General features: G+C 39.4%; 2 protein-coding genes and 1 long non-coding RNA gene across 7 annotated transcripts; 1 reads left to right on the top strand and 2 right to left on the bottom strand.

Annotated features, from left to right (window-relative positions):
- Positions 1-8,015: 8,015 nt before the first annotated feature.
- TCF25 (transcription factor 25) lies at positions 8,016-59,189 on the bottom strand. Of its 5 annotated transcripts, XM_001377785.5 has the most exons (18): positions 58,795-59,169; positions 53,692-53,871; positions 49,631-49,705; positions 47,427-47,551; positions 45,632-45,697; positions 44,345-44,427; positions 41,530-41,660; positions 36,829-36,928; positions 33,828-33,921; positions 32,945-33,037; positions 32,530-32,635; positions 28,803-28,962; positions 21,899-21,986; positions 20,694-20,852; positions 19,479-19,569; positions 18,519-18,598; positions 14,726-14,798; positions 12,736-13,907 (listed from the first exon to the last, which is right to left on the bottom strand). In XM_001377785.5, exons 1-18 carry the CDS (start codon positions 58,993-58,995, stop codon positions 13,722-13,724), a joined length of 2,091 nt encoding a protein of 696 aa, XP_001377822.1. In that variant the 5' UTR covers positions 58,996-59,169; the 3' UTR covers positions 12,736-13,721. The 5 variants fall into 5 exon arrangements, with proteins under 5 accessions (XP_056667120.1, XP_001377822.1, XP_056667116.1 ...); XM_056811142.1 differs by lacking the exons at positions 12,736-13,907; positions 14,726-14,798 and adding an exon at positions 8,016-8,115 and having other exon boundaries at positions 58,795-59,189; XM_056811138.1 differs by lacking the exon at positions 49,631-49,705 and having other exon boundaries at positions 58,795-59,167.
- Positions 59,190-61,539: 2,350 nt separating this feature from the next.
- Positions 61,540-77,552, top strand: LOC130456344 (uncharacterized). The gene is made up of 3 exons (XR_008915054.1): positions 61,540-62,125; positions 62,832-63,066; positions 77,415-77,552. It is a non-coding gene; the product is annotated as an uncharacterized LOC130456344 (long non-coding RNA).
- SPIRE2 (spire type actin nucleation factor 2) lies at positions 76,892-137,124 on the bottom strand. Its single transcript, XM_007477336.3, has 15 exons — positions 136,406-137,124; positions 112,668-112,708; positions 103,339-103,701; positions 95,206-95,286; positions 93,685-93,849; positions 93,293-93,379; positions 91,521-91,644; positions 89,842-90,014; positions 88,205-88,424; positions 86,518-86,645; positions 82,543-82,677; positions 82,346-82,413; positions 80,709-80,736; positions 79,886-80,001; positions 76,892-79,484 (listed from the first exon to the last, which is right to left on the bottom strand). The coding sequence occupies exons 1-15, from the start codon at positions 136,689-136,691 to the stop codon at positions 79,262-79,264; spliced, it is 2,238 nt and encodes a 745-aa protein (XP_007477398.1). The 5' UTR covers positions 136,692-137,124; the 3' UTR covers positions 76,892-79,261.
- Positions 137,125-139,069: the final 1,945 nt, after the last annotated feature.

Raw genomic sequence — 139,069 nt, 5'->3', positions numbered from 1 at the left:
CCACCAAGTCTGCTCCATCCTTTTAGTTTTCTAACCTGTCAAAGGACATCCTACTGGTTCCCTTAGCACAACGGAGGTTGCGATAACCCATGTCACAGCCTATGTTGCTTAACTCTCCTTTCTCTACAGCTTAACTCCAGAACCCAGAAGGTCTCCAATTTCTTGCCTGAACATAGCCACGTTCTCAATCTATCCACGTCTCTCTTCTGTCTTTCCCCACCGGTTGTCCTGTTCCACAGGAATGGAAGTTTCTTTTTTTCCCCCTCTTGGCTTTTTGATCTCTTTTCCTTAGCTGGGTGAAGTGAGGGAGCCAGTAGGACATGAGGTCCACATCCCCAGAGTTTCTACATCCCCTAGGAACCTCAGCTGCTGTCCTCGATCTTGTCCAAAGAAATAGATAGGAGTTGATGTCCCAGTGAAGAATGAAGCCTCTCTCCCCCTTGCTTCTTTAAAGACAGTCTGTAGAGCCCCTCCTTCAAAGGAGGCTGATTGACCACATGATAGCGGCTCATGCTGGGAATGCCCAGCACAGCTCGATGATTAGTTTAGAAACTTGTTAGAACTGAGGAAGTTCACATCCTTACAGAAACGTCCTGTTGGCACTGCACACTAGACTCAAGTGGCTGTCAGTGAAACGAGGGATACCTTTACTTGGCGCCAGGGACCCCAAATCCAAAGAAGCAGAGATGGAGAAGGCCAACTAGGATTCCTGGGCCATTACTGGAAAAAAGGATTGAGCTCAAAATTCAGAAGATCTTTCCAACAGTGAGAACGGTCCATACATTACCCCTTTATTAGAGTAAGCATTTCAGCGGAGGTTAGGTGATCCATCGCTCAGGCATGTTGTAGAGGGAATTCCTGCTCTGAGTCCTAGTTTGAACTGGATAACTTCCAAAGCCTTTCCCAATGTTGATGTTCTGTGAACCCTAAAGATTAAGCCTGGGTGAAGCTTTTGTGTTCATCCTCGTAAGTCCCAGGAGGAAAGGGAGTTTCATAATTGCATTTAAGGAAGCAATAGTGGTCCAGAAGTTCGAAAGAACTGTAGAGTCCCAGTCTGTTATTGAAATGATTAGTTTGCCTCTCGTTCCCAGCCAGTTTACTCTCTTCTTAATCTATGTGAGATTTCTAGACCGAGATCTTAGACTTGCCTTCCCTGGAAAGTCCAGTACTGGGCCCAAATGAAAAGGAAGTAGCCATCCTCACCTGCAAATGGAAATGGTGCATGCTACTGAAACAAGCCCAAGAATGCAACCCATCTGAGTGTTTTCTGATGAGAGAGAGAATCCATTTGCTTGAGAGTTGTCAGCTTTGTCCCAGTGGATCATTTGGTGGGGGCCTAGAACTTTTTTTTTCCTATTGAAAATATTTTATTGGTGATCTTTTCACTTGTTATGTCACCACTACTTTTCATTCTCCCCTTCTCCCCCCTCAACAGTGGGATCTTCTTCTGACAAATAAGTCTAGTTTAGCAAAATAAATCAACAGCCTGGTCAGGTCTGAAAACCTACGTTTCAATCTGTACAGTTCCTTTGCTGCCTTACATTGAAGACATGATAGCCTAGCTGTGTGACCCTGGGCAAGTCACTTAACCCTCTTACCAATCTTTTGTCTTAGAACTGATATGAAGTGGGCAGCTAGGCAGCTCATGGATAGAGCACCACATTTAGAGATGGGGATCCTGGGTTCAAATATGACCTCAGACACTTTTTTTAGCTGAATGACCCCAGGTGAAGTTAGTTAACCACCACGGCCAGCCCTTACCACTCTTCAGTCTTGAAACCCTTACTTAGTATTGATTCTAAGACAGAAGGTTTACATTATTATGGAGACAAAAAAATGTAATGGCCTATTTTGCTGACTTCTAAAAGCAGAAAGTCTTTTGCTTTAGTTGTAAAGAAGGGAGTACATGATAAAGTATTTGGTTTGATTTCTCTTTCATTGTACATCTTCTGAACATCTAATTGTTTTCAGTTGTCTAAATAAAATGCCTCTACAACAGTAAAAAAAAAAAAGGTTTGGGAGGATTTTTGGAGCCCTTTCAATTTTTGCTGCTACTATGTCGCCATCTTGGTTCTACCCCCAACAAAAGGTAATGGCTAAAAAAAAAAGGCATAATGGGTGTGGCATTAGTCATTGATGGAGCTTTTTCAGTGTTTGCATTATTATGGTTTTATTATGTAAACTGTTCTTGTAGCTTTGCTTGCTTCACTATGTATTACTTCAAATCTTCCCAGGAGTCTCTGAATTCTTCCTCTTTTCCATTAAAAAAAAATCCACAAAAGATAATAAGTAAAAAATTGCACTTTAATCTGTATTCAGACTTCATCAATTTTTTTCTGGAGGGGGCTAAAATTTTTTATATGGAGTCCTTTGGAATCATCTTGGATCATTACATTGCTGAGAACAGCTAAGTAATTCACAGTTGATCAACAGACAATACTGCTGTTACTGTAAACAATGTTCTCATGGCTTTGCTCACTTCACTTTGCATCAGTTCATGCAACTCCAGGTTTTTCTTGCTCATCATTTCTTGTGGCACAACAGTATTCCATTACAATCATCTGCCACAACTTGCCCAGCCATTTCCCAATGGATGAGTGTCTCCTCCATTTCCAATTTTTTGCCACCACAAAAAGAGCTGCTAAAAATATCTTTGTACAAATAGATTCTTTTCCTTTTTTTTTTAAAATCTCTTTGGGATGCAGATTTAGTAGTGGTCTTGCTGGATCAAAGGTAGGCACAGTTTGGAGCACAGCTTGAAATGGCTCTCCAGAATGGTTGGATCAGTTCATAACTCCAATTTCCCCACATCCCCTCCGACATTTACCCTTTTCCTTTTCTACCACATTAGCCAGGTGTGTGTGAGGTGTGAGGTGGTACCTCAGAGTCGTTTTCATTTGCCTTTCTCTACTCAGGAGGGATTTAGAGCAGTTTTTCATACAACTACAGAGAGTTTTGGTCTTTTCATCCGGACACCGCTTGACCCTTTATCGATGGGGGAATGACTTGTATTTGATTCGCTTCTCTATATACTCTTTGCCCTTTCTTATAGTCCAGTCATATTCCATTCCATTCACAGGCTAGTTTGTTTAGCCAGACTTGGGCACCTCTATTCCTTCCAGGTCTTTACTACTCCCAAATGGGCATATCTTTGTATATAGGAGACCTTCTTGGAGGGAATATTAGGAATAGTGTCAAATGTTATATACGATTCTGTGACTTTTTTAGCAGAATTGCAAATTGTCTTTTAGAAGGATTAGATCAATTCACAGCTTTATAAGGAGTGTATTGTTTTTAGACCTTCCTTTCCCTCTTAATCACTGTGCATTGGTTCCAATGGGTACCAGAAGGGCGGTAAAGGCTAGGCAAGGGGGGCTAAGTGACCTACCCAAGGTCACTTGGCTAGGAAGTGTCTGAGGCCAGATTTGAACCGAGGATGGTCCGTCTCCTTCCCCAATAATGTACTCATGGATCTGTCTTCCTAAAGTCCCTCCCATAATGATTGTCGTCTTTGCCCATGTGTGGTCCGCACTCAGACTTGTTTTAAGGTGCCCTTCTAGTGTCATTAGTCCTTTGGAACCTTCTGACTCCAAATTCTTCGACCCAAAGCCAGGGTTCGTCGGGGATGAAGCCCAGAAGCAGCCCTTTATTCATGCCTTCTCTTCCACTGGCCAGGAAGAGCGCACTGGCCCCGGGCGAAGAGTCACATCAGCCCTAGACTTCTTGGCTCCAACTCCGGTTAGCCAGAAGCTGAGCGAGTCACACTGCTCACTATTCATAGCTGGCTGGAGAGCGCCCACGGGGAGGGCAGGGTGATGACTGGGAATCACCCCTTCCACGGCGTCGGTGGCTGCCTTTCTCAGAGCGCTCAGAGCGTGGCGTTGGTTCTCATGAAGTCGTGGTGACCTGCCCCGGAGAAGGGCTTCCTTCGCTTCATTTTGCAAATGGGGAAACCAAGGCAAAGCTAAAATGGCTCGCTCCGGGTCAGAGGAGCCGATGGCCCTTCCCGTATCCGATAGCCGGCTTCACGGCGACGCGCCCCCCTCTTTACCAGAACTGGCGCCCTGACGACTAGAATCAGGACACTTTTTGTGGGGAGGAGCCCCCTCTGTTTCCCCATATTGGCCAGGCACTGGAGCAGCGAGGAGGACGAGTTCAAATCCAACCTTAGACGCATCCTTCTGCGTGACCTCGGACGAGTAATTTAGTCTCTGCCTGATGTCTCAAGTGTAAAGTAAAGATGACAATAGCCCTACCTCTCGGGGCTCTGGTGAGGATCAAATATATTACAATACTTGGCATATGGTTGGCGCTCTATAAATGTTTATCCCTTTCCCCGTCTGGAAAGGCTGGGCTAGCTGATCTCCACTCTAAATCCTGGAACCCTATCATTGTTCTCTTAACCTTCTTCCTTTCTGATTAAAAAAAAAAAGGGAAGAGAAGAAGCGGGGCCGAGCCCAGAGCACCCCAACACCCCACAGTTCTCTTTCTAATACCCTAAGCAGGTAGCTGTCCTGGTTGGGTAAAAAGGGTCCTCGCCATAGTCTGGCACTTGTTACTTTGCTGGGCGAATGACTTCCAGATCTCTAGGCTGAAAGGAAGGGTCAGGGGAGGGCGAAAGGTGGCCCAGGAGACCCTGGAGATGTCTCAGCTCCGACATTGTCGCCCACGAAGCCCAGGCGATGCCTCCTTGGGGTTGTCTCTTCTTCCTCGGTTCCTCTCTAGAGGTCTAAACAGTACAGCAACGGCTCGACATCATTCTTTGCGGAGTCAGGACCGATGGCTTCCCCCCCCCCCCCCCCCCCTGGGCTTTCCTGTCTCTGACCACTTTAGAAAGGAGCTGTCCCCGGGTAAAGGAGTTTCAGAGATATTTTCAGCCCATAAAGGAGGCCTTTGAAATCGAGGTTCTCCACCCACCAAGGCACACAGACTTCAAAGAGCGTGAGAATGGGACAACCTTTGGCAGAAAGCTGACCACAGCTTCCTCCTGGCGAGACCCTGGCCAGTGGGTGACTGGGACAGGGTCATCCTGCCTTGGGGCGGGCCCAGTACCCCAGTTCTCATTCGGGTCCTCCCGAGGGTGCCTCCCAGTGCCACCTCCTGAGCAGTGAAATGACCAGAAGAGGAACTTGTATAATCTACTCCATGGATGTCTCTAGCTCTCCAGCGGATCTGCAGTTTGAGGTGCCCTAAGCATGCTTGCTCAAACCCCTGAGACTCTCGTCCATTGTCTCTATAAAGCCACCAAAGGCTGAATTTACCACCCAACCTGCCCCTGTTCCCCTAAAGTCCAGAGACTCGAGTCCAGGACGACCTGGTCATCCCTCATTCATGGTCCATTTTTACCAGAATTGTCTATTTTTTTTTTTAAAACCTTTACCTTCCATTTTATTTATTTATTTATTTTAAACCTTTACCTTCCATCTTGGAATCCATGCTGTGCATTGGCTCTAAGGCAGAAGAGCGGTAAGGACTAGGCAATTAGGTTAAGTGACTTGCCCAGGGTCACACAGCTAGGAAGTGTCCGAGTTCACATTTGGACCCAGGACCTCCCATCTCTAGATCTTTCTCTCTACCCACTGAGTCATCTAGGTGCCCTATTTTTCTGAGATATTTCATACCACCTCCAGTTGTTCATTTGTTATGAGTTGTTCACCCTGAATGAATGAATGAATGCAAAAACATTTCTTTTAAGCACTTCCTATATATTAGGCACTATGCTAAGCAAGGGAATACAAATACCATATCTATATGGATTCTCCTCACATAAATATAAATATATATTTTATATATGTAATATTTTATATACATTTATATTATATATCATATATTTTATATTATATATAAACACTAATGTATATATATATGTAAGGAGAGTCCTTGCCCTCATGAACTTACATTCTAAAAGGGGGAGACAACTTGCCTAGAGGAATGGTGGCCAGAGCCACAGAGCTGGGCAGTCAGTCAACACACCCTTTAATAGGAGGGGAGGGGAGAGGAGGGGGTATGACATATACGGGGCTCAAAGAAGACAAGATGGCTTGAGTTGATAGCAGATGAGATGCGCCTAAGCTAGGCCACTTTGTACTCATTCAATCCCCAAACAAGACGGCTCAGGCACAGGGTAGAAGCTTCTCCGGGGCCTGGATGCTAGAGACGCACGTTGGAGGTCCAGGAGGGGAGAGGCAGGGCAGGGCAGCAGACGCCTCTCCACATCTCCCCCGTCTCAGCTCCCCTGAGACAATAATATCCTCTTTGGCTCATCAGAACATCGGTGGGGGCGGCCAGGCTCTTGGAGGTTTAATCACGGTCCTAAGAGTGGCGTTCTTGTGATTCACTCATCGGCTCCTCTACCAAAAGCTGTCTCTCCACTTGGAATGGTAGGATGATCCCTGCGTCTTGCCTTTATAGGTTCCACAGGTCCCATGAGAAGTTCTAGAACAGTTACATACAGCAGGGAAAAGGCCCCGATTGTTTGGGCTCCGTACGGGCACCAGTGATGCTCTGCGCTGTCTGATAACATAATCCTTAATCTCTGGCGTCCGTGGTGCAATCCGACGAGGACCGTCTACATCATAGGTTACAACCTCAAACAACCAATAAGCTGATCACTACGTGCCGGACATCGTGCCAAGCCCCCAAAGTACAAAGAAAGGCAGAAACAGTCCCTACCCTCAACGAATTGACATTGTAATGAAGTAAATCCATCCTCTGCCTCTCTGGTCCAATTCCTACCTTGCCACTGAGTGTGGGACCTTGGATGAATCCTTCCCCTTTCATGGACCGAAGTTTTATTATCGATAGAAAAAGGGGGACTGTCCTTCTCAACTCTAAGATAGCTCACAGGGGATATCAGAGATGTCCTTTGTCAACCCAACAGTTCCAGAAAAGAGCTATTTAAAACCCAAAAGACCCCAAGTAGGAGCCCTTCTCCCCCCCGCCCCCCCCCCCCGCATTTTAGTGTAATGAACTTTACAGAAATCAAATGCAAATATTTTCTTATACAAAGGGGGGCAAGGGAAGAGAATAAGCATTTGCTAATGTGCCAGGCAGGGTTGAGCACTTCCCAAATATCTCACTGGATTGTTGTCCTCACAACAGCCCTGAGGTAGGTGCTATTATTATCCCCTTTTACAGGTGAGGAAACAGGGGCAATTAAAGGTTACATGACTTTCCCAGGGTCACACAGCTAGTAGATGTCTGTAGCTAAATTTGAACTTCCTGACTCCAGGCACAATGCTCTGCTTTGCCACCTAGTAGCCCCCATGGAAGGGGGGGGGGGGGGAAGGACTACACATACAGCTATTAATCTCCATCCTGTTATCACTTGTTTTTTGGAGAAATATTTGTGAAGTGCTTTGCAAACCATAAAGTACTACATAAAAGTCAGTCATTTTTATAATTTTAAAGCTTAATATACTAGTTCCAACACTGCCTCACCTGTATCCCTAACAAACTGTCTTCTGCTCTCTTCTACGAGTTTTAAAATTATTTGTCAAAGCACATTTCTCTTTTTTAGTATCAAAATCATTCGTGGTTACTATCTGCCTAACTCTCCCCCAAACACACAAAAAACAGAAGCCTGTCAGAGGATTTCTTGTGTCCAAAACTTCTTTGGAGAGAATTCCAGCATATCAGGAAGATAGTGGGTCCTCTCCATCATCCTCCACCAATCAAAACACTAGTCAAGGCTGGAGAGGAATGATTATGCAGCATCAGTCCTTTGAGTTGGGAGGATCAATGCAGTGGTTTTAGGTTTGGGCAAATCATGGAATCTCTCCAGGCCTCTGATTGTAAAGTGAAGGAATTGGATTGATTTTTCGAGTCCCCTTTACCTTGAACATTTCTGGGGCTTACCTTTAAGTAGCAAAAGGCATCACTCGGGATCTCCAAGTATCCCCCTAAGCTAAACCTAAGACGTCCAAACAGAGGATTTCTACAATCTTAGGAAAACTACTAATGCCCATTTTGGGTCACTCCATTCTACATTAAAAAAAAAACAAAACCTTTAAAAATTGTTTATTTTATTTTTTTTATTAAAACACTGCTACGACCATTTGGAACCTTTCTTTCTATTCTTGATCTCTTTGGAAGACATGTCCAGGTGTAGGATCCCTAGGTCAAAAGGAAGGAGCATTTCATTCATTTTCCCATGATTCCAAAGTGTTTTCTAGAATGATTGCACCACTTTCCAGCTCTGCCAACTGTGTACTTTCTGCAGTGGCTACAATGTCTACCATCTTCATTCTTATGTCACCTTTGCCTATTTTTCACAAAGTCTCATTTTCAGGCAAATATCCAGGTGTGGCAGGAGGTGGTGTTTCTTTTAGGTCAGGTAGTGGGATTTTGGGATCTCAGTTTCTCTCCACTCACATTCCTCAGAGCCTGAGGACATTTTTTGTATGCCCTACCCTTCTGGCTAGCCGCCCACTATTTCCCTCTGCTGTCTGGGGTTATGATGGTGGGGGGCTTCATAAGCAAGTTGCAGTTTGGGCACATGATCTGGAAAAAGTTCAGCTGCCCTAGGGTCTTGCATGCAGGTACATCTCTTTGGGAATAATTTTTTTTAAAAAATAAGACCTTACCTTCTGTCTTGGAATTAATACTAAATATCATTTCCAAGACAGAAGAGCAGTAAGGGCTAGGCAATGGGGGTTAAGTGACTGGGGTTATAATTTAACCCAGGACCTCCTGATCTAAGGCCTGGCTTTTAATTCACTGAGTCACTTGGCTGCCCTTGAGATACTTCTTAAAAGCAGGCAGCTGAGAGTCCTCAAAGAGCAGGCTTGGAGCTGGCATTTTGATTTCAAACTGGTTTAATCAACTGCAGCATTATTTCCCTCTCCAACATTATTTAATCTCTAGTTCTTCACTGACCCTGTCCTTCTAATGAATCAAAAGGCAATTTTTAGTGCCCTCAGTTCATGACATCCCTCCTACTTTTGAATATATATATATTCCTATACTTAGAAAATACAGAATACTTACAAAATTGATTAAAAAAGTTATCACCCATCTAATCTTTAATGGGATTGGAATAGCACTAGCAAAAGCATAGTTTGGGATTTCCCAGTGCCTCTGTAGTTAAAATGTCTTCTCTGGTCTATTCATAGTCTCAATACAAATGGAATTTACAGATTGCACCTGAAAAGACTCCAAAATAGAATTTTACCTTCAATTATCTTCAAGGCCAAGGCCTAAACATCAGTCACACACACATAGATATTTGAATAGAGTTTTTATCCCATTTAGGGGAAAAACCACTCTGGGACCAAGAAGCAACAATTAAGCTCTTCATCTGAAGAACCAACCATAATAATAATCATAACACTTCAGAACCTCTGTTGATTTATTGGTGCAAATGCTGCCTCTGCTGATGTGGACTGTAATGTCTCCATGCCTTAATAGATCTTCTTCATGAATTGCTGTGGCCAAGAAGGCTTATTAATCACTTAGAAGCCAATCTTCAGGCCTCTTCAAACATAACCAAGGTTATGACAGGGGAGATAATGCATCCCTGGGCTCACAGTAGAAGCTTTTCCTTCTTGCTAAGATGTATTCTACCAGTACATCCTCTAATACCCTAGGATTACCTCCAAGTCATGATGAAGTATAAGAGGGTATTAGTGGAGAAATAATGTCAACACTTAGGTATTTCAATGGAGCTATGATGACTTATGCAGTCCTACACAATTTCCCACACATAATTTGGGCTGTTCTCTTTCTCCTTTTTAATTCTTGGACCAGATCATTGTCCACCTGCAGCATCTGTTCAAGATGTACCAGCTAAGTGGACAATTCTATCTCTTTAGGTTGGCCAATAGGCATTTTTCATCTGCCTCGTGATTTCCTATGTGGCCGTTAGGTCAAACATTTAAGACATTCTGGATCTCATTTCAGAGACCCTGCATTTTGGGGGGACGTGCATCTGGAGTTCCTGAACCTACACAAATTCTCTTCTCTTTCTGATCTGGCCCAAATAAACTACCTTCTCAGGCACTGAAAGAATTGGCAGACATGATTCCTTAGTGTCTGTGATCTTTGAAAGACTATGGAAAATGAGAACGGTACTTGAGAATTGAAGAAAGTCAAATGTCTCAATTTAAAAAAAACAAAACCAAAACACAAAAGAGAATGGAATCTACAAAGCATAGGCCAGTAAGTTTAGCTGAATTTGACAAAATTCTTAAAAGTGCTCTTGTTGTTGTTAGTAGTCATGTTATATGAATAAATAAAAAGTATTTATTAAGTATTTACCAAGTGTCAGGTACTTTGCTAAATTAAAAAAGCAATTCCAGTTCTCAAGAAGCATACATTCCAGTGGGAGAAAATATTATATAGAGTGGAGGCCAGGGAAAGGGAGTTGTCATCTGGAAAAGATTTAAATTACAAAATGGCAAGCAGTCCCACTAATATCTCCTTTCCAAAGACAATGATTATTGGAAAACTTATGTGTAAATTACTTACTGGAAAAAAGACAAAATAAAAAAAGACCATGGGAAGATCTACGTGAAATTATGAAGAGTGAAATGAGCAGAACTAATTGATCATTATATACAGCAATAAAAATATTGTTTGAGGAATGACTTGTGTATATCCATCTCCAGAGAAAGAACTGATAAAGAGAAACAAAACGACGACAAAAAACCCCAAAGGCAATGCTAGGGCAACTTGATTTAGGCTCTTAATTTAAGGTTTTCAGTGTCCTTCACATACATTCTCTCATTTGCTACTGAAGGGATGGTTAGGGAATATCTAGAAGTAGCTCTGTTCACCAAGAGCCTGTGTGATTTCATAACAGATCACAACAGCCCAAAGTAATTTCCTTTGTTGACAAGGTTGTTAAACTGACAGATTAAAGCTTTAAGTTGCCTGGATTTATTATTTTTAAAAAATATTTTTAGCTCTTACCTTTTTAGTATCAATTTTAGGGCAAAAGAGAATCAAGGGCTAAGGCTAAGCAAACAGACTTAAGTGACTTGACTAAGGTCACATAGGTAGAAAGTATCTGGGATCAAATTTGAACCCAGATCCTCCTAACTCCAGGCCTGGGGCTCTATGCACTCTGCTACCTAGCTGTCTCTATTTTGCTGAGACTTAGCAAAGAATTTGATAACGTGCCCTTGCTATTCCTGTGGAAAAGATGTTAGATGATAATACAATTAGATGTATTTGGTATTGGTTGAATGGTTGAACCTAAATAGTCATTAAAGACTTCATTACAGGAAAGAGGTGCCTCAGAGACCTGAGTTTGGCTCAGGACTGATCAGCATCATCATCAGTAACTTTAACAAAGGCTTGGAGAGCATGCTTATCAATATTCAGATGACACAAAGATGAGTCGGGACAATGGAAGACAGAGCCAGGACAGAAGCCAGAGTTTTTGACAGGCAAGAACACTGGACTAGAATAAAACAAAAATTAATAGAGATAAATGTAAAGTCTTAGGATTTGTTTTATAAATCAAGATGTCAAAGAAAGTGAGCAGAATCAGAACACTGTACACAGTAAGTGATATGTGATAAACATTTATGAATGATTTAGCGATTTCTAGCAATACAATGATCCAAGAAAATCCTCAAGAATTCATGATGAAAAATGCCATCTACCTCCAGAGAAAATATGAATGTAGACTGAGACATACTATATTTCATTTTATTTCTTCACTTTTTTTGTTTGAGTTCTCTTTCACCAAAGGACTAATATGGAAAGGTGTTTTACACTATTACACATGTAAATTCTATACCAGATTGCTTGTCATCTTGGGGAAGGGGTAGGGAAGGGTGAGAATATGTCTCAAATTTAAAGCAAAATGAAGGTTAAAGAATTGTTTTTTTCATGTAACTGAGTTAAAAAACAAAATATTAGTAAATTCAAAACTAAAACCAAAACAACAAAAAATCAAGATGTCAGAAGAGGCCATGGCCAGATTCAGTCTTTCTGAAAAAGATCTGTGAGTTTTGATGGATCTTGAATCAATGTCAGTGAAGAGCTTGATAGGGAAGCCAAGAAAATGAATAGAATCTTGGGCTACAGTGAGAGGTCCAGGGACAAGGAAGGGGCAGGCCTCTTGATCTCTGCCCTGGTGAGGCTATAGCTAGAGCATAACTGGTTTTGTGACCCTGGGCATGCCCACTTAGCGTCTGTCTGCCTCAGGACAAAAGGAACATCTACCTTGGTGGTTGTTAAGGTTTAAATGAGATCTTATACACATACATTTAGAGCTTTGCAAATCTTGAAGCACTATCTAAATCCTAGTTATCACCATCACCATTATCATCATCATCATCATCATCATTCTGGGCACAAGTTAGGTAGGACAATGCTAGAGGCTGGATAGTGACGGCCCAGGGAGGGCAATGAAGATGATGAAGGGCCTTGAGTTCATGACATGAGAACTAGCTAAAGGAACTTGAAAAAGCAAAGACATAAGGGCTGTCTGTCACATGGAAGAAGGATTAGACTTGTTCTACTTGGCTCTTAAAGCAAGTTGACAATTCAGGCTTGATGCCAGGAAAAAATTGCCAACAACTAAGTGGCATGTGCTGCCATATGTGGGAATGGATTAGAACTCCCTGGAAGTCTTCGAGCAAAGGATGCTTGGATGACCACTTGTTGGGAACACTGGTTGGACTAGCTGGCTAGTGAGGCCCCTTCCAACACTGTCATTCTGTGATCTTCACATATGTACTGAAGACATCTTGTTGAAAGAGAGCCTCTGAAGACTGCATTTGGTTCTGTTAAATCAATTATTTTATTTATAGTCAACAAACATTAAAATACAGCGGGATCCTGTATCCTTTGTATCCTAGTCGAATGAGTGACTATAAAGACCCAGTCTACTGTGGAGTATCATTTGGGAAAGTACCTTGTCTATCTTCATTTGACATGTAAATTTAATTCCAAAATTAGAGATTAAGTGTAGAGATCAGAATAGGCTTGTAATTACTGAGAGCCTATCAATTTTAGGGAATAATCATGTCCATGATTTCTTCCAATTTTTCAGTATCTCACACTTACAAATAAATTAGTTTCCTAACAACTCTATCATGGGATTTATAGTGCAAATATTATTTTTCCTATTTTACAGATGAAAAAAACTAAGGTTCAGAGAGTTAAGTCACAGAGAGGTAAGGCAGAGCCAGGACTTCTGTCCTTTCCACTTCATACCAGGTGGGCATCAAAGTTCTCTCAAGTGCAGCTGACAATGGCACAAAATCAGTGTTTGGTTCTCATGTACACTCTGTTCTGCACAGCCCCATGGGCCAGGCCAGACTGTTCAAAGGGGCTAGTTGATGGGAGTCCATCAAAGGTAGCCAGGGCTCCATCCAACCCTACCTTTGCTCCTTTCTGTTCTAGCCTCACTCTTGCCCTAACTCTACTTGCTCCCAGCTCCAGGTTTCTCTTGGGCATAGACTATATTAACCCTGTCATTCCCAAAGCAATTTATGAAACAAAGTGGTGGAATCAATGGATGAAAGTCACCAGTAATCACTGCTTTGTCTGCTTCTAGGATGTACACTTCAGAGAACATTGATACCCTGCCTTATATAAGACAAAGCAACACAAAGCAGCTCTTCCAAATTTGTAGAAGAAAGAGACAAATGACTTTATAAATTAAGCACTTACTTTTTTACTTTAGGGAACTATTAAATTTCAACCGAAAAAAAATCATGAACATAATTATACAGCATATCCCTGGGAGCCTGGATGCTAAAGTCTTAGTCCCAGTCTTCATCTTCATCTTCGTCCTCATCTCCATTCCCATCAGGGTTATTTTCTGTTGGAGGGTCCTGGAACTGGATGTTGGCTAGTAGGTCTCGCATGGCTGCCATCAGCCTGTTCAACCCTTGGTCAAGATCCTCCTCTGCGCCAACAGGGTCTATTTCATCTGGTGTATCTTCTCCCTGACAGAAAAAGAAGCATGAGGCTGAAGAACCAGGAAACTGCTGGATAAGAAGGAGCTCCTGTGGAACGTGGGTGTGCTTTACTCGGCTCTACAAGAATGGGGCACAAAGGCCCTGCTGCTGATGTTGTGGGAAGCAGTCTCAAACCGTTTCCATTAGACATGCCATGCATTGGCACCAAGACAGAAGAGGATTTATACTGTAGAAAATGCCCCTTCCATAGATGGCACTTCTTTTCTCACCTCTTGGGAAGGCCATGGGTGAGAGGGATCAAAAAACAATCTCAAATATCAAATACAATGAAAAAAAAAGATCTAAGAAACACTAGTCTGTACCCCTAAATATTTGCAATGATAAATCAACAAACTAAAGGTTGGGTGATTTCAAAGTGAATCCAAAGCTTCAAAGACAACTTTCCCTATTATCATTTACTAAAAGAAAGATTTTCTGCTGCATTCTTCTAATCAAACATTAGTGTAATTACTCATATCACTCATCTACAGACTCATATTCTGATCCAGTGACTTCAGGTTTATGTGTCTTTCTTCTAAATTAGGATATAAGTTCCCTGGAAGCAAGGGGGCACATCTTAAATCAACTAGTCCATTCAATAAACTCATATTTGTCCAGTGACTGCTCTGTGGTCAGGATCCCACATTACAGACATGAGGAACTTGATTCTTTACCAACTACAACAGCATGCAGTACTATGCTACATCCAAAGCTGCTACAACAACAACTATTACATGATTGAGTTTGGTCTGAGAAGAGCAGAGACTAGGATGTCACAGAAATGGCACCAGACTCACTTAACATACCTGAAAGGTAAAATTTGGCAACAATGATCGAAAGAAGAGAGATAATGTGCTTTCATTGGAGTAACGGGCTGCCCTGAAAAAGAAAACCAGGAAATGTCAGGAAGTCATAGTATTTCCTTCTTCTTCTAACTAGTCCTGTGCACCATGTAGATTTCAGCTTTTTAGCACAGCTTTGCAAATAACCAAAAAAGTAATCCTACTCACCTGGGAAGTTCACCCTCTCTGCTCCTCCCCTCAAGCAGGGAAAGGAAAGAGAGCCATAAGTAACAGATGATAGATGTAGTAGCGAGAAAAGCAGGAGATGCAAAAGGAGCTTGGTGGAGTAGGAGCTGGGTTAGAAAGCAACAGAATGGAACTTTGGGCCAAAGGGATGCTGCTTTTGAATGTTTTTTCTCCTGGGGGTACCCAAGATTTGAGGAGGGAGTATAAGGTATAGATGTTCATAAGACAGAGACAATAGGAGAAAGCCTTCAGCTTACATTCTAGGTTATGCTGGAGACTTATATATCTCATCATAAAGGACAAGATAATCTGAGAGCAGGGAGAAGCTAGGACATACCAATCTAAGCATAAAAAATTTTCACCATTAAGTATCCTTTTTCTAAAAAGAATATCCAGTTTCTAGTATTTGACATTTACAAAATTGACAAAGCACACAACAAATTTGTTTTACAAAGTCAGCAGCTTAAAAATGCTAGCCAACAATCAGGACCTCTTGAGGAAGCCTATTGCCCTAATGAAATTACAATAAGAATCTAATGCAGAGGCCAGTGCTTCTCAAACTGTACTGTGCAAAAAGTTGTAAAGGCATACAATCCAGAATCCAGTTGTATATTTTGTAGTCCGTCAGTCCGGGGCTGATGTAGAAAGTCACTGGAATACTGGTTTAAATAGAGCTAACCATAAAGTTGGCTTCTTATTGCTTTAGAATCAAATCAACAAATATACTCAATTATATATGACGCAATCATCAAATTGTTGGTCTTTATCAGCAAAGTACACAGAGAATAATTGGTGTCCATATTTTTCACCATAAAATATTTTTGTACCAATTCTTGCTATGGATAAAAAGCATGAGCCCAACCATAAACTGAGTAGAAAGGCAAGATGTATGACTTGAATAAATATGAGTCACCACACAAGAGCCAGGGATATCAAGCTAGTAAGCCAAATAAGTAACTAGGCAAAACCAAGAGACCTAAAGGAAGACTTCTAGCATCCTAAAGGAGAGCTCTATATCGGCTTCGCAAAGGAGATCAAGAGGAGAAGCATGAGGTAAGTGTAAATGGGCTTCTTTTGGCACCTTCAAAGAAAGTAGCCACACTGACGAGGTCACCGATTCCTTCAAATCCTTAAATGCCACCATGGATAGGAGAATGGCTAAAGACAGATGATGATAAAACCAACATCCATCAACCTAATGCTAATAACAATTGCAATTACAGAAGCAGCATCAGTCAATACACATTTATTAAGCACCTCTATGTACCAGTTGTTGGGTCAGTTGTTTTCAGTAGTGTCGCACTCTCTGTAACCTCATTTGGGATTTTCTTAGCAAAGATACTAGAGTGATTTGCCATTTCCTTTGCCAGCTCACTTTACAGATAAGGAAACAAAGGCAAACAGGCTTAAGTGACTTGCCCAGGGCACACAGTTATTAAGAGGCTATATCTGAATTCAGGTCTTCGTGGTTCCAGGTCTGGGGCTCTAGCTACTGTACCATCTAGCTTTCCTATGTACAAGTACCAGGCAAGATGCTAAGTGCTGGGATACAAAAGAAAGGTAAGAGAGATTCCCTGCTCACAGTCTAATGAGGGAAACAACATACAAACAACTATAGACAAATAAGCTAGAGTCAGGATAAACTGGAGAGAATCAGCAGAAGGACTCTCCCCTGCAGAAAGGGAGGCTTTAGCTGGGTCTTGAAGAAAATCAGTAAGTAGAGATGAGGAAAGAGAGTATTTCAGGCATGGGGAAGGGCCAGAGAAAATGCCTGGATCTGCAAGAAAGAGTATCTTATTCAAGGAAGAAAAAGGAGGCCAATGTCACTGGATGGCAGAGGATATAGTGGAGCTTAAGGTATAAGGAGTCTGAAAAGAGTGTGTGTGGGGTGGAAGCACATGTGTGCATCCACGCCAGGAAAGGGGATGGGAGTTGGTTATAAAGGATTTCAAATGCCAAATATTTTCTATTTGATCCTGGAGGTGATGGGGAGTTTGGGGGAGGGGCAGTGGGTTTGCTGACAGGCTCACACATATAGTTTAGGAAAATTACTTTAGGGGTTGCATGGAGGCTAGACTAGAATGGGGAGAGATTTGAAGCTTGCAGGCTACTCCAATCATCTAGGGGGAAGATGATTACCAGGGAGGATGCCAATGTCTGAGGAGAGAAGGGAGCTGAAAAGAAGTCAAGAGGCCTTGTGAATGGACTGTTGTAAGGGATTAATGAAAGTATGTTAAGAACAGTGTGTGGGTTTCAAGCCTAGACTGGTAGGATGGTGATGCCCTTGAGAACAGCAGGGAAGTTTGTTTGGGGAGAAAGATAACGAGTTCAGTTTTGGACACAGTGAGTTTCAGATGGTTGATATTGCCTATTTGGGTTTGCTTCTTCAGATTTTGATGCATCCTGCTATACTACTAAATTTCATTATTCCATGGTTCCAGCAAAATGACAAAGGCATTTTGCTAATAAACACGGCATTTCGAACATTCAAACCAAAGTCTCTAGTTTTTAAGAGCAAAAGTCTGATTAAATGAAACAAATCTAAAACATCTGTGGCTTATGCAAGTAAAAGGGGAAAAAACTGTTGTGAATCATCTTATAAAGTAAACCTTCAATACTGTTCCCAATTAGAAAACATTATTGAATAACAAACCATAGCCTTCTCATTAAATAATGCATTTATAATGTTAGATTCAGAACAAAAAAGTTATCTGAAAATTTAAAAAACAAACAAGACAGCCGTATCTTACTTGGTACCATTAAGCAGTAGGCATTAAAAAAAAGCAACACACATTTGCAAAGAAGTTTTGTTTAAAGAGAAGAGTTCCACTGCTACAAAAAGCCTTGAGGACTGCTGGCCTAGACGACAAGGGGAGCCACGCTGTAGGAGCTGAATGTGTGGAGCCCTGGGTCAAATTCCTGCGGTCTGAGAGAGGGTGGGAGCAAGCAAAAGAAGGTCCCAGAGTAAGACAAGATGCCACAGAAGCACTCTTAGTGGTCTAAACAGCCAGCAATATGTCACATTACCATGTCCTCCCTCCTCCTAGGTAAGAGTGTGAAAAAAAAAAAAAAGCATTTTCAAGTCTTTCTACTAAAAGATTTGAAGGGGAAAAAAGACCCTCCCCCAAGTTGTAATTTTATAACAACTGTCAATGAAAACACTGGAATCACTATTCAGAAATGTTTCCTAGTTGTTACTTATTAACTCCATTAAGTAAAGGATACCTATATTTGAATTTCTTCTGAAATAAAACATCTAAGTAATATATAGTAAGAACAATAAGGGCAAGTGAGCCTCATAAATAAACACTAGTGACTGAAGGAATACTACTGGCCCAGTAATTTTAAAAAGTATTCATAAACCATTGGTCATATAGTCTAGAAGGAGGGATTTCTGTTATTCAGGGCCCCAGGGGATCTCTGGCCAATAAATTATTCTTTGTTTGCTTCCTCAGAGCTTATAAAGTGATCTATTTTACCCGTCCAGTTTTTGTCATCTGTGGGGAGAATCAGAGCAGCAGCATTAGAGCGGTGGGAGCAAGAAGGCAAAGGCAAAGGGGGCAAAGGGTACCTTCGTGGTCTGGTGTAGGAAGTGATGGAATCCAGGGGAGGCAGTGGGTCAAACCCCATCACAGGCTGGGATGTCACTTCCTTCAGAAAGGGATACAAAAATGAGATAGCCAGGAAGGTTCTGTTAGTCCACCTCAGTGGTCTCCAGGAGAACATTTTTCAATAGGATATCAAATTCAGAGTAAAACCAACCACTACCTACCAGGTTCCCTCAAAATCAGGCAGTTACATTTGCTACCGCTAGCCTCAATTTCCTGCAGAGCATCTGTGACCCTTAGGGTGGTGGGTTTATACTAGGAGACCCCCAAGACAGCAGGGCTAAAGATTTAGGTTAGGCTTTCCTTAGACTCTACTGATCTAAGTTGCCATTCCTACTTCTCTTAACACACATTATGGATGCATGGACGACTGCCTAGTTGTGGGTATGGTTCAGTGACTTAGTCATCATTATTGTTAAAGAGCACCATGGATTACTTTACTGTGTGGTAAGGTTTTCAAAATGCTTTTAGGTATATTGTGCCTTGCTTGGGCTTCATGATAACCTGGGAAATACTTTCCTCACACCCATTTTACAGAAAAGAGTTCTAGAGTGGCTAAGGGTCTCAGCCAGGAGGAAACATCGCAGGATTCTCACCCCAGGCCTCCGGAATCCAAGTCTAACCACTCTATTCACAATACCTACCACATGGCCTTTCTTACACACCAAAATAGACCTAAAGGCATGTGAGCTCTCTGCTACAATGAGGAAAGCCTGCTGGCTGCTGCCTGCTCCCAAGAGGAAGAAGTAATATTCTTCAAGGGCCTCACACAGCTACAAAGTCTTTGCTGCTGTCCTCAGTGATTAATACAATGCTGAGGGGCCTGAAGGATCCATTGAGGGGAGGGAGAAACTGGCTAAGTTGTGCATGTGACACTCTATATACATACAATGCCTTCCTTTTCAGCTGGTGAGGCTCCTTACCAGAGGCAGGGCTGCGGTGGCCTCCTTCATCTCAGAAAGGATCACATGGCGATAGATATTTCTGGGGGCACTCTGGTACCGGACCTTCCGCCTAAGAAGGGAGGGATAGGGGAAACAAATAAAGACCAGCAAGTGAAATAATACATTCAGCAACATTCTAGCAAGCTGAGCTGAGTTCAGGAGAAGATAACATTCCTTTGCTCAATGAGATAAGCGTCAGGAACCATGCTCACATGATCAAAAGAGACAACAAGACTCCCCGCTTTATATTTTTCTAAGTATATCATTAATCATCAAAATATACTCAAGTACCCATAAATATGCTCGTCCTTTAGCCAATGGTATAAAAAATCCCAATTTTGAGATCCATTGAAGTCTTGCTAGGGGATGGGGGAGGTGTGTACACCTCACAGAGACATCTGCTTCTGGGAAGCAACTAAGTACATTTTCCTGGCAGGGCTGATGTCTGCTATGGTACAAGCAGGCATGCTCCCTGGAGAACAGAGTAACCTCTAATTCATAATCTGTACAAAACTGCAAATTCTAACACTGCAATTTTCCCATCATACACAACATAAAGGATCACTATGCCACCAACTCTAATGCAGAGCCAATTCTAAAAGTCAAATATTGGTCTAATGTTTCAAAACTAGCAATGGGTTCTATTTAATTTGTAAATGATGACCTAAGAAAGATCTAGCAAGGAAATGTACCCCATGACCTCAAAAAGTACTTTAGTAGCAATCTAATGCACTTCCCATGCAACATTATGAATCATAGTTACCTTGTAAATACAAAGGTATATGTGATGTACATATATGTAAAAACAAATACAATACTCTTCTAGTCTGTGATAGTATCTAATTTTAAAACTGCATTCTCTTCTAGTACATATAGTAAAATCATAGGTAATGGCCTTGAGTTTATAACAATTGCCAAGTCACTTGACACAAACCCATCAATTTTATGAAGTCTTCAGCTGGTGCAGTAAACAAAGCGGTGGGTATTTATGGAAGAAGGTAGAAAGAAAAAGATGCCCAGTGTTTCTCTTATCACATATATAAATTCTTCAAAAAAGGGTTCAATTTAAATGTCCATTAACAAATAAGGAACAATTCTACAAAATAAGTTTGTTATTCTTAGCAAGAAATACACCAGACAGATGCTCCGATTGCCATACTGGCAGTACTTACAGTTGGGCCCAGAGTTACTGACCTTCTTTCAGATTCCTCCACTGTGGGTTCACCAGCATCCACTCTCTGCAGCACCTCTCTGACGTTTGTTTCTAGCCAAGCCATGATGGTAGAATCCTTCCACAGAGAGTACGTTCTCCCAATGTATAGGGCAACCAGCTGGGTCAAGGCAGGAGGTTGGCTATAGTAAAGAGACCATCCTGTAAATTAATCCATTATGGAGTCAGATCCTGGAAAATGCCCTCTAGTCTTTAATCACACCCAAAGACTTCTGACTAGATATCAGTGAAAAGGTGCTATTCATGTGGGAGCTATAATGTCCCTGACTTAGTCTGAGGCAGCAATGTTACCAAGAGCCCCCACAAAACAAAACAGGTTTTTAGTAAGATCTCTGTTAGAGGGATGTTAGTAACTGGAAACATATAGCCTTTATTCTTTTTAATCAAAGTGAAGAAAAGTAGACTAGGTGTTCAATGATTTCCCATTTATTTGTAGGAAAAATCTTTCTAAACACACTGGAAATAATGCATTGTCCCAAAACTAAAAACTCCTTTATATGACTTTAGATTTATTATAAGAATGTATCAGTAGCATTTTGTTGGCACCATCATATAAGGAAAAATAAAGACAAACCCTGCTTTGTCTGGGATACTGGGACACCTCAATTCTGTTCCTGCCATCCCATATTTCAGCTCTGTCCCTATTGTTGTGATGAGTACAAGTGTGAAGGTTCAAAGAACTCCAAGTCTGGCTAATTTAAGTGATTTCTAATTCAGTTCACAAGCTGCATGCTGAATTGAATGAACCAAACAGTTTGGGATCTTTGGCTTATCTGAGTGTGTAACCCTGCTTTCACAGTTCAGATGCTGTCTGACTAAGAGATCTTGACGTTGTCCTTTTCTTGTTCAAAAGAACAACATAACATGATCAATGCTACTTATTCAAAATGAAAAATAGCTGTGCAAATGCAAAGAGATATATAGGTAGTATCTTTAACTTAGGTTCATTTCTAAGTTTTGTGAGTGATAAACTGATATACACATCTTTCTTAGCACCCAGGGAAAAATCAGAGCTGTTGTCTAAACACATCCTCTGACAGTACATGAACTTCTAGCACGTAATTAGTTGTCAGGAGGAAGAGAGAGATACACAAGACAAACATTCGTCATTTTCTCTTATATTATCACAAGCATGCAATGAATCCCACCCTACCCCCCTTTTTTTTACCTTATCTGAGTGTTGAGTCCAAAGAAAGGATGAGCTAAAACCACAGAGTCTGGGCGCACACTGCAGCGATCCAGCAGGGGCATGAGAACTGCAAAAGAAAGGCAAAGTCACTGAGTTCATTGTCACCACCTGCTTCTTGAGGCTGAGCTGCAAGATCACCACTAAAAAAAGTCCTGCCAGCAGCCAATCTCTTGGATTCCTCTAATCAAAGGTAAATACCTTCAAGTGGCTGGTAGCACAGATGTCTGAGATGAGGACCTTGATCTGGGGCAGCTAGATGCCCAGCGGCTAGAAAGTCAGGCCTGAAGACCCAGGGGAAGGTGCTGGGTACAAATATGATCTCAGATTATTTCCTAGCTGTGTGACCCTGAGCAAGTCATTTAACCCTCACTGCCTAGCCCTCACCTCTCTTCTACCATGGAACTGATAAGTAGTATAGATTCAAAGGCAGAATAACAGTTTAAAAAAAGAAGCCATAGACCTGCTTCCTTCCTTCCATATAGGGTAGGGATGATGGACAATGACTGACAGCTAGCTCATGCCTCTCTTCTTATCTGCCCAGTTGTTCACATGGTAAGGGAGGATGTAGTAATCCTCCAGATTCCTATCCCAAATCCTGACAACTTCTTCATGTCTGCTAGTAACATCCTTTCTCCATCTCTGATGAGAGGTGCTACATGATGCCCTAAGAACATGCCATCAGTTGCTGTCATTCTTATGCTTCATGAACATAATGCCCTGGGAAAGATGCACAAGGTAAGCAATGGGGTAGTCTGAATTTTTCTAGAACTGGATAAAAGCAGTGTTTACTGGCACTGAGCTTTCCACTGACTTGCCCAGGAGATAGTGTTTTTCTATGGAATCCTCATCCAGTGACTTGGCATTATGGGAATTCATTTAGTCTGGCTTTGTCCTACAGACATGCCTTCCCAGCCGACTGGCCATGGGGTTTCTTAGGTTGGTTACATATTTTGTTTGTAGTATGAAGCTAGGAGGAGAAAACACAATTTTCAAGTGTCTCCCCAGTAATACTATATAAGGCATTTCTGGTTACACAATTATTTAGATAAAATAAAAAATGTGGCAAACAGAAAAAAGAACAGCTTAGATGAGATGTTGCCACACATCTGGCTCCCTCTGTTTAAAAAAGAGAGCTGATCTTTCTACAAAAGGGACAAATCTTTGTCCCTCCTGCTGCTAACCCAAGAAGGAAGGAAAAAAGGAAAACAAGCATTTATTAAGTTCCTACTATGTTCCAAGATATGTGCTAAAGTGCTTTTAAAAAAATTCTCATTTGATTCTCATAACAACCCTATAAGGTAAGTGCTATCATTATCCTAATTCTTACAAATGAGAAAATTGAGGCAAATGGACATTAATTGACTTGCCCAAGGTCATATAGCTAGCTAGTGTCTGGGACTGGATTTGAACTCAGGTCTGAATCCAGGCCCAGTCCACTATGCTGCCTCTTACTCTTATCTGATATGAATATGACTTTAGTCAAGAGAGATTATGAAGAACAAGTCAAAAAAAAAAATAGCCAGCACAGAAAATTTACACAGCATAGGAATCTTGTAGAGAATGCCAAACCACAAAAGAGAAAGCAATGTTTTAGTAGGTGAAGTTTAGTAAGACTGACAGTCAAATCACTGAAATTAAGCTGGGGAATTATAGGGCACAAAAATTGGCATTTGATTAGGGAGTCATATTTTGCATGTGCTAATAAAAAAATATGTAAAATATCCTACAGGGAATATTTAGAATTAGTTTTAAAAATTCATTTTCCTATAAAAATTTCTAGTGACTGTATAATGACATGCTCCTATGACTGGTGATTTTGTGCTAGCTTTTCCAAAACATGCACTCAGGCTGTTTCTTAATGATTTGCAACCTACAACAAATTCATAGTCAACTGATACCTATGCTAGTCCCAGGTAAGGCAGGATCAGGAAACATCTGCCTGAGGGGGGCCCAACCAGAATCACCAGAACCTTTTATATCACTTTAACAAAGTATGAGGCAGAGGGCAGCTAGGTGGTGCCAATGGTGGTGGATAGAGTACCAGACCTAAAGTCAGGAAAACTCATCTTTATGATGAGTTCAACTGTAGCCTCAGATACTTACTATGTGATGCTGGGCAAGTCATTTATTTATCCCTGTTTGCCTCAATTCCTCATTTGTAAAACGAGTCAGAGAAAGAAATGGCAAACCATTCTATTATCTTCAATATTTTTAAAAAGTATAAAATGGTAAATTTCCATAATTCCCAAATCCCACCTGAAGTCCAAGGTAGGCCTACTTACTTTCTGTTTCACCCAGCCCTCATAGTGATCAGGCCAAACCTCTACAAAGCTACATGTGTAAACCACCCCTTGACAACACTACCTTAATAAGGTGCCCTGACCTCCTGCCACAAGCTCAGAGGATAAACACAAGAGTCACAAGGAAGTAAACTTTAAAATAATTTCACAATCAGTGTTTGGTCAAGCAGACTTATCATATTGTTTCACAAACTGTAATGGACAGTCTATGGAAGGTAAATGACATTTTCCAGGAGAAAATTTCAATGGTGGTAATATATTTTCCTCCAAAATGAAACATCAAAAGAAGAGGAGAAGGCTTAAGCTGCCTGAGGACTATATGATATCTGGCTTGAAATGGTGGAGGAGCCACTAAATAACCACCTGCAGGTAGCCAGGTATCTGAAGACAATGGAGGGTGGGTGGGGAATAAGAACTCAAGAGAGATAGGTGAATATGTGTACATGTGCCTGCTGGTCAGATTCAGGCAGCAGGGAGTATAAGAAAAACTCAGGGGTCTGGAAAGTGAAGACCACTTCTTCCCTCTCAAGTGGCCCCACCATCCCTACCATTTTGGCTTTGCTTCAATAGCAGGAGACAATTCACATCTCAGTTATTGATCATTCTCCTTCCTGGCTTTCCCTAACCCTCAAAACTTCTCTTCTCTCATCCTTTGTACCTCCCACTGCAAATCCTGACAGCAACTACATCCTTTCCTTAGTTGCCAGTCTCAACCACAGCTCTACTAACAAGAAGTCCCCTCTCTCAGATATTTAATAGGGCTGTCAGGCTAAAAGACTTTCTCAAGCCAGTTTAGATGTCAGTAAGCAGGTGGCATATGCTCAGTGTCTGCATTTGTAGTTAGTAATGGTAATAGCAAAGGCACACAAAGGATAAGGATAAGGACTTGGAAATTGTTTTTGACCATCTCCAGCATCTAGATTTTCTGTAAAGCCTAGACTTAGAGCTGGAAGAGACACTAATCATCAAGTTCAATCCCTTAATTTTAACATCCAAAATGTTACAAGTAGCATGGCTAAATCTCAAGAATGGGTCTCTGTCTCTGAATCCAGTGATTTTTGGAGGGGGAACACTACAATGGGTGAATAATGCTTAGGAAAAAATTTTAAGTGTTCATAGTTTGTAGGTTATCTGTTATTTTCACAATTTTTAATAACAATATTTTCCAAGAAACACAATTTTAAAATTTAACCTCTAAATGCTACCTTCCATTTCAAATTAGAATGTTCCCCAATAATACGTAAACAAAGAAAAATGATACCAAAACATATAAGACTCACTCACTATGAATTCTATTTAAATATAATTTTGTTTTGTTCAAGCTTCTGCTTTAATACTATCATTCTTTTACTTACCTTCATTCTTTCTTTCATGTTGTTCATGTACTCCCAGACTTTAAGGAAATATATATCCCATAAATCCTTCAGTTGGGAATTCATCCAAGATAAAACTATTCCCCCAGGAAGACATCCTCTAAATTTCTCACTAAAGTTCTTGAGAATAGAATGACCTCTAAATATTCATTTATTTTCATGTTGAAATAGTATACCCTAAAAAAATCTTTGTATCAAGTTTCCCTGATAAAGATCTCATTTCCAAAAAATATATACAAATGAGTCAAACTGACAAAAAAAATAAACAGCCATTCTCCAATTGCTAAATGGTCAAAAGAATAGGAATGGGTAGTTTTCAGAGGAAGAAATCCAATCTAAAAAGTCATACTTGAAAAAAATTCTCCAAATCACTAATTAGAGAAATGGAAGTTAAAACAACTTTGAGGCACTATCTCATACACCTCAGACTGCTCAAGCTGACAAAAAAGGAAAATGACAAATGTTAGAGGGGAGATAGAAAAATAGAACACTTATGCACAACTGGTAGAGTTGTGAACTGATCCAACCATTTGGGAGAACAATTGGAAACTATATGCAAAGGGCTATTAAAACAGCTTTGAGCAAGCAAGACCACTATTAGGTTGGTATCTGAAAGAGAACAAGGGAAAAGGACCTACTTGCACAAAAATATTTATAGCACCTCTTCTTTTGGTAGCAAAGAACTGGAAACCAAGGAGATAGTCACCAATTGGGGAATGGCTGAACAAGTAATGGTACATGAATGTAATAAAATATTACTGTGCTATAAGAAATGAAGAAGGGATGGTTTTTAGAAAAACCTGGGAAGATTCATATAAACTGTAGCAAAATGAAGTGAGCTGAGACAGGAGAACAACCTATACAGTAACAGCAATATTTTAAAGATAAACATCTTTGAAAGATTTAGTAACTGATCAACACAATGATCCAACCTGAATTCCAAAAGACTCATGATAAAAAAATGCTATCCACCTCTAAACAGAGAACTAAACAAATTCAGAATGCAAATTTTAAAATATTTTTTCTTTTGTTCTTCTTTCTTGCCCTTTTTTGTGTGTGGGAGGAGTGGAAGGCATCAGGGTATGACCAGGATGTGTTAATTCAGAAATTTGTTTTGCATGATTATAAATATTTGTAATAGGATGGTCAGTTTGTCTTCTCAATGATAGGGAGGAAGAGATTTTGGAAATGAAAACAAAACAATACCTAATTACTATTATATACTAGTCTAGCCAGATAAACTATACTATGGAGTGGTAACTATAAAAAGAACTTGATACTGGTTAAAAAAAGAAGTTGACCAAAGGAATAGATTAAGTATACAATATATAGAAGTATACAAATCTAGGAACCTAGTGTTTTATAAAATCCAAAGGCCCCCGCTACTAAAAGGAAGGATTCAGTATTTGATAAAAACTGATGAGAAAATCATACAGCAATCTGGCAGAAAATAGGCAGATCATATACCAAGAAAATCTCCAAATGGATAAATGACACTGATATAAAAGGCCACATCATAAACCAATCAGAGGAACATGAAAGAAACTGAATTCTATGAATAGGAAAAGAATTCATGATCAAACAAGAAAAAGATGATCACAGAAAGGAAAATGGACAATTCTGATTATGTAAAATTTCAAAAGATTTTGCATAAACAAATGCAACAGTTGATAGGGAAACAATTACCTGGGGGGGAAATTGTTGGTTCCCTCAGACAAAAGTTTTGTTTCTGAGATATATGAGAAACTGATTCAAATTTATAAGAATGATATCCATTCCCTAATTCCCAAATAGTCAAGGAACATCAACAGGCAATTTTCAAGAGATGAAATCTAAGGTAGTCATATAAAAAAATGCTCTAAATCACTGATTAGAGAATGCAATAAAAGCAACTCTGAGGTTACAACTTACACATATCAGATTAGAAAAGTTAACAAATAAGAAAAATGCCACAGTAGGAGGTGCTGAGGGAAAAGACCTATTTTATGCCCTGTTAGTGAAACTGAATTGGTATAGGCATTCTGGAAAGCAATTTGGAACCATGCACAAAAAATTCCTAAACTATATATATATCCTTTGACCCAGTAATATCATGACCAAGGCTATAACCCAATGGAATCAAAGAAAGAGGAAAATGGTCTATATTTTTACAAATATTTATAGTAGCTATTTTTATGGTGGCATGGAACAGGAAACTGTTGATGCTTGTCAATTGGGGAATAGCTGAATATATTACGGTAGATAACTACAAAGAAATACTACTATACTGGAAGAAATGATAAAAAAGAACCATGGGAAGTTTTTATGAGCTGATACACGGTGAAGTCAGAAGACACAAAACAAATTACATTCTAACAACAATTCTGGATGACAAATATTTTGACTAATGCAATGACTGATTAACCATGATTCTGGAAGACTGATGATGAAAAGGTATCAACATCTGGACAGTGGTTATGAATGAAATATGCAAAATGAGACATGTTTTTGGACATGATCTATCTGGAAATTTGTTTTGCCTGACCATGCATATTTGTTACGAGGGCTTTATTTTTCTTTTGTTTCTAGTGGAAGGAATAGGGAAGTATGAAGGAGAAAAAATATAGATACTTAACTGGAAAAAAGCAGTGAAAAGAAAAAGGATATTATACCTTATTGAAGAATAGCTACACCACTGAGCACTATGATTATGCTCAGAAAACCAAGTCTGAAGCCACTTTCATTTTAAATAATGACATGACTCAACAGAATAAAAAATTCTATACATGCCTCTCTCTTGTAATCTCAGGATTCAAAGGCACTGGCTTAAGGATGCACCCAATAAGCCATGGGGTGGTTTACCTCTAAAGCATAGGGCAGTTGTGGTTTGTTTCTTTAAAAAAAAAAAAAGACCCATGCCCTCTATTTTAGAATCAATACTAAGTATTGGTTCCTAGATAGAAGAATGGTAAGGGTGGACAATGGGAATTAAATGACTTTTCCAGGGTTACAGCTATGAAGTATTTGAGGTCAACTGAGTTTGAACACAGGCTCTTCCATCTTTAGGACTAGTTCTATATCCACTGAGCCACATAGCTGCCCCTATGGTTTGTTCAATAAGAAGCTCTGTCACGGGCTTCCTGGCTAGCAATCTTAGTTTCCAAGGTGGCTCTTTGCTGAGCATATTAAACAGAAACACCCCCCTTCCTTAGAAGAGCTACTAAAACTTACCACCAGGGAACATGATGAGTGCCTGCTGGATTAGGCGAGATGCATTTGCCCTTGCTGAACTGAGTTCAAGCTCTGGAAGATCATCTTGCTGACTCAGAAAAAAATATGCCAGTGGAACAGAGAAAGCAAAATTTGGGAGCTGGGACAAGTTTCGATGATTCTACAAATAATAAAGAAATGAGATTTTTGACTTGAAGGAGGTAAAGACAAATGTTAAGCCAACAGAATGATACACTATTTGTGGATCAGTCTCTTTAGTAGATATAGGTAAGATAAATCCAAATTGGTTATCAAAGACATTTTTACCTCTCTACTTTTATGATGAAAAAAATCTCTACCTAGGCCAAAGCATCAAGCTGGAATAATGGATCAAAACAAATTAAACAAGATAAAATTTAATGGGGTTTTTAAAATATTCTGCAAATGGGCACAAAAAATGAATTGTGGGGAAGACATGGCCACAGCCAGATTGCAATTCATGTGGAAAAGTTCTTAGACCTAAAATGCAAACACAATAGGAATCACTTTTGTGATGTGGCTGCTAAAAATGCCACTCTAAGCATAGGTTGCATTAAAAGATGTCTAGTACTCAGAATGAGGGAGGCCCCTAATTCCCCCAGGATTCTGTTCTAAGACACAACTGGGCTATTAACCATCCAGCTTTTGGCACCACATTTTAGGACAAATGATGTTCAGTAAGTAGCATTCAGAGGATGACAAGTATGTGAATAACTTTCAATTTTCTGTTGGAGGAAATGGGACCATTTAGATCTGGGGAAAAAAAAAACCAACAAAACTTACTGTCCTTCAATATGAGAAGTTGTTAATTAGAAAAAATAAGATCTTAGGCTAGTCCTGCTTGGCCCTAGAAGGGATTACCAAGAGGCTAATTTTCATTTAATATATGAAAACCCTTCCTACAAATAAAAGCCATTAATAGACAGTATGAACTGCTTTGAAAGGCAATCTGTTCCCCATCACAGGCAATCACATGAATAACCTTTAAAATGGGATGCTATTCATTTGTGCTTCAGGGAGCAGTTGAACCAAATGACCTCCGAGGTCCCTTCTCACTTCATAAACTGTTAGGGTTTTTAAGCCTCTACTTTCTCATGCTGTTTAAATCCTGGAAAAATGTTCAGGGCTGGACATGCTAGAAAAATTTACAAGGCTTAAACATGTGAAATGTATAGGAACCTGGAGGACTGTATGGAGATGGAAGAGACAGGTAAAAAGCAGAGGGAAGCATTATGTAGGTTTGACAACCACCACACCAAAAATGGACACCAATTCATTAAGTTATTTTTAAACTCTTACCTTCTGTCTTAGACTCAATGCTGTGTATTGGTTCTAAGGCAGAGGAGCAATAAGGGCTAGGCAATGGGAGTTAAGTGACTTGCCCAGGGTCACACAACTAGGAAGTGTCTAAGGCCACATTTGCACCCAGGACCTCCTAGCTCTCAATTTACTGAGCCACCTATTTGCCCCCCCATGAAATTATTTTCAAAAAGTACCCTCTAGGTATTATTGCCACCTCCATTTTACAGATGAGGAAACTGAGGCTTAGAGAGGGTAAAGTGATTTATTCATGATGTGATATGATTCCAGACCCAACCCTATAGCTATCACATAATGTTGCCCCATAAGCTGCCTATATTATAGTAAAGCTATGTATATCTTAATAATTCAGCTGCTTGGGAAAAGAAAAGGAAATTTTAAGGAGAGAAGGAAAGAGGAAGATAGAAAGAAGGAAAAAGAAGAGATAAATCTCTTAGATACTAGGATATATTCATCTCTTTTCAGTTGAGGAAGATGTACTGAACAAAATTATAACCAATATATTGTTTAAAGAGATCCAAAAAGATTGTGAAGGACTAAAAGAATAGGACGAATTTAATACGACAAAATTTAAGAGTGAGAAATGTGAAGTTCTCAGTTTGAAAAGATCAATTTCATAAGCACAGGATGGGACAATAGTTCCTGTGAAAAAGAAATGTCCTCTGTACAATTAAATGTTTGTTGATAGGATTTGTAAAAGGAAATTTAAAATTTCTCTTAAAGAATTAATGACTCCCCCAAAGGCAAAAAGAAAGAACAACTTTTTAGTTGATGTTCATCAAAGATAAGCAGTATGATATGGCTATCAAAAAGGTTAATGTGATTATACAGTTTATTTAATAAGCGGTGCCCAGAAAAAGGAAGGAGTGTCTCCACCATACTGTGCTCAATTCAGAATACACACATCCAGGCTCCCCACTTTAAGGGAGGTACTGACAAAACAAAGAATGTCAGTATAGTAAAGGGACTTGAAAGTACATCTTATAAAGAGTAGTTGAAGGAACTGGGGATGATAAATCAGAGAAGTAAAGTTTAAGGGAAATATGCCAGTCTTCCCATTATATATGGCAATTATCAAGTAGTAGGATTAGGTTTATTCTCTATTGTTTCAGAGAACTCGGAAATTGGACTGTTTTTAAAAAAGTACATAGAAATGAGAAGTCACTACCCTATTCTCAGTTGTGCAATAACATAACAGGACTATAATCAAATAGTTGGATTATATTTAATTCTGTGCTATTCAAGAAAAGTGAACTAGGATTTGGTTAAAAAAATTATAGTGAAATAGATTTTCAATGAACTGAAGAAATAACTTTCAAACAATTAGGGCTTTTCAAAAATGGAATGAATTATATTAAGAGTGAGTGAATTTGAGGCAGCAAGGTAGATTCTTCTAGCTGTGTGACTTGGGTAAGTCACTGTGAAGATTAAATTTAACTCTCCCCTGATTGTGAAGATTAAATTGTAACCCCTGCCCATTTTTAGATTTAATCACCAAAAGTGTAAATACCCTACTTACAGTTGTGGGGAGATCTGCCCATTTTTAGATTTAATCTCCAAGGGCTCAGGTTGAGCCAGGGGCTGGGAGAGTTAGTCCTTAGCTGGCCACGGCAAAGCCAAGGACCTGGGGGAGTCTCTCTCAAGAGGTAGGTCTCTGCTGAGGCTAGTTTTTTTCAGAAAAATCCGGGAAAGGAGTCAGCCTTTTCACTCAACACATGTCAGTCCAAAGAAAGAGATTTAAGAACAGCATCCCAGGAACAGGGTCTCAGGTCCAGTCATAAGATTCTTCTCTAGTCTCAACTTCAAAGAATGAAGAACTCCCTCTCACAGGAAGTTCAACTCCAAGTAGAACTCCAAGTAAAAACTACACTCAGGAAGTTGTCACTCCCTTTTAAAGACACTTTGTTTTGTGTCACTTCCTGTGACTTGCCCTAATTTTACGTCTAACCAATCACAGTTGAAGCTTTGCTTTAGGATTGCCCAGGGGTAGTCAGTTTAATTCTGATTCATCACCCACTATTGCATACATGGATCACAGACCTCTCTCACTCAAGTGTGAATGGGATGTTTACACCTTTGGTGATTAAATCTAAAAATGGGCAGGGGTTACAATTTAATCTTCACAATCAGGGGAGAGTTAATTTCATTTTCACAATCAGGGGAGAGTTAAATTTAATCTTCACATCATTTAACCCCAATTGCCTAGCCCTTACTATTCTTTTGCTTTGGAACCAATACCTAGTAAAAATTTTAAGACAGAATGTATGAAGTTATTTTGTTTTTTTTTTTAAATGAGAAAGTATAGGAGAGAATGACCATCTGTCCCAAGGTCATTTATTCATGAGGCTGAAAATATTAAAATTCTGATTTTAAAATTTGTACAACTCACCTCCCATTCCTGGAACATACGTATTAGGAATCCATAATCCCTGGCTCGTAATGCCAGCAAATCAATGATCAGCAACAAGCAGAGGGGGTCATTGTCTGGATCAAGACTTCCAAGAAAAGGGAAAATAAGCAAAAAAAAAAAGCAAAGAAGTTGTCATGATCTTGGCACAATTTAATTACAGTTGCAACAAAACTCATTAAGTATAAACATTCAGCTCTTCCTCAACAGGGGTGAGGTCCTTCAACCATCTTAGATGAACAGATCACTGCATAGTAATTTAGAAGACAAAGGATGTCTCCTGACTCAAAAAGGCTTATAGACTGATATATAGCTCTTTATGGACTGAGCAGTTACGGGCTAGAATACTGCTTCAGATGTCCCAGCAAGGAAGCTCATGTAACCTAATAATATTTACCTTAGGATAAGTTTGCAGAATTCTAAAGCTGTTCGGGGACAGCCTCTTCTCTCTAGGAACATCATGTGCTTGAAGAGAACCAGATAGAAAGCCCTAGATGAAAGAAACAGGTTATACAGATAGTTATATTGAAATTCTGGCTAAGTAACATAAGTTCTCAGAACCTGTTTTTAATTTAAAACAAAAAAAAACTGGTACTATCTGTGCCATACTTTTCAGTGTTATTGTAAAGATCAAATAAATAAGGTATGTCAAAGGATGGTCAAAATTATAAAGGCTATAGATATATATTTTCATTATTTCACATGTATAAGGAAAAGTAAGTTATAGCCTCTTATATTATACAATTAGATGTTATGACCTTCATAAATTTCATTTTTCTTACCTCAGAAGTAGCAACTCCAGAATTTAAAAGCAAAGATTTAGTAGAGAAAATCACTGATTACATTTTTTAAACCCATGCCTTCTTATCTTGGACTCAATACTATGTATTGGTTCTAAGGCAGAAGAGCAGTAAGGGTTAAGCAATGGGAGTCAAGGGACTTGCCTAGGGTCACACAGTTAGAAAGTAGCCAAATCTGAACCTAGGACCTCCTGTCTCTAGTCCTGGCTCTCAATCAACTGAGAAACCTAGCTGCCCCATTGATTACTTCTAATATTGACCTTTATTCTTGGTTCTAGCCAAGGGGGTGTCATATTTAACAAAGGTAGTAGCTCTGCCAGAAATTCCTATGAATACACTCCACAATGGACAGATACAGTCTTAACTTCTTTCACAACCTGTAGTTTATGAGTGTATTAACAGATTTCACACAATCTAAGGATATCCTGGATCCAAGTTTATGGAACAAAATCAAAACACAAGAAATGAGAAATCACTAACCTGTTTTCAGTTCTGCGATAATCTAGTCTGCAGGTTCCACTGGTAAGACTAAACAAAGGGTGAAATGCGCATTCCAAACTGTACAAAGCTCTCTCTAAAAACAAGAGAAATGCTGTTTTCATAATGTTCACCTACAGACCTTATAAAGTCCTTTATAGTGAGGGTCAATTTGTCTCATACACAAACACATACACAGATTAAAATTCTGAAGTCTAACAGAATGTAAAATTAGGGGATGGAAAACAAAGATGCTTGTGTCTTATCCCCTAACTTGCCTGAGACATTGTCTAAGACAGGACTTCTTTGGTACTCATTTTACCATCACCCAGAAGGATTCATAGGTGCAAGTTCCTTGTTGTGATGAAAGCAATTAAACTCAAATTGAATTTAACATCTGTTAAGTCATTGTTTTGTGCTGATAAAGGGAGTTTCTTTATCTCTCCCTCTGTCTCTTTAAGAGGCAGGAACAGATAGATTTTCTAAGTAAGCCAGAGCTGGAGATGAGAAAGGGATATAAGTAAGAGACAGTTGAGTTCAGGGCTTTTGTCTCAGAATTCCCTAGAGAACAAGAGCACTGTCTGTGTCTCTGACAGAAAGTTTACTACTGACAGTTGGAAAGAGAAACGGATTTAGGGTGCTTGTGGGTGATTAATGGTTATTGATTAGCTTAGGTAGTGAATTAATTCTTAGTGTGATAAAGGATGGAAAGGTTTTGCAAATTACAAACCTTTCCATCCTTTTTTCCTCTTGTGTTCCCCTTATCCAAAATCCTATCCTAACAATAGGCAGTGTAGTTTAATTAGGCCTGGCTTAGCCAGGCAAGAAGAACCTGTTCTCGAAGACAGTTAGATTAGGGGTTTTAGAAATATCATGTAGAATTAGGATTTTAGTTAAAGGTATAGAGTAATAATTCTCAACTTTCTCCTTTTCTATTTTCTATCTGAACTTCTTCTAAATTAAACTTAGTGTTATCAAACTGCTTTCCTCACTTTTGTCAAACTCCTACCCAAAAATTTAAGCCTTCACAGTGCAACAAAGAAAAAAAAAGGAAATAGTTTTTAAGTCCTCAAAGAGCTTAACTGGAGGAAATACTTAACAGATTAAATATTATATTCTTTTTACTTCCTATAATATTCTGTTCAATGAGAACTAAGTATTATTGAGGAAGAAAAATTCCATCTACTTAAAGAGAAGGCTTCATGGAGGGGCTGATATAAAAAAACTGAGCTGGAAGGAAGGATTCTGACAGGTGGAGACAAGGAGGAAGTGTATTCCTAGCCAACTATCATGTAATAGGAGATAGAATGCAGAATTCAGGAAATAACTAGTCTTCTAGTTTAGCTCAAATGCTACATTCTAAATCTGGAATGATGGGGAGGCACAGACTATGAAGGACTTTTAATGTCAGGCTAGAGTTTATATTCTAACCTAGAGGCAACAGAGAGCCAATGAAGGTTTTTGAAAAGGAGAGTGATAGGAATTTATGCCTTCAGAAGATTATTCTGAAGCTGTGAAGAGGATGGAACAGAAAGGGGAAAGAATAAAGACAGGTAAACCACTTAGGAGGTTACTACAATAATCCAGAAACAGGCCATAAAGCTTGAACTAAGATAGAGGTTATGTGATTGAACAGAAGGAAATGGACTTTAATATGAATCTGGACAAAGGGGACAATAATGATATTCTCAACACAAATGGAAGTCTATAGGAAAGAAATGTTTTTAGGAGAAAAAATGAGAGTTGTTTTTTGAATATATTAAATTTGAACTGCTGATAGGACATCAAAGTCTGTTAGGGAGTAAGAGTGATAAGGTACTGGAGGCAAGGAAAGATGGAAGGGCTGCATAAAAAGATGTGGGAATCATCTTCATAGAGATAATAATTGAACCCACAGGAACAAATAAAGAGAATATAAAAATATAAAAAAACTAAGAGAATATAAAAAGAGAAAATGGCCTAGGACAGAGGCATAGAAAATATTCCCATAGTTATATCAATCGATTCTAAGACAGCTAGGAAATATCTGAGGCCAGAGTTGAACCCAGGTCCTCCATATTTAGGCTTGGCCCTCTAGCCTTTGTGCTACTTAATTGCTCCTAGACCACTCTTTTTTTAGGAGTCCTGTGAATCTTAAAAACTACTCAGACTGTGCCTTAGGTTTGGTTTAGCTATTCCCTTATTGTAACAAGGAGATACTTGGTCTAACAAGAATCAGGAATGTATTGGGAACTTTTAAACTTATTCCACCCTACTCAGACAGTGCCTTAGGGGAAGATAAAGTTGTAAACTCCTGATGGAACAATGAAAGTCCGTAACTCATACCTTATAGTAAAGCCTCCCTCCCTCCCTCCCTCCCTTAATTCCTTCATTTATATTAATTAAAATCTCCATAAATCCCCAGCTGACTTGGGTCCCTCCCTTCCCTTCCCTTCCCTTCCCTTCCCTTCCCTTCCCTTCCCTTCCCTTCCCTTCCCTTCCCTTCCCTTCCCTTCCCTCCCTCCCTCCCTCCCTCCCTCCCTCCCTCCCTCCCTCCCTCCCTCCCTCCCTCCCTTCCTTCCTTCCTTCCTTCCTTCCTTCCTCCCTCCCTTCCTTCCTTCCTTCCTTCCTTCCTTCCTCTTACCTCCCAGGCCAGTTTTTAACTCAGGATGTTGCATCCCTGGATCTGGCTCTCAATCTACTGAGCTACCAGGCTACCCCCATAGGACTAAGTTTCTTAAAGAATGATATTTTATTTGCTTCATGATTTCATCTAACATGCTAAAAAATCAGGAAGTCAGAATAAGGGCACCTTCTCCTACTGTTCCATCTTGGCAAAAATAATCAGCATTACCTAGCATCTAAACAAACTAAAGATTTAGAACCCACTTCTCTTGCTGCAAAGATGCTCTTAAAAGCAAGGAGAAAGAGATGGATTTTTGCCCAATAAGCTGGTAATAAAAAAATAATCATCTTCCTTTACCCATACCAGGTGAAAGTTGTCTTAAATATTGCTAATTTTTACCTATAAGATCACGAGCCATCTCTTGATCCTCCTGGAGTCGACATACATCACTGAGCTGAAGTAGTGAGTCTATGTGATAAGGATTTCCCTGGAGCAGAAGCTGAAAATAAAGGGAAAAAGAGATGAGTGAATATGATATCAAAAATATATTGCTTAACACAAATCTCCTTCGGCATTTTAGTTTAGAGTATAAAAGCATTTGACATATTCCTATTTCTTTTAGAGCATAGTTAAATTTTTCACATGGGGAATTTATTAACTCATTTGGAAATCAGAAAATATTTGCCTATTCTCATTTCTCCATCAGTTGGATCAGTTTATATGCCTAAGAGAACTTGGTATCCTGCCCTGGTATCAAGAGAATAATCACAGAATCTCTTAAATTGGAAAGGACAACAAAGGCCAATCCATATCTGAAAAGAATCTTCTCCAACACATCCAACAAATGGTCATCCAATTTTTGCTTGATGACCTCTATTGTGAGGAACCAGCCTAAAGGCAATCCTTTCCCCACTACAGAGAATGAATTGTTAGGAAGAATTCCTGAATTCAAGGGCTAAAATCTGTATCTCTGCTCCCACCACTCTTGTTTCTGACCTTTGAAGCCAAGAACATATTTTTTTAACACATTATTAATATTAATTTAACTTAATTAAATGAATACCTTTTCTACTCTACAGTTTTTCACATACTTGAAATTTAATAAGTCCTCTCTCCTCCAGGCTAAATATCTGTAGGTCATCCAAATGACATCTGTTATGAAAACAAAGCACATCACCACATTCTCATTACCCTCCTCTGGACACTTTCCAGTTTATCAATGTCCCTCCTAAAATGTGGTGCTCAGAGTTGAACCCAACATTACAGATATGGTCTGAGCAGGGAAATAGCATCTTCTTAGTTCTGGACATTATATCTAAATGCCACCATTTGGGCGGTGATTATCATACACATGTTTCATATTGAGCTTTTGGTACACTAAAATTCACAAATCTTTTTTCAAATTACTAGTTTATTCTTGTGGAGTTGATTTTTTAATTCAAATATAAGATTTTATTTAATTCCCATTAAATGTCTTCTTATAAGATTTGTTAGTACAAAGTTACAGACTGTTGAGATTTCTTTTGATCATGACTATCATATAGCTATTCCTTTTCAAGCTGTCTCATCTGCAAATCTGAGGAGCAGGCCATTTGTGTCTTTATTTAAGTCACTGCATGTTAAGTAGCACAGGCTCTATGGAACCTTCACTGGAGATAGTCTCCACACAAAATTGAGCTGGTCATAAAGCTCTTTGGATCCAACCACCCAGTCTCTTCTAAATCCACCTAATTGAATTGTCTTTTAGCCTCATTGGTCCATCTTTTCCACAAGAAGAACATCAGAGGCTTGGCTAAAATCTAGGTAAACTCTATCTACAATACTGCCTTGATATGCCAGGTGAGTAACCCTGCCAAAAAAGGAAACAAAGATGGATGGGTATGATTTGTCTTGATGAAGCTATGATGTTTTGCTATTGCTTTATTTTTTTTTCAAGGTTAAAGAACCTTTCTTCTGATAATAATTACTAATGTTCTGCCACAAATTAAAAAAAACCAAGCTCAATAGCCTGAAGCCTGCAGGCTTTTTTCTTTTCTGCTTAAAAAACTCAATCATCTTTTCCAGTCTTTAGGTGCCTTTCTTGTACCTTTCAAAGACTTCTATTACTGGTTCAGCAATCACAATGGCCAATTATTCTAGTAGCCTAGGATGTGTGAAGGGTGAATCAAACTCTCTTTGTCTATCAACCTGCAACTTTTAAGCTAATCAATCAAAAACTTAAGTACCCCTACTTAGCACCTTACCAGTCACTAAGTATGAGAACTCAAAAGTCACTTTCTAGAGTGGGTGACAACTCCAGAGGCCACTACCATGCCTGCAGCTGTGGCCCGTGGGGCCCCCCACCCCATGCTAGGTAAACTGAAAGACTTTGATTGGTTCCTGGAAGGGACAGGAAGTGACATGAAAAAAGGACTATAAAAAGTCCTGAACTTCCTGTCCAGGGGACTTCTCCTTGGAACTTTTTTATGGGAGTTCTTCTTTGGAGGTGTTATAATTAAAATGGTTGAGGTCTTAAACTGTAGTGATTAAAATAGTGGAAGATATAAATTGTGATAGATATAAGAGAGGGTGAGTAAATTTGACCGCAGAAAATATGTTTCACTACAGTAGAGTAGGGGTCCTCCCATAGCAAGGAGTTTTCTCCCCTAAAGCAGTCTTAAATATGGTTGGAGTAGAGGTCCTCCCATTTCTGATCCTGGTGAGTTCTCACATCAAAATGGGGAATGTTTCTCAGTAGGGAATTTGTTCCAATTAAGAATTCCCCGATGGGGAAATTTTTAACATTCACAAGTCTGAGAGATTTCAAGATTTACAGAGGATGGCTCCTTGGGGCTTTTGGACTTTGACTTGGAGCTTTGGGCCTTTCGACTGGAGTTTTTGGCTTTGGGACTTTGACTTTTGGCTTTGGAGCTTCTTGGAGTTGGGGACTTTTGGTAAGCTAGCTCACGAGGATTTTTCTTCATTGGGACCTTGCCTGGATCCTGCCCGGCTTGCTGGTGAGTGACTAGCATTCCCAAGTGGAGATTGGAATTCTGTCAGGGAGTGAGCTTCATTTCACCAGATTAGCATTTAGGGTAGGCAGTCTCCTTATCTCTTTCCCTTCCCCTTTTCCCTCTTTCCACTAATATTCCAATTAAACAAAATTGCTAAAAGCTGCTAATAGTTTTCCTAACTTAAGGGATAATAATTGGCAAACACTTTTTTTATAACTTTTATTTAGTCAAAATCACTATTTAGCCATTATAGATGTTATTCTGGGCTTAGTCACCTGAATCCACCAAAGGTAGCTAAGTGTCTCTTACTATCTATTTCCCATAGTTATCAACTTCTTATCATCCATTTTACTTTTTCTAATACAAAGATCTTTTTCCTTAGTACAAGTCAAAAGCTCTCTTTCTTACTGTCAAGTTATGATTGTTTCATTGACCTAGTTCTATACCTACCTTTCTAGATTCTCTCTCTCAATATAGCTCAAATAATCAAACAACCCCCCCCCCCAAAGGGCTGGGGGGTGGGGAGGAGGGAGGGAAGGGCAGCAAGTTGACTCGGTGGAATGAGATAGCTAAGAAGTCCTGCATTCAAATGTGGCCTTGGAAACGTTCCTAGCTTTGTGATCCTGGGCAAGTCACTTAACCCTGATTGCCTAGCCCCATACCACTCTTCTTCCTTGAAACTAATATACAATATTGATTCTAAGGCAGAAGTTAAAGGTTTAAAACAAAAATAGAAACTCTTGTTGTCCTTAGCTTTCCTTGCTAGGCTCAGCTTATTCTTAGCTTCAGTGCTCCTGATACTATCATCCAAGGTCTTTAGAACCATCTTTCTTCCACTACCAGCCTTTGCCTCCATCTTCTGTAAATCTTTCAAAAAACCTAAACTAATGTGTTATCTCTACATCCATATCAATATCTTTAGATAGCTCCATTTCCCCATCAAAATTACTTTTCTTTAGGTTTTTAGACTTTCTGTCTTGAGACTCTCATCCTTCGTAGGCCGACTGCTCTCATAAATTTTCTGTCCATGGGATCCTACTTATCTTTTTCTGTACCTTCTGAAATTTGTCCTCATTAGGATACAAGTCAGATTATATTCAGGCTTCTCATCCTATCAAAAATCACAAGTTTCACAGAGGCAAAATTTGTATCAACTTTGGGGTCTGCGTATGTAGACAGATTTAATTCTAGAGCTCAGAGGGGCTCCAACAGTTCTCAACCCTATTGGTCTGAGCAATCGCACTAAAACTGAAGCTCTTAGCTAGTTATTTACCAGCCTGATAATGTCATCTGGAGTAGACAAGGGCAGGGCCCTTTTATATTTTCAATTTCAATACATTTTTCAAGAGTTCAACTAGCTTACAAGATCTTTCCAAGAAATAAACCATGTTGTAAAAAGATCTCTCCTCAACAGTAATACAGGTTTGAGTTTTTGAGAAGTTTGTTACCGAGTTTTGTAACTCTTCAGATCTTGAACATATGTATCCACATTACTTCAACTTCAGTCCCGAGTCTCAAATTTTCCTATTAAACTTAAGAAAACTGGACAAGTTTCATAAAATTTCAATGCTGAAGTTGTTCTACTAAAACATTAATAAATGACTGCTTTTTTCAGAAGAAAAAGATTTAAAAATAGAACGGCTGATAGCTAAATTCTGTCTTTAAAGGTCATCTCACACTTATTTATATAATCATTTCCCCTTTCCTCAGCTGAAAGGATTCGCACAAAGGAGCATTCTTATTTCTCACACTGTTTAGCCTAAAAGCTTGTTCTCTACTTTTTTTCCCTTTGGACATAGAGGGCAGGAGAGTGGGTACCTGACTCTTCATACAGATCCATAGGTTCCTTCAGGATGTAAAGCCCAAGCTTCATATCAACCCAGAAAGTGTGCCAGAAATTTAAAGAAGGGACAACACTTCATAGGACAAAAATAAAACACACCAGTCTTTTCATGAGCAGATATGCTCAAATCACCAGGCCTTTTTTGCATAAGACTCAAGATGGTATTCTGCAACATGCAATTTAGGTGAACTTTACCACAACATGACAGGTGCCCAATGGGATGGATTGTACATTCAAAGTAGCCATACTCTCTTTTTCACATACCACTATATTATTTGGGTCCATGGACTCCACTGCATTTAGGAACTGGAATTGCACCTGCTGGTACTCTCGGTGGTGTTCAAATGTGAAGTGCTGAACTCCCCTTTTCGATTCCAGCACTCGCATAGTAATACCTAGAATCAGTGGAAATAGTATCAGTAAACCAAGCCAATTCTAGCCAGTTTCAGTAGGGTTATAGTGTCTCTAACACTCACTAAGTTATATGTATTAATTCAGCAACAAGAAAAAGTGTTATGGTCAGTAAAAATTAGTGCTGCCTGCTTTTTCTTGAAGACTTAAAAATCTATTGGCAGAATTTCTCTTAATCTATATTCTTAACTCTAAATGTTCAAATTCTAGGGGTTATAATGCTTGTTTTAGATAAAATACGGAAGATAACATTAGAGCTAAATCCTTTCTTGAAAAATCACTAAAATGTAATTCAATTAGTCTAGGTCTATAGAATAATTCACTCCTTTAGAAAAAAATACAAAAGAATTTTGAAATATAGTACAGTCCTGATTCAGAAACCTGACTATAAAACCAACTGCTCCGGACTGTTTTAAAAACAAGTGTGTGGGGGCAGCTGGGTAGCTCAGTGGGTTGAGAACCAGACCTAGAGACAGGAGGTCCTAGGTTCAAATCTGGCCTCAGACACTTCCTAGCTGGGTGACCCTGGGCAAGTCATTTAACCCCAATTGCCTAGCCCTTACTGCTCTTCTGCCTTGGAGCCAATACACAGTATTGACTCCAAGACAGAAGGTAAGGGTTTATTAAAACAAAACAAAACAAAACCAAACCAAGTGTGTTTTGGGGTGGAGGGTACAGCAGCTAGGTAGCTCAGTGGATTGAGAGCCAGGTCCATCTCAAATCTGGCCTCAGACATTTCCTAGCTGTGTGACTCTGGGCAAGTCACTCACTTAATCCCTAATGCCTAACCCGTACCACTCTTCTGCCTTAGAACCAAAACATGGTATTGATTCTAACATGGAAGGTAAGGCCCCAAAATAAACAAATAAATAATAAATAAATAAAAACAAGTTTGTGAGTGTGGGAGGTATGCAACCCAGAGGACACACGACACACAGCTCGGTGGTTCAGTGGAAAAAAGCCAGATTTGGAGATGGGAAATCTTGGGGTTCAAAACTGCCCTCAGATACTTCCTAGCTGTGTCACCCTGGGCAAGTTATTTAACCTCAACTGCCTACCCTTTCTTCTACCTTGGAAAAGATACTTAGAGGGTAACAGTTAAAAAAAAAAGGGGGGGGGGGAAGGGAAGCAGCTAGAAGGCTCAGTGGACAGAGACCCAGGCCTGGAGACAGGAAGTCTTGAGTTAAAATATGGCCTCAGAAAACTCCCTAGCTATGTGACTCTGGGAAAGTCACTTAACCCTAATTGCCTAGCCCTTATTGCTCTTTGACCTTGGAACCAATAATAGTATCAATTCTAAGACAGGGTAAGCGTTTTAAAAAATAAATAAAAACAATGTATACAGGGCAATTGGCAGCTCCCCCCATCCATTTCAATACATGTTTCCAGGACAGCTACACAGCACAGGAGATAAGAAGGCCAGGCCTAGAGTCAGGAAGACTTGTGTTCAAATTTGGCCTCAGATGCTTCCCAGCTCTGTGACCATAGATAAGTCACAAATACTATTTAACTAGGCCTTGCCTTTCTGTCTTAGAATTTTTACTAAGACAGAAAGTAAGGGTTTTTATTAAAAACAAACAAAAAATACTATTCCACTCCCATCTCAAGACATCAGATTAAAATGAATATTTAAGTTCAGCCTTGAAGAGGGGAAATTATGAAAAAAATCATGTAATCTGAATGGGATAGCAGTTTCTACTCTCTTTGCCTCAGGCTAATAGGTTTGATGGTACCATTGTCTGCATTTTAGGTCTTATTTAGTAAAAGAGGGAGAAAGGCTCATTCTATCAGAGATAGAGTTGGATGGTGGTAAGCAGCTCAATTTTCATAAGCAATCTTACAACTGTCAACTAATTCTTATAAATCCTGATTCTTCTGAACAACCTGAAAAATCTAGCTTTGGCCTGCCTTTATGAAACAGCTTGGTAGTTTTTAACTATACTTCCTCACAACTGATTCCCTAGCCGGACATCTTAACACAAGATTAAATAACTGTATGGATATCACAAAGACCAAATAATTGTCCCAATACCACAAATGCCTTTTGCTAAGGATGTGAGAAGCTGGGAGGATATGATGAAGGGGAGGAAAAACCACAAGTTGCCTATAGCCATAATTTGCTCTATGGATAAACATGGACACAAATATCTTGTACAATCATACTTAATTCATTATATGTCAAATGGTGTGAAAACTAAATTGATTTTTAAGTTTTAAAATCCAAAGGGGGAATAAAGTTTAATGGGAGTATTTCAAAAGTTTTAGGGTAGGATTATAGTTAATTCTAAATTTGTGCTTAAATAGTTAATCAATTTAAACTCTGCATACTTCAAAATATTTACTCCCCAAACTATATAGGAGAAAAAATTTGGGACAAGAAAAGCTAAATGCAAATTCCAACACTCATTTACTAACTATATGATCACTGGAAAATGACTTAACTTAAGTCTATTTCCTTCCCTATAAAAGGGGAATAATGATTCCTATCAAATTCAAGGAGCTACTATGAAGATTGAATGATGTGATTTATATGAAAGCGCCCTGCTCGAATGCTGCAAAGTACAAAGTACAAAGAACAAGCATGGCCCTGAAGAAAAGGTATGTGATCATACTAGCAGTGACCACTTCTGACATAGAAACCCATGACCAGAACCTGACAAGGTCCCACCTGTTTTGCTATAGCGGGGCCAGGTGCTCTTCGGAATTGTTAGCCATGTGCTTCGGTGGTACTGACGCTGTCTCTGCCGAGGTCTGGGGACAAAAAGAGCAGAAAATGCTTATTTTTGGGAACAAATTCCTTCAAGATCTAATCATTGTTGAATAAGTAAAAAAACTGAGAAATCTTTTTTCATACCAACAAGTTGCAATAATTATAGACACAAAGCTCTGTTTCCTGTAATTTCCTTGAAAAATGATACTAGTGCTTTCAAGCTTAGAACTTAGAAATAGGAATAAAATTCCTAGTTGCTTTGAGGCAAAATCAAGTGAAATGTTGATGTCAAACCTTAAACAAGTCAAGTGTGGAGCAAGTGTGACTCCAGGATGAAGAGTCAGAGAATCTAGGTTCAAAGCTCAGCTCTGCTCTTTGACTGGGTGACCTTGGGCAAGTCATCTGTTAAATGAGCGAGCACTAAACAATCTGAAGTTTTTTCTGAACTAATTATATGATTCTAAGGACCAACTTCCTCTAGCCCCATAAAATATGGGGTGTCCCAAAAGTCTTGAGGGAGTTTTAAGCTATTAAAACTATTTTAGATTAGTGATTAAAACTGCACTACGACTTTTGAGACACCCTGTAGCATTTGCATTGTTGAATGATTTGATCCAAAAATTTCACTTGGGATTTGAGTTTCTACTAATATTTTTTAGTCTTTGGTAGAAATCTAATCTCAAATCACCTACACTCCAAAGGTTAACCAAGTAAATAAATCGAAACCAACCCTGTGCCCATGCTGAGTAGTTTATGCTTTACTGATGACAAATAATACTAGATTAGGCATCACACCTAGAATACCTTGAAATCAAGTCTCAGAATGCCTAAGAGCTGCCAAATAGTCAATATATAGTCTAAGAACAAGAGTTGGAGGAAAAATGGAAGATGAGCAACCAGATACACATTTTCATTTCAAAAAGAAGCCTATAGCAAGTCACTTGACTTCAAATGCCTAGCCCTAATTGCTCTTCTGCATAGTAGCTGACGCTTATCAGACAGAAGGTAAGGATTTAAAAAAAACAAGAAACCTATATCAAAATCCATCTCCTTCCAAGGACTTTCTTATATTAATACCAAGAATTTCAGTAGTTTCCTATAACTTTACTTATTTTTCCAAAATTATGTCAGAGGAACACTATTCCTTGGTATCCATAGCATACTTCTGGAATGCAAAGATTTCTTGTCAATGGTAGCTTTAAGTACTATTAAAGGAGTTCAGTTTATATCAAGCTTTGCTCTCACCTCTGATCTCCAAGGACAGCTCGAGCTCCAAAGTATCTTTTCAACTCTGTCTCTGGATTCAAATGTCTAGGGAATTAGAAATAAAAAAACATCAAAATAAAATGGAATTTTTCTACAATTGAGTTTTTTTTTTTACCTCTAAATTTCAAATAATAATGGGACAGTGAGATTAATAACCTTGGGTTGACAGTCAGCAATCTCATGCATTTTGTAGTCTGAGCTACTGCCCTCTGCAGGGCCAGCCATGCATCCAGGCTAAGCACAATACTTCTCAGGAAAAAACACCAGAATGACAGCTTCTATAGTACTTGGCATTGGGTTCTGGGGAGGTATTTGACTTGCAGATAGACACTCCTCTCAAAAGTGTATCACTTGTGCAATTGTTAAAGATTCCACAGCTTTAAAAAGGCCAACAGGATAAAGAGTATCACGGATAGTTGGATAGTATGACAAGAGTGAGCTAATAAAGTCACCTACCCAAAGCTGGAGACATAAGAAAATAAGGGAAGAGGAGAGCTGAATTCTGCATCAACATGCTGTCCCAAGATGATCAGTATCCATGGGCATGATTCTACAAGGTAAGCTATCTGCACCTCAACCTATACACAAACTGCCCTGGACTGGCTACAAGAATAAGCTATGAACCTATAGTTCAGAAAGGACAAGACAGTCACGTCAAATATCATCGTTTCAGCTTCTTGTCTTGAAAAGAGAGCAAGGGAGAAGAAGGCAGGAGTATGTGCACCAAGTCAGAAAGAAGTACAAGACACTGCCTAGGGAAAGCAGAAGGAAATTCATGAAGGCAAATGAGAGGCAGTCAGGTTATTAGATTAAAAAAAAAAGACTTCAGATGTCTTTGTTTCAAAAGAGGATTTAATTAGGAGGAGAAGGATCCTCTACATTCTGGTATTAAGACAAAAGCATCAAGAAAACAAAAAGAAATCCTCTTAAATTATAATGTCTAAACTTGGTCCAAAAGAGGAGATATGAGAAGCTATCTCCCTAGCTCCTTGCAGAGGCATATAGGTGGGAAGGATGTGGAACACAAAACATAATGGCAGACTTTGGGGATACATTGGTTAGTTTTGTGTAATAGTTTTCTCTTTTTTATTCTTTGAAATAAGGGACAGCTCTTGGAGAGGGGGGAACTTGGAAGGATAGACTGGAAAATACAGGTGATATAAAAAAGTGATACTAACAATACTAAATTTTTTTTTTAAATAAAAGCTATCTAAGGGAATGTATAGTCAAAACCTTTCCCAATTTTATATATGAGAAAACAAGGCTTGGGAAATGTTGCATGCCTTGCCCAAGTACAGTTCTTCAATGGCAGAACCAGGACTGGATCTTAAGATCTAATTCCCAGGTCAGGATTCTTTCCCCTATTACATGTGGGACCAACTGAATCTACTCTGTTCTAGGATGAACAACTCAGGTCAAGGCCTTGAAAGCCTTCAGGTTAAAGTGCAAGTGCAACAGGTTCTCATCCAAAACACATGGGTAACTATCTGTTTTCTTAGCAGAATGGGTGTATCAGTCATGTGATTTATTTGCCCTCTCTGCCAGCAGGGTTTTATAGTAAGGAATTTCTATACCTAAAAGACTAAATTGATCTGAAATAAATGAACACATTTTACAGTAACATCTCCTAGGAAACATCTTGAAGAATTAACAAAAGAAATTTAACACTTGCCAATGAAGTTTCCCTACTAGAACAGATGGACTCCACAGTACAGAAAAACCTTTCCAGAAATAAAGGAAGAAAAAATAAAAAATAATGCCATCAACTTGTTACCTGTGTTCAACATAGAGAAGAGGCCGACTCTCCATGATGACACTGCTGTGAGACTGATTTGATAGACCATTGGTAACTTCAATTTTCTCTAAAATGCTGTCAATATCCTCCAGACCATCATCTTCCTAAAAGCACCAAAAAGATTCAAGATTCAGGAACCATCAAAGTAATTCTATTTTAAACTCTACCAAGAGAATCCTTCAACACATTAATTATCAAGTGTTTTTTGGTTTTGTTTTGCTTTTTAAGAGGAAGAATTAGGTAAACAGCTTTGGGATTTGTGATTTGGACTAAGCAAACATAAAATTAAAACTGTGATAACAGGAAAAAGTAAATCACTCCTCCAGTCCTATGGGTTAAGAGCATTAATTTGAAATTCAGTTGTTGTAATTATGTTGAAACTCAACATAATTATTTTCCCTTGCTAGTGAACTGCCAAATTAACAGAAGAGTAAACAACAAAAGGTTTAGGGTTAGCCAGTTAGAGCAGTTAGAAATATCAATACTAGAGAACCGCTGGTCATAACTATTATATAATGCAGATTGAAAAAGGGGGAAAAAAATAAGCATCAGGATTATTTTTCCAAAGGAAACACATAAAAAAGAAGAGAACAAACCTTATTAAGCAATCTTTTTTTCTTCTATTACAGAATTACCTAAATTATACTAATAAAAAGGTCTTCTGACAGAAACCTGCACCAGACTGGGATTTAGGCCTTTTCAATCCAGACTTTTCCAGGGTTCCACAAATATTTCCCAGAACAGACACACCTTAACTACCAGCTTGTCTCCTATCTGGACTCCTCCATGGACACCTTCACCTGCTCTAGACCACTGTGAAGCAGGTCTCCTGAACCTGACAGGACACATCACCACCATTTGCTAAGAGTCTAAATTTCAAATGTTGTCCCTGAACAATTTAACCTAAAACTTATGTGCCTAGACTCATTCCTCAAACTCCACCTAACCCAGTGATTTTGAACCCAAGGCTACTGAAGTACAAAATGTGTCCCCCATCCCATTCTGCTTCCTCTCCCAACCCTATCATCTCCCACAATTCTCTAGATTTGCCCATCTCTTCTTCTGTGCCCAGTGGTACATGCTCAATAGATACTTCCTTCCTCTGTCAGTCACTAAGCCCTGGCTTACTGTTTATGGAACTGTGAACTGTCCAACCTTGTGCTGTGCTGTTGGAACTTCTGCTCACAATTCCAAACTCAAGGTCATTTTAGGAGATAAGAATAGTCCCTGTACCCCACTGCCATATCTGGACTTTTTTCTCAGTCACTGTGCTGCCTCTTTACCCCTTTGAGGGTCACACTATTCACATTCAAGAGTACCTTCAAGCTTCTCCTAGGCAGGGTCATCTATTGATGTCACCTGGACACCTCTCTTGAGCTTGCCCTAAACAATCTTGTTGCCAAACCCTTTCATTTCCATCTTTCCCTTCTCATTCACCTAATCACCAGTTTGGCACAATATCTCACCCTTTCTACCTGGATTATTGTAATAGCCTCTTGTTCAGTCTCCAGAGCCTCAAGGTTCACCTCACTTGGTCATTCTCCTCTCAGTTGACAAATGGAACTTCCTCCCTCTGATCCTGTCATCTCTCTCCCACTCAATAAAATTCTGGGGCTCCCTGTCATCTCGATAGTCCAATACAAAACCCTATTTGGCTTTGAAAGTCTTTCCCAACATTGTTCTTCCCCTCTCATGCTGCTGTATATACTTTACTGATCTTCTTGGTGTTCTTCACACCCATTACTCTACAGGTCCCTGACAGTGCCTCTTCTCTGGGGTCCCCCTTACCTGGAGTTATCTCCCCTCACCTCCACTTCCTTGGTTTAGCTTAACTTCCTCCTTCCACAGGAAGCATTTGCTGGTCACAACTCCCCCAACCTTCAGAAATCAATTTCCAGCTTCTCTGTATATATCTTATTTATACACAGTGTTCTGCATATTCTCTCTCTCCTTAGAATGTACACTCTTTTAGGGCAGGTTTTTTTAATTTAAAATTAAAATTTTTTAATTCTTTTAAATTTTAAATTCTTAGCACAGTGCTTGGCACAAAGTAAGCACTTAATAAATGCTTGACAAAAAAAAAAGCAACGTTTTCAAAACTCCTTTAGAAAAAAGCAGCAAGAAAATACAAGGGAAATAATAATTAAATGCGAAACTTTACACAAGCATTGACCCAAACATACCGTAGTTTCTCCTATTGTGGTTTTCTTATTTTTCTTCTTCTTCTTTTTTTTCCTTGGTTTGTTATTCAGATTAGGCTGTCAAAAGAAGAACATTGTAGGGATCCACAGAAAAAAACAAGGATGTAGGGAAATAAAGAGTTAGGTAAAAAAAAAAGTCTTGATTACATCAATATAGAAGCAGAAATACAATTTCTGAGACTATAAAGGTCAATATGGATATAAAATTCAATGAGATGATAGGGCTTCCCATCTCTGTCTCCAACTCCCCAAATAGTAAAAATAAATATAGGAGGCAAAGAGCCTGGGGGAGGGGGGAGGAGAAGAGAAGGCAACTAGTGTGAGCTATCTCCCTTTTGAGGGGCTAGAAACTTTTTTGGGCAATGAACATAAAAACAACAGAATACAGTGTTTTAGGCACTATGAGATATAAATCTAACCTGTGTATCTTCAAGATAAACACCCCAAAGAGCATCAAACCAGTAACCCAGTCAATAGCTAAAATAGCATTTCTAAAAGACACAACCTTGTAGAGGACTAAGGAGGTGGTCTATAAGTCTCTTCACCATCATAAGAAAACAGTTCTACAAAAGCCAGTCAACATTAATTAGGAGCTGCCAGATAAACTACTGCTAACCATTTACAAAGAGCTCATCTTCAAGGATTAGGTGCCCCAAAAAACAGAAAAGTGAAAGAGATCTAAAGAGAGAAGGAAAAATATTTGAGTCCTATTTCTAAGTCCCACTGTTCTTCCTCTTTAATACTAATGGAAAAGAATTATAAATATCAAATAAGGATAAAAGTTTTTAAGAATCCCTTGAAAAGTAACCAGAAAGGACACAGGAAACAACAGATTATTATGAAACTGCACATAAACTTTAAGTTCAATATACCAGATTTTTTTGTTTTCTTAAGTCTATTCTAATCTGCATATGGCCTTTATAGGGAGGGATTTGTTTAGCAGTGATGCAATAAATAATATCCAAAAAAGTTAATAAACAAAGGAGGCAAGACATACAAGAATTTAGTCAAGGCCTCTCAAATGTGAGACAGGAAAGAGGATGGAGGTACCCTGATACTTTAACTTACTGAAGATTTTGTCCTTCTAAACCCTAGCCTTGGATTACTCTTATAAATGTGCTGCTGAAAAAAGTTGAAGAAAATCACAAATCCACAATGACTGATGCCACTACAAGTTTTTATTACATAATCTCGATTGGGCTCACTGTGGCAAGGTGATTCTTCTATACCTGCCTAAATCAATTCATTATTCAATTCACCACAACAGCTTTTCCAAAACCTTTTCATCCCTCCTAAGATCTCCTCCATCTTGCCTGCTCCACTACAAGATATGCATCTTACCTTTTATTTCATTGAAAAAACTAAAACCATTCAGAGCTGCCCCTTTTCCCATTTTTCATTTTAGTTGTCTTTTGCTATTTCCTTCTTCATCCTCCTTTCCCCTGAAGAGATGACCCTTCTCCTTGCTAAGGCAAATAAGCACAAGTGATCCTATTCCATCTCATCTTCTCTGGCAGATTGTCCCCTCTACCATTCCTTTCCTCTAATTACTATTCAATTCCTTCATCAGTTTTTATAGTGACAAAGAACTGGAAACTGAGGTAATGCCCAAAAATTAGGGAATGGCTGAACAAGAGATGGTATATGTATATGATGAAATACTATTGTGTAGTAAGAAATGATGACAAGAGTGGTTTCAGGAAAAATTGGTTAGATTTGTATGAACTGAAGCAAAGTGAAGTGAGCAGAACCAGGAGAACAAGCTATAGAATAGCAGCAATACTGCAAAGATAAACAACTGTGAAAGACTTTAATTAACTTTAATCAACACAATGATTCAGCAGACCGTCAAAGGACTCAATGAAAAATGCTATCAAAAAGAAATAAATGTATATGTTTTTTCTTGCCTTTTGGGGGGGGGTGGTAGGGGAGAAGAATAGTGATTTTCAAAGTATGTTTTACATGATTTCATATGTATAACAAGTACATTTCTTACCATCTCAACAATGGGTCAGGAAGGAGGTAGAGGGAATTTGTAATTGAAAATGCAAAAAACCCTTTTTTTCATATGTCTCCTCAATTCTCACAAAACCCACCATGACCCTTAAACCTCCATTTCTCCTTTCCTTCCTTCCTTTGTTAAACTCTTACTTTCCATCTTAGAATCAATACTGTGTACTGATAGCCTTGCCTGGGGTCACACCTAGTCGTCTATCTTCCCTCTGGCTTCTGATTTCATTATTCAACCAAGACTCCCCCCCCCCCCCCCCCCAAATTACGAATGCTTTTTAAAATGCTCTTTCTCTTTCCCTCCCTTTCTTCCTTCCTCCCTCCTTTCTTCCTTCCTTCTCCCTTATTTTCTGTCTTAGAATAGATACTGATTATCATTTCCAAGGCAAAAGAGCAGTAAGGGCAAGGCAACTGGAATTAAATGACTTGCCTAGGGTCACATAGCTATATAGTGTATGAGACCACATTTGAACCCAGGACCTCCCATCTCCAGAGCTGGCTTTCCTTCTACTGAGAAGCACCCCCTTAACAATTTCTTTATCACCACATCTAATGGCCTGTTCCTCAATCCTTAGCTTTTTTGGACCTCTTGTAACCTTTGACACTGTTGAGTATGCCATCTCTTTCTCTGTAGGTTTTTGACCTTGTGTTCTCCTGGTTCCCCTCCAACCCATCTGACCACTGCTCCTCTGTATTCTTAGCTAATCTTCATCTATGTTGTGTCTGTTAACAGTGGGGGTCCCTGAAGGCTCTGACTTGAGCCCTCTTCTTTTCTCTATACTATTTCATTTGGTGATCTCATCAGCTTCCCTGGTTTCAACTAACATCTCTGTGCACATGATTCTTAGTCTACTTGTTCAGCCCTAACTTCTAGTCTCCAATTGCCAATCAGATATCTTGAATTAATACACATATTAAACATGACATTTCCAAAATGGAATTTTTACCACTAAGCCCTTTCCTCTTCCTAACTTCCCTATTATAATCAAAGATACAACCAGCTTCAACTTCTTCTTCTTCTTTTTTTAAATAAACCCTTACCTTCCTTCTTGGAGTCAATACTATTGTAAATATTGGTTCCAAGGCAGAAGAGTGGTAAGGGCTAGGCAATGGGGGTCAAGTGACTTGCCCAGGGTCACACAGCTAGGAAGTGGCTGAGGCCAGATTTGAACCTAGGACCTCCCATCTCTAGGCCTGACTCTCAATCCATCGAGCTACCCGGCTGCCCCCCAGCCTCAACTTCTAACTCTTTCTCACCTCCTGTATCCAATCAATGGTCAAGTTTGGTAATTTCTATTTCCATAACACTTCTTGTAGAAACCTATTCTCTCTCCTTTGATACTTCCATCAGTGCAGGCCCTGATTACCTCATGCCTAGACAATTACAACAGCCTGATGACTAGTCTCCTTTGCTCAAGTTTCCCCACTCCAGTCTCCTATTCTGCTCTCAAACTGACCTTCCTAATAGATCACATTTTGGTCTTTATATCCCTTTATAACCTGACCCCTTTCCAGTCTTTTTATTTTACGGTCTTCTACATGTTCTTTGTCCTTTGGCACTGGCCTGCTGCCTGTTTTTTGACCTACACACTCCATCTCCTAGATCCATGCCCTTCATTGGCTATCTCAAATACCTGGAACTCTCTCCTTCATCTCTGCCTCCTGGCTTCCTTCGAATGTCAGCTAAAGCCCCACCTACTGCAGAAAACCTTAGTTTTCATTAAACTTAGTGATTTCCCTCTGGGACAGCTCCCAACTTATCTTGCCTGCACAGTTTGTACTTAGTTGTTTCCATGTGTATCTCCTATTAGACTGTGAGCTCCTTGAGGGAAGGGCCTGTCTTTTCCCTTTCTTAATATCCTCAGCATTTAGCACAGAGCCTAACATACAGTAGATGCTTAATAAACACTAGCTCACTGACTGGGGTATATTAGTTATTGAATTCCTATCTACTATGTCTTAACCTTCCTTTCAACAAGAGGGTAAAATTATTTGTCCTATAAAGAAAAATAATTGTATTCACTCCCAAATACCTGTGAACTAGTTGCTGTCTGGTTTTCATGTAGAAGACCATCTCCATCTTGTTCTTGGTTGGCCTCTAGTTCTCCATTTTTAGTGACTTCATTATTCTCTGTGCTCTCTTGTACCTTCAGTCTGTGATCTTCTCCCCCCGCTTTAGATAAAAGTTCATCCTCAGGTTCTTCACTGGTTATCTGTGTCAGTGAAAAGAAAATATATTCTAAAAGTTTTGGGAGAAATTATTGTACTGTAGACACATTAGGTTAATAAGATGATGGGTTCAGGCTACAGTTAGAGATAAGCTATATATTAAATAACAAAATAGGAATTGTAAGCTACTTCCAAAGTTAGCTCTCAGGGGATGGGAAAGAAATTCAAGTCCCAAGTATTTATTACTAAATTACAGTTATGTGCAACATAAGAAAATGTAGCCAACATGAAGCATTTCTCACAGTTGGAAACTTCTGAACAAATCCTAGTTCTGTTACGATTGTCAATGAATGCAGGCAAAATCTGTAAATATAAATGAAAAGTAATTTTGGAAATAACGCATTGTAGCTATATATCCTCTGCTAATACCACTTTGGCAGAAGGTGGTGACCTTTTTCAAGAACATGCCTGAAGAATACAAGGATAAATAGTTGGAAAGGTTCTGAGTATAGAATTATCTTTCCCTCTTCCAAATTCACCTATTACCTTGAAGGATACTACCAGCCTTTTAGTCATCCACGTTTGAAAATATAGTGTCTTCTCTTACTCATACCACAGTCATTTCTTTCTCTCTGACATCTGTTCTCTCCATTTACCTATTTCCATCACCCTAGAGGGGGTACTTGGAGCCCATTGTCTCCCCAGCACAAAATTTGCTACTAGAAAGCCAGAGAGACTCAGGGCAAGGCGGCTCCCCTCTCCCTCTCCACGGGTACCTGAGGACATTTCTCATCACCCACCCCTCTAAAAGGTTACCATCATTGCCCTAGATCCAGCCTTAATCATCTCTCATTTGTACTATTATAACAGATTTGGAATAGGTCTGGAAGACCAGTCTCAAGGCTCTTCCCAATCTAATTTGTCCTCCATAAAACTGCTGAAGCAATTTCCCTACACTGTAGATTTTACTATGTCACCTCCCTACTCCCAATGAGTGATCACTATCTCCACTGTTTAACATTTAAAGCTCTTTACAACTTGGTTTCTTCTCATTTTCCCAGGCTTTTAATATATTATTTCCCCTCAGACCCTCTACTGGCTAGCTGTATTGACCTACTTGCTAATCTTCATACCAATATTCCATCTCCCCACTCACTGTCAGGCAAAGGAACTTTATTTTGTAGGCAACAGGGAACCACAGAAGAAGCCTGAACATAGAAGTGATAGGACCAGACCAATCTGGAAAAGGATGATCCTAGAAGCCTCAGGGGTGAATAGAAGACATGCAGTGGCAATAGTCTAACCCATGCTAAAGAGGGCTGCTGTAGGATGATGGATGATGGCAGTGGGTATAGAGGAGGGAAGGATGCCAGAGGTTTTGTTACAAGTTGTTAAAATGAAGGAACAAGAAGTAGGAGTCAAGGTATTGTAAACCTTAAAATTTCTTAGACTTATGAATGTTGGAAATTTCACCATTGGAAAATTTCCAACATTAAATTGGGAATATATTCCCTGGCGACCATCTTATATTTATATAAAACCAAGACACAGTAGAAAACATATTTCAGCGGTCATAATTGATATATATATTTCCCTTGCTCCCAAACATTTTGATTATCACAGTTTATGACTCCCACTCTCTTATCTACAACTATTTGACGCTCAAAACTATTTTAAATCTAACAGTATAACCCCAAGGTTTTGAGCATAGTAACTGGTGAATAGTAGAACTACTAACAGAAGTAACAAAATCAAGAGAAGGAGCCAATTTGGGGTAAAATATATTAAGTTTAGTATAGGATATGTTGAATTTATGGTAATGGTAGAATATCTAGTCCTACATTACTAACCATTTGTTGGATATCTCCCCCAGATGTCTCTTTTTATTTCTGTTAGTATCCTTGATCCTGGTAAGCACTGAGTAAGTACTGGTTTCCTTCATTCCTTCCACAGGCATTTCAAACTTATGTTCAAAACATTAACATTATATTTTCTCCAAGACCTGCTCCATTTCTGTTGATGACACTTTTTTTAGTCATCCAGAGCCATAAATTTGGGAATTATCCTTGACTCTTCCCCCCATCAATTTCCATATCCAATAAGTTGCCAAATCATAAGGAGTGATTAGCTTTGAAGTTAGGAAGACTAGGCTCCAAACCTGCCTCTGACACACTCTGGCTGTAAGATCCAATACGCCATGTAACCTTTCAGTTCCTAGGTAACTCTAAGGAGTAGTACAGAACACCTTCTGAGCTGCACAGGAAGAAGGAGTTTCCTAGATTAATGAGATTACAGGTTTGAACCAAAGGAAAAGAATTCCAAAAAATTGTGGTTTTCTGATGACTTGCTGACACCAGGCCCATAATCTTTCAAATGACTTTGTTACAATAACCCCCATCTTCAAATACCTTAGATCTCAACCAGCACCAATAAGTGTTCTCCCTCCACAATCCCAGCTTTTTCCATTTCTCTCTTTCTCATTCCTCCTAAACCTACTTTTCATCTTTAACATGACCTCCAATCTCTTCTTCCAACTCACCTCATACTGGTCTCTCAATTTCTTCCCTTCAATGTCAGCTACACAGAGGTACAATTTAATTACATACTATCACTACCTTGAATCTCTTATCCTCCCTTGGACATAAGTAGGGATAAAAATACTTGTACCTTTACCTCACAAGGTTGTTATAAAAATCAAATGGAATAATTTGTGTCTATAAGCCATATTATATGAAATATATAAATGTAAGCTATTGTTATTACATGAATATAGCTGTTATTATATAATCATCATCATCAAAATCCTTAGTGGTGAAAAAGAAAGCAAGAAGTATCCTCTTACCTCCACCTCCCTACCTGTTCCCAAATCTCTGCAACTTACTATCTGTGAGACCTCAGTAAGTAATTTTAGGATTACAGGATCCAAAAGAGCCATTAGAGATTATCTAGTCACTTCTTTTCTATGGGCCTCAGTTTCCTCATCTGTAAAATGAGGAAGTTAGATTAGCTCTCTAAGGTCTCTTCTAGTTCTAGATTCTATTCAACTCAAAAACACAGATGTGGTGTCTAAACATATTCAAAGCACACTATTGGGAACTAGAGTATAAAAAGGCAAAAAACAATTTCTGACTTCAAAGATTTGACATTCTACTGGGGAAAATAATGGGTTAAGTAAATACAAAAAAGTAGAGGAAGCACTACTAAGGAAAAAGTTATCTTTTTAAAAAAATTCTAGTCCCCTTTGGCAAACTAGTGAAGCCTATGGACCCCTTCTCAAAATAGAAGTTTTTTTTGGTTTTGTCTTATTTTATACCATGATCTTCTGTTTTGGATTGGTTCCAGGGCAGAAGAATGGTAAGGCAATTAGAAGTTAAATGACTTGTCCAAGGTTACATAGCAAGGAGGTATATGAGATGAGATTTGAATCCAGTACCTTCTATTTCTAGGCCTGGCTCTCAATCTATTGAGCTACCTAGTTGCCCCACCTCAGAATAATCTTGTTAAAGGCATAAATTAAAATCCATAGGCTTTACAAAGGAAACAGACTATAGTTATCACACATTATCTAATCTTAATCTGGGTCCAATGGGGTGGGGTAGGATTTGAATTTGAAATAGAAATATATTTACAGATCTGTATTGATAGCTCCATATCGAATAAGTATAAATATCTCTATATATATGTAGATAGATCTAGCTATAGGCATCTGTATATATAGATAGATCTAGTCAACCTAGATTTATGTACAGATAATCTACATAGTTACAAATATAGATAGGAAGCAACACAGGTAGATATGGAAATCTATAAATATTTATAAGTATTTATGTGGATAAAAAATCTAGATACAAAAAGATAGCTCTATACAGATAGCCAGAAATCTAGCTATAGACAGATACATAGCTACATTGTTTTCAAATAGGGTCAATGACACAAAGTCCAGACCCTCACTCTCTTCTAGTCGTCAAAGTCCACGATGGCTTGGAATGCAGTAGATGACATTGGAGTCTTTAATGTCTAACTAAAACCTAGGCACTCCAGCCTCCTTTATGGCACCTGGAACAAACTGTTCTCATCGGTCCATTTCCCTGGGGCAAAATCCTCATCTGCTTGGGGGACATTCCCTTATCTCCCTGACTGAACCAAGCCAACTGCAGACAGAGTTTTACCAAGATGTGGTCACTATACCATTTTGGGGACACAGGTGACATACAGTTGCCAGAGAGGTGAACACCAAAGTCGGAGGGATAAGCAGTCCTGAAAAGGCCTCAGCAAGCCCTCCCGCCAAAGGTGCTAGTCCTCCCGGAACACCCCACAGACCCCAGACAGATCTAGATTGCTACAGATAAGATTAAAAAGATAAAAATAGATAGGTGAATAAAAATAAATAAAAAGATAGGCACAGAAGAATGGAAGGTTATAAAGATAAATATTAAGACCGAGATGGATGGAGCAATAAGTAGATTGATGGAAAGATAGATACGGATAGCTAGATGGACAAAGAAAGATACAGATGGAGGGATAAATGGATAGAAAGAAAGCTAGTCACACATTTTTCCCGTTCAAGCTCACAGACCTCCAAGGACCCCAGGCTAAAAGGCCTTAATAGATTATAAGGAAAGGGCTTGTGTGTGACCTGGAAGCAGGGATAGGGATTCCACGGGCTAGAAACACAGGAGAGGGTCCCAGGCAAAAACGCCTTGGCCGGGGGGGGGGAATTGGGGGTGGGGGGGGGAATTGGGGGTGGGGGGGGCTGGGCTAGAATGCTCCTGGTTCTTCCGGGGCCCCAGCGGACTCCGCCCCTTCCACGCCTTCGACGTGGCCCTGACATCGCCCCGCCTTAGGCTCCTTCCCAGCTCCGGGGCGGCGGTGCATCCACCCCGCCGCGACACGTCCCGCCTCCTCCTCCTCTTCCCCATCCCCCCTTCCCCTCCCCCCTTTGGCCCCTCCCTTCGGCGGCTCCTCACCAGCTCGTACAAGTTGCTAATGGCGCTGCGCTCCCTCCTCCCCCTCCTCCGGCGAGAGTCGCTCGACAGCTGCCCCACTTCTTCCTCGTCCTCTTCGCCGCCGTCATCACGATCCTCGAGGCCTAAGCGTAGGGCCCCGGGCTCCAGGGGCTCCTGGCCCCGCTGTTCTCCCCGCAGCCTCCGGAGGGCCCGGCGCGACATAAGACCCAACGGCCGCGGACCCGCCGCGCTTGCGCACTGTCGCAGCGGGGCGTAGGCGGGGGAAGAATGCTGCGCGTGCGCGCTGTGAAACCGGAGGCCCGCCTAGGCTTTCCTTAAATGGAGTGACTGGGGAAGCTGGCCACGCCTGCTCTCAGGCTTGGTGAGCTTTGAACCCGGGCAGATTGACTGCGCGCGCAGCCAGGAGCTACTCACGGGATCCAGGAAGTGGACGGTGTCCTATCCGCGGGTGGAATGTTCTGCTCTCTCGGAAGCTGTCGTTGATTGAGGAATTCCAGTCTATTTTAAAAAGTTCAAACTTCTGAACTTAAACAATAAAAAGGGGGTCGCTAGGAGGAGCCACAGGACACTGAGCATCAGGACCGGAGTCAGAAAGATCCGAATTCAAATCCAACTCCAAAACTTGCCTATCTGTGTGACCCTGGTCAAGTCACTTCACTTCTGTCTGCTTCACTTCTCATCTATAAAATGGGACTAATTCTAGCACTGCTGGACCAGGCTTGGTGGGAGGATCAGATGAGATGTCTGTCAATTCACTTTTCACAAACCACTCATACAAGGGAGGAAAAAAACAGGATTGTATGGAGAATTAGAGAACTTTATTGTGCTTTTCTAACAATATGACCCTGGAAATCACAATCACTTTCATCAGATTGTCACATTCTGTAAAAATAAAAGATATTTAAGAATATAACAAGTTTTTTTCCTTTTTTCAAAAACACATTATCTTGAGGGCCGATGTCTCAGTGGATTAAGAGCCAGGTCTAGAGATGGGAGGACCTGGGTTCAAATCTAACCTCAGATACTTCCTAGCTGTGTGACCCTGGGCAAGTCACTTAACCCCCATTGCCCAGTCCTTACCACTCTTCTGTCTTGGAACTGATATTTAGTGTTGGTTCTAGGAGGGAAGGTAAGGATTTTAAAAGAAAAGATAAATGCTAACTATTAATATTATGAGTATTATTAATATGGTTGCAATGCTCCTGGGGATTTTTAAACAGAATAAAAAAATAGATTTATGGATAGGGTTCCAACTGCCCAAAGGCTCAACAGTCTGGTTTTGTACTCTTTATGGGCCAGATGCTGGCACACTATTTGGTAATTCAATTTAATAGTAACATTAAAAGCTGCCATACTTAATTGCTTGTTAGCTCTGGGAGGGGGGAAGAAAGAGAGAGGAGAAAACATGAATACTGTAACCAGGGGAAAATAGTCTAAATTTAAAAAAAAAGAAAGAAACAAAAGCTGCCAATGTGAATCCTGTTACTTTCAATGCATTTTTAAAAAATGCTTAACATTCCCTATTTTTATTTTTCTTCTTCTTCTCTGGCTACCTTATCCTTAGTGTCTTGTGCTCACTCCCATTTATTCCCAGTTGGAAGAAAAAAACCCAAGAGAAGGAAAACTTTACAATAAATATGCAAAATTACACAAAATAAACTCCCACAATGGTTATGTCTGATAATGCCTAATATTTTATTCTGATAAGGACTGCTATCTTATTTTGCATCTGCAGTTCATCACCTTTTTTTTTTAGGTCTTATGCAATTTAACTTTTTTTAAAATTTTATTTAATTCATTAATTTTGAGTATTTTTTCAGAATTACAAAAATCATGTTCTTTTCCTCCCTTCCCCCTAACCCACTCCCATAGCTGACACTCAATTCTGCTGGATTTTACATGTGTCATTGATCAAGCCCTATTTCCATATTTTTGATGTTTGCACTAGGGTGATCATTTAGAGTCTACATCCTCAATCACATCCCCATTGACCCATGTGATCAAGCAGTTGTTTTTCTTCTGTGTTTCTGTTCCCACAGTTCTTCCTCTGAATGCGGATAGTGTTCTCTCCCATAAGTCCCTCAGAATTGTCCTGGGTCATTGCATTGCTGCTAATAGAGAAGCCTATTACATTCGCATCACCTTTCTATTAGGGAGAGGAGAGAGTGGAATAATATATTGGTCCTCTGGAGTAATTGTGGTCAATCACTGCATTGAGCAAAGTTCTTCAGTCTTTCAAAATTATTTTTCTTTATATGTAATGTTGTTTCTGGGTCTTCTCACTTCACTCTGTAGTCACATGTTTTCCTGGATTTCTTTGAAATTGTCCTTTTCAAAGCTATTGATGAGAAGAATGTCCCCAATAAACCAAAATATTAATAGCAGCACTTTGGGGGATAGCAAAGAAATAGAAACAGAACAGATGCCCATCCATTAAGAATGACTAACCACATTGTGGTATGTGAATGTAACAGAATATTGTTATACTATAAGAGAGAGACAAATGTGGAGAGCACAGGGAAGTCTGGGAAGATTTCTATGAACTGATGAATAGTGAAGTCAGCAGTCAAGAAAACATTATATCCAATGACTACAACAATGTAGATGGAAAGTGTAGTACACACACTGGGGATGGGAAGTCCATAGGTGTTAAATATTGTGCATGTTTTCAGACATTTTCAAGGTATTGATCAGTTGGGCTGATTTTTTTCTCTTAAAAAAAATACCATTTGTTAACATCAATACTATATGATGATCAACTGTAAAAACTTGACTATTTTTAGCCATGCAATGATCTGGGACAATCCTGAAAGATTCATGGTGAGAAATGTTCTCCTCCTCCAGGGAAAGAACTCTGGGAGTCAGATAGGTAGAGATTAAAGCATATGATCTTTCCCATCAGGGTATTTATGGATTTATTTTGGGGTTTCGAATATACATGAGTGTGCTCTGACAACAATGACCAATATGGAACTGTGTTTTGCATGATAATAGTAGTAGTAGTTGTAGTAGTAGTAGTGTCTCCGCAACCTAGGATGACTATTGTCTTTGTGTGTTTTTGTGCACAAAGACACTTGTGCATGAAGATTTAAGTGGAAAAGTTGATGCACAGAGACAGTCCCACTCTCTCGGCATTGGAAGCCTGGGTCCAGTGGCACAAAAAGTCGTTACATCTGGAGACTTTCTCAGTTGCATTGGATGGCTGTGTTGTCCTTCGTGCTCCAACACGCCCTAAGCACTCCACAGTGCCTTGTTGCGTAGCCATCTCAGCCGTTGAACCTTCTTATTGGTTTCTTTCGTCTGTTCAGCGGAAGCAGTCTTCACATGCTGGGTGAGCAAAGCCCTAGTTCAAAACAACATTTGTTATATGTGTTTTCTGTCACAACATGAGCAATCTGGAAGTATATAGTGCTTGCAAGCACTGGTATAACCTATATGAAGCTGTATATACCACCTTGGGGAGGTGGGGGCAGGGGAACGGAGGGAGGGAGAGAGAAAGTCTACATTCTAAATATCAGAAAACAATTGTCAAAAATTGTTTCTATGAGTAATTGAATAAACAAATAAAAATGCTATTTGTTATATGGAATGGTCCTCTGGAAATGGGAGGAGGAAGGATACTGGGGATAACTACAAATGATGCACGAAACAGAAGACATCAATAGAAATGTATTAAAAAACCCAGTGGAATGGCTCATTGACTAGGGGAGGAGGGCGGGAAGAGGGAGGGAAAGAACACGAATCATGTAACCATGGAAAAATATTCTAAATTAATTAAACTTAATTTAAAAAAAGAAATGTATTCAAAAAGAAACTGTCCCTTTCATCACCAAATCCAGTTCAAATCTCACCTCAGATATTACTTGTGTGACTTGGGCAATTGATAACTTCCCTGGCCTAACTTTCCCATTTCTAAAATAAGGGGGCTGAATGAGATGGTCTCTGAGGTCACTTCAGGCCCATTCCCTGGGGATATTAAGGAGAGTTCCTCTCCTACATCCCCAACTTTCTCCTCTCTCTGGCCCTTCCTTTTTCAGCCCATGGAGGAGGTTAATATACAACATGCGGTACTTGATTACCTGAAAAGGTGCCTACTTCCTACTACTGAGTACCACGTTTGGGGGAAGGACAGTGTTCAAGAGGATGGTGGGCCTGGGAAGCCATGCCCAAGAGGACCAGCTGAAGAAATTGAGCTTGGAGGAAAGGAGACTTGAGTGGTGCCCAAATATTTGAAAGTCCTAGCTTGCAAGAGCCTATGGTTAAATTTTCAGTGTGAGTATCTACACCTCAGAAATCACTAAATGCTACAAATCAGGGCTTGATTGATTGTTTTGTTGGTTGTCCAAACTTAAGAAAGAGAAGGAAAAAATGATAATAATGTAGATTACCCTTAAAAGCCTATCAGGTATACTTTTTTTTTTCAGGGAGCCAGATGTTAAACATTTACCTGTAGAGGACTTGTATAAATGAAGGCAAGGACAACTCCATGGCTCAGTGGACAGATCACTGGGTCTGGAAAAAGGAAATCTAGCCTCAGGCAATTACTAGTTTTAGTCTCTTAGCCTCTTGTTTGCCTTAATCAGCCAGAGAAAGAGGTAGCAAACCACCTCAGTATCTTTGCAAAGAAAAGCCTATGCACAGTCACAAAGAGTAAGACATAACTGAACAACAACAGTAACATAGATGAGAGCAGATTCACTGTAACATCAATGTTTACTGTCCCAATGAGGTATCTGAGGGGCAGGTTTTGAGATGCTGAGCCAGCATGGTGGAGTGCATAAAGGTAGAACTTGGAGTCTGGAGTACTTTGGGTTTGAATGTCACCATAACAATTTAATTGCTGCATGTCCCTGGGCAAGTCACTTAACCTCTCCAGGTCTCAGTTTTCTCCTTTATAAAATGGAAATAATAATGGCACTGATCTTCCATATGTTGTGAGTATAAAATGAGATAATATTTGGCAAGTGCTTTGAAAACCTTGAAGAGTCATCTATTATTACCAAAGAAGAGATTAAGTAAGTTCTTCAAAGTGAGACCAAAAGTCATAAACAGTGTTATTATTTTAGAGTTTTAGAGTTGGATGGGACCTCAGTGGCTATTAAGTCTGATACATAATCAAAAAAGAATCATCGCTACATGACTGTGAACCTCTCCCCATTTCCAGCTCTCCTTTGTGGGTTCTTTTTCCAATTACCATGTAACTATACTTCTTCCCATGCCTATGAAGAGGTGGGGAGTCCACATGTTGGAGTGGACCAATGCAGATAACATCAGATTTTTTTTAATGTATGATTGTTTTTACTAAATTTTTTAATCTTCTATTTGTCTTTTAAAAAAGTATGTGTTACAAAGACCTGCAAAAAAAAAAAGATATAAGTTTAAATATTTATTATTATTATATATTTTAATTTATATTTATATTTATATATATCATATATAAATTATATATTATTATTTAAAATAGCCACAGATAAATAAAATACTTGGAAGTGTACATGCCAAAACAAACCTAGAAACAATTTTTACACAAAGTCAGATCTAAATAATTGGAGAAGTGTTAATAGTTCATGGATCAGCAGAGTCAATATAATTAAAATAACAATCCTACCTAAATGAATCTACTTATTCAATGTCATCCCAATTAAATTTCCAAAAATATTTTATTGATCTAGAAAAAATTGCAAAATTCATTGGGAAGAACAAAAGATCAAGAATAACAAAAGAATAAGAAAAAATAAAGGAAGGAGGTCTAGCAGTACCAGATGTTAAATTGTATTATAAAGCAGTAATTATCAAAACAATCTAGTATTAGCTAAGAAATAGGTAGGCTGATCTGTGGAACAGAATAGACATACAACAAATAGTATTTAAATATCATAGTAACCTTGTTTTTGACAAAAGCATAGATCCAAGTTGGGGGGATAAGAAATCACTATTTCATAAAAAAAAAATTCTGGGACAATTGGAAAAGTAGTTTAGCAGAAATGAGGTACTAACCAATATCTTACACTATTCATTAAGATAAGATCACAATGGATTTATGATCTAGAGAGACTGAAAAGGAGGTATCATAAGTAAGTTAGAAGAACAGGGAATATATTACCTATCAGATTTATGGATAAGAGAAGAATCTGTGAATCAACAAGAGATGGAGAGCATTGTGAGATGTAAAATAGATCATTTTGAGTACATTAAATTAAAAAGATCTTGTACAAATGAATCAAAAGTTACCAAGATAAGAAAGAAAGCAGAAAATTGGGGGAAACATTTTATAAACAGCCTTTCAGATAGAGGTCTCATATCTAAAATATATAGAGAACTTAATCAAATTTATAAGAATAAGAGCCACCACCAATTGATAAATGAGCAAAAGATGTGAACAGATGGTTTTTGGATGAAGAAATAAAAGTCACATATAGGTATATGAAAAATATGCTCTAAATCACTATTGATTAGAGAAATGCAAACCAAAACAATTCTGAGATATCATTTCACATCCATCAGATTGGCTAAAATGACAAATATTGGAGGGGATGTGGAAAAATAGGTACACTAATACACTGTTGGTAGAACTGTGAAGCGATACAACCATTTTGAAGAGCAATTTGGAATTACACTCAGAGTTATAAAACTGTGTATATCCTTAGACTCAGTAATACCATTACTGGGTCTGTGTCTCCAGGATATCAGGGAAAAAGGGAAAGAACTTATGTTTCAAAATATTTATAGAAGTTCTCTTTGTTGTGGCAAAGAAGTAGAACTTGAGGGGTTGCCCATCAATTAGAAAATGGCTAAACAAATTGTGGCATATGATCGCGATGGAATGCTACTGCATCATAAGAAATGATGAGCAGGCTAATTTTTAAAAATACAATTTTATTTTAAAAATATTTTCCCGGGGGCAGCTGGGTAGCTCAGTGGATTGAGAACCAGGCCTAGAGACGGGAGGTCCTAGGTTCAAATCCGGCCTCAGCCACTTCCTAGCTGTGTGACCCTGGGCAAGTCACTTGACCCCCATTGCCTAGCCCTTACCACTCTTCTGCCTTGGAGCCAATACACAGTATTGACTCCAAGACGGAAGGTAAGGGTTTAAAAAAAAAAATATTTTCCCATGGTAATGTGATTTGTGTTGTCTCCCTTCCCTCTTTCCTCCCCCCTCCCAGAGCTGACAAGAAATTCTACTGGGTTATATGTGTATTATCACTCAAAACCTATTTCTATAGTATTCATTTTTGTAATAATATTTTAAAACAAAAAATTATATACCCAAACAAACAAGTTATAAATCATATGTTTTCTTCAAGATTTTTACTCTCACAGTTCTTTCTCTAGATTTTGATAGCATTCTTTCTCATAAGTTTCTTGGGCTTGTCCTGGATCATTACATTGCTATTAGTAGCAATCTATTACATTTGATCGTCTCACAAATGTTTCAGTTACTGTGTACAATGTTCTCCTAGTTCTGCTTGTTTCACTCCACATCAGTTCTTGTAGGTCCTTTCAGTTCTTATAGAAATCAAGTGATTTGCCATTCCTTATAGCACAGTAGTATTCCATCACCATCAGATACCTCAATTTGATCAGTCATTCCCCAATCGAGGGACACCAAATCATTTTCCAATTTTTTACCACCACAAAAAGCACAGGCTAACTCTTTTTAAAACTTGCAAAGAGGGGGTAGCTAGGTACCTCAGTGGTTTGAGAGCCAGACCTAAAGACAGGAGGTCCTAGGTTCCAATCTGGCCTCAGTCACTTCCCAGCTGTGTGACCCTGGGCAAGTCACTTGACCCCCATTGCCTAGCCCTTACCACTCTTCTGCCTTGGAACCAATACACATTATTGATTCCAAGATGGAAGGTAAGGGTTTAAAAAAAAATGAATATACTTGCAAAGAACTAGATGGGATAATGAACAGAAAAAAATTGCATTTGTTTTAGGTCAGAAGACTTCCCATGATAACAAAAGCAAGAGGTTCCTCCCTGAGAAACATATTTCTCTCTTCTATATCCAACTCCTATGTCTGTCTCACTTTGTTAAGGTATGGACAATTGTGCAGATGGGGAGAAAGCCCTCATGGTGATATTAACTAAGTAGCTTTTCCCTTGTCCCTTTTTGGTGGTGGTGGTGGTAGTGGGTCGTCCAGTGGTTAAGGGCAGCCAGTCATTAGTTATCCTCTGTGAGCTCTGGCTTGGCAAGACAGAGATCTCCATTCCTCAGCTGGATAGCTTTCTTCTATAACTACTCTCCTGTCCACAGAAGGGCCAACCTTTCCAAGAGAACATTATACACAGCTACAGATTTAATAATTGCAGAATACCTTGTGAATTCCACCTCCAGAGAAAGAACTGAAAAATGGAAATATGAAAGGCAATCTCTCTATATATACATACATACATTTCTCTCTCTATATATATGTCTTAATGCCTTCTATGATGAGGGGAGAAGAGGGAGGGCCTGAGATACTTGAAAATAAATTCTATTAATAAAAAAAATTATTTGTTATAGTATGGTATTCTGTGTTGATGGAGGATGAGGAGGAAAGCTAGGTGATGTAAAATAAATGATGTCACTCAAAATCTATATTAAAAAGAATTAAGACTCCTTCAGGACACAGAGTGTCTTACTCATATTTGTGTTCCCCACTCTTTTTTTTTTTTAAATAAAAACCCTTACCTTCTGTCTTGGAGTCAATACTGTGTATTGGTTCCAAGGCAGAAGAGTGGTAAGGGCTAGGCAATGGGGGTCAAGTGACTTGCCCAGGGTCACATGGCTGGGAAGTGTCTGAGGTCACATTTGAACCTAGGACCTCCCATCTCTAGGCCTGACTCTCAATCCACTGTGCTACCCAGCTGCCCCGTGTTCCCCACTCTTAATAAGGCCCCCGGCACAGAGTAAACTTAATACTTTCTGTGTCTCTCTGTTTGTCTGTCTGTCTGTCTCTTATCTAGTTATCCAAATTTAGCTTGAAGACCTGAAATGAAGGGGTCGAGGGTATCATAATATCTGCCAAGGCAATCCATTCCTCTTTATGGATATTTCTAATTATTAGGAAGTTTTTCCTGGTAACAAATCTAAAATTGCCTTTTTGCCCCTTCCTTTGACCAGGTTTAGACTGCTCCCTGAGGCCAAACATCATAAATCTAATCCCTCTTCCACATGTCAGCTTTCAGATATTCCAGGACAGCTATTTCTCTGGGCCACTTCCAGCTCAACCCCAAGCTTCTCTCCAGGTCAAATAGCCCCAGGTTCTTTCAACTCATTCTGATATGGTATGGACTCAAGGCCCTTTACCATTGTCATCTCCTTCCCAATATGCATTCCCATTTAACAGTGTCCTCCTTCCCACACTGTAGCATCTAGTACTGATCATAATATGCCAAATGTGATTCAACTAATAGCTAATAATAAGACTTTACGTTTATCCAGTGCCTGCAATGTGCCAGGCATTGTGCCAAGTGCTTTATGATCATTACCTTATGTGGCCTCAAACTACTTTGGGAAGGTGCTGTATTATCAACATTTTACAGATAAGGAAATTGAGGCAGAACATGATTAAATAACTTGCCCAGGGTCTCACAGCTGGTTAGTATCTAAATTTAGATTTGAACTTAGATCTTCTGACTGCAGAAATAAATGAATGAAATAATTTACAGTGAAACGATCACCTTCCTGAGTCCTGAAAGCTATGTTCTTCCATGTAGTCCATAATCACATTAGCTTTTTTAACTGCTATATCACATTATTTTTTTAAACCTTATCTTCTGTCTTAGAATTGATACTAAGTACTGGGTCCAAGGCAGAAGAGTGTTAAGGGCTAGGCAATTGGGGTTAAGTGACTTGCCCAGGATCATATCATATCACTTTATATCACATTATTGACAGATTATTCTTGTAGTCCACAAAAAAAAGCATTTTAGATGGATTTTTATCTAGCCATGCCTCTCTTCCATCCCCTAATTTCATGGATATAGACAGCTGGGGATTGAGGGTGGGGAGAAACTTCTACCAAAAAAGGCCAAATCCTTCATGGCAATTTATTGTCTTAGACTAATTGTTTTGGGGGCTGAGTAGTTAAGTGCCTTGCCCAAGGTCACAAAATGAGTATGTGAGTGAGGTAGGGTTTTATAATTGTATATAATCAATTCTTAGGATCATGTTCATAGAGCCCAAGGAAGAGGATGAAATTTGAGGCTTTGAAGTTGAACTAAGCAGAATGAATAAAGAATTGACTCATTTGAGATTTTAACAAAACGATAAATCTAGATAGGCTTATCTAAGCAAAATTATGTTTTATTAATGGGGCTGCTACCCATTAATAAAGCAGATCTTGGTCCCTGAAATAGCCAATGGCCTCAATTTGAAGGTACATTGCACTTAAAAAAAAAAAACAACCCTGCCTTATGCCTAGAGAAAAATTTGGAAAGACATGAACTGATGCAAAGTGAAATAAGCAGAACCAGATTATTATACACAGTGACAGCAATATTTCTTGATGAACAACCGTGAATGACTTAGTTATTCTCAGCAATGCAAATGAATTAGACAATCTCAGAGACTTGTAATGAAAAATGTCATCTGCTCTTTGAGAAAGAACTGATGGAGTCTGAATGCAGACTGAAACATACTATATTCCATTTTCTTTCTTTTCTTCTTTTTTCCTTTTGAAATCTCTCCCATAAAATAACCAATATAGAAAAATGTTTTACATGATTATAGATGTAAAATCTATATGATTACTTACCATCTCAGATCAGAAGGGAAAGAATTTGGAACTCAAAATTTAAAATAAATTTTTAAAAAATGTTTTACATGTAATAAGGGGGAAAATAAACCATTTTTTTTACAAAAATAAATTAAAAGAATATAAAAAGAATCAATACTAAATATCAGTTTCAAGACAGAAGAGTGGAAAGGGCTAGGCAATTGGGGTTAAGTGACTTGCTTAAGGTTACACAGCTAGGAAGGATCTGAGATCACATTTGAACCCAGGACCTCCCATATCCAGGTCTGGTTTTCTATCCACTGAGCCACTAGTTGCCCCTTCAATACACATTTATAAGCACAGAACAAAGAATGGACCAAAAATCACATCCTTGGTTATGAGTTTATTAAAATCACAGAGTTAGGGAATTGTGATTGGTTACATTAAGAAAGGGGGCATAAAAAACATGTGGGAGTCAGATCTATTCCTCTCTGTCACTTTTGTGAATTTATGGGGTCCAGCTAAATTTTGAGACCATAAATACTGAATGGGAGTGCCAGCTGAAGGCCCATGGATAGGCCCTAAGGCCAACTGAAATTTTCAAGGATGGTGATCTTGGAATGGGACAAGGTCAGCTTAGTCTGGTTCTCAAGGATGGCACATAGGTACCATTTAGCTTCTCAGAGATTGATGCTAAGTGAAGTAACAAACTTTCCTTCCCAGGCAAGATTTACAGGTGTTGTTGAGATAAAAATTCCCATGCTATTTCCCTTTTATTAGCAGTGATTAATGGGAGAGCTTATGCATCCAGTCTGAGGGAGAGACAAAGGGTGAACTTTTGAACTGATGAGCTGCTTTGTCCAGAGACAAAGAAGAGGATTGGACCTGTCACATGGAATATAGAATATGGTTACAGAATATGATCAGTTACAAAGTGGAATAAAATTAAAATTCCAGGCAGTAATAGAATTGAATGTAAAATGCTCAATCAATGTCTACTCCTTTTGATTCTTTACAGGCCAGCTGAATCTCTGAATCAAGAACAGTTACAGGACAAAATCAATTCATTGTAAATAGGATCAGTAAGAAAATGATACAGGATCAATAATAATCTTCCCAGAATCAATCAATCAACAAGCATTTATTATGCACTTGCTATGTTCTAAACACTGAGATGTAAAAACACAAATGAAACCTGTCCCTGTTCTCAAGTTTACAATTGTGTGATTAAATTCAATTTGTAACAGATCAGGTTGGAAACCTTTTTAATCAAATGCTACAACAAAGAATAAAATCTTGAGGGGGAGGGAAAGCAAAGATACAATATGGCACAATATGAAATATTATGTATAATGTGGAAACCTAACTTTACAAAAAATTCAATGGCCAATACTTTTTTTGTCTAAAGTTACCTTCTGCCTTAGAATGAATACTAAGTTTCACTTCCAAGGCTGAAGAGTGGCAAGGGCTAGGCAACTGGGGTTAAGTGATTTGTCCAGGGTCACACAGCAAGGAAAGGTCTTAGGCCAGATTTAAATCTAGGATCACCCATTCCAGATCTGGCTCACTATCCACTAACTACCTAGTTTCCTCCTTAATCTCCATTCTAAGAGGGAAGAGCATCAAGGGCTAGACAATTGGGGTTAAATGACCTGTCCGGGGTCTTACAGCTAGGAAGTATCTGAATCCAGATTTGAACTCATGTCCTTCTGACTCTCTATCCACTGAAATACCTGCCCTGCTAAAAGATTCTTGCTCCATGTTATGACAGCCTCCTCCCAAAGGTTGATATATTTCTTACAAGTTAGTCTGGCTTACTCAATTCCCAGCTAACCCTCAATGGAATGACTGATGTAGTAGCCTGCCTTTTCACAGAAATGCCAGTAAATATTATAAAATTGTATTGCACTTTAGCAGCACCATGGAAAATGAATGCTATCTCTTAGTTCCATTACTCTTCCTTTTACTACTGGCACTGCCCTCAGTCAATCCCAGGAAGCCAGGAGCTAAGCTCCTATAACCAATCAGAAAGCAGAATAGTTTGTTTTTTTTTTAATAATTAAAGACAATAAAACACAATTCCAAGACTATAGGTCTGCAGTTGTCTAGGAAGGTTTTCTAGCCACTTGGGGTGCCCAACCAACTTGTGATTTAGATGCTTGAATAAAATAGGGACTTGGAGAAGAGTTCAGGGGTAATTGAATTATTCAGTGTCTGAGGAGAAATCAAAGCTTATTGTAAGGATGCCCAACTGTTCTTCACTTCCTTCCAAAGTGGTACAAAAGGAACTATACTTCTATTGCAAGAGGAGATATTTAGATTGGTGCAGGAAGGAATTATGGGCACAGAAGGGATGGCCATAGAAGTGGGTTCCTAAGAATAGCTAGACATCTTGCCAGAATAATTGAAGTGCTGATGTTCCTGTGGGTCTTGGAGACTTTTCTGGGAGATACAGCCTGCTTGAAGGGTGTGATGTGCTAAGCATTTGGGTTAGGTTTCCAGCCAACACAGGAAGAAAAGAGAAAGGAGAGAGGCTTTTAAGTGATATCCTTGCTGGAAAACCACCAACTGCAAATGGAAAATACTGAACAAAATTGCTGTATTGTTATCACCATTACCAGCTTGGCAAAGAAACTTCAAGGTTGGAGCCTCAGACTTTTGGCTCTGAACCAAGATAAGGGAAGTAACTAATCGGCTTAGAGAAGAGAAAAGAAGGGAGAATGGAGGGTAGAGAAAGTCAGGAGCTCATACTCCTTCCTTCCTCTGTGTTCTCTGCAGTTGCTTCACTGAAAGAACATGGACCTACTACTGTCCCTAACTCAGTTTCTCTTTGCCCCACACTTTGTAGTCTCCTCTTCTCAGGTAGCCAGGGATATGTTAGAGTCGGATCAAGTCAGCTAAAAGAGTCCATTGTTCAATTTTCAGCATGAGCATTTTGTTGTAGTGGTTGTTCAGTCGTGTCCCACTGTTTGTGACCCCATTCTGGGGTTTTCTTGGAGTAGTTGGCAATTTCCTTCTCCAGGGTGTTCCCATTTTACAGATGAGAAACCAAATCAAATAGGAATTAAGTGATTTGTCCAAGGTCATACAGCCAGTAAGTGTCTGAGACTAGATTTTGCAAATACTATAAATTGATACTTAGTTTATTGTTTTTTTGATTGGGAAAGTGTTAATAAGGTTGTTATCATAATATTATAATAATATAATAAGGTTAATAAGATTAAATACAATGTTGATGCAGGTTAATTTTAAAAATATGCCAAGGGGGCAGCTGGGTGGCTCAGTGGATTGAGAGCTGGACCTAAGATGGGAGGTCCTGGGTTCAAATTTGGCCTCAAACACTTCCTAGCTGTGGGACCCTGGGCAAGTCACTTGACTCCCATTGTCTAGTCCTTGCCACTCTTCTGCCTTAGAATCAATACATAGTATTGATTCTAAGATGGAAGGTAAGGATTTAAAAAAAACAAAACAAAATAAAGTAAAAGTGTGCCAAAAGTATGTACATCTTTTCCTCTACCCATTAGATGGATAATATAGATGGAATGAAATGTATGTATGATGTATGAAAGATGGTTGTTATACATTTATCAGAACAGCCCTGCCTGGAACATACACACATATTTGGCAGATAGGCAATGAAATGGCTCTACCTTGGGGTATTTTCCTTCCCTTTCTATTTGCATGAAGATAGGAGAATGGAAGGATGTTGTTGTTGTTCAGTCATGCCCACTCTTCCTGACCCCATTTTGAGGTTTTCTTGGCAGCATATTGGAATAATTTGCCCCTTTTTCCTCCAGCTCATTTTACAAGTGAGGAATAGAGGCAAACAGGATGGAGTACCTTGCCCAGGGTCACAGAACTAGTAAGTGTCTGAGGCCAGATTTGAACCCAGAGAGATGAGTCTTTCTTACTCTAGGTGGGGCACTCTATCCACACCTACCTCCCCCAATAGATTATACTTCACAAGAAAGCATGAGTCATAGGTTCTGAGAGGATAGAAACTGAGCCAAAGGCTACTGGGAGGAAAGCAGGGAAAAAGAAGAGCATAAAGATGGCAGCTGCCCCAGGAGTTGAGGGCCATTTGGGAACCATTGAGGTAATTGGGATGACAAGGAAAATTCCCCATAAGCAAGAGAACAAAATAACTCAGACAGATATGTTAAGGCTGCCTTCAGTGAAGTTTCTAAACCCTCCTGTTCATGTCTGGGTACAGAGTGACCTTTGCCCAGACTTCCTCTATTGCAGTTGTGAGTGCTTGAAGAAGTCAAAGATGCAAACTAAACTAGGAGGAAAGGAAATGAGATTGGGCTCCCCAAGACTGGAGACGATTATTTTCTGTTGCTTTATGTTCTAATGTGAATAACTGTCTTTGTTTTACTGCCTTTAGAAGCCTTGGTTTGACAATCAGTCAATTGATAAAGCACATATTAATGCCTACTATGTGCCAGGCACTGTGCTACGAATTGGGCTACAAAAACAAACAAACAAACAAACAAGACAGTTCTTGCCTTCAAGGAGCTTACAATCTAATGCTGGAAAACAACCCATAAAAAGAAGCTGGGAAGGGGGTGATGGTGAAGAGACATGACAAAGTCCAAAGAAGCAAGTTCAATTGGAAAAGAAAAGACAGTAGGCATTACTAGTCCTCTTTAAATAGAAGCGTTGAGAGGGGGTTCTTTGAACCTGCCTCTCCTCCAATTAGAGGGGCAGGCAATGTCAGTTGAATACATTGAAAGCAAGCTAACTAGAGAAATTTCTCAGTGTTTTTTTAATGGAGGAGAGAGGAAAATGGAACCCAACACAATATCAATTATTGAGAATCTCCAAAAGAGAGTTCAGTCTGATTGTCAAATTTTACATTAAAAACCCCCCAACAACAATGCAAAAACAAATGACCCTAAGTCACGGGTCAGGACTGTGAGACATTGACAGTACTTTAGAAATTACTCAGTCTGCCCTCTTCATTTTACAGATAGAGAAGCCGAAGCTCAGAGAAGGCACGACTTGCCCAAGGTCACATAGCCAGTTTGGGGCTTGATCCTCAGTCTCCTGACTGCTATTTTAGTACTCAGTGCTATACCATGCTTAAAACTTTGTTAACTCAAGGGGAAATTTTTAATGGTTTCAAGCAGGGGTAGGTGGTATGGGTAGCCCATGGCGATATTTTGTCCTACCGCTGTGGTTTATATATAGATGACAAAATTCGAAAATCTCTCTGCTAGAGTTTCCTTCTGGCCTCACCTTCCTTGAACTGAGTGCCTGAAAAATTTGAATGAATAGTGTACAGAGAGCCTGCTTATTTCTGTATAGAAATGTTTCTGTGTTTCTGTATAGAATTTCACCCTAACCCTAGGTTTCTTGGGCACCTAAAATCTCCACTTGAAGCAATGATATTCCTATTCAAAGCCTTCCACTAGCAAACCAACTGAAATCAATCCCATCCTTCTCTCAATTGAATCCCAAATTAGATAAGGCAGGGAGGGACAAGCAGGTTATCCAGCAGTCCCAAGAGAGATGACTTTGCAGCTCTTACCAAAAATATCTTGCATTTGTGCACTTAAACTGTGCCATGAGTCAAGGGTGGGTCATTTATCTACACAGGTCTTCAGGCAGCCCTTCCATGGCTATGAAGATCAGAAGAGTCAGCTGAAGGGTCCCCTTTTTAAAAAAATCTCCAGCTTCCTACCATCCCAAGTAACTGTGCATAAAGTATTTGGGCAAACACTAAACAGCAGGAGCATTTTCCTCCCTTTCCTTGAAAGACCAGTTCTTAGAGATGCGTCTTTTGCATTTGGACATCTAGCTAGATTTAGAAAGTAAGGCTTTCTGCCTCTAGAACTATATTGCTTCATTTCTCCATCATCAATGCCTTTGTTTACAAAGTGCTGCCAAATGTATGACCTTGTTTTTTTCATCCTAGTTTTCCCTTATTCCAAGGAAAACTGCATAATTTTAGGAGTCATTGATAGTGTCTGGGTGACAAGGGAGTGTAATTGATGGGAAGTGTCAACAAGTATTTATTAAGTATCTACTATGTGAAAGACAAAAAACAGTTCCTTGCCCTCCAGGAGCTTACATTCCAATGAGGAATACAACATATAAATAGGTAAATACAAGAATATACTGAGTAGGGCACCTATGTGGCTCAGTGGATGGAGAGCCAAGCCTGGAGTTGGGAAATTCATGGTTCAAATATGGTCTCAGGTACTTCCTAGCTGTGTGGCCCTGGGCAAATCACAACTTCAATTGCCTAGCCCTTACTGCTTTTCTGCGTTGGAACCTAAACTAAGTATTAATTCTAAGATTGAAGGGAAGGGTTTAAAAAAAAGAAATATACTGAGTAATCACCAAGTATTCTGAGAAGGAAAGGCACTAGAATCTGGAAGGGATCAGGACAGGTCTCTGGTAGAAAGTGAGATTTTAGGTTAATGTGGAAGGAAGCCAGAGAAACTGAGGAGTGTAAATGGAGGGGCCCAACATTCTCGGCATGGAGGACAGGAAACACTGAGACAGGAGATGGAATATTGTGTTTTAGAAACTTCAGGTGTCGTTTTGTTGAATTATAGAGTATGTTGAAAGGGGAAGGGGAAGCAAACAAACATTAAACGTCTACTATGTGCCAGGCACTTTACAAATATTATCCATTTGATCCTCACAACACTCTGTGACCCTATGAAGTAAGTGCTTTTAGGATGTCCATTTTACAGTCAAGGAAACAGAGGTCCTAAAGTGTTTAAGTGACTTGCCCATTATCACCAAGCTTATGTTTGAGGCCATATTTGAACTTGGGCCTTCCTGACTCTGGGTCTAGCATTCTATCCACTGTGCCATCTAACTGCCTCTAAGTATAAGAAGGAAGGGACTAAGTTCTGGAGAATTTTAAAGCCAAAAAAAATTGACATTTAGTTCTGAAGATAATAGGAATTCACTTGAACTTGGGAAAGAGGGAAGTGAAGGTAGAAACCATCAGATATAGCAAACAATGAATACTTCCAATGTGCCATTTGAATGTGGTTTCTGACTGCTTTGGTAGCTAGAAAATTAATCTGTAAGATAAAGTTGGAATGTATGAGAAGTGAAGGCTGGGAACAGTTAAGGGTGCATTGGGAAGTATCACAGAAATAGGGGACAGGCCCCAGTAGAGGGACCTCCAGAGTGAGTAAATACTTTCTACCAGTGCAGGTTGGCCCCTTTTCTGAACTTGGCCAATAATATCCTGAGCCAAGATTATTGAAGTAGAGTAGTCTTCATTCCTCAGACATAAAGCAGCACAACAGCCCAATTCATCCTTTGGAGTATTTGCCCTGATAGAAAAGGAAGTTGCTTGGTCTTTCCAATAAGTGACTCAATAACTCTCGAATCCACAGCCCAAAAATCCTCATGAAGCAGTTCATGTGACTTAAATCTAATAAAACTTTATTATGCTAGGAACCAACATATATACAGAAGGGAGGATCCCAATGGATCCATCTTTACAGTAAATATATTCCTTTTGCACTGCCCGGTGGCTTTGAGTATCCTGCTGGGACTCTGGCACTCTCACACCACTTTGGACGCTGCATAGACGCCAATGTATGACCGTTTATGTGGTAGTGGACTGGGGGAAAGAAGGGGAGGAGTTAAGATGGGTAAGCACTCTAGAGAGTTTAAGTGGTGGGTGGCCCGAGGAAGGAGGGGAAAATGCCCCTTGATTTAAAATGCAGACTCTTCAGGCAGATATTAAAAGATAGAGCTTTAGTGCCTACGGCAAGTTTGGTTTCTCCTGATAAATCCCAAGGTCTGGGGTTAGAAATTCTTCCCTGGGAAGTTCTTGAGAAATTCCCCTCATATTGGGGTTGAACTATGGGGCTAAATATGCAGACAGGTGTCCAACTAAATCTTCCCAGGGTACACTGACCAAACATTGTATTTCTGTCAGGGAACTAACAAAAGCCATCTGGCGCGAGTTGAGGGTGGGCACCCCCTTATTTCTTCGTCAAAAAGATCGAGGTGCCAGATGACTGGAAGACAGCATGACCTTGGGGCACACTGCAGCTCTTCTGGACAACTAGGTGACAAGAGTGAAAGGGAAGACACCAAGAGGTATAGTAGCCACAACCAACAGATTCATCCACTTTGTCCATTCTCCAGCAGGGGCGCTGCGGAGCTAGGCTTCCCAAGCCAACCAATGTGGTAGTCACTCCCAGAAGCACTCGTCCCAGATGCCAGTAGAAGGAACTGAGTGGTTCTGCTGCCCATGTTATACATGTGCTGCTCTAGTGATTGATAGACTCTAAAGAGCATTACTGCATCCCTCCTGCTGTATGGTTCTGAAGGGTGATAGGCAAGGGGGGGGGGGGGATTTTGGTGACAATAACCAACAGATGGAGGAGAGGAAGGTGTGAGACATATAAGAGAGCCTGAATGGAGGGAAAGAAGTAAAATTAGAGTTATGGTAAATAAGACTCCAATTTGAGCCATGAATATGTAGATATGTGAGGAGACAAAGGAACTATCCTAATTTTAGCACTATGAATGATTGGATGTGCCAGCTTCCCATGATCTTTTCATTATTGCTGCCTTCCTTAGCCATCCGTCCCTATTATAAGCAAAACATACAAAGGGAGGTTGATCAGGGAGAAATCCTTCTTAAAGAAGTTCTAGAAGCCTTCTGAGCAGGAGAGATGGATATGAAAGTGAATGAGAGGAGGCACAAGAAGGGTGAGATAGAACCAATTATTAACCATTCTTCCCTTGGTCTCTAGTCCCTTGTGCATATCTCAATATCCCCCCCTACACCCCTAAATAGCCCTGAAATAAGTCAAGACCTGCTAGACTCCTGGAACCAGGGACTGCTCATTTAGCTTCACATAGGAAGGAATCTCAACTGAGTTAAAGTTCCTAGTGGAACCCATTCCACTATACTAGGGTCCTCTATCCTTTAAGTCTAAGCCAAAGTAGGTAGAGGCAGAGAGATAAAGAAATTTCATAACCCAAGACTTTCATATCTAGGGAAAGGAATTCTTTTTCTCTATCAGTGATGAGAATAAGGTAATTGAGGAAATAGCAAAGGGGCAAATCTTTGCCTAAAGTCACCTAGTTGTCTGCTAGGGTTGCCATAGAGTGAAATCTCAGCTTCAATTTTTCTGCTCTTATCCTTGATTTATCCTCTTCTCCTAATCAGGACTCAAGAAAATCCACTTCCTCTTCTATTCTCCAAACTAATCTTTGCAATTTTTTTCTGTCAACTGCAACAGAGAGGACCATATCCTTTCTTTGGACCTTCAGAAGAGTCCGAGAGACAGCCTCTGCCACAGAGATGCCTGGGGGGAATCCCAAGTGCCTCTGGGTGAGCTCTGATCCCAAAAGAACTCTTAGGTCCCAGTAAACAATGTATATAAATATATAGACTGTGAATATATTATATAAATGTATCTATATATGTATATATGTACATGCACAACTCAGAGGGCAATTCATTCACCCAAGAGGTGGTGGCAAGTGGGGGAGCTGTGCTGAGGGGGAAAGGCTATGGGCATGGTTTCTTATGACTGGACCCCATTCCAGTTTGACCCAAGAGACGAAATTTGGGCCCCAGAAAGTACCACTGAAAGTTTGATGACAAGGCCAGGGCAGTGTTGGAGAGATATGTCTCTCCTCCTCTTCCTTTTTCCTCTGCCTCCTCCTTATCATAGAGCCCAGGGGGAGTGCTTGTGGAGCTCAGGCCTGCTAGTCACCAGGACTGAGAATCTGAGTAAGGGGCTGAGAGGAAAAATGGAAAGTTCATCACTTGTCCCAGGCAGTCCTGGTGTTAGGGATGTAGAGAGACTGAGTCTGGCGGCCCCTCCGGGGCGTGGTATTGAGGACGTCCACACTCTTTCGGCTGGAACAGACGACATCCACTACAAAGCCAGTACAGTCACTACAGACATCCTTCAGGATGCAACCATGGGCGTAGATGTGAGGGAATTCTTCTTCTACACTGCGCCATTTTGTCCCCTGCAGGGATCTGTGGTAAAGAAAGCAAGGTAGAAGGGAAGGGGAGATTTGAGTGGATTTTTTGGAAAGGGAATTAGAACAGACAAGAAATTAGATCCCCTCCAATCTAAGAAATGCCTGCTCTATCCCATCTTTTTGGAATCGGTCTAGAAAAGTTCACCCAAGAAATAGGAGCTTAGCAGTGCTCGGCCAATTTCTCAAAGTTTCTAAGCTTCACTAGCAACCAAAGGTGACTTTCATCTTTAACTATTGATGTTTCCCAACTACTATCCCAAATAATCTATATTCTAAAATAACTGCTTTGAGGTTTTCTATAGTTCGAATATGACAGAAGACACCTTTTCATATACCCTCCCCCTGGGGCTAATAATAAAGAACTTCATGTCTAGGGGATAAAGGGAAAGAACTCACTGGAAGACATCTCTCCTACGAGTCAGCATGGCTTTGGCAGTCACAGCCTTTTGAGGGCTCTCAAAGCCCAAAGTGTAAACGGGAATGTGTGCAAACTTCTTAGAAGGCATCTTTATCTGCAATACAGAGAGCAAGTGGGAATATGTTGAAGGAGTTTCTATTCTAGTTCTTTGGGTAAAATCATTGGCATGAAAAAAATGCTAGTTCAGTAGCTCCCCTTTTGTCTCTAGGATAAAATTAAAACTCTCAGTTTGGCATTTTGTTCACTTCTCAGTTGGACTCTTAATTTCTATTTCCAGAATTATTACATATTACTTTCTCTCATATATCTTACCCAAATTGGCCTACCTGAATTTCACTGTATACAACCATCCCATATTGCATTTTTATGCTTTTGCACAGGCCAGCCCTCATGCCTGAAATCTATCCCCTTTTCACCTTTGCTTTTTTCTTTCCTTTTCTTAAAAAACAAACAAACAAAAAACTGCCCCAAACCCTTATTTCCCATCTTAGAATCAATACTGTGTATAGGTTCCAAGGCATGAGAGCAATAAGGGATAGGCAACTGGGGTTAAATGACTTGCCCAGGGTCATACAACTAGGAAGTATCTGAGAAAAGATCTGAACTCAGGACCCTACCACCTCCAGGCCTGACTCTTTATCCACTGAGCCACCACTTAACTGCCCCCGAGTTAATATTTATAATAGTTCTCATTTATATATCACCTTAATGTTTGCAAAGTACTTTATCAATATTAGCTGATTTGATCCTCTTAGTATGCCTCTGGGAACCCTACTCAGGATTCAAGTGTGCCATTCTTACCTTTATGCTACAGGAGGTGCAGACAGCTCTGAAATAAAAGAAAAGAGTGTTAAGAATAGCACCATGCGAGCCTTTTCTTGCCACATTTCCTTTCATCATCTGATCATCTTTCATCTTACCCATCCCTATTTTCAACCTGGTCTCCCACTCCATTGGTATTTTTTAATTTTCAACATACTTTGTACAAGGTTCTGCTCTCTGCTTGTCCTCAGCTCCCCAAAATATCCTTTGGTCCTGGTAGATGTCCTTCTTAGATTACTTCCTCTGAGATTTTCCCGTTAACCTTTCTATCTCCCCCCTAATTACTAATGCTTCTTATTCTGGAAGTATTCTCTGACCCTAAGAGACCCAGGTCTTAAGTTCTTAGTTAGCTCTGCTATAGAGAACAATTTCTTGCATGGTGGAAAGTAGGATCCAGTAGGACCTCCTGAAGTTGAAGCCTGTCAGGTCATGAATTTCATGTTGGATGGAGTCCAATTGCCTCAGGCAATTTGAAGCCCCAGGAATTAAAATTCACTTGCCAGCATTTCTTTTTTTGAATATTATTTTGTTTTTTAATTTTTCCCCATGGTTAGATGATTCTTGTCTCCCGTCCCCTCTTCCTTCCCCCCTCCCAGAGTTGACAAGCATTTTTTAAAATTTAGTTTAATTTTTTAATTTCAGCATTTCCAAGGTAGTAAACAGCAGAATTGGTAGTTGAATCTTTGTCATGTGACTCTAAATCCAGACCTCTTTTTAATATTATATTTTTCCTGTTCCTTAATCTTTATTTCTCTTTCTCAGTTTCTGTGTCTATCTCTTGAGACAAGAAAATTAAGTGACTTTTCCAAGGTCTTTTTTTCAACCCTTACTTTCTATTTTATTTTATGTTATTGACTGTGTATTGGTTTCAATTTTATTTTATTGTATTGTATGGTGTTGCATTGTATCGTATTGACTGTGTATTGGTCCCAATTTTATTGTATTGTATTGTATGGTATTGCATTGTATTTTTGTTGCATTGTATCGTATTGACTGTGTATTGGTCCCAATTTTATTTTATTGTATTGTATTGACTGTGTATTGGTTCCAAGGCAGAAGTGCTGTAAGGGCTGGCCAATGGGGGTTGACTTGTCTAGGGTTCCCAGCTAGGAAGTGTCTGAGAGTTTAGATTTGAACCCAGGACTGACTCTCAATCTATTGAGCCACCTGGCTGTCCTTTTTCTGAAGATCTTAATGAATTCCCAAACAAGGATAGTTCTCAAAGTCTTAAATCCCAGCCACATTCAGGCCTTAGGATACAGTGGAATGATGCCTGAATCTGAAGTCAGAAGGCCTGGGTTGAAACCTAACTTCTTCCTTGAATGACAGTGGTCTGGTCATTTAGCCCTCAAGGCTGCAGGCGCTTCATGAGTTTGGAGTAGAAGACAATGGCTAATAACAACCAACAGTTATATACCAAGTAGAGTCTGGTTTCTGGTTTTTGCAAAGTACTTTCTTTATAGCTTCCATGCTGCATTGTGAAGTAGGCAGCTGATCTCTCAGGTCCCTTTCCAACTCTAAATCTATGGTATCACAGAAGCACAGACACAGACACATATGCTGACCCCCCCCCCTTCCTATACCCAGGGCCAATCAATGTTCTCATCAAGGCTCACCTTTTACAAAAGAGACAAGTGGCTGGCCAGGAAAACAGGGGGAACTTGGTTCTACAGCAGCAACAGACCTGCAAGTTAAAAAGAAAAAAAGGAGATTGGTGAAGGTTAATTAAGCCTGAGCCTCACCTGCTTTGGGGTCTGCTCAGCAAAAGTAGGGCAATTGAAGCTTTGAAGATCAGGACAGACCCACATCTTACCTTCCCTTTCTTCAGGCTGTTATAGAGTTCTTTATTCTGTAAGAACTTCTCCATCTCAGCCTTTACCAGTACCCGGCGTACATTGATCACCTCTTCCACGGTCAGAGCTAGGCTCTCCACTGGATGGCTGAATTCCTGTAGATGAGAAGGGAAAAGGTGGGTGAAATAGCACAATGCCTTTCTGTTATTTTCCCATCTTCCCAGAAGGGCTAAACAAGGTCTCTCTCTGCTGCTCTATCTGTTTTCAACAAGGATGCTAGGCTTCTCTCCAAATACCATTTTTATGGTGTCCTCCTACCTAAGAACCTAAAGTGGGTCCCTATGACTAGAGCTTAAACTTTTACCTCTCTGCTGAAATAATTAATATACGACATAAATATTATCTGACTTCACTGGATAAACTGTTAGGTTCAGGTATGAGATTTAGGACCAGTACTCTGGTTTGGGGAAGGGCAGGCAGAGCCAGACCCTATGCCAATAAAACACAAACAAAATATACAAACACTGGACAGGTTGGATTTAATACATAAAGGAAAGGTGGAAAACAAACAAAAATTTGTTAATCCACTCCCCCCAAAAAGCTATTGAAAGGCTATTGTAGAATTGAATGTGCTGGTGATAAAGGGAAAGCAATGTGCCAGTCTTGCTAAAGTGTCTTCAGGGGGGGCAGTTTAAAAAATATTTTTTTCCCAAGTGTTGGTTGGTGGTAGGGACTGCAAAGGGACTTCTTAGAAATTCCCTGCTCTATTTCTCCCTAACCCAAATCTAATCAGCTATACCCCCCTTTGATAGAATTAAAGAAAAGGGTCTGTGTAAGGATTTGCTAAGGCCAGGGAAGGTCTTAGATCCACAAAGATCCAGACTTGATCTCATGGTCTTTTATCAGGATCAGCCTCAATGTCAAACAGAAAACAGGAAATCAGGAAACCAGGAAAAGGATAGGCTCCAAGAGAAACTACAGAGGACACCTCCAGAGATTTTTCCAGAGACCCCAACTGTCTTTCTCCCAGCCTAAACCTCTTCCACAGTTCTAGAATCTTCCTGCTGGTCTCATGCCACTTCCCTGCAAAATGTCACTACTTTCCTTACAACACTGCTTTTACTCTAGGAGCTAGTTATAGTCCAAATACCTAGGAATCAAATGAACTTTTCAAGTGAAAAGGAAAAAAAGGAAACAATATTGGGGAGAGGATGAGAAATTCAGGGTGGAACTCGAATGAGGATCACAGAAGTTGAAAAAGGATATTGAAAGAACTTCTGAAAAGGTCAAATGGGGGTGGGTTGTTTGGCCTTAGTAGCTTCTGGGGAGTATAGGGAACAGGTGAAATTCCTGATAGCTATTTATTCAGAGTTAAGTTTTATAATAAAAACTGTTGGCATAATTAGGCCTCTATATTCCTGAATAGAAACCTGCAATCTTTTATCTTATTTTACTCAATAAAGTTTCAAAAGGTTACAAGGTCCTAAAACTTAACATTTTTTTATTTGGAATTTTTTATTTAATTAATTAATTTAGAGTATTTTTCCATGGTTACAAAATTCATGTTCCTTTTCCTCTCCTCCCTCCTCCCCCTCCCGTAGCCAATACCCAATTCCACTGGTTTTACATGTGTCATTGATCAAGACCTATTTCCATATTATTAATATTTGCAGTAGGATGATCTTAAGAGAGTCTACATACCCAGGCATATCCCCATCAAAACATGTAATCAAGCAGTTGTAAAACTCTTTAAATTTTAATATTGATGTTATGCACTATTTTACTTAACCTTTTGGGGAGTGGCAGCCTCTGACTTCGTCCTCAAAGAAACACTTTTTTTTGTTTAGTCATGTTATCAGTTTTTGTAATGGTGTCAGCAAATAAAGGGATGCTTTTAAATATTTACTTATTAATTTTAATAATAATTTAAATTTAATTTTAAATAACATTTTAATAATAATATTTAATACAATTTAAAAATATTTTTCCACAGTTCCATGATTCATGTTCTCTCTTTCTCCCCTCTTCCTTCCCCACTCCTGGAGCTGACAAGTAATTCCACTGGGTTATAATGTTTTAAAGGATGCTTATTATTAAAGAAGTTAATCTTGCCACCTCATCCTTCCCCCCTTCCTTCTCTTCCCTTGCTTGTTCCAGGGGAGCAAAGATAAGAAGCTCATTCTTAGGAATCTCAGTAATAGTCTCAAATAATATGGGATAAGAAAACTGAAGAACCACTAGGTGGGGCTCCAATACTGCACTTACCAAGTGGTGAGGTCAGCAGCTATGGGATTCTGCTGATTGTAGAATATAATAAAATACCATCATGGGGCAGCTAGTTGGACATTTCCTATCTATGTGACCTAGGACAAGTCACTTGACCACAACTGCCTAGCTCTTATCACTCTTCTGCATCGGAACTAATCTTTAGCATTCATTCTAAGACAAATGGTAAGGGTTTAAAAAAAACACACAGAAGTAGAACAGAGTGTACTTTTGGAGTCTGGAGTAAGATTTCATGCCAAAGAGCAGAGGCCACAATGATCTGGTGCTCAGAGTTATTGATCTTTGATGTATTGGATCAAGTCCCAAACTGCTTATCTCAGCATTCAAAGCTCTCAGAACCTGTCCTCACTTGCTACTACCACACGCCAATATATATATATATATTGTTCCAGATAAATCAGTTCTCATTGTTCCTTTTGCCTATCCTGTTTCCTCTATCACAAATGACTTCCTTTTTCTTATCTTTCTCTCCAAAGCCTACAAAAGTCCTTTAGGGCCCATCTCAGATCCCATCTACTCCATAAATCCTCCTAATAAGACTAGCCAATGCCAATGGACAACTTCCATTATTATAAATGAAAATTTACATTCAACTGCGTATTTTACCTTGCCCTGGTTTAATGATCATCTCTGTGCTAATGACTCCCAGATGTATAGACCCAGGGCCAAACCATCACTTGTCAAGCGTACACTTTGATCTGGATGTCCTGGATGTAGGCACCCCAAACAACACAACCAAGGCTAAATTTATTCGATTTCCCCCAAAACTTACTCTTCTTTTGAATTTCCTTATTTCTATCATCAAGGGCATCTGACCCTCTTTTCCAGGGCTTCATACTTCCTTACCCCACTTATCTCATTGGTTGCTAAGACTTAGGACACAATGGCAAGGGTGGGAACTAGAACTCAAGTCCTGACTCAGTGGTTTTCCCCACAAATACATCAGATGGCTTAGTGAGACAGTTAAAGGCAAGTAATGCATTTGATGCTAGCTAACAAGCATCTACCTGGATAGAAGATCCATAGGACTCACCAAGCAGAAAGGTGAGGAGGAAGAAGCAGGAATAAGAACAAATTCCTGGTACCACAAATGCCAGCTGAGCACCATATTACTGTACCCTATTCTGACCTCGCCAGCACTCTGGTTATCTAAATAGCAGCACCAAATCTTCCCAGCGGATGGCACCCAGCAAAGGCTCTGCCCAAAGGGTAAGGCTGGAGGTGTGGGGTGAGCCAAGACCTTCTGGGTTATAAGGACTGTGACATTCCATGTGCCCAGACCTTTCCCCAATCACCCACAGTCCACTGCTGTCATGTTAACGCTGCATTGGTGAATTGTACTCAGACATATAAGAAAAGCCCTTAGGAAATGATAATTTTATTATTATTATTTACCATCTAAAGAAAAACTATACTTTCAGGTTTGCAGAGCACTTTACAAATATTATTTCTCTCATTCAATCTTCATATAATAACCTTGGGAGGTAGGTGCTATTATTATTATTATTATTATTATTTTGCAGATGAAGTAACTGAGGCAAACAAAGGTGAAGTGACTTGCCCCATAATCACATAGCTAAGTTTCTGAAAGTGGAATCTGAATTCAGGATCTGCCTGACCTAAGTGACTTAGTTGCCTCCAAGCTACAAACAGAGAGAGACTTTTTTTTTTTGCATCACTGGCCATCAGAATGGTTAACAGCTACTCACCAGCCACAGGTGTTTAGAGTGACTGTCCAAGGCTGAACTGCCCTCTGGTCTTTCCTCTACAGAGCCAAGGGCGCTGTGGGCAGGGGAAGTGGATTCCATCAGGGACTGGTAGTTAAGGGGAAATGAGCCTAGAAGATAAGAGAAAAGATCTGGAAAGTCAGCACAAACAGGAAGACTCATCCCTGGTTAACAGGTCTGAAGCACTAATATGAAAATATGTTTTGCATGATAATACATGTATAACCCGGATCGAATCCCCTGTCAGCACTGGGAGGGGGGAAGGGAAGAGAGGGAGGGAGGGAGATGACTTTGATCCTATGACTCAGGAAATAATAAAAATAAAAACATTGAAATAAAATATAAAAAGTAAATAAAAATATATGAATATTTAAAAATAATAATAAAAATAAAACCATTGAAATAAAATATAAAAATATATTAAAAATAAAAATAAAAAACACTGAAATAAAAAACCAGAATAGAAGCTCTCTTTGCCTCAGGCTCAGATTAGACTCCATGTGTCCCAGGGTTTCTGTCTCTCCCAATCAATCAATAAACTATCAAAAAGGCTTATTATGTGCCAGGCATCATGCTAAGCTCTGGAGTTAACAAAAAGAGGTAAAAGACCATCCCCTGCCTTCAGGAGCTTATAATATAATGGGGGAGACAACATGCAAACAAACAGATAAAAAAGCAAACCAGGGTAAATGGGAGATAATTAACAGAGAAGGAAGACACAGGAATTAAGAAGGATTGGGAAAGATTTCAATGTCCTTAGGTCTCTAAGTCTCACCCCAGTTAACTTTATCTTTAAAAGTTCATTTTTTTAAACCTTATCTTCTGTCTTAGAATTAATACTGTGTATTGGTTCCAAGGCAGAAGAGCAGATTAGGCTAGGCAATAGGGGTTAAGGGACTTGCCCAGGGTCCTAGAGTTAGGAAGTATCTGAAGGTAGATTTGAACCCAGGACCCTCCTATTTTTGGATTTGGCTCTCCGTCCACTGAGTCACCTAGCTGCCCCCTAAAAGTTAATTTTTTAGGTGTCTGGGCATGCTGCTTTGTCCCAGGTATCAGAATGGCTCCTTCCAACTCTGTCCCTGAGCTGGCAAAAAGCAAATCAGTGACAGGATACGGAAATAAGCAGCTCATCCTGGTGATGGAATAATACCCAGGAGGTTTGGATCTTAAACTAGCAAAGCTGGGCAGGCTGTCCCTTTGATGGAATTTTGGGTTCTTGGTGACTTTAGACAGCCCTCTGGGGGCCCTTTGTTAGAATGATACTTGTAGTCCTGGACCTTGATGACTGGAGATGCTACATTTCAGTTAGATGTTAGTGAAAATGAAGGTGATTTCCCCCCCCTCCCCCATCCAAAGTTCACAGCCTCTCTAGAAATCTACTCACAAACTCCTTGCCCTAGGAAAGGAAGGAAATGTCTCATTCACATTCCTCTTGTTTTGAAGGTCAGTAGGATAAGTATTATTATCCCCATTTAACAGATGAAGAAACTAACAGTCATAGGGGAAAAACAAGGACTTGCTCCTGATCACATCACTAAGTCTCAGTCTGGCCAAGTCCAGGGTTCTTTTCCCACCATATTCTGCTGTCTTTATTGGTCAAGGGAGCCTGTGTAGGGACCCCTCCATGGCTCAGGGGAGAATGAAGAGGAGGAAGAGATGGAGAGCTTACCACGGTCTGTTGAGTCGGTCCTCCATGTGTGCATGCTACCTGAGCGGGGTCGGGATTCCAGCTCCTCCCCCCCTCCCAGGTGTCCAGTGTCAGGCTGGAGGCCCATGGCCATCTCGCTCTGGAGCTGGGCCAAGTCATGTTCTGAGAAGGATCGGTCCCGCTTCAGGGGCAACAGGGGGCTGCTTGTCCTCTTCATTTCCCCACTTGGAGATTCTTCCTCCTGTTGGGATACCAGGACCATATGCTGATCACCTGGTTGGTCACCTGCTAGCTGGACCTCTAGTTCTAGGAGGCACTGCTTGGGCAGACCTTGCTGATCACCTGGGACCTCTGTCTCTTGGTTCTCAGCAGAACAGTTTAAGACGTAGTGAATTCTAAGGGAAGATACCCAAACCTATGGTCTGGCAGCCTCAGGCTTAGGGACACAACACTGAAAGGACTGAGCTCAGAAGGGCAAAATGCCTTAGCAAACAAACCATCCCTGCTACCTGTGGGTTTAGGGATGCCCCAAGGAAAAGCCTTGAAGGACACCAACTCAGAATTAATTCACATAGTAGATGGTGAGTGTATTCAAGACAAGGACTCATTAAGTGCTGTTCACCTTTGCATCCCCTGCCCCCCCATAGCACCTACGTAGATGCTCAGCTCTGCTTCAAACTCCAATTCTTTCTCAAGCCAGCCACTCTACTTATCTCTAAACTAGTAAGACAATATTTATTTTCTAATATCATCCTTATACTACCACATAGAAGGTGACTGATTTTTTTAAAGTTGAGTTCAAGAAAGAAGCCCTACAGTTATCAAATCAGCTATAACAATAATAAAAATAGCTAGCACTTATTAAGCATCTACTCTGTTGCCAGGTTATGTGCAAAGCATTTTTCAAATGTTATTTCATTGTCCTTACATATCAGTTTTGAGAGATAGGTGCTATTATTATCTCCATTTTATAGTTGAGGAAACTGAGGCAAACAGAGATTAAGTGACTTGTCCAAGATCACACAGCTAAAGAAGTATCTGAGACCAGATTTGAAGTTGGGTGTTCCTGACTCAGACCAAGTACTCTATCCACTATACCATCTACCTGCCTATAATTATACTTACTATGTAAAGCAGTTGGAGTAAGAGAGGCAAAGCTAGGTGGCTTAGTGGATAGAGAGGATAGAGAGTCAGGCTTGAAAGTGGGAGGTCCTGGGTTCAAATCTAGTATCTTGACACTGTATTTGTGTGATCCTGGGCAAGTCACTTAACCCCCATTGCCCAGCCCTTATCACTCTTCTGCCTTGGAACCAATCCTTAGTATTGATTCTAAGACATAGTGACCCTGGGAGTAAATACTATCTATTATCAACTCCATTTTACAGATGGGGAAACTTAAAGGAGACAGGGATCAAGTGACTTGCCTAAAGTCACACAGTGAATAGGGTCTGAATCAGATTTTTAAATTTAGTTCTTTCCTGGTTCTAAGGCTCTACCCATTGTGCCACCTAATGAGATCTCAACTCACAGTTAACCTTGTTCCACCTCCCCTCCATTGAAATGCTCACTTAACTTCCCAAGTCCACCCTAAAAAACCTACAGATCCCTGCTCTTTGCTTTTTCTCTGATCTTTTTAACAAAATCCCAGGGCTTCTGACCTCAGAAATGTTCATCTCTTCCATCTCTGCTAAGGTGGGGGCTTTAAGCAGGACGCGTGGCCGAGCTGGACGCTGAGAGGTGCTTCCAGCACCGGAGACGGACAAGTTGATGCAGGAAGTGGACTTCACATCACTGGAGCAGGCATTGAAGATACAGGGTAGGGACCCAAAACCTTAAAGGACAAAGTCAAAAAGGAAGTGAGGAGAAGGAGGCATAATACTCCAGGCAGACTTATTGGACACTTTGAAGGTTGAAGCACAAAGGACTTTAGTGGACTTCATCAATTGGGTCGGTATTCTCCCAGCTCTATGAGAAACTTAGGCTAAGAGTTAGCCTCTTGGTGGTGCATATACTTAATCCCTGCCCCTGGAGAAGGAGGACCAGGCAGCTGGATCTCTTGAGCAGAGGAGTTCTGAGCAATAGTAGATAGAGTCTATAGAGGCTATGGCTGATTGAGCCCCCACACTGTCTAGCAGAAATGACGAGCAGGTATGATGGTAAGTAAATGCTTAACGACCAGCCCTCTGAAATGAATGACACATAAAAAATCCCCAAACCCTTATCTTCTGTCTTAGAATCAATACTGAGTATTGGTTCCAAGGCAGAAAGGTAAAAACTAGACAACTGGGATTAAATGACTTGCACAGAGTAACAAAGGTAGGAAGTCAAATTTGAACCCAGGATCTCCCATCTTCAGGCCTGACTCAGTTCACTGAACCACCTAGCTGTCCTTTACTAAAGTTTAATCTGCATTGTCAGCATTTCCTCTATCCTATTCTAAAATCTAAACAATCAACAAAACAATAAATCAAAGCCTGATTTGCAGCTATTGTGCCAATTTTCAAGTTATAAATGTATACACTGAAAACTTAACAATGGGTGCTTGCTCCCCTCCATCCCTGGTTTTATCTAAATTTTCTATCTCCCAATATCCCAAGTGTTGTTAAATAAATATTTATTGAATTGAATTTAGAAGTGGGGCTGGACTTATCTGTTTCTTAAGACTTTAAGATGGAAAGAAACATTTCAGAAAGACTAGGATTTACCTAAAGACCACATATCTACCAACTAGAAGAGCCAGAATTCAAACCCAGGTCTTCAGACTCCAAATTCAGTGCTTTTTAAAAAAACTGCCATTGCTAATTTTTCCCCCCAATAAAACTGTGTATGTGTCACACACACAGGCTTCTATACATGCTTCTCAATAAACTATTCTTTCCAGGAGTTACCAATGACCTTGCTATTGCCTTTTCTCAGTTCTCATCCTTCTTGTTCTGTCTGTAGCATCACCTTATCTTATCACCCACTTCCTTAGTAGAAAATTTCATCTTCTTTACAGGCAGCCTTTCCTAATTTCTCTAAATTCTAATTCCTTCCCTTCTTAATCATTTCCTATTTATCCTGTAGGTAACTTGTTTTTACATATTGGTTTACATATTGGTGTCTGAGGTCAAATTTGAACCCAGATCCTCCAGACTCTGGACCTAATGCTCTAATCCACTATTGCCACCTAGCTGTGTCTGCTTGATAGGTGATAATCTCTGGAGTGAACAGACTCTCCTAGGGTCAACAACCCAATGAGGTATCTTCGGTCCCCATTTTTCTATAGAGTGGGATGGGGAGGAGTGTGTGTGTAGTATGTGTAAATGGGAGAGAAAGAGGGAGCCAGGCATCATACCTTTAGAATTCCAATGTGGGCCCTGCACAGGCCGTAGTTTCCTCTCTTGCTTAATCTCCTCCAGGATCTTCTCATGAAGGGTTCGTTGCTTCTGGGGCAAGGGCCGAAGTCTTCGTTCAGAAACCTGCAGATTGTGAGAACAGGAGATGACGTGAGAGGACATGTCAAGCAGAAAGTGCAGATAGAATGTGGGAGATAATGGCAACACACATTAAAGGCTAGTAAAGCACTTTGCTGTACTTTAAAGCATCCTATAGATGTCTGGGCTGAAGTTTATAGTGCCCAGGTGCTCCACTGTTATCTTCACCATACCAGGAAGAAACTGGGAAGGCTCCTAGAACACTGCATGGACCCCCTAGGAAGAATGGATGGGGAGGACACGGCCAAGAGGCAAACTGGATAGGGCAGGCATGGATGGGTTTGACCTCTAACATGAATAATGCCTGGAGCAATGAACTCATGGATCCATCTGAGCATTTAGGGCAGCAAACAGGATCCAATGTCACTGAGGCAGAGGGCATGCTGTGCTTAGAGCAATCTCTTTGACCTTCAATTTTATTTTATTTTTAAAAACCCTTATCTTCCATTTTGGAATCAATACTGTGTGTTGGTTCTAAGGCAGAAGAATGGTAAGGGCTGGGCAATGGGGTTAAGTGACTTTCCAGGGTCACACAGAGAGGAAGTGTTTGAGGCCAGATTGGAACCCAGGATCTCCCACCTCTAGACCCTGGCTCTCTGTCCACTGAGCCACCTACCTGCCTCTTATCATCAATATTATTAATTTTCCCTTTCCCCAAATACACACAATTGGAGTAGAGAGATTCCAAGACAAAAGGTAAAGATTTTAAAAGCAGTAATAATGATGTTACAGAGTTATATATAGAGCATTAAGGTCCTCCCCCCCACCCCAATCCTGTGCTGTAAGCAGGTAGTTGCAGGTATCATCCCTGTTTTACAGTCGGATTGGCCCATAGTCATCCTAAGAACATTATATTAAATTTAAACCAAGAATCTCTTCATTAGAAGTTCATTCTCTTCCTACTACCCCACTGGTGAAGATGTTAGCTCATATTTAGATCGATTTGCAAAGTGCTTTACGAGCATCATTTCATTTTATCTTCTCAACTCTGGGATGTAGGTGTTATTATTATTCCCATTTTACAGTTGAGGGAACAGATGCTAAGTGATCTGCTCAGGATCACATAGATAGTGCTGTAAGGCAAGATTTGAACTCATGTCATCTTCCTGATGTGCTCGAGCTCAGTGCTCTAACTACAGCATCTCCATAACCCCAGATTCTTTGCAGATTCCTAGAATATATTGCAACCAGTGGCCATACCTAGCTGAGTTTTGTCCTCCTCCTGGAGGGATGGTGATAGATTCTACCAAGGAAAAGCTCTTAGAATAGTGTTATTTTCCCCTCCCTCCAGTCCAGAGTAGAGGGGTTAATTTCCAGCTGGTTAATTTCCTCCCAGAGTAGAAAACATTAAGTAAAGGAGCTCCCCACATTAGCACTGGGGAGAAAAACAAGCCCCAGGGGCTGTATCTATCCTGGGAAATGAATTCCAGGGGTGCTAGACTGGACCAGACACCAGGTCGTCATCTATCAGAACAAAGAGATTTCTATTGCTAGGCACAAGCTCCAAGGACAGGAAACACTCCGAAATGCAAAACTTCTCAAAATGCTGTGGCTCACTTTGCCCTACTGACCACTTGACCCTGACCCTGGGTATAGCCAAGTACAGTAAGATCCCCAAGGACAAACCAGTTACCTGCTTTAATGGAGGTCGGGAACGGATAAAATCCAGAATGAGCTCATGGGCATCTTTCTTCACCCTGGGCGGGATATCACCATCAACCTAGACAAAGGAGGTAGCATTATACTTGGGAGATAAGTCAGTGTTGATGATCTGTTGGTGTCCTAGTATTAGGAAATGGAAGATAATCTTGATCAATCCCCATTTTACCTGTGGGGAAACTAAGATACCAAAGCAGTCTGGGAATGACCAATGACATTCCCGGTTCAGAGGGGAAGTATCTTCTCTCATCTTGCCTATCTAACACCAAGGCTTCCTGAGAGTGATATGGCTCAGGAGAGTCCCAAAAGGTAACCTTCTCTTTGCCTGGCCTAGCCCCTAGCAGGCCCAGAGTCCCAGGGACTCACCATGACCTTTCGTAGTTTGTAGTTTCGGGCTCGGATATCCTGCATCAACATCTCAAAGGGGGTCAGCTGGTATTCGGTGGGCAGGGGGTTGAACTGCTTCTCTTGTACCTTCTTGAGTTTCACACCATGACGTAACTCCCGCATCAGCTGCACCCACAGCCGGGCCTGGAACCCATAGAGAGATGGCCATTGGTCATCCTTATCAATAGTATAAGATTTGGGAGTTGAAAGGGATCTCCTAGGTCATTTATTCCAACCCATATCTAAAAAGGATCATGTCTACACAGCACCTGACAAAGGGCCAACCAGCTTTGGCTGGAGGATGTGTAATTAGAAAACCTTGAACCCTTGGACTCCCAGAATTCTTTTCTTGTCCCAAGAATCCTTTCCCCTTCATTCACGTTAGCGTCCTGACATTATTTTTTAAGCTGTGTGTAACTCCTCCCTCACTCTCTCTTTTTCCCTGCATGTGTGACTGGGTGAGCTCTTCTCTTTTTCTCTAGCCTTTTATTTTTCCTTTTTGCTTCAAGTTATTATTAATAAATCTTCTTAAATACAACACTTGGATATTAATTTTTAATCTATATAAGGACCTCCAATGAGGAGGAACTAACTACCTCTGGTGGCATCCCCTTCCTCTTCTGCATAGTTCTGAGGGTCAGGAAGTCTCTTTAAACTTCTGCTCACTGCTTTTGATTCTACTCTCTGCCATCAGACAGAAGAGCCATCCCTTCCACACAGTGACCTTTCCAAGTACTTGAAGGCAACAATTATGCCCTGCACCCCCTTCCTATCCTGCCCCTTGCCTTCTTCTTCAGGTGAAAAGTCCCCAGTTCCTTTAGCTAACCCTTCCGTGATATGAACTTGAGGCTTGGGGAACACACACTCTGATCATCGATAGTCATCATTAATTTAACAACTCACAGTCACCTAGGGCTTAAAGGTTTGTAAAGTGCTTTCTCCAAAGGAAAGTTGTAAGATAGTTAATATAAACAAGATGATCCTCATTTTGCGTATTGAAAACTGAGGCTCAGTGGGAGCTTGCCCCAAATTCCACAGTTCTAAGGTTCTAAGTCAGGTTCTAAGGCTGGGTCTTTTGACTGGAAGTCAAGTGCTCTCCCTCTCTGCTGGCTCCATGATGCTTCACTTGAAAGGATCTCTAGGGAGGGCAGCAAGGAAGCTCAGTGGATTTAGAAACTGAAGGTCCTGGGTTCAAATTTGACCTCAGTTCCTAGATGTGTGAATTGGGGCATCACTTAACTCCCACTGCCTAGCCCTTACTATTCACTCTTCTGTCTTGGAACCAATACCTAGTAGTTAAGAGAGAAAATCAAGGTGTATTTTTTTTTTAAAGAAAGGAATTCTAAGGCTGAGGTCCCAAAATACTGCTTCACAAACCTTTTAAAGCACTATACAAATGCCGGCCATCATTATTATTCCAAGGAAGGAAAAAACAAAGTAAAGTTTGAACCAGAGGTCCAGAGTAAAGGGTTTTGGGGAGAGAAAACAGTCATCCCTTACCCAGTCTTTGTGCCGAAGGTTGTCAAGGTCAGCTTGTGGCTTCTCTGCTTGGGACTCATCTTCCCGAAGTTTGAGCAGCATCTGAAAACACATAGAATCATCCTATAAGGTCTTATACTAGATCCAGGAGGAGGAAGACAAGAAGGGGTTCATTCTTGTTGCTAGAGAGAAGAAATAGAGAGAACTAATACTGGAGGCCATGTGATGGGTGGCAGAGCTTATTAAAAAAAAACCACACACACAAACTTTTTCCTACAGAGAAAGAGCTGTTGAAATTGGATGGATATGGATCAAAGAGTGCTTGTCTTTCACATCAGTGTATTTATGGTTTTATTTTAGGGTTTGGATTATGTATAAGTGTGTTCTTGCAATAATACTAATATAGAAGTGCGTTTTATGATATGATCATATCATGATATGATCATATCATGATATGATATGATATGATAATAAAGATCAAAACAAAAACTTTCCAAGGCAGCTAGGTAATAAAGTGGATAGCGCACCAGATCTGGGATGGAAGGTCTTGGGTTCCACTGTAACCTCAGACATTTCCTAGCTGTGTGATCCTGGCTAAGTCACTTAACCCCAGTCACCTAGCCCTTACCATTCTTCTGTCTTAGAATTGATACTAAGAGAAGGTAAGGGTTTAAGCACAAAAAAAGGCACAAAAATTTTCCTTACCAATTAGCTGCTGGCCTCCCAACATTCTTTGATAAAAGGGATGGGGGGGCATTTTAACCTAAGACCAGTAATTTTGGGGCTGAAGACATCTGGGTGAGAAGGGAAGCATATCCCCCCTGTCCTCAGCCTTCCATTTAAGTGAATAGTGATTTCTGGTATCGGGGAAGGCAGGGGTAGGGTTGGCCCACAAAATAACTCAGCGTTTTATCTGAATGCTCTGCCTAGGAGCAGGGAGAGGCTGCCATACACACACTTGCCTAAAGCTAGAGTTTATTTCTGGTAGTAAGTGGGTCATCAGGCTTGGTACTACGCGGAAAAGGATTGCCAGGGCAACCCAGAGGGTTAAATTTCTCCAGGTTCCATAATAACTAGCTTGACCCATGGAGGTGAAGACCACTGGGGCTGTAAAAATCCTAGTTCTCAGTTTTAAAAAAAATCAGCCTATGACTCTCTAAAGTTTGGTCAGCTTTGGGCATCATCTTACAGAGAAGCCCCTCAAGAGATTGGTTTTCTTCACTAATGAATAATTACCTAAGGGACCTAGGTGGATATTAGTGAACAAAAAAGACCTGAGATGCTGAGAACACACTACCGAGCAGATTCTGGGAATAGAAGAACCACACTGGTGCTTAGGGCATTGGGAAACACTAACGGCATTGTGGGGAGAACCTGAAAAGATGTGGCATTACCTTCCCAAATAAGAATCAGTAGGCTTTGTTACAGTAGCATCTGAGCTGGGAGTTGATCCCTACCTCAAGTCCCTATCTCATAGGGATGGTTGTTTCCCTCACTCTTCTTCTCCCACTGTGAGAAGTGGGACAGTGGTATCTCTACCCCTTAGCCTTGCAGCACCTTTTAACCATGACTTGATTTCTCTGTCTCCTGAATTCCTGGGGTCTTGGTTCAGGAAGCTTTAGTAATCTGCTGCCATCTTCCTGAGCATTAGCTTAAATTTTTTAAATTAATTCTAAAACTTAATTAAATAATTTATTGTTTATTTTTTAAATAATGTTTATTAATAATTATTGATAAAAATTAATTTACTCTTGAAAGTGTATTTTTAAAACTTTTTTTTAATCCTTGCCTTCTCTCTTAGTGCCATTTCTAAGACAGAAGAATGGCAAGATCTAGGCAACTGGGGTTGAGAGATTTACCCAAGGTTACACAGCTAGGAAGTATCTGAGGTCAGATTTCAAACCCAAGTCCTGACTCCAAGCCCAGTACTTGATCCACTGAGCCATCTAGCTGCTGCTATCTTTTGTTGTTACATCACCTTTATTTTCCAGCATATCCAATAAATAGTCAATAAGCATTTATTAAGCATCTATAGATGTGCCAGACACTGGACTGAGTGCTGGGAAAAAATATGAAAAGAAAGGCAACATATGCCTCCCTCTCTTGCCCAGAGAACCATCTCTAACAACAAAGAATAAAAAAGAAATAGTGGAAATCAAGTCACCAAAACTAATCAAGATATCTAGTCAAGGATGACATTCCACACCCAAAGTCTCCCACCTCTCCAAATGAAGGATGTACATTCTTTTCCCTGGAGCCTGATCATTAGAGTGCTCAGTTCTAGCATCCTTTTGGGTGAGGGTGCAGTTTGGGTTTTTAGGAATTGTTCTTACATGAACACTCTGGGCCAATAGCATACAAGAAGGATATCAGTGCTGCCACCATTTCTCTTTCTATTGGAGTATTAAACAAACCTGTAATGTAAAAGGTTGTCAGTTTATGTTTCTGGAGGTGACTTCTCTCAGTTGGAGGAAACTCAGCTATCTCTAGGGGAGCCGAGCAGAAATCAGCTACTTCAGACGTTTCCTCTCATCTTCCATTTACGGAGAACTCCCAAAGCTACTTGAGAACTTTAGGTCACTTACTAAACCAGTTAAATTGGAGAAGGGATCTTAATTAAGAAGATAAGAGAACAGAGTTGAAAGGGCCAATCCCCTTATTTTATAGCAGTAGAAAATAAGACCCAGAAAGGGAAAAGGAGGCTCCTCCAAGGTTATACAAGGTAATTAATTAGTGGTAGAGCTGGGATCTGAACTCAAGATTTCTTTTCGATACATCATAATAATTCTCCTGTGAAGCAACTATCAGGGACTGTCAGATAATTTTAGGGTTGTGACTTTAAATCTAGATTTAAATGGTCGCCAAATAAAATTCTCAAGTCAGTCTGGAAATTTATGGTAATTTAATTAATATAGAGGGAAGGAATTTAAGGAGAAGGAGGAAAGAGGATATAGGATTTCTCCTACCTGCCTATGCCAGGGGGAGTTTTAAACTCCCCACCTCTAGGTCTCTGAAGAAGATTAGAGGCTTCTGAGAGGAAACAGTTGGAAAGTAAAGGAGGAAAATTCAGCCAGAAACTCACCACCAAACCAGACAATAGCTTGTAGCCACACTAAGATGCTGAAAGGCTCAGCACATGGCTCTCAGCTAACTCTTCACCACAAGAGAGAGAGGGTTTCCTTGAGGGACAGAAAATCTCAAATATATAGACCTTTCATCCTTGTGTCTCCTCCTCTAAATTTCTAATCTACTAATCATATCAAAGGCTTTTTCTCTAGGACTTCCCATACTTTTAGTTCTCACCTTCTTTGATTTAATTATCTCTTTAGAGTTACTTCATACTTCTTTGTTAAGTTCCCCTTTTGTGAGTTACTTGACCTTTTTGTGATTAATTTAACCTTCATAGTTACTTAACACCTTTTTGTATTAGGTCTAAAAACAGACTTAGCTTAAAGTTCTAGCTTACTATAAGGTGAGAACTAAGTACCTTCATTGTTCAATTAGGATATTACAACTTTATCTTCCCCTAAAGTAAGGTTTAAGTAGGGTAGAGTAATTTAAAGTTTACAGTATTTATACAAAAATTACAATACAAATACAAAATTAACTACAAATACAAATACAAAATTAACTACAATACAAAAATTAACTACAATATGATCCCTGCCCTGGAGGAGCTTATGGTTTAATAGAGGAAGAGCTGGTATGCAGAAGGTATGTAGACAAGTATGATAGGAAGGGATCAGTGCTATTAGAAATTTGAGGAAATTTTTTTCCTTGAAGGGGAAAAAAGGAGATCAGGAAAGATTTCATGGAGGAGCAGGATCTAACCTGAGTGGGTAAAGCAAAAGATGTGACTTCAATTGGTTCAGATGTGATGGGAGTACATTTCAGGCTTAGGGTGGCGAGGAGGAAGAGTAAGTGTGAATGTTCTAAAATGGCAGTTGAAATTAGAGAATCTAGAAGAGGGCAGGTTATTGATAACAGTGGAGTCAGAGTCCCTTAGAAAGGGCATTGCTAATCTTTACATATGAGGCAACTAGGTAGAATAGTGGATAGAGTGTCTGAGGTAGAGCCAGTAAGACTTATATTTCTAAGTTCAAATCCAACTTCAGACACTTACTATGTTGACCCTGGCCAAATCACTTGATCCTCAGTTTCCTCATCTGTAAAAAAAAAAAGCTGGAGAAGGAAATGGTAAACTACTCCAGTATTTTTGCCAAAAAAAAAAATCAAAACCCTAAGGGGGGGTTCGTGTACTTGGGGATCTCTGCAGATCCTATTAACTTAGCTTTAAAATGTAATCTAATCATTGTATTTATTTTGTGAGATATTTCTCTTATTCAGTCTAGGTCAACTGCTTTCAGGAGTGTTGCTAGGCTGGGCTAGACAGTGGGAAATTAAGACTTGAAAGGGAGGTTGGAGCCTTAAATTCAATTTTAACCTTCATAAAGTACCTCACTGGGATGAAAGTGGTAAGAGGAAGAAATCCTGACATCCCCTAATCACAAGAAATATCTGAAATCGGAATATCTGAATTAGCCAAATGGACAGCATACCACATAAAAAAATAGCATACAGATTTAGAACCACAGAGTACCTTTCAACAAAATAGCCCAGACACTGATGTCTATGATAAGAGGCTTGGACATGGTGGTGTTTCTGTTTTTGAAGAGCCCTACCCTTGGCATTCCCTGTCCCATCAGCCAAAAGCTAACCAATCTTGCAGACCACTCCTTGGAGTAAGAGGAATAAGGGAATCTGGCCTGGACTTCTATTTAATTATCACTTAGGATCTATGATTTAGAACTGGATGAGACCTAGTCTAGCCTAACCAATTTCATAGATCAGGAAACAGTCAGGGAACCTCTCTGGTTCCCAGAAGCAACTTGCCTGAGGGTCAACAGAAGATGTAAGTCAGTATTCTAAACCCAGATGCTCAGACTCCATGTCTATTGCTCTTTCCAATTCAATTCAATACATAATAATTTAGCACCTACTATGGAACAGGCATTGTCCTAAGCACTGGGGATACAAAAAGAGCAAAACATAATAGTACGTGTCCTCAAGGAGTTTACAATTTAATTATTTCCACTATGAAAGTGTCAAGCTAATGACCAACCGGAATAGAAAATACAGACTCCATTTTTAAAAGCTCCTGGTTTGTGTTTGGTGACCATATACCTCTAGTATGGGTTAATCATAAAGCAAGGACATTCTCAATTTCATAAGCATTCCCTTTTCTTAATTCAATAAATACATGTATGGTTGAGTAAGTCTTGGCAGCTAGGTGGGACAGCTAAGTGGCTCAGCTGATTAAGAGCCAAATCTAGAGACAGGTCAGTCTGGAGTTCAAATATGACCTCAGATACTTCCTAGCTATGACCCTGGGCAAGTCACTTAACCCCCATTCTTCTGCTTTGGAACTAATACACAATATTAATACTAAAATGGAAGGCAAGAGTCTTTAAAAAATTAAAAAAAATTTTAATCAAAAGAAGAAAAGTCTAGTTTTTGGAGTCAAAAGACATGAGTGCAAATCTCCTAATCACCTGTAGTTGAATTACTTAATCTCATCACTTCCTAGTTTAAACAGGAGCTAAACCATTTCTCTACTTGCTAAAGTTTTGGCAAACTGCTGAATTCTTGCATCCTAGAAATCCTGCCCTGCTTATGGTTCTTGGATTTGGCAAGTAAATGAATGAGACATAAAGGAAGTCTTAGACAAAACTTTCATCATCAAAGTGATGTCAAGCCTTTAATTCTCCCTGGGAAATCAGATTCTGAGGCTGCTAAATCCAAGGCAGGAAGAGAAGGACTTTAAATATTCCCTGAAGAGTTGTGGAGGTTGCCAGGTGGAGTGAGAAAGAGGGATCCTAAATATATGTCCCTTTCCCCCAAAGGGCAGAAGGGAATTATCACAAAAGATATTCAGATGACATAAAGAGGGGTGGTTTTATAACAACAATTCTAGAGACCCTATTAAAATCATATATTTAGAGCTGGAAAGGTCTCTATTGGCTACTGAATTCAATCTTCCTGTTTTAGATGAGATAATAGGCTCAAGTTAAGCGACTTGCCTAGGATCAGAGGGCTAGGAAATATCTCTGCTCTGGGAATCTTTTCCAACTGCCCTCCATGTTGGAATGTTCTTCCTTCCTCCTGACTACTGACCCCTGGCTTCCAACTAAAATCTCACCTTCTACAAGAAAGCCTTTTCCAATCCCTCTAATTTCAGTTGTACCTCTAGTAATTATTTCCCATTTACTCCATATATCACTCACCATGTGACTGTCTCAAGGAAGCTGTCTGAGGGAGCTCCTCTAGGCTCTAGTTCCAGGATCAAACTGGTGCCCAGGCCTGCTCACAGGAAGTGATCAGCCAGAGCCACCTCTCCAGGGAAAGAGTGTTCAGGAGAGATGAAAAAACCTCAAATATATAGACCTTTCACCCTTGTGTCTCCTCCTCTAAATTTTCACATCTACCAATCACATCAAAGGCTTTCTCCAGGACTGCCCATACTTTTAGATCTCATCTTCTTTGAGTTACTTCACATTTCTTTGTTAAGTTCACCTTTGTTAGCTACTTGATCTTTTTGTAATTAATTTAACCTTTATAGTTACTTAGCACCTTTTTGTATTAAGGTCTAAAAACAGACTTAGCTTAAAGTTCTAGCTTCACTATAAGGTGAGAACTAAGTACCTTCATTGTTCAATCAGGAGTTTATAACTTTATCTTCCCCTATCTATGTCTAAGTAGAGTGGAGTAATTTTAAAGTTCACATCTCCCTTGTTAGATTGTAAACTCCTTGTGGGCTCAGACACTTTCCCCAAAGGCACAAAAGCACAAATTTATTGAATCAATGGTGGAACCAAGACTTGGAAATAGAGTCAACTCCAAGTCCAAGACCCTTTCCATTAGATTACCAGTGTGAATCTTAAAACTGCTCAAACACTACCTTAAAACATTTGGTTAAGGCTATTTCCACTTAAACAAAAAAGTAGAAAACATCTACTGTGATTGGTAGACGTAGAAATTTAGGGGAGGTGACAGAGGAGAAAATTTTCTTTAAAAGGAAGGAGCTGGAGGGCTCTGGAATTAATTCAGCTTTGGTAGCTGAGTTGGAGCTCGGACTAGTCGGAGTAGCTGGGTCTCTGAACACTAGAGTCTTGCTTGGAAAGATCTTGTGGTGAGTAATAAAAGATTGGAGACTGGTCTCTCTCTTAAGGTTCAGGCCTAGGCCATGTTGGCCTAGGTCTTTCATACTATATTTCTCTTATTCTCTCTCCTTTTCCTTAATTATTAATTAAAATCTCCATAAAACCCAGCTGACTTGGGTATATTTAATATTTGGGAATTTTCCCCTGGCAACCACTTATTTTTGATTTAAAACCACATTTTTCATGGTCACAGTTTAAGGCAACCACTCTTTTGTCTGTAACACCAGTTCCTTTCATTGGTCTATACCATATATTAGAATCACAGGATAGTGTAATTAGAATCTTCTCCCCAAGACTCTAAATCCCAGCAACCCACTTTCATTCTCACGTTAGGTCCTTACATTTCGGAGATAAAGTTTGTGTGTGACCCTGCCCCTCTCTCTCTTTTTTCCTGATGGAGCTGGGAAAGCAGGCTTTATGCCAGGCAGGAGAATCTAACTCATGTGTTTACTTTTTGTTAGGTAATTAGGTTTGAATTTCTATTTCTTTTAGTTTATTTTCTTTCTACTTAATAACATTTATAAAATATAATACTTGGAGTTATTGGATATTAATTTAAATCTTACAGGATTAAGAAACTAAGGGACTTTAGAGATCATCATGTCTAACTTCCTCATGCTACAGATGAAGAAACTGAGGTCTAGAGAGGTTAAATGAGTTGGTCTCCAGCACTCAGCTACTTAGTGGTCAATCTTCATTCTCAGACCACTGGTCTTTTTACTTCCATATAGTTGCCATGAAATCATTCTTGGGTCCCTTGCCTCACAAACTAGAGCACTGACCATAGCCTTTATCTCTTCATAGTACTAGTACTAGTGGTAGTCTCTTGGTGATCGAGAATGACTATTTTCTCTTCATAGTACACACATGCTAAAGAGTCAAGAATGGTGGAATGAATGAACAAATGAGAACATTTCCAGTAGAGCTGACTTACCTCCTTAGCCTCCCGGATCTTGGTGAGAAAAGCCTTCAGCTCCACAGTCTCCACAAAAAGGGCACGGCACACAGCCTGATAATGAGATTGGGCTTCTCTGTAGTCTGTCAAGCGGGAAGCACACAGCTTCATGACTTGGGAAAATGTGGACACAGCTCTTAGGTTACTGCACTCAGTAGTTTCCTCTTCTTCTTCTTGCCCGCCATAACCCTCATCGGCAACTGCACAGCCATTGTCTTCGGAGTCACTGTTGGCCATGAGGTCAATGAGCTGCTCTAACTGGGGACTTAGTTCCCGCTCTTCACTATCATCCAACCCCCAATCCAGGGCTCTGTATATGGCAAAACCCAGAGACTGGACCATCTAGAAAGAAAAGAGGGAATTTATAGCAGGGAGGTGACTGCATCACAATCAGGTCAGCTAATACCTAGAGAATGAAGTATCTGGTAAGAAAAGAGGGCATGTAAAGCATCACAATCAGTTTACCTAGTCCCTGCCCAATCTACTAAGTGCTCTGAGTATTAGAGGCTCTAGAGAATAAAACCAGTGTAAAATGTCAGCTAGGAGTTAAATACTTAGGTGGGGAGATAGGATTAACCCAAGATAATCTGAGAATATTAGCATGTTTAAGTAGTCCTTGATTAAGTATACTAGTGAATATAATAATCAGGGGCTAAATTGTATAGGGGTGGAGAGAGTACTGAGCCTGGAGTCACTTCATATCTCATCTCAGATACTTATTAGCTCTGTGACCCTGGGCAAGTCACTTAACATTGTTGGCCTCAGTTTCCTCATTTATAAATTTAGCTGGAGCCGGAAATGGCAAACCACTCCATTATCTTTTCCAAGAAAACCCCAAATGGAATCTGGAAGAGTCAAAAATGACTCAACAACCATAAACAAGATAAAAATTCAGAGAAATGGAGAAAGGAAGCCTACAAATTGATTTGATTTTGACCTAAGAGGAAGGGATTGAGTTTACTTTAAAAGGTTTATTGATATTCTTTTGTTTTTAAAATCACATTCTTCACACTTTCCCACATACTCCCAAATCTTCTACTAAGAAAACAAAACAAAACAAAACAAAACAATGAAGCCTAGCAAACTCATCTAAAAGTGTATGTAGTATCCTATACTCATAGTCTCTAACAAAACAATGGAGACACATTTCCTCACCTACAAGGGGAGAGAGGGTTCTTTTAATTATACAGTCCCACTTAATTTTATTCTTTTTATTTACATTATTGTAGTAATTGTAAATGATTTTTCTGGATACTGCCGTTGGAAGGGGACAGGATTGATCAGGAGAATCTGATGAAATTGAAAAGTTGTTAAAAATTTTAACTGATATTTTTTTTATACCACCAGATTTTTTTCTTTATGTTTTTGGATTTATCAAACACTGGATTACTGAGTTCTGTTTTTTTTTTCTGATTCTCCTTTATTTAATCTAGTTTTCCATTCAATGACTTTTCTGTTTTTAAACTAATACCAAATGGTTTTGATGACTGCTGCTTTATAATGAAATCTGAAGTTTGGAAGTGCTACCTTCTGCCATTCCTACCCCTTTTGTCACTTGATAGTCTAGATCTTTTGTTTCTCCAAATTAACTTTATTATTATTATTTTGTAGACTTCAATACAGTGTTTATAGTTTTATTAGGCTAGGTCTAAAATTGTACATTAATTTAGTAATTCTGTAATTTTTTATATGTTGGCTAGGCATGAGCATTAAATATGCCTCCAGCTATTTAAATTGTTCTTTATTTCTTGAAGGGCATTTTATAATGCATCTATGCAAGACTTTTGGTAGATTTTTTGTATTCTAATTTTTTTGCACTTCAAATATTTATTTTTACATTTTAAGGTTATTTCAAATAGGATTTCCATTTCTATTACTGTCCTCTTGGATTTTGTTATCATTTAGAAATGTTGATAACTTTTATAACCCGGTGGAATTGTTTGTCAGTTCTGGGTGATGGGAGCTAAAAGTGGAGGAAGAGAACATAAATCATGTAACCAAGAAAAATACTTTAAAATAAATAAAGAGAAAGAAAAAAGAACTATGATTTTTATAGAATTATTTTGTAAACTGAAACTTTGCTTTGCTGAAGATGTTGTCTCAATTAGAATTTTGCTATTTACCTAGTATTTTCTCAATAAGCCATCACTCATGAGCAAGTAAGATTATTTAAATTCTAAATTTGAGAAGTTCTTGAGAGAGAGTGCATGGGTGCTTATGCCCGTAAAAGCTCCAGATCAATTTTTAAAAATACTCTTACTTTCCCTTAGAATCAATACTGTGTTGGTTCCAAGGCATAAGGCAATGTAAGGTTTAAGTGACTTGCAAGGGAAGGGGTAGGCAGTGGGGATAAAATTACTTGTCTAGGGGTCATATGGCTAGGAAGTGTCTGGGGCCATATTTGAACCCAGGACCTCCTGTCTCTAATCTACCCAGGTCTTCCTCCATCCCAGATCAAATTAAAATTCTTCAATCTAATTCTCCTCCAATCCCACCTACTGTACTCAAGGCGCAGTGCTAAGTACTAAGGTAGTTTAAGTATGAAATCTATCTACAAACATCAATTAAGCACTTATTTATTATGTGCTAGGGATACAGGAAAATGAAAAAGTCCCTGCCCTCAAGAAAATGACAGTCTATCAAGGGAAACAATATATGTAGATAGAAATAAATATAAAATAAATAACAGCATATAAAATCACTAGGGTGTGTATGGCTGGTATCTGGGGGGAAGTGAATCAGGGAAGACCTTGGAGGAGGCAGCATCTAAGCCAACTTTTAGGAGCACCAGAGACTCCAAGAGAGATGGGTGAAGAGATGGAAGATCCCAGGCATGGGGGTTCAACTTGTACAAAGGGATTGGGGATGGGAAATGGAATGTTGTTGGGGAGGACCAGCAAACAGTCCAGCTGGGTTATAGATTGTGTAAAGGGCGTCCCATGGAATAAACCTGGAAAGGTAGACCAGACCAGATTGCAGCCCATTTGCCAAATGAGGAGGCTTGAAGTTTAGTAACTTGTCTAACTCTTACAAAAGTAACAACTCAAACCCAAGTTCTTGGATTTTGGATCCAAATGTTCTGCTAGACTCTTTTGCCTGGAAGTGCCAGTTCCTTTTCCTGGAGCAGTGAATAAAGCTTAGGGACCAGTTTAGCTTAATGGGCCAGTTTTGAATTTGTAGACCACCTTTAGCACTTTCACAGTTGAAGCATCCCTTAGAGACTTCGCCCCACTTTATTGTACACATCTTGTTTGCTTGCTGGCTCCCTCTTTAGAATTTAAACTCTCTGAGGGCAAGAGTTGTTTTTGCCTTTCTTTATTACATTCCTAGAACTTAACCTGGTATCTGGCAACATACTTAAGAAGCACTTAATAAATTCTTGGTGACTGAATGACCAAATAGCTCATCTGATCAGGATTATGAAAGAGGAAAAGGCAATGATAAAGATGGAGCAGGAAGGCCATCTCTGAGTCTCTCTTAGGGAATGGAGTCACATTGGGATAGAGGAAAGAAAGGTCCCATGGAGAAGAGGGACTCCATTCATAGTAAATTTATGCTGATACACAATATGCCACTTGGCAAAAAAAAGTTAACTCTCAGAGGGAGAGAACATGAATCATGTAACCATGGAAAGAGATTTTACTTTATTTGTTTGTTTATTTATTTAAAATGTTAATTTTAAAAATATTTTCCCATGGTTACATGATTTATTTTCCTTCCCAACCCTCTTTCTTCTCCCCTCCCAGAGCTGACAAGCAATAACCATGGAAAAATATTTTTAAAAATTAAAGAAAAAGAAAAGGGCAGATAAATGATTCAGTGTGTTGAGAGCCAGGCCCAGAGACAGGAACACCTGGGTTCAAATCTGGCCTCAGATACTCCCTTGATGGGTGATCCTGAGCAAGTCACTTAACCCCCAATGCCTTGGAACCACCACACAGCACTGATTCTAAGACAGATGCTAAGACTTTTAATTTTTAAAAAAGAAGCAAAGCAAAGATAAAAGACCCACCAATCACATTTCCTTTCCCCTCATCTTGGTAGGGGCAGAAGTAAGAAGCTTTGCTAACACTGTTCTCTTTTCCTTCCTTGAGGACCCAAGAGCCCTGGTTTCCTATGTCTTCATTACTGAGTGAGCTGATGGGAAATATGAGTCTTGTGGGGAGAGAACTGGTCGTAAAAGCCGGTACTGTGCAGGGAAGGAGCCAACAGACAGGTACAGTATTCACTGCCCTGCAGAGAGTATTTTACACAAAGGATGGGGCTGGGGAGGGTCCAGTAGCAGGGAATCAGGTAGTTGCTCTCTAATTAACACAGTCTCTGATCTCATACACCAAAATGAGGAGGGAAATTGAGGGCCCCAATTCTGGGTAAAATGCTAACCTGTAGTAAATAAGGACTGTGTTGACCTGCAAAGAATCAGCCCAACTATCTTATCTGTCTTCTGATAGGGCAGATTAGGGTCTAGATAGGCATCACACCACAGATATGCATTACACCACAGAATGGAGGGTCAGATGACACAGTCACTGTGTGACCCAAGAGCTGAGCATGCCCAACAAATAAAAATTGGTACCAGCTGCAAGGACCTAGCATGGCTATTTTCCTAGAGTAAAAGATCTTACCTAGGGGTCCACAGACCTCAGAAGGGTCTATGGATAGATTTTGAGGCATCTATGAACTTGGATTGGGGAAAAAACCATTATTCTCACTAATCTCTAACTGAAATCTAGAACTGTCTTTAATTATAAATCTTTACTGGAGGGAGACACAAATATTTATTAAGAATCTGCTACATGCCAGGCACTCTGCTAAACCCCTTACAAATATTATCTCATTAGAAAAAAAATCTGAGAAGAGGTTTATGTTTCCCCAGAATGCCAAAGGAGTCAAGTCACAAAACATTTAAATGCTTTACAAACATTAAAGCACTATTTATATTAGCCATTGGTGGTGGTGGTCATCAGTCATTCAGTTTTTTGTGTCTGACTCCTCTAATATCCATGGGATTTTTTGGGCAAAGATACCTTTTGCCATATCAAGAGTGGTTTGCCATTTCTTCTCTAGCTCATTTGACAGATGAGGAAACTGAGGCCAACAGGGTTAAGTGACTTCCCACGGGTCATGCAGTTAGTGTCTAAAGCCAAATTTGAACTCAGATCTTCTTCACTCCAGGCCCAGTATTCTAGCTGAGCTTTCTAGCTATGTTAGCTAACAAACCACAATAAATTCCAAATGCATGAAAGCTAAATATAAAAAAGCCACACCATTAAAAAAAGTTAGAGGAGAATGGAAGGTTATAGATCTCATTGTGGATAGAGGAAGAAAACAGGAAATACAGATCCACTGTTGGTAGAACAGTAAATTGACCCAACTTGCTTTAGAAAATAATTATGTAAGAGAAGTTACCAAATTGCTCAGAGCCACTGACCCAGAAATCCCCATTATTGAGTTTATTACCCAGTGAGGTTATCAGCAAATGGAAAGTACCTATTCGGACTAAAATATTCATAGCAGCACTACTAGTAATAGCAGAAAAAGAAAAGAGGGTGAAAACAAATTGTGTTAACAATGACCACTGGGAATGACTGACCAAATTGGTATATGAATGTAATGTAATGGAATATAATTACTGTACTATAAAGAACGTTGCATGTTCAGAGAATAACATAGACACTTGCTACCACGATAGAAAGCAACTTCAAACAACAACAAAACTTAGCTGAAAGTCACAATGTTGATGATAACTTCTAAAGCCCATGCATGGCTTTTCTTTGAACAAGTGGAAAACTACCAAAGTAAGGACTTTAAACATTGTTCTACTTAACTGTTCTTGGCTATTGTACATATGCTGGGGGGGAGTCTGGACTGGGATACTCCAAGATTTTGTATTTGTGTTGAAGCAAAATTTACTTTTAAAAAATCTCCTTTTAAAGGAAACTGGGAACTTCAAAGGAAGTTCTCACCAACTTTGTCCTCTCTCCTGGAAGGGAAAGGATTAATAGTTGAACAGAAGAAATGTTCTATGAGGATGGGGAGTATTAATATTTTTTGTGTGTATTCCTGACATATAGCACAATGCCAGGTAAGTAGAAGGTGCTTAATCATTGTTGTTGTTGTTTGCCCTTCACTTTTGAAGAGGATCAATGACATCACTGGGTGATGTCTTGGCTTGCACATGAATTGGATTGAAACAGGGTAGAGTTGAACAAAGTTGTCAGCCTTGCTTTCTCTCTTCCAGAATCAATGGAGTCCAGTGGCAAGACAAAAGTCAAGATGACTGGCAATGGCCTGGGATGCAGTGGATGATAGTAGCATCTTTGATGTTTGACCAAGCTTGCTTCAGTAGCTTTCATGGTCTTTGGAAAAAATTGTTCTCATCTGCCCATTCTGCTGAGAGAAGTCTTCATATCACTTAGACTAAATACCCCCACTGACTTCCCTCAGCATAATGGTTTACCAGGGTGTCTGCTGCTCAACCTACAGTTTCTCAGAGCCATAGGTAAGAGTTGAGTTCCAAGAGGACACCAAAGGTAGAAGAAGAAGAAGAAGAAGAAGAAGAAGAAGAAGAAGAAGAAGAAGAAGAAGAAGAAGAAGAAGAAGAAGAAGAAGAAGAAGAAGAAGAAGAAGAAGAAGAAGAAGAAGAAGAAGAAGAAGAAGAAGAAGAAGAAGAAGAAGAAGAAGAAGAAGAAGAAGAAGAAGAAGAAAGAAGGAAGAAGGAAGAAGAAGGAAGAAGAAGAGCAAAACACCAAACTTCTTTAGCTCAGTGTCACTAAACTCTTTTAATTCTATTTCAACACTTCTTAGTGTCAAACCCATTTTAGAGACCACTGTTGTAGCTTGGATAGAAGAGCAATGGCACTTGAAATTCTGCATCTGAAGCTTACTACCTGTGTGACTTTGGCCACATATTTAACCTATCTGGGCCTCATGTTTTTTATCAGTAAAATAAGAAGGTCTGACTAGGAGTCCTTTGGGGTCCCTTTCAGCTAGATCTACAATCCCTATGAAGTGGATTCATACTGCAGCAGAATTAATTTAGATGAACTAGGAAGAATTAGTTTCCTGAGACTGGGAATATTGCCTGCAGACAGTGGTAAATCAAAGTTTGTGCATAGTTTCAGATGGTACTCCTGTACCCTTTATTAGATTTATGACAATCAATCAATCAATCAGCATTTATTATGTGCCTACTGTAAACTTTAAATTACTCCACCCTACTTAAACCTTACTTTAGGGGAAGATAAAGTTGTAATCTCCTGATTGAACAATGAAGGTACTTAGTTCTCACCTTATAGTGAAGCTAAGTCTATTTTTAGATCTTAATACAAAAAGGGGTTAAGTAACTATAAAGGTTAAATTAATCACAAAAAAGGCCAAGTATCTTAATACAAAAAGGTGTTAAGTAACTATAAAGGTTAAATTAATCACAAAAAGGTCAAGTAACTAATAAAAGGTGAACTTAACAAAGAAGTGTGAAGTAACTAAAGATATAATCTAATCAAGAGAAGATGAGAACTAGGAATGGGCATTTAGAGGAGGAGACACAAGGGTGAAAGGTCTATATATTTGGTTCCCTTGCTGTCTCTGAGAGAATCTTGATTAGAGGAACTCTCTTTCCTTTATTGGTAGTGGAGAGTTAGCTAAGAGGAGCATCTTAGTATCTTAGGTATCTTAGTGTGGCTACAAGCTATTGTCCGGTTCAGTGTGAGTTTCTGGCTGAGTTTTCCTCCTTTATTTTCCAACATTATCCTTTTAGAAGCCTCTAATTTTCTTCAGGGACTTAGAGGAAGGGATTTTTAAATTCCCCCTGGCACAGGCCAGGTGGGAGAAATCCCATATCCCCTTCCTTCCCTCTCCTTAATTCCTTCCCTCTATATTAATTAAATTACCATAAAATACCAGACTGACTTGGGTATTTTATTTTGGGGAGACCAATTAAATCTAGATTTTAAATCGCAACTCTAAATTCATCTTTACGCTACTACATGCCAAGCAACATGGCTTATTTGATAGAGAAGTAGCTTTTGGTTCAAGTCACTGACACATTTACAGTAACTGTAAATCATTTAACTTCTTATTGCTCCAGGAAATTTAAGATTATATGAACTACAAAACAAGCCAGTAATTCTTATTAATAAGAGAGGCTAGAACTGAAAGATCTCTAGAACTTGGAGAGTTTTGAGTTGGAATTTTTGTACTAAGTTCAGCCCCACTGTGGAGCATTCCCAAGTGCAAGGAGCCATCAGGCTGCCTAAATAGTGGCCATTATACTTCCAAACTGGACTAAATAGGGAGAAAGAAAGAAAGAAAGAAAGAAAGAAAGAAAGAAAGAAAGAAAGAAAGAAAGAAAGAAAGAAAGAAAGAAAGAAAGAAAGAAAGAAAGAAAGAAAGAAAGAAAGAAAGAAAGAAAGAAAGAAAGAAAGAAAGAAAGAAAGAAAGAAAGAAAGAAAGGGAGGGAGGAAGAAAGGGAGGGAGGGAGAAAGGGAGGGAGGGAGAGATGAAGGGAAGGAAGGAAGGAAGGAAGGAAGGAATAAACAAAGAAAAAAGGGGGGAAATTTGCAGAGAAATGCTGATTTTCATTGGTAAAGGAAGTGCCAAGGACCAAGGAAATCTCAGTTCTGATTGCTCCACTCCCCCAAAAGCATCAGGCACTGTAATAGATTCTGAGGATATATCTACTTCCCAGGATTGTTGTGCAGATTAAATGAGATAATAATTATAAAGCTCTTAGCACAGTGCCCAGTACATAGTAAGCTCTATATAAATATTTATTACTAAAGAGACAAATGTATGAAAAAGTCTCTGTCCTTGAGGAGTTTATTTCTTTATTATGTTCCATTGGGAGGGATAATATATATATACACATACAAATATGCAGAAAATAAATAAAAGGTAACTTGTGCTGGAGGAAAAAGGTCTCACATAAGTGGGAGCATTTGTGCTGATCCTTGAAAGAAGTTAGGAATTCTGAGTCAGAGGTAAAGAGAGAGTGCATTCTAGGCAGAGGGAAGAGCTATACAAAGACACAAAATGGAGAGATAATATATTGAAGGTCAATTTTGCTGGACATTAGAGTGTGTATGTGTGAAAGAGGATGATGTGGAAGATCTTAGCATGGCCCCATTTCCTTCTACAATTCAGGGTTTTGCTAGATATTCATCTAGATTCTGTAAGACTCAGATAGCATCCAATTTTTCAGGTGAAGTCTTGCTGGGAGGCAGGAACTATCTAGATAACTGTTATAGACCCCTTAGAACTCTATGAATATCTGGTTCTGTATTCTGTGAGTAATGAAGAGTACATACCTGGGCTTCTGTGTTGGCTGGTGGTGCCACCATTGTGGAGTCTGCAAGGAGAGAAAGAGAATAAGTAAGGTCATTGCTTAGTAGCCCAAGAGGTTCTACTTTTAAAGGCAAGTTTTATGCCATCCACTCCCTTTTGGAATACTGAAACATAGATTACAACATCTTGAATAGACAAGAGAAGAATTGATGGGAGTTAGTAACAATTTTATTGCAATTCTTTCAGCATCTGTGATTTTTGTCCATGTGGGTAAGTGCTACACCAATGCAGATTGTAATCCCTCTTCAATTTAGTAGATCTCCTTTGAGAGTTGCTGTGGTCAAAATAAATTCATCAGCCAGTAGCCAACCTGGTAATTGTGAGATTTAGTGGGAGGCTCCAAGAGGTTCAGTGATTTGCCAAAAATTACAAAAGCTAAACTGGGATTTAACAATGTAGGTCTTCCAATGCTAAATCTAATGCAATTTCTTTCTGAATTTAGCTAGATTAAGCCTCAGATGAGAGATAGACATGCAAAAGCACATTACTGGGTCCATACTCAAAGCCTTTGCTTTTTGGTAAGGCCTACTTAAGTTCATGCTTTGTTGATATAGCTTATAAGAACTCCAGGTCACCTCCCCGTCTTGATAAAGCATTAATGTTGCCTTTGTGGAGATCCAGTCTCTAAAATAATTGGTTCATGAGGTAAAGCCAAGATTTCAGAGAAAGTACCCAGACATATCTGATATCTACCAAATTATCCTCCAAAAAAGAGGTAACAGCTTGATGAAGGAGGCATAAGAAAATACTGAATGAAATAGTACCTTAAAAATAGAGTAGGTCAATTGAGAAAACAAACACAGAAATCCACCAAAGAGAAAAATGGCAAAAAGCAGAATTGGCCAAATGGAAAAAAAGATATATAAAAATCCACTAATGAGAAAAACTTCTTAAAAGGCAGAATTAGCCTCATGGAAAAAGAGGTACAAAAATTCATGAGAAAAAAATCTTTATAAAGTAGGATTGATCAAATGGAAAAGGAAATATAAACGCTCATTAAAAAAAATAATTCTTTAAAAATTAGAAGTAGCCAAATGGAAGCTAATGTCTGTATGAAACATCAAGAAACATTCAAAACAAAAAAAATGAAAAAATAAAAGAAAATTTGAAATATCTCATTGGAAAAATGACCAACCTCAAAAGTAAATCCAGGAAAGATAATCTAAACATTATTAAACCACCCAAAAGCCATGATAAAAAAAAAAAGAGCTTGTTCCAAGTCAGCAGTATTCTCTAGGCAATGGAAGTTAAATAACTTGCCCAGAGTTACATAGCTAGGAAATGTTTGAGATCAGATTTGATCCCTGGACCTCCCATCTCTAGGCCTGGCTCTTAATCCACTCAGCCACATACCTATTCCCTTTGACATCATCTTTCAAGAAACTATCAGGGAAACTGCCCTAATATTCTAGAACAAGAGAGTAAAATAGAAATGGAAAGAATCCACTGATCACCTCATGAAAGAGATCCCAAAAGAATAATTCCCAAGAATATTAGAGCCAGAATTCTAGCACTCTCGGGTCTAGGAGAAAATATTGCAAGCAACCAAAAAGAAACAATTCAGATATCATTTAGCCATAGTCAGAATAACACAAGATTGAGTAGCTTCTATATTAAAGGATCAGTGGGTCTGGAATATGATATTCCAGAGGGAAAAGGAGCTAAGACCTCAAACAAGAATTACTTACCCAGCAAAACTGAGCATAATCCTTCAGGGGAAAAACAGATATTCAATGAAAGAGAGGTCTTTTTTTTTTAACCCTTACCTTCCGTCTTGGAGTCAATACTCTGTATTGGCTCCAAGGCAGAAGAGTGGTAAGGGCTAGGCAATGGGGGTGGAGTGACTTGCCCAGGGTCACACAGCTGGGAAGTGTCTGAGGCCAGATTTGAACCTAGGACCTCCTGTCTCTAGGCTTGGCTGTCAAGCCACTGAGCTACCCAGCTGCCCCCCTAAAGAGAGGTCTTTTTAACATACCTGATAAAAAGTCCAAAACTGAATGGAAAATTTGACTCTCAAATACAGGAGACTCAAGAGAAGCATAAAAAAAGGTAAATAGTAAAGAGAACTCAAAATATATTTCATAAGGTTGAACTATTCATAAACCTATATGGGAATATGATTCTTGTAACTCCTAAGATCTTTATCATTATTAGGGCAGTTAGAAGTAGTATACATAGACAAAGGGTAAGAGTATGAGTTGAATAGGATGGGATGATATATTAAAAAAAATAAAATTAATGCATAAAGAGGAATACATTGGGAGAAGGAGGAAGGGAGAAATAGAATGGGGTAACCTATCTTACATAAAAGAGGCATGAAAAAGCCTTTTTAGTGGAGGGAAAAATAGGGGAGGTGGGGAGGGAAGCATTTAAACTTACTCTAGTTGGAATTGGCTCAAAGAGGGAAGAAAATGTATAATTATTTGGGTATAGAAATCTGTCTTACCCTATAGGAAAATAGGAGGGGAAGAAAGAGGGCAAATTGAGGGATGTGGTGGTCAAAAGCAAAGCACTTTTGAGATGGATAGAATGAAAGGAGAGAGAAAAGGATAAATGGGGATAAAATAAAATGGAGAATAATACCCAGTAAGCATAATGGTGAAAATTTTTCTTACAAGTCTCTCTAAGAAAGGTCTCATTTCTCAAAACAGAGAAATAAGTTGAATTTATAAGACTATAAGTCATTCCCCATTTGATAAATAGTCAAAGGATATGAACAGGCAGTTATCAGACAATGTAATTAAAGCTCTCTATAGTCATTCCCCCCAAATTACTCTAAATCACTATTATTTCAAGAAATGCAAATTAAAAAAACTCTTAGGTACCACCCCACATCTATTAGATTGGCTAGTATGACAGAAAAGGAAAATGACAAAACTTGAAGAGGATGTGAGAAAACAGACATTAATGTGCTGCTTGAGTTGTAAACTGATTCAATCCTCCTAAAAAGTAATTTGGACTCGTGAACAAAGGGCTATAAAACAGTACATACTCTTTGACCCAGTAATACCATTGCTAAGTTTGTATCCCAAAGAGATAAAAAATATAAAGAGGAAGGATCTACATGTACAAAAAAAATTTAAGTAGTTTTTTGTGAGGGGGGCAAAGAAATAGAAAGTGAGAGGATACATCAACTGGGGAATGATTGAGTAAATTATAGTGTATGATTGTAATGGAATATTATTGTACTGTGAGAAATGACAAGAATGGGGGCAGCTAAGTGGCTCAGTGGATTAAAAACAAGAGCTAGAGACAGGAAGTCCTGGGTTCAAATCTAGACTCAGACACTTCCTAGCTGGGTAACTCTGGACATATTATTTAACCTCCATTGCTTAGCCTTATCACTCTTCTGCCTTGGAACCAATACACAGTATTGATTATAAGACAAAAAATACGTTTTTTAAATTAGAATCTGTTTTTACATGTAATTAGGAAGAAATTAAATTAAATAAAAAAATTGATACATTCATCAATCTAATCAATAAGAACTTATTGGGCTCTTACTATAGGTCAGATGTTGTGTCAGGTGATGTGTATATAAAGACAACAACAAAACAGCTTATATCCTAATAAGAGAGACAATTGTACATATTTAGGAACAAATCTGATCAATGAGGCCAGCTCTTATTAGTATGAACAGAATGGTTGGCTGATGCATTCTCTACTTTGAAGCTTGTAGAGACATTCTTTAAATTGCTTCTGGTCTGCCAGACACCTAATCAAGAAAAGCCTCTTGATTGGTCATAACTTGAGGTATATTCAGACGGTACTAGTTGATCAGAACCTCTCCCCTCTCTTGGTTTGATTTCTTCATATTTAGTAGAATTAAAGTAGGAGAAAAGAGGCAAAGATCTAAGGGGAAAGTTGTTGTTTAGTCAGTTTTTCTTCAGTAGTTGTTTTTAAGACATGTTTGACTGTTCCAGATTCCATTTGGGGTTTTCTTGACAAAAATACTGGAGTGGTTTGCTAGTTCCTTCTCTAGCCCATTTTATAGATAAGAAAATTGAGGCAAATGGAGTGAAGGGACTTGCCCAGGATCTCATAGCTAATATATGTCTGAGGCCAGATTTGAACTCAGGAAGAGGAGTCTTCCTGTCTCCAGGCCCACCCTCAAATCCTTTCCATCAATTTTGCTCTTTTATTTCAAGTAAATGAGATTAGAGAAGCAGGTCTGGGAGTGGAGCTGGGTTTTATAACCATTCCAGTATCAAAGATGTTCTGAGTGCCTTTTGGAACACAGCATATCTGTCAGCAATTTTTTTAAACCCCTATATTCTGTCTTAGAATCAATACTGAGTATCAGTTCCAAGGCAGAGGGGCAGAAAGGGCTGGGCATTGGTAGTCAAGTGACATATCCAGAGTCACAGAGTTAGCAGGTGTCTGAGACTGGATTTGAACCCAGTCTCTAGACCTGGCTCTCTATCCACTGAACTCTAGTTGACTAGTATTTATTAAGCACCTACTATGGGCCAGGTAAGAGCTCTCTCATTTGAATGCATTTTGTTTGGTATTGTATTTATTCAATAAAGTATTTAATTAGTGCTAAGTGTGAACTGGACCCTGTTGCTAAGCCCCAGCAAGCAATCATAAACTAGGTAGGGTTAAACCCAGTAAAATTGCCATATTGCACATGTCTTAATGAAGTTTGAATGTTCAATAAATTACTTGTATATTCAAAAAACAAAGAGAGAGAGAGGAGAGAGATAGAGAAGAGAGAGAGAAGAGAGAGAAGAGAGAGAGAAGGAAAGAGGGAGAGAGAGAGGGAGGGAGAGAGAGAGAGAGAAGAGAGAGAGAGAAGAGAGAGAGAAGAGAGAGAGAGAAGGAAAGAGGGAGAGAGAGAGGGAGGGAGAGAGAGAGAGAGAAGAGAGAGAAGAGAGAGAGAGAAGAGAGAGAGAGAGAAGGAAAGAGGGAGAGAGAGAGGGAGGGAGAGAGAGAGAAAGAGAGAAGAGAGAGAAGAGAGAGAGGAGAGAGAGAACAGAGAGAAGAGAGAGAGAAGAGAGAGAAGAGAGAGAGGAGAGAGAGAACAGAGAGAAGAGAGAGAGAGAGAGAGAAGAGAGAGAGAGAGAGAGAGAGAGAGAGAAGAGAGAGAGAGAGAGAGAGAGAGAGAGAGAGAGAGAGAGAGAGAGAGAGAGAGAGAGAGAGAGAGAGAGAGAGGGAGGGGCAAGCAGGCCGGCCCCTGGTCTCTCAGGAATATTCTTAGATCCTTGAGGTGGTGATGATAACTAGACTTGTTCTGGGTGAGTAAGGCTAGAGTATTTGCTATATACTAAACATATACAAGGTAATCTTATAAGTAGGAGACAAAAGCTTAGGAACTGGACATACAGATATGAAAGTCATCTGCAAATAAATTATAATTAGAATATTTTTATATAATATTAAAAATTACAATTAAATCTATGGGAGCTGATGAAGTCTCCAAATGAGAGAACCTAGAGAGAAGAGAAGAGGATCTAGGCCAGAGACTTGGGAGATAGACATAATTACAGAGCATGAGGTGGATGATCAATTCATTTAATAGAAATATAGCTGCAGAAGATCGAGAAACCATATATCTTCAACATCAAGAATCCTTCAGAACCTTTTTACAAAGTGGTCCTGAGAAATTTGACTTTGATTTCTCCATTTTACAGAGGAACAAATTGAAGTTCAGAGAGTTAAGAACCTTGCTTTGAGGGTTTTAAAGAGTTATTATTATAACTAGGATCAGAATATAGATATTCTCACTCTAAGATTTCAGGTTTACTAAAGCCTTGGTGCCTCTCTCTGAGGAAAAGATGGACCAATGCTGGGTAACCAAATTTTCTTCATGCCAACCAGGTAAAATTGGCAAAAGGTCTGATGTTTAGCCCAATGGCATCCTAGGAACTGATTTCCCTGAGCTACTATGTTAACAGATGAAGGCAAATAATTCTTTTATTAAACCTAAACTATTATTAGGACCTTTCAACTTTTGTCTCTTGATAAATTAGAAGAGGACTCTGAACTGAAATAATGATAATAATAGTAACAACAATATTATTATTATAATTATTATTATAGCTAATATAGTACTTACTATGTGCCAGGCATTGTGCTAAACACTTTACAATTATTGTCTTGATAATAATCAGACCCCTTTAGATTCCTCTCTCAGTTTACCAAAGACAAAGATTGAGAAGCCCTCATCATGATTTAGTTAGAAGAAGTAAGACCTTCTATGGATAAGAAGATTTTTAAGATCTCTCCCAGTTCTAAATACTATAGCATTTACCAAAAGCCACATGAAATTAGAATTGTGCTATATTCTCACTACTGCTAAATGAACCTACAATACTAGCTTTTTTGAGGTTTATAAGAACTGAAAAGGTTCCTAAGGATAAAAATCAACTCTGTGCTGATATATTGAATAAAAAAGATGATGACAAAAAATGTGATCTAACTTATAAGAACTCATGATCTGGAAGGCAAAGAAGAAAATGAATGATAAACTATAGACTTGCTAGAATAGGTGTCCAAAGGACCAAAGAAGGTAATCAGTTGGTGTCTGGTCTTATTTATCAAAATCAATAGAGTTCCAAGAAAAGTTCCTAGTAGAGAAGAAATAAGAAATGGGAGCTTAATTCTCAATTCCTGTTAAAGCTCAGTGGAAAACTGTAGGTGTGTCTTTCCTTATACAACAGATGTATTCCTGGAAAGAAAGAGTGCATGAATAATATTTTATTAAGTAAATATTTTTAATGTGCAAGAGGAGGTTACTAAAGAAACCCTGTAGGGAATTCTTTTTTTTTTTAAACTGAATAACCACTCTCTAATTTATCTTTTACATTAATGGGGGTTTTCACAGATCTGGTTTCCTTATGGTTGTTGGTAAATGTTGGACTCAGTAGAGAAATAGCTGTCCCCAGAAAGCCCTGGCTTACTGGAACATTGAGGGATATACTCATCTGGGATAATCTATGTACTAGATGAGATGGCCACTCTTCCAGAAAGCTAAGGAAGCTCCTAGGAGAGCACATGAATTACGAGGACTATTTCATTCAGGTTTTAAATGAAAAAATAATGGCTATTACCAAGGAAATGTAATTTAGTCTGAAGAGCAAGGGCCTGAGAGTTAGGAGAGCTGGATTCAGCTTTGACATGAGCTAGTAGGGAGATGGTAAAATGAATAGAATGGTGTCAGGAAGACATCTTCCAGAGTTTAAATCTGCCTTCAGATACTTACTAACTGTGTGATCCTGGGCAAGTCGCTTAACTCTATTTACCTCATCTGTGAGTTTCCTCATCTATAAAAATGATCTGGAAAAGGAAATGGCAAACCACTCCAGTATCTTTGCCAGGAAAATTCCAAAAGATGTCATGAAGAGTCAGAAGCAGTAGTGTCTTGGAGAGGTCACTTAATTTTTTTATATTTCTGGCTCCTTAATTGTTCAAACACAAAAAGAGATAGAAATCCCTACTCTGTTTACCTTGAAAGATTAGCTAGTTATTGGCAAAACCAGATCTAAAATCATCAGAGCTCTTGGCATTCTGTCTAGAGCTCTGGGATACTTTATAGTTATGGCTTGGATTAGTGCCTTCATTCATCTATGAAGGGAACTCATGATGTAGGAACTTAACAGTGTACAAACTCCCTCCGCAATGTCAAATGACAACTCTAGCTGTGATTTATAGTCTTGGAGAGTTGCCCAAGAAGTTAAATAACTCACCTTAGTCACACAGTTAGTATGTGGAATTGCCTTAGTCACACAATTAGTATGTGGAAGAAGGAGGATCTGAACCTACATCTTTCTGACTACAAACCCAACCTCTTATCCACTCTACTAAGCTTACTCTTACTACACAGAATGAACAATCTTTAATAGGTACTTACTCTACCTAGTAAACAGCCTTCCCTTGAAGACCTCAAAGAGCACTTTGTTTTTCATTGATCTAATGCACTTAGGATGTACATATAACATATAGGTTATCTGTATTGGTATACAATCACCCTACTAGACTGGGAGCCCCCTTAGAGGAGGAATGTCTTATTACCTAAATTTTGCAGCTCTCATAATGGCCAGCACAGAGCTCTGAGTACTGTGGGCACCTAATCAATTCTTATTATAATATGTAAATCATCTTTTATTTATTCACAAACCCTCTCTGGGGAGAGATGAGAGTTTATGTAGTAGGAAGCTGATAAATGCAGATGGTAAGGAACTTTATCATGGTCTGTTAATGCAGTAATGAGATAAAGAAAATTCATTTTCTTACTCAGTGGCACTTTTCCTGCCAAGCTAACCCATTCACCATTCTTTCAGTAGAGACAGAACAATCAAAGAAAGTGGAGAAAAAAACTTAAATATCTGGGAATCTGCCTGTGTGGACAACTATAAAATTATGATATTTGAAATAAAGGAAGACTTGAATAACTGTAGGAGTATTAATTAACTAGTTAGATTAATATAATAAAAATGACAATATTTCCCAAATTAATTTATATAGTCAGTGCAATACCAATCAAAATAGCATAGGGTTCCTTTGTAGGACTGGATAAAAGCATAATAAAAGTTATATGGAGAAACAAATAGGCAAGAATATTAAGGGACAAGATTAAAAAAGGCTTTAAAATGCATTACAAGGCAGTTAAACTTCAAAACATTTAGTACTGGACCAAAAAAAAAAGGAGAAAAAGAGATCAATGGAATGGAATAAAAACAGCAGACCACTAAATGTACTTGAGATTACAAACAGTCCAATGTGTCTCCCAGTCCTAAAAAAAAACCCTTACTTCATCTATTCATCCCTGCTATCTATTGTCCAATAACTCTCATCCCTTTCACGTCCAAATTTCTCAAGAAAGCCATATACAACAGGGGCTTCACTTCCTTTCCTTTCATTCTTTTAACTCTCTAGAATTAATTCTCACCTCATAATTCAGCTAAACCCCCTTTCTTCTCAATTATCTACTTGCCAAATCTAATGATGTTTTCTCAGTCCTTAGCCTTCTCAATAACTCTGCTACCTTTGACACCATTGATCACCCTCTTTTCTTTCTTCGATTCTGTCATCTCTCCAGATTTTAGTTATACTGCTGTCTTGTTGTTTTCCTCCTAGCTATCTGTTCCCTCTCAGTCTTCTTTGTAGACTTCTATCCTCTAAGAATTTGTTCTGGACCTTCTTTTCTCCTTTCTCTATATTATTTTACTTGGTGATTTCATCACCTCCCATGGATTTTATTATCCTCTTTATGTAGATAATTCTCAGCCCTATTAAAAAGTTTTTGCACAAACAAAACTAATGCAGCCAAAATGAAAAGGAGGAAATGGGGAGGGGAAGATTCTCTGATAAAGATCTCATTTCTCAAAAGTATATATAAGGAACTGAGCCAAATTTATAAGAATAAGAACCATTCTCCAGTTGACAAGTGGTCAAGGGATATGAATAGGCAATTTTTGGAGCTATCGATAGTCATATAAAATATTGGAGTCAGAATGTAGATGAAAACATACAATTTTTCAGTTGCTTATTTGGGTTTTTGTTTTGGGGTTTGGGATTTATAAGATTACTCACAAAAATGAACAATATGAAAATATGTTTTACATGATAATACATGTATAACCCAGATGAATTGCCTGCCAGTACCAGGAGAGGAAAGGGAAGGGAGGAAGGGAGTTAAATTCAATCATATAACTTAGAAAACTTGTGTGAAAATTTATAACATATAATTGCTAATAAATACATATTTGAAAAAATTTTAAAATAGTGATATGAAAATTTATCCAGATTATTAATAATTAGAGAAATGCAAATGAAGGAAACTCTCAGGTACTACTTCATACTTATCAGATTGGTTAAGGACAGAAAAGAAAATGACAAATGCTAAAGGAGATGTAGAAAAATAGAACCACAGTTGGCACATTATGTAGTGAATAAAATTAATTCAAATATAAATGTTATAAAGCAAGGTTGGTTGTATTGCTGTTCACAATTAAGTCTATAGTTAGAGATAGGAAGTAGAACTGTGATTTCCTTGTAGGGAATTTGTAAGTGAGCAGTACCTTTTACCAATGCAGGTCAGTACCTTTTTTGCAACTGAGAATCTTGAGAGCTGTCTTGAACACTGGGTTTAAGAGAATTGCCTGACAGACTCTATGTATTAGAGATAGGACTTGAACTCAAGTCTTCCTGGCTTTGAGGCTAGCTTTCTTTCCATTATGCCAAAAAATGAAAAGGAAAAAAAAAGAATACAGAAAGCAGTTTCTGCTCCTTTCACTTAAGCAGCAACTGGGGAGAAATCCAGAGCCTGGGGAGTTTAGAACAGTCCTATGTCATTGTAGTTAAAGATAAAAGCTTTTCACTTGCAAGAGAGAAATACTTGGAGGGACTTCTTTCAAGGCTGGGATTCCCAGAGCAGCTCACACACAAAGCAACTCCCCTGGATAACAAATAAAGGACTGAGTGTGGATAGAGGGAAAACTAACTCAGCCAGCAGAAATAGCCTCTGCCCAGGATGTGAAGCTGCCAACACAGGGAGACAGCACAGATCACTTCAAAAGACCAGACAGGACTGCCTAATTAGGCATTGTGGTAGAGTAGAAACAGCCCTGGATAAGCACCAGAAGATCTGAGTTGTAGCTTTGGTTCTCTGATTAACTTGTTAGACAACCTTGGCCAAATCACCTACTTTCTCTTTGTCTCAGTTTTTTCACCTGTAAAATGGAGATATCCAGTCTATCTATCTCATAAAGTTAAGTGCAAATAAAGTAACATGTGAAAATACTTCATAAAGAAGAGTATAACATACAAAAGTAAGGTATTACTATAGTGGTAGATTCGCCAGAGCTTCTGAGTATTCTCAGAGATTTTCAAAGGCTTTAGAGTTAGAAGGACACTAGAGTTATCCAGTTTGACCCATTCAACTTCAAGGCATTATGCTTGGTACTGAAAATACAAGGATATTCCTTCTTCCTTCCTCCCTTAAAAAAAAAAAAAGATACCACCTGCCCTCAAACAGCTTACTTCCTACTAGAAAGAACCAACACGAAACACAAATAAGTAAATGGAAAATAGTTTTAAGTTTTAAGAAGGAGGTAGTACCTGAATATAGTCAACAGTGCAATATGGCAGTCAAATAGGGAGTTAGGGCAGTGATTGGAAAGCATCCTAGATTTCAAATAAAAGGATTTGGGTTCAGATTCCAGCCACTATTTACTGAATGTGCAACCCCTTTACATCTCTAAGCTAATTTTGATTTTCTCATCTTTAAGATGATTGTATCAGATTACCTCTAATATTCCTTCCAGCTCTAAATTTATTATGATTTTTTAAACCCTTGCCTTCTGTCTTAAAATCAATACTGTGTATTGGTGCTAAAGCAGAAGAGAAGTAAGGGCTAGGCAATGAGGATTAAGTAACTAAGTCTAAATCTATTATTCTATGATTTGAGAAAGTTAATTAAATCATAGCATGCATTAAGAGAGGTTTAGGGGCAGCTAGGTGACTCAGTGGATAGATAGCCAGGCCTAGATATGGGAGGTCGAATTTGGCCACAGGTCCTTTCTGGTAATGTGACCCTGGCCAAAATCCCTTTCTCCTTTTCTGCCTTGGAATTGGTAGTATCAATTCTAGGATGGAAGGTACAAGTTTAAAAAAATAGAGGTTTAATGTACAAGACCAGAGGAGATGATAACGTTGCTCTATTCTGCCATTGTCAGACCATACATAGGGCAGTATGTTCAGTTCTTGGGTGACCTTTTAGGAAAGATATTGATAAGGTGGAGGGCATCTAGAAAAGGGTATCCAGGATTTTAAAGAGTCTTGAGTTCTAATCTCTGAGGATTTGATGATAAAGAATCTGAGGGTGTTTAGTTAGGAAAAGAGAAGATTAGGGTAGAATGTGCCCAAGAATTTGAAGGGCTGTTGTATAGAAGCGGGCTTACACATGTTTTGTATGGGCTTAGGGAACAGAATTTAGAACAATGAGTAAAAATTGCAGAGAGAAATGTAACACTCAATTTAAGCAAAGACCTAACACTTAAAGCTATCTAAAAGTGGAATAGGCTGCCTCTAGAGGCAACAGATCTCATTGGAGATCTTCAAACACAGATTGGATGACACGTTTGTCAAGGAAGTTGTAGAGGGATTCTTCTTTAAGTCCAAGTAAGATTAGATGTCCCATGAAGTGTCTTCTAACTATGAGATTCTACAATGACCACAGAAAGAAAGAAACTTATCCAAGGTCACTCAAGTAGTAAGTGGGATTCAAATCCATGTCCTCCAACCCCAAATCCAGCATTCTATTTTTCAGGGCCTTTGTTGCTGCCTGTGTAATTAGAAAAAATTCTTGTACCTTTGGACTCCATCTCCCAGAATCCTTTTTCATCTCCCAGCATCCTTTTCCCTTCACTAGATTGTATGTTCACATTTGTATATAAGTTTTGGTGACTCCTCCCTCTTTCTCTTTTTTTCCCCCACATGTGAAGCTGGGTTAGCTTTCTCTGTTTCTCTAGCCTTTTATTTTCCTTTTTTTGCTTCAAGGTACTATAAATAAATCTTATTACATATAATACTTGGAGTATTTTGGATATTAATTTTAAAATCTACATGCCATTCTATAGGAATCCCTTGACAATGCCCCCTTTTATGGTATGTGGTTTGGAGAAATGTAGAGTAGTAAGCAAGTGTACAATGTCTCTAGTGTTATCTGTATGGTGGGGAAAACTGCTTTCCACCTACCCTCGCCTAAAGGCAGCCTTCCACATCTTCTGCAGCAGGTCACAACTGCACAGTGAGCCTGCACCCAGCAGATCTTTCTCACTATCTCAGCCTATTGAGAGGTGGCAAAGACTAAAGGACAGGGCTCCTTCACAAGCTGAAGTCATCCGAAGGATAATGAATGATTCTTCAGGATGGGTGACTGGAAGGAATGACATGAGGGCAGAGGAAGTGTGTATGATTCCTGTTATGAGCTTGGACTGTTTCCAGCAAAAGGTATGCATTCCATCTCAAAAGGAATGACTATCATTTGTACTTGGCTCATGCAGAAAACATTATTTCCCCTCTAAACTTCATGTTATTTCTGTCTTCCTGAAGCAATAGTGAAAGACAGCAATAGTGAAAAACCCAGGCTAAGTGAAGTCCACTCCAGGGTCAAATAGAAAATCCTCTGCTTGACACTGAAAGGTTTGAATGATCTAGGAACATTGGTTTTGCTAGTCCTCACACATGACACCTTTATCTTCAATCCTACCTTTGCATTAGTCAGGTCACATACCTGGAATGCTCTTCCTCCTCACCTCCTTCTTTTGGCTTCCCTAGCTTCCTTGAAGCTTCAATTCAAATCCTACCTTCTTGGGGAGGTTTTTTCAAGTCCCTCCCACAGTTAGTGTCTTCCTTCTAAGGTTATCTTCCATCAACACTGTAATATCAATCAATCAATCAATTTATCTATCTATTTAGCTGCATAATATAGACATAATTATTTGTATGGGAGCTCCTTGATGTCCAGGGTCATATTTTTCCCTTTCTTTTTATCCCAATGCCTAGCATAATATCTGGAACTTAATAAATATTGATCAACAGACTGACTGACTAAAAAGAAATGGAGTGACTTGTGTTAGGTAGAGGAAGGGTCTCTAAGCCCCAAATCAAGGAACCTGCAGCTAGAAACCCTGTGTATTTTAAAATAATTTGGGGTGATATTTAGAGCTAGTGTTGTTCAGTCATGTCTGATTCTTTGTGACTCCATTTGGGTTTTTCCTGGCAAAGATACTGGAGTGATTTGCCATTTCCTTCTTCAGTTCATTTTTATTTTTTTAAGAAAAGAACAATGAGGGGGCAGTTGGGTAGCTCAGTAGATTGAAAGCCAGGCCTAGAGATGGGAGGTCCTCAATCCAAGTCTGGCCTCAGATACTTCCTAGCTGTGTGACCCTGGGCAAGTCACTTGACCCCCATTGCCTAGCCCTTACCGCTCTTCTGTCTTGGAACCAATACACAGTATTGATTCCAAGATGGAAGGTAAGGGTTTAAAAAAAAGAAAAGAAAATTGAGGTCAACAAGGTTAAGTGATTTGCAGTAACAATAGTATAAAGTTCATATGTATCTGAGCAACTTTAGGTAAGTGGCTCCTCCTCTCTGAATCTGTTTCCTCATCCATAAAACAAGGAAGTTGTACTAGATAATCCCTCCCAGCTTGGAATCCTATGGCATATTGGAGCCAAGTCATTCCATTCCTAAACTCTCTCCCTATATATGGTCCCAAAGACTCATTCTTTTGGGTTAAGGCATTGTCCCTGGTCAGAATGCTAATATCCCTAGCTACTATTAGGCATGAATTGGTTTGCCATTTCAACTGTGGCAGTTCTCTGAGAGCAAGCCATTATATGATGGGGCACAGAACAGATAATATTTTCTAGGGGAGAAGATGGAAAGTCCAGCATTAAAGGTGGGAAAGGAGGCCTTGACTAGCCAACAACCCGAGGAGCTTGGAGCTGAGTGAGAGGAGAGCCCCATTCCCTTAAAAAAAAAAAGACCAAGGGGGCAGCTGGGTGGCTCAGTGGGGGCATCTGGGTGGCTCAGTGGATTGAGTCAGACCTAGAGATGGGAGGTCCTAGGTTCAAATCTGGCCTCAGCCACTTCCCAGCTGTGTGACCCTGGGCAAGTCACTTGACCCCCATTGCCTAGCCCTTACCACTCTTCTGCCTTGGAGCCAATACGTAGCATTGACTCTAAGATGGAAGGTAAGGGTTTAATAAAAATTTAAAAAAAAGACCAAAAAAAAGATGGGTTTCAGTGAAATTGGAGGTGGAGGGGGCACTTCAGATGAACTTATTTCACTGGTCTTTCTAGGGTAGTCAATTTTAAACCATGTGGTCTAAGGTATGAAAGGTTTCTAGAAATCTGAAATAGTAAGCCAGTATATACTTTTGTGGGCACCAAATAAAGGCAAATTGGATTGACCTAAACAGAACACTATGATCTTATCTGATAAGGATCGATCAAGCCAACTTTGCAAAGAAGTTCAAAAGAGTCTTTAAATCTATTAAAAAATCTATTACCAGAAAAAAATAAAGTCTTACCAGTCCATAAAACTCATACTGACCTCCCCCATGTTCAACCAATTCTACCCTCTCCCTCTTTAAGTTAGATCATTAGTTTAAGAGAACACAAGCATATATCTAGAGTCAATTCAACCAAGAGGTGACTTGGTGAATAGCTTCCTGACTTAGGTTTGTATTCCACCCCTAGCATTTACTAGCAATGTGACCAGGGGCCAAGCCATTTAATCTCTCAATCTCTAGTCTTACCATCTTTAAATAGGGATAATAATGCTTTCAGTATCTACCTCACAGGGTAGTTGAGGATCCCAAATAAGATAATGGATATAAAGTACTTCACAAGCCTGAAAGCTGTGCAGCACAACTTGAAAGTCAATTATTATTATTTGAACAGACACAAATACCCCCTAAAAACAATAACAACAAAGAAAAGCCAACAGCCAAGATAGATTTTTGCCTATCTTAAAACCACTGTCTAATTTCCCTTAGATCCAGCTTGATTTTGTCTAGATTTTAGGCACGTGTTCATTTACATGGCTAATTAAAGTGATGACATTCCCAGTCACCATTCCCTGTAGAGGGCCTCAACTTTGCCTGGAGGCCAAACCAGCTCTGAAGAGTCATAATGAGTTAATGATCAGAGACAGAAACTCTAATGTTTTCATGCTTTCGATACCAAGTCAACTCTCTGTCTCATAACAGCATATTTGCTTAAATGAGGCATGTCCCAGGACAGGACAAACCAGTTCTGAGAGTTTGTGGGAAGTATTTCCACTTATGGCTATTGTAGAAGAGATGACTTCCTCTACCACCCCAAATACTCCCTGGCATCCTCATCTTTCCCTGATACTGAGTTGAAAGGACATTGGATCTTCTTGATAATGACATCTGGCTGTACATTCCCTGGGAGAGAGAAGGGGATGGGGTGGGTGAGAATTCATTTGAATAATGGGCAGATGTGGGCAGCTGTCCAAAAGCAATAGATCAATGGTGCATTTTCTATAGAAAAAAAACAACTGGCTCTTGGCTGGAGCATAATGAAAATCTCATCAATTATAGCCTTAAAAACAAACTCTGCATGGGCTAGGGACCTCAATGGCTTAAGAATGTTAGTGAAGGATGGAGCTGGTCATAAGAGGTTCCCCATTTCTCTAAACCTCCAGGACATCCAAAACCCATGGGGATCATTTAGTTGCCAGGGTCCTAAATCAAGATTTAGGGAAAGTAAATGTATAGAGGGGGCAGCTAAGTGGCTCAGTAGGTAGACAGCCAGACCTAGAGATGGGAGGTCCTAGGTTCAAATCTAGTCTCAGATACTTCCTAGCTGAGTGACCCTAGGGAAATCACTTAACCCCAAATGCCTAGCCCTTACTGCTTTTTTGAATTGATATTTAATATTGATTCTCATTCAGAAAAAGAGGGTTTAAAAAAAACAAGATAAAAGAAAATAAATGTATTGACGTATACTAACTAAATCCACTTTAACCTCTTTGGGCCTCAATTTCCTCACTTGTAAAATGAAAGAATTGGACTAAATAGCCTCTCAGGTCCCTTCCAGGTCTGATACTTTCATTTAGCAAAAAACAGTAAAGAACTTTGGGGTGGCGCAGTGGAGAAAGCTGTAAATCTGGAGTTGAAAACTTAAATTTGAACTCTGTCTCCACCTGAGTGACCCCATTGCGCAAATCATTTTTCTTCTTTATTTCCTCATGTGTAAAATAAGGGGTTGGACTAGAATATCCTTTAAAGTCCTTTGTAGCTCTAAATCTATGACTCCTATAAAAAGGTCTACCCTGACCAGGCTGATGAGCCAAGAGTTTGAGATGATCATTGTTTTAAAGATTCCTCATTCCAAACTTGGTATTCTGATATAAGAAGCTTTCACAACTGCTTAGTTGCAAAAAAGTGTTTATTGAATGGACTGATCTCTAAGGAAGCAGTCCCTACTCAGAGGAGAGCATAAAGCCTGAATACTATCAGTTTTCATATGCACACACCCACAGTATACACAAACATACTTCTATTCACATGAAGGGCCAACCCACAATGCCAACACCTACCCACATATTTATTATACAGGGTCCACCCAACATATACACACAAATATATATATATGTGTGTATATATATATATATATATATATACACATACACCCCTACCTCATCTTATAGTCAACTTGCCCTCCAGTCCTCAGAAAGTAGTTTTCTCAATAGAAATATTCAGTACTGAGTAACAACATTTTTAATCTTTAGGAATATTTGTGATAAGATACTTAGCAACAGACTAGCTTTCTAGCTATATTTCTTTTGTGGAACTTGCTATATTCTCTCACTCAAACTTCCTCCTACTGAATTAGACCATAATTTTTGTTTAAATAACATTTTTAGAAGCAAAATTTACTCATTTTTCCCTAATGATTTTGTGGGACTTATTTAAGGCCCATTAGTGAAAGGCAGAATGGTACAGATGAAGGAATGTTTTGACACTAATTCACTTTATGCCTATAGGCAAGACACTTATCTTCTCTATGGTTCAGTTTCTTCATCTTAAAAATACCAGGTTTGGACAAAATGATTTCTAAGGTCCAGGCCTTACCTTCTAAAACTATGTTCATTCCATTTGAATTCCTAGTTCTAGTCAAATTCACCTGTTCTTCTTTTTGGGGGAGTTATATACAAATTGAGAAAAAATTAGGAAAAGCAGGATATAAGATGGGGCACTGGCATTTTTCCCTGACTTGCCCCAAACCATCTTCAGATTTCTTCCAAGTCCTTCACTGTTGCTTGGTGAAATCTACATCACAGTCTGTACCTCATACTTGGGATGGGTTGATCTGGTCTGTCTGTCTTGGGTATTGGTCATGAATCCTTTTGATAATTTTCTATTGTCCCTCTTTGTGGATCTTCTCACCATTGAGTCACATAGTTAGGGAGGTTATTAAATAACTTGTTATCTGACCTTTCACCCTACAAACCAAGCATTTAAACTATGCCCCAGTGAAGACTTCTCAGAGGAAGATGTGCCAATGATGTTTCTCCTATTAGGTTCTGAGTTCCCTAAATGTAGGGACTGTCTTTTGCCTTTTTTGGGGGGGGGTATCCTCAGTGATTAGCATAGTGTCTAGCATAGAAAAGGAGCTTAATAAGTGATTTGACTGGATGAGGTCAAGTTGCTTACTCTTTCATTAGGTTTGCTTAGTTTCATCCCTTTCTAGCTAGCATCATGACTGTGTAATGCTGATGGGGTGCAGCAGTAGCAAATAGCCCAGAGCTATGAGGAGACCCATGTGAGAAGGCAGCTGGCAAACGAAGAAGAGACTGAGCCATCTGCCTGGGGCATTTATGCTTTGGCAGGAAATCAGGAAGGTCCAGACAAGAGCACACCACCTGAAGGCAGGGACTTTGTCAGAACCATATGCTCAGAACAAAACTATTCTATTTGCCAAAGAGAGATTGGGGCAGGATGGGGATGGGGCAACATCCTTTCATGTAAATGGGAGAAACTATTGCCTTTCCTCAAAATCATCAGGTCACCTTCATTTCAACCAGCTAATAAACATTCCCCTGTGTAGTCCTGAAACAAATCTTTAAGAAAAGCAAGCTAAGTAGAAACTTTCTCCATCCTTCTAAATAGGGGCTGCCAACTAAGACTACCACAGTAATGTTGTGGGACAGTGCTAGAGTACAGCACATGTGCTGTGCATGTTCACTGGGCTCCTCTGAAAAATCTACAGGACCTGTAAGGTAGGCTCTACGAGGGAGTCTGTGAGGCTCCAGATCCTATTGCAATTTCTGGGGTGGAGAACCTAATAGTGAAGTGTCAGAAATGCAAGGAGCTAGGCAAGATTTCTGTGGTCAAGATTTAGTGACTCCATGGCCCAAAACAGAACTATAAACCAAATCTTTGTGATCCTATCCTTATCAATTATACTAGAGTATTATTGTTATGTGTAACATTGATATGGTCAAAAAAGGATGAGCTTACTATACGTATTGTTGCTTATATAAACTAAAGATATAGGGAATATATGTGAGTTTTAGAATAGTAGTTAACAAACTAAAACCAAGAAGGTCAAATCTAGCCTATTTTTGTACAGTCCCTTGAGTTAAGCATCATTTTTACAATTTTACCCTGTTGCCTGGGACACTAAGAGACTGACTTGCCTAGGGTCATCCAACTAAAACATGTCAGAGGCAAGACTTGAACTCAGATTTTTCCAATTCCTTTTCATCTTCCATGATATACTATGTGTGTATGTATATGTACATACATACATCTTTCACTGTGATTTCATATAGAGAGGTATATAGATTAAATAGAACTATATACCTCACTACTTCTTCAAAGCCCTATGAGATTCCAGGCTGCCACAGTTGCAATGGCCAAAAAAAATTCACCATACTATGACAACATAGTCCATTGCCAAGGGAGTAGTGAGAGAGATGTGGAGGGTGAAGGAAAGGGGATACAATGTCTAGGAGGAAGTCAGCAAATTAAACTTCTACTTTGGATACAAGTTTGACTTTTATAACATTTAGGTTGTAAAATATAGATGAATTGTTATGTGGAAATGAATGGGGATGAGGGGCCAGGAAATCATTACTATTTCGAAAGGCAGATAAGGATAACGTGGCACTGGAGAAATAAAAGGGTAACCTTTGCCTACAGGTAAGTAAAGTGCATTCAGACAAAAGAAACAGAATAAAAGAAAGGGTTTAGAGTTGTTTGGTGAAATGTCAGAAAAAGGAATTGTAGTTAGATTAGTGTACACAGAGTAAAAAAAGAGAACTAGGGAATGGGAAGAGATGAGAAATAGCTAGGAGGTAATGCCATATATCTGAGATAAGGACTGAATAGTCCAATGTCATCTGCTCAGTATTCAAACTTGGCCTACCCAAGGGGGTTTTCCAGTGCCCATGAGGACAGGGGTTGGGGAGGGAGGGATGAGAAACACAATCAAGAAACCTCCTAATAAATAATGTAGGATAGAAACGTTATAAGCCTCAATGTTTTGTTTTGTTTTTTTTCTCAGCTGAGAATTATCACCAGAATACTATACATTAGGAGTGGAATTCTCTTGAGCTGATATGCTCTGGAAATATTAAGGTAACTGAAGATAACATCAGAAAATTCAGTCACATGTTACTTGACCAGCTGGCATTTAAATAAAAAGCTAATTTACCTCTGTGTTATGGCCTTGCTAGTTTTAATCCAATAATGAGCCAATTTGGAGACCATACAGTATTTTACAAGGACACCTTGTTAACTTTGGTTACCTCTGTGTTGATTTTTATTTTTAAAACTCCATCCTTTAACATGGGATTCTAGTTCAGGGACCCCTAAAATATTCTCAAGCTGTTAGCAATGCTCCAGTTTCCCCATCTTAATGGCAGATGTGTTGGTAATTTCATGGGAAATTCTTTTCTTTTCTTTTTTTAAACCCATACCTTTCATCTTAGAATCAATACTGGGTATTGGTTCTAAAGCAGAAGAATGGTAAGGGCTAGGCAATGGGGGTTAAAGTGACTTGCCCAGGGTCACATAGCTAGGAAATGTCTGAAGTCAAATTTAAACACAGGACCTCCCATCTCTGGGGCTGACTCTCAATCTACTGAGCCAGCCAGCTGCCCCCTGGGAGATTCTTAAATGAAGGACATTTTTTATCTTTAAAAATTTCTCATTAAAAAAAAGTTGCCACAGTAGGATGTGGGATTATTTATTTCTCAATTTTAGTTAAATTCATTTTTAACAGAAATTATTCTATGCTAAACCTGGATTAGAAAGTACATACTTTCTAAATGAAAGATTAATATGTATAAATTTAACAACTTGAAAAAAAATTAAAGCCCAGAGGTAAAACATGATATCCCTCAAGTCAAAAATAAGGATTATGAATGATTATGAATATGAATGTAATGGAATATTATTTCATCATATTATGAAAGGAATAATTTTAGAGAAATGTAGCAAGATTTATGTACTGACATAGAGTGAAAGCAAACTAAACAGATCTAGAATAATTTATATAATAGCAACAGCAATGAAAAGGCAAACAACTTTGAAAGATTTAATAAGTGATCAATGCAATGACCAAACATGTTTTCAAAGCACTGATGATGATCTTTGCTATCTACTATTATGCCTATTTGTTATAAAAGTTTTTGGGTTTCTTTTTTTCCCTTTTAAATCAGAAAGTTGGAAGAAGAAAAAAGAATACTTATTATTTGAAAACTAAAATAAGATTTAAAAAAGAAATAATAGTTCACTATTTATGGAAGGACTATGGAATATATTGGAGAAGGAAGCTTATATAACAACAAAAGATAAGATAAAAAAATAAAAACACCCTCAAATAATTACTCTACATTTTCAACTGACTCATAAAGTTTTCAAGATAAAAAATTGAAAAGTTCAGAATTAAAAAAAAAAACAACTTTTAATCTCATATTCCAAAGACATATTTATAACAAAAGATCCTAGAGAAAGTGAATCTGTCTTCCTGAGCTGGGAGGGGCCCATAGTTATTTCCTACAAAGTTCAAAGCTCATATTTACTTTTATTACATTTGAGTCTTGAACCCCAGTCTATATTTCAAGTCAACTTGTACATTTAGCACCAACCTTTGGTGCTTTGATTACAATGTTCTGGACTAATTGTTTGTTCCAAAGGATGCAAAGAAGGGACCAATATATTTCTAAGAATGAGGAATAGACAAAACTAGAACATTACCAGTTCTGGGTGTAATATGATGTATATTTTAAAAAGATCCTGATGACATATTCAGCTTAAAGCACCAACAGCTTAAACATCTGGAGAACAATTGCCAATTTTCTTTATCTGTGTCCAATAACTAGGTAGCTCACCCTAGAAGGGAGAATCCCTTTCTTCCTAAGGTCATGGAAGATATGACAGCTTCAGATAAAAGGCCCAGATATTATTATTTAGTCTCTTATATGAATTTTCCAACCACTGTAGATCTGGGGCTATTCCCTTAAAAGTGCCTCGTATATCTACAGATGTACAGATGTACTTAAGATGTACTTGCTAACAATATATTGAACTTTGTTTTACCTTTCATTAGAGAAGATCCAACATCATAACAATAATAGGATTGAAAGACGATTTCATCCATTTAATTCCTATGTACCTTAAGAATGTGTGTGTAGGTACTGAGGCAGAGAGACTGACAGTATCCTACCCTGAAATGGGTGAGATACACTCTAGCATGGACCATCAACAAAACAAAGATCTTCCAGACTCCCAAGCCACAAAGGTAACCCATTGTGCATTGCTGTAGTTTGGTATTGCCTTTTCCCACCTTCTGGGAGCCTGGCTCTGTTGATTTCTGTAAACCCACAGGTTTCAGTGCTGGAGGTATTCCAGTTATCCTCTCTCAATACACAGAACTTCCTTTGTGTTTCCCCAAACATGAGATCAACTTTTGGGGCTCACATCAATATATGCCTTATTGTAGGATTCAGGTTCTCAGTGGCAGAAAACAACTCATTTTGGAAAGTATAAAGATTTGAGACCATAATCCCTCAATCTTGAATAAACTGAGAGAAAGAGAGAGATTGACAGCTATAGTTACTTAGAATGACAGATAAAAGACCCCTAAGTTGTGCAGTGACTCTAATGAAAATTATGATTGTTATTTTTTTTATAACAGAGTCTGCTTTTATTGGAGTCTCAGGGCTCAGATACTACACTTCTCTGGTGTTGCAGCATGCATAGAATATTTTCTGGTGGAATCACTCCAGCTTCTCCGACATCTAGGGGCTGAAGACTTAGTAGGCCCAGAGGCTACCACAGGTGGAGGGCAAAAGAAAGACAGGAGGCAAGACTCAGGTAATCTGATTTTGCTGCAAGTCCTCAAAAATCAAGAGGCAAAGGCTCCTAGCAATTTCTCCTTTCCACCTTAAAAAAAATTCTACATCAGAACACTTATGCAGAAGAATTTGGCTTTGATGTTGAGGTTCTTTAGAAAACAAGAAATGGAACTGTGGGAGTAAAAACACCAATGAAAAGCAACTGCTTGATTACAGGGGTGGAGGGGATATGACTGAGGAGAGAGTCTAAATGAACACTCTAATGCAAATACCAACAACAGGGAAATGGGTTCGAGTCAAGAACACATGTGATAACCAGTGGAATTGTGCGGGGAGAGGGAAAGGTGGTGGGAGGGGGGAGGGGAGGAAAAGAAAATGATCTTTGTTTCCAGTGAATAATGTTTGGAAATGACCAAATAAAATAATGTTTAAAATTAAAAAAAAAAAGAAAATAAGAAATGGAGTTGTTTTAAGAGCTTCTTCTGATACATGGTGGAGGGAGGGAGTGTTAAAGTCAAGCAAAAGACTTCTAGAGGCTAGAAAAAGGTTATTCTCCTTCCCTACACCCTGGAAATCTGAACTGGATCCTGATTCACATCCCTGTGCTGTTTCTCCTTCTCTCTGACCTCCTCCCTTCCTCAAGTCTGCAGTAAAGACAGCCCCAAGCCTTTGCCTAATCCGAACTGGGTATGACGGGAGACACACCTGAAGCAGCAGTAGCAGAAACCCAAGAAAGGTGATGGAGTAAGGGAAAAGTGGATACACAGGGCAAAGAGCGTGATCTACAGCCTCTGTCCCCCTCCTTTCCAGTCCCCCCTCCTCCCAAGCTCTAAGGGGAGTGCCCATTCTCACCAGCTGAGCCAGGCTCCAGCTGTGCGCTGACCGTCCCATCCTTGTGCAGGAGGATGTCGGCTGTGTCCCGGATCCTGCCCCCTCCGGGCTCTGCTCCGAGAAGCCCGCGACAGCACTGGTAACATACGGCCCATGCCTGTTCTTCGTTAATGGGCTGCTCATAAGACTTCAGCACCTCCTCCAGGGACAGCTCCCAGGGGTCCAGATGGTCCGAGCCCCCTGCCCTCTCTGGTGGGGCTGAGCTGCTGCTGCCGCCGCCGCCACCGCTGCTGCTGGCCCTGGCCATGGCTGCTCCATTATCGCCTTTTGCGAGCCAGGCTGGTTTCCATAACAGCCGCTCTGGGCAGTCGACGCAGCCCAGGAGGAGGCAGCGGAGGAGGCGGAGGCGGAGGTGGTTCCAGGGTAGCTCCTCTTTGCTTTGTCATCCTTCAGCCTCGCCCCGCCCTAAAAAGAGCCAGTACAAACCCGAGCAGCCGTGACAGCAGCCTATTGCTGGAGCTTCAGGTAAGGGAGGGGGAGAGAGAGACAGACAGACAGACAGACAGATAGACAGACAGAGATAGGGAGATAGGGAGAGATAGAGAAACAGAGAGACAGAGACAGAGACAGAGAGACAAAGGCAGAGAGGAAGAGAAGGGGGGAGGGAGAAAGGGAGAGGAAGAGGATTAGAGTTGCTCTGGGCACCTCACACACTGGGGCACACAGACCGTCTCAGAGTCACTCACAGCAGCTATACATCCACCCATACACAGACTCACACATACACACGGAAGCTCAGACATACTCACTGGCAGACTCACACACGCCCACACATATACAGGAGGGCACCCAAGCTTTTAGCATCTACACTGCAGTATTTAACGGGAAACCTCTTAAAGACTGGAGAGATTTGGATGGCTGAAACCCCTTTTATCTCGGTTTTTTATAGGGGAGAAAGTTGAGTACTGAAGCTGGAATTGGAGGATTTACTTTGGAACCTACACAGTACCTCTGTGACTTTAGGCAAGCATTTCATCTTTCTGAGTTAGTTTCCTCAGGCAGTAAAATGAGGGAGTTGGGTGGATAACCTTTAAGGTCCCTTCCAGCTTTGGCACTCTATGACATTTTCTTGGTAGTCCACATTTAGTACCAGAGATCTCTGTGTGGAGCTTACCTAGAAAGTTTGCAAAAAATGCAATAAAAACAGTGAGAGAACAACAGGCTGTACCAAATTCAGAGTGCTTGATTAAGTGATTGATCTATTCAGGAAAAAAAAATGAGCCTGCATTAAGTTTACACTACTTCCCTCATGGAAAATGAATATGAGTACAAAGTTCATGCAAGCTACAATACACCCCTTTAGCTACACTTCCTTCAGAGAATCATACCACTTGTGAAATGGGGAAGTGGGAAGAGTTATATCCACTCTGCACAAATAGGAAAATCCAAACCTTATAGAGACAACCTTTCAATGACATTAGGGCTCTTCCACTAAGACTGGATCACTTTGTTCCTAAGGCCTAAATGCAACTTGGAAATACGAGCTATTAAAGTCACAAAGCTGCAGATTTATCTCAACCAAAAAAAAGACATTGGAGACTTGAACTTGGAGGGGAAAGGCTGCTAGAACTGGTCTCCTGGTATTTTCATAATCTCATCTAGATCTATATCTATATCTCTGAACTAGAAAAATTAAAAAAAAACCTACTTCTGATAACTGGAATTTATGTAGGGCTTTAAAGTTGCATAGTTCTTTACTGTACCTTCTCTTCTTTGAACCCCACATCAATCCTGGGAGGTAAGTGCTATAAGGATTAGCCCCACTTCACAGAGAGGGAAATTGAGGATCAGAACATTTTTAAAAAATTTCCTATGGTCATAATTAGTAAATGTTAGTGGCAGGATTTGACAGCTCTTCATGACTATAATATCACATTGTGTTTTAGTTGTTTTTCAACTGTCTGACTCTTCATGATCCCTTTTAGGGTTCTCTTGGCAAAGACACTGAAATGTTTTGGCATTTCCTTCTAAAGAATATTTTATAGATAAGGAAACTGAGGCAAATAGGGTGAGTGACTTACTCAGGATCACACAGCTAGTAAAAGTCTGAAACCAGATTTAAACACAAGTCTCTTTCCACTGTGTTATCTAATTTCCCATAATATCACATTGCCTTTCCTAATAAAAGAGTTAAGTACACAGAAAGAGAATAATTTTTTGTGTCCAACATCATCATTACCACAATTCCAACTGTACTTATACTCTGCTTTCCTCAATTCATTTATCCCTCCTTGCAAGAAACCTGTTACGGTAATAGTTTTGTCACCACTTTCTGGAAGGGAAACCTGAAAGAAAGAAGTGGTGTATTAATGCCTGTGCCCTGAGGCAAAGCTATAAAATGGAGAAAACAAATGGGAAACTCTGTTAAATCTCCTTTCACAAATAATAATCCACATGCTGCCCACAAGGATCACAGAATTTTGGAAATTTAGATTGGGATCCTTTACTCTCTGAAAGAATATTAACTTCTTGAGGAGGAGAACTATTTAATTTTGTCTTTGCAATTCCAGCATCCAGCACAATGCCTAGTATATAGTTGGTTCCGAATTAGTACAGTAGTTATTGATTGTTTCATTTGGCTGAAGAAGTTATCCACATAATAATCATAGGACCCTTGGTTTAAGG

The sequence above is a fragment of the Monodelphis domestica genome, chromosome 1 (genome assembly GCF_027887165.1).
Source record: "Monodelphis domestica isolate mMonDom1 chromosome 1, mMonDom1.pri, whole genome shotgun sequence".
Taxonomy (NCBI): Eukaryota; Metazoa; Chordata; class Mammalia; order Didelphimorphia; family Didelphidae; genus Monodelphis; species Monodelphis domestica.
This window is presented reverse-complemented; position numbering and strand designations above follow the sequence as displayed.

Excerpts from the sequence above, each read along its gene's own strand:
- TCF25 (XM_001377785.5), bottom strand. The coding sequence starts at position 58,995 with ATGTCGCGCCGGGCCCTCCGGAGGCTGCGGGGAGAACAGCGGGGCCAG. Across the intron at positions 36,929-41,529 it reads TGGACCCAAATAATATAGTG|CTTCTGCTCCAGGGAAATCC; the intron begins GTATGTGAAAAA and ends CTTTATTTTCAG. Across the intron at positions 21,987-28,802 it reads ACTCATCATGTTCCCTGGTG|TTCTCATGCCCCTGCTGGAT; the intron begins GTAAGTTTTAGT and ends TTTCTTTTGCAG.
- SPIRE2 (XM_007477336.3), bottom strand. The coding sequence starts at position 136,691 with ATGGCCAGGGCCAGCAGCAGCGGTGGCGGCGGCGGCAGCAGCAGCTCA. Across the intron at positions 95,287-103,338 it reads AGATCCGGGAGGCTAAGGAG|ATGCTGCTCAAACTTCGGGA; the intron begins GTAAGTCAGCTC and ends ATGTGTTTTCAG. Across the intron at positions 82,414-82,542 it reads ACAGCCTGAAGAAAGGGAAG|GTCTGTTGCTGCTGTAGAAC; the intron begins GTAAGATGTGGG and ends TTTAACTTGCAG.